Source organism: Capra hircus, chromosome 1, assembly GCF_001704415.2.
Source record: "Capra hircus breed San Clemente chromosome 1, ASM170441v1, whole genome shotgun sequence".
Taxonomy (NCBI): Eukaryota; Metazoa; Chordata; class Mammalia; order Artiodactyla; family Bovidae; genus Capra; species Capra hircus.
In genome coordinates, this window is record NC_030808.1 from 84,926,854 (window position 1) to 85,071,032 (window position 144,179).

The 144,179-nt window shown below is 40.4% G+C and overlaps 1 protein-coding gene, 1 long non-coding RNA gene and 1 pseudogene across 3 annotated transcripts; 1 reads left to right on the forward strand and 2 right to left on the reverse strand.

The window, feature by feature from the left end:
- On the reverse strand, positions 52,700–97,232 carry LOC106502138. 2 transcript variants are annotated; one of them, XR_001295737.2, is made up of 5 exons: positions 96,881–97,232; positions 81,142–81,249; positions 61,942–62,075; positions 61,501–61,587; positions 52,700–58,152 (listed from the first exon to the last, which is right to left on the reverse strand). It is a non-coding gene; the product is annotated as an uncharacterized LOC106502138 (long non-coding RNA). The 2 variants fall into 2 exon arrangements; XR_001295736.2 differs by lacking the exon at positions 61,942–62,075.
- Positions 83,103–84,065, reverse strand: SOX2 (SRY-box 2). The gene is given in 1 exon segment (NM_001285672.1): positions 83,103–84,065. A coding segment is annotated over 1 exon segment (963 nt).
- Positions 138,112–138,873, forward strand: LOC102185506 (annotated as a pseudogene).

Consider the following 144,179-nt stretch of genomic DNA (forward strand, 5'->3'; position numbering starts at 1 on the left):
CTTTGTGAATATATTACAAATCGTTGAAACCCTTGATGTCTACAATTTTGTACACTTTATTTAACTATTTTATTTTATTTATATTGTTTTTGCCCACACACTGCTGGGCTTGTAGGATCTCATTTCCCTGACCAGGGATTAAACCCAGGCCATGGCAGGGAAAGCACCAAGTCCTAACCACTAAACCACCAGGGAACTCCCTGAGACATACACTTTAAAATGGATGAAATGTATGGTATATGAATTTACCTCAGTAAATCTGTTTTCAAAAAGGAGAAAAAAGAAACAGAGATTTAGTCCAGATAACAATAAGTGAAGTCACTCAGTCGTGTCCAACTCTTTGCGACCCTGTGGACTGTAGCCCGCCAGGCTCCTCTGTCCATGGGATTCTCCAGGCCAGAATACTGGAGTGGGTTGCCATTTCCTTCTCCAGGGGATCTTCCCGACCCAGGGATTGAACCCCGGTATCCCGCATTGCAGACAGATGCTTTACCCTCTGAGCCACCAGGGAAGCCCAATAAGCTATTTTTAAATAGATGTAATTCCTATTCATTGATTCCAAGGTCCTCTTATTCAAGATATCAAGATAGATTGGAAATTGGCCATCAGAAGTTTATGTGGTACAGAGAGAATCAAAACAAAAGGAATTTAATGATTTTGAGTGAGGTCTCTCAAATCAGCTAAAAACAACATAATCAACTAGTGACAGATGTATTTTTACATCTAGCATCCTGAGAATGCTGTAGATACTATGACAAAACTCTGAGGATTCAAATCATTCATTCATTCATCTGTTTACTGAGAACCTGTGTGTGGTACTTAACCATTCATGCTTTAAACAGTAGTCACCTTTTTAAAAATATTAAATCAATGACCCTGAGGGATGGGATGGGGAGGGAGGTGGAAGGGGGGTTCAGGATGGGGAACATATGTACACTCTGTGGCTGATTCATGTCAATATATGGCAAAAACCACTATAATATTGTAAAGTAAATAGCCTCCAATTAAAATTAATTAATTAATTAAAAAATAAATCTACTGAAACTTAAAAAAAACAGTAGTCACCTTTTTAAAAATATTAAATCAAGACTCACAGTCTGACAACAGCACTGAATATTGAATAGAAATGGAGACTATTCTTTAAATATGACTATAAGCTCTCCTAGTGCACAATTCAATTCTGGATAGCGGGAAGCTGGAAGCAGAAAACCGACATTTATGGATGCTCACAATTTTGTCAAGTACTGTGAATTGATTCAAAAGTATGTTCTGATTTAATCCTCATAATAAAACTTTGAGGTGTGTATTATCATCAGATGAGTAAACTATTCAGAGAGGTTATGTAACTTACGGAAAGTCACACCACCTGTAAGCTAGAGAGAAGATACTTGAAACGAGGTCTTCAGATTCTAAAAGCAGTGTTTTGCTTTGTTTTTGGTTTGTTTTGTCTTTGCTGGTTCCCAAGAAAATGTTTATGAATTAATTAATTTATTCACCAGAGGTTTATATACCATTGCCATATGCCAGGTACTGTGTGGGACCCTCCAAATGTGGAAAACAATCACTAACCTTGTAGTGCTCACAGTCTAATTAGGAAGACAAATCTTTTAACAAAGACAGCCTGAATCTTCAACGTACTGTAAGATTCAGCTCCCTTTATTGAATTTCACTGTTTCCGGAGCTGTGCTATGTGCTTCAGCGTCCAGTAAGATGCCAGCCCCAGCTCTCCTTCCCAGTAGCATCTCCTGCCACTTCATCCATGACCCTCTGTGCCAGACACCCTTACCCCTCCCAGCGACGCCCTAAACCACTGCTCTTCTTTTCACATTCACTCTCCCTCTGCTTTCGTATCTGCTTCCCCTTCTGCTGTTTCCTACCTCTTCGAAAAAATGTCAGTAGACTTCAAAATTTCAAGACAGGGAAGGACCTCGGGTTCATTCTGAGTTAGCCTCTTCTTTGTAGTGCGGTGGAAGGTTGCTTGGTCTATCCCAGCTTCAGGGCCCCATCTACAAACCGAGAAAAATAATAACCACCTCACATGATATCTGTGAAAATAAGAGTGATAAACAAGCAGAGTGTTGGTGCAAAGTCTTTTCAAAAATGATTCTGGAATATAGGAATGAGGATGAGAAATGCTATGCATTAATAAAGGAAGAAATACTTGAGAGTCAGGGATGCTTCGTGAAGAAGGTAAGACTTAAATTACTCCTTGAAACATGAGTAGATTCTGAATAGTCACAATTGTAGGAGAGAGGCTGGATAGATACTTGCTCTTTTTCTGTGTTTTAAATATTCTTTTACAAGACACACTGTAGAGCAGCACCAGGAACTGGCTGTAATAAGAAGGTTAAGCCTCCTTTCTTGAGTAGTTAGTGCAATGTATTTGTAAGAATGTGGAGATTCTTCCACACTTTTTACTCTCCTGACCCCAAAATGGTTTAAGAATGTCTCTAATTATGCCATCCACCAACTCAGCTTCTGAGCCTTGACTGCAGATGCCTCCTCCACACATCTTCTTGCCACAAGCTCACAATCATTCACTGATTCTTTTTAACAATTATTTATTAAGACATATTAAAATCTTAATTTTTGTTTGAACTTTGACTCAGCAGTTACATTATTAGGAATTTATTCCAGGGAAATAGTTATAGTTGAATACGAATACCCAACTATAATATAAGAATGTTTACCATAAAGACGAAAAGGCAGAAATGACCTAGATGTTTAGCAAAGGGGGATTCATTATGTAAATCCTTGTAAATTCATGAAAGATAATACCATGCAGCCATCAAGGATGATGGATAAAAGAACACAGTATACATGTGAAAATACCAATGTGATTTCATATCAGTATGTTAAGAATAACAACGATTGCATCTGGAGTGGCCTTATAAGCATTTTATTTTTCTCTTCTATAGTGAACACCTATTTCCTGTATTAAGAAAAATATGAGTATTGTTTTGTTTTGCCCACTTCTCACAGCTTGTGGGATCTCAGTTCCCCAGGCAGGGATTGAACCCAGGCCATGGCAGTGAAAGCCCAGGATTCTAACCATTAAGCCAGTAGGGAACTCCATAGGTTTTGTTTGTTTGTTTTTTTAAAGTCTATTGGGTCTAGTCTGTAGAATGTCATATTAAAAGAAAAAGGCAGAAAATTATGGGAAGAGGCCAAAAAGATACATATGAAGTGCCATAATTGTTCTTTTTTTCTGTAAGGATTTTTAAAATAAGAAAGTGATGAAAGATTAGTTCTCTTTAAAAAGAAAATTACTTCTCTCATCTTTCTCATTTCTATCTTATAAATGTTCAATAAATATTAGTAGTATTTTAGCAGAAAAAGTAAAACATTACTCAAATATGATATAGTGGCAGAATTCTCACAATTTTCATCTGAATTGGAAAGTTACTAATATTGAAATAATTTCAAAGTCCTTTTTACGCCTTTGAAAAGCATGTTTCTTCAAACTAGCAAAGGTAGACTTGAATGAAAAGCAGGATTTTTTTCCCTCTCTCTTTTTTTCTTTCTTTTTGTTGAAAGCTCTTGGAACACTTGTTATTTTAACAATTAATAAAAATTTTTAAATAAAATCATGTGAAAACTTAGAATCAAAGTCATAAACTATAAGTTAAAAGATTTTTCTGCTTTTCCTTGCTAGGTCATCCATAGTCACTTTATATTTCTTAAAAAAAAATTTTTCAAACACAAATGGGATTACATTAACTATACTGCTCCATAATTTATTACCTTACCATATTTTGATATTATACATAGAATTTATTCATTTTTTGTCTCATATATACATAATTTTAATGGACTTTTTCATATTCAAGAAATCAATGCTCCATCCAATTAAGTGAGTGAAAACAGTATCAGCCATAACTTTAAAACTGAGAAAAGAGCACTTTCAACATTTTGGAAAATCATTTTGTTATATCATTTCTGATTTCCTTCTATGCCAATACCTACTAGTATTAGAAAAACAACTACCACTTATTAAATACTACGTATGTACTAAGTGCTTTATATATGCTATTCAACATAAGATAAAAATATTAGCTTTTCATTTTAGCAATGAGGAAACCAAACTTCAAAGAAGTGAGAGACTTGTCCAAAGTCACATAATGATATGTGACACAGCTTGAATTCAAACCCACATCAGTCCCCAAAGACCATGTTCTCAAACACGTGTATGTATTAATACATGTATGAAAAGGGAACTGTACCATACATATTATTTGGTAACCTTTTTTTCACTTGATAATACAGACTTATTTTTATCACAATAAATTACATTTTCATCATCATTTCTTTTTTTGGTCATATTACACAGCTTGAGGGATCTTAGCTCCCAAGCTAAGGATCGAATTGGGGTCATGGCAGTGTAAGTGCCGACTCCTATCCCCTGGACATCCAAGGAATTCCCTTGTTATCATTTCTAATGATTGCCTTGGCCATCATTATATATAGAGGATCATAAAATATTGATGCCAGTTTGTCAGTGTTAGATACAGGATTGATTCCAATATTTTTACTATTATAGTAATAACGGACATAAATATTTTTATTTGCTGCACATTTTAAAGCATTCTCTCATATAGAAAATATCTTTAGTATTGCCTACTTCATGCAATAATTTCTTGTAGAACCTCAAAGAAGCCTGCATTAAAATGAATGTAAACTTCTCAAGAATGAATACATGTAATATACCAAAAGTAGTTCCTTTTTGTTCTAAAGTTTTACTTGGTTGACAACACTTTGTTTTAAGGGGAAACGAAACAATCTAAGAGACTAGCAAATGGTTTTAATATAAAGTAGAAATCTGCGCTGTCAAATATGGCAACCACCAGCCACACGTGACTATTTGAATTTAAACTAAATAAAGTTTAAATTTCAGAACCTCAGCTTCACTAGCCATATTTTAAGGGCTCAGATGCCATGTGGAAATAATGATGACTGTATTGGATAGGGCAGATACAGAATATCTCCATCAACACAGAAAACTGTTATTAAATGGTGCTGATATAGAACACTCATACTATGAAATACTATATAGTATTTCAAAAGAATTCAGAAGACCTATATATACTGACATGAGAAGGTACAATTTTTTAAAATTTGTTTTTAACTTTTTATGTAAGTGATATTGACTCATAGGGCCTTGAGATTTTTATAATTTTATTAGAATGTAGTCATATCTGATGTGAATTTTTGTAAAGAACCAATTAAAATATTTTTCCAATGAAAATTAAATGTATAAAGTAGTGAAGGAACACAGTGAAGAGATGGAGTCATTTCGATTTAATTTATTGGAGAAAGTTCTCATAGAAGAGGCAGCCCTGAGCTGTCTCAAATGTTAGCAAGTAAAGGGATATAAGACAGAGATAAAAAGGAAACTTATATATGGTGATGGACAGAAGAGTAAAGCCACAGATGAGGGTTTAAAATCCAAAGCACTTTGACCAGTTTTAAATTTCAGGAGTGTCATGAGAATTAAGTAACATAATATATAGTGAAAACCCTTTGTAATCTATAAAGTACTATCTAAATTAAAAAGATTGTTGTAGGAATCAAAAAGCATAATCTATATACTTTGAAAATTTGTGTACTTTGTAAACAAACTACATATAAGATAACATTCTTTATATGAAAATAAATGAAATTATTGATAAACACAATTACAAAAATAATGAATGCCTAGATAGCATTACATATGCATTAAGATTGAATTAATAGAATATTTACTTGTTTCATACACCTAAAGAGTCACTATTACAAATTATATTCTCATAATTATGTTAAAAAAGAAACAGAAAAGCAAAAACATCTACCCAGAAATATCATTCTACCTCACGATGACTTCGTTTTTCTTTTGCATAAGCCTGTGTCTTTCAAATAATCCACAAGCAAATAGCTCCATTCTGTAGATGAGAAATTATAAAAGACCATGTAATCAGCTGACAAAGGAACTGAAAACAAGCCCAGAGGAAATGCATGGCTGTTCTTACAAAGTCACAATGTACTGTTCTGTTTGCCTCCCACTCTCAAAGTGTATATTCCTGACATTTCTTGTCTTATAATTGGACTTTATGAATGAGAGCTGTAGGATGCTGTCTGGTGAATGATCTGAAAAGGATATACTGAAACACAGTGGAGGTGCTGCAAACACTGAATGCTAGGTTTTGTGTGGGAACTTAAATAAGAGGCATGAATTAGAAATTCAGAACCCCAAATTTTATTCTGTATAAAATAAGGGCTATTTTCTCAGTCTTTAATGGAGACTTTGAGTAGGTTTAGGTGACATATAATGTGGAAACCAAATGCAAAGGCTTGGATTTCAGGATAGTCTGGAGTCCCATGGCTTCCCAGAGTTTACCCTTTACAAATGCTCTGGTGAAAAAGAGCTCAATAATGTTTCCTCTTCTTTAATTTCATTTCTTCATCCCAACTGCTGAGCAACTATTAAAACACATACCTATTAACATTTCTATAGCATGTTCTTTCTAACGGGCATTCAATTTCATCTCACATGGTCCTGCTGAAGAATTAGTTCACTGGGACTCTGGAAATAATCAGCTATATTGGTAAATGTGCCCTGTGTGCCTACTATGTGCCACATGAGAACCAACAGCTGGGCAGTTTTATTCACATTCAGACAGGACACAACAAGGATTCTCTTTTGTTGGCAAAACTACTAGGGAAAGCATTTCCGAAGCAGGGGCAGGCAGGAATCAAAAAAAGTAGGCTTGAAGAAATTCTCCAAGGAAACAGGCCATTATGTTAATGGTCTGTTTGTCTCTGGGTGGTAACATTGTGGGTTTTTTTCCCTTCGTTATGCTTTTTTTATACTTTCCAATTTTTTTCCACAATAGGCATATATAACATATAAACAGAAAATAATAAAGTAAAATCTTAAAAGAAAAGGAGTTCCAAAAAACTATACAAAACGAGGAAGAGATTCAAATGTAAATAAGTCCATTGATTGGTATAGTTGACTGCCAATCATATTGATGGACAGCATGACTCCAGCTACTTAATGAATTGTTTTTTCTAAATCAAGCATTGGGCCTCAGCCTTTGGTAAGAAGGAAGTATACCATTCACCTTTTGAAGGTATTAACTCTTCCTGGACTCTAGGACTGTGCTTTACTGAAAGAAGAATTCATGCACCACCTCTTCCCCAGAAGCCCTAAAATAACTTGAAGTTTTCATCTATTTTTATCAAGGATAACCATGAGATCCCTGAGGAGAATAATATTGAATTATGGGTTAATATAATACAGGTTAAAAACAACCACCAAATCAAAAGTAGGATATTCAGTCACTGCTTTTTGTTTTTACATTTGGGTGAACCTTTCTGCCACTAGAAATGTCTAGGCCCAGCTAAGTTCTGGCTAGTAAGAAAATCAGAGAGAGCCCCCACCTCAAGTATGAAAGAGTCATTCATCGAGAGCTGGGCATGAACGTCCTCCGTCCACAGTGTGTTTCATCCTGAACACATACCCTCCAAGTACAGATGGCTCCTCAGGGCAGAAATTAAAGATGAAGAGAGAAATGGCTCTCCAACAGAACACAGTACGTTAATTCACTTAGAAGGCACAAGGGTGTGTCTGCTTTACTGACTTTTCTGAAGGCACAGAATTTGGCCCTATTTCTAGTTATAGTTAATATGTTTACTCCTTAAAATGTGCCTCTAAATTTCCCCCAAATGAAAGCCATGGCTTATCACCAAATTCTAAGAGACCTGCTCACTGGATTGAAAACACTTGAGGCCACTTGGGTCTCAGAGTCACTAGAGGCCCAGACGTCACCTTTGTCTTCATCCTCCTCTCAAAGCTCCCAAGAGCCGGCGAGGCCTTTCACTCATGAGTTCTGGCAGTTGGCTGAGGTCTCCCTGCGGAAAAAAGAAAGGGGGAAAACTGTGCTGGGTGAGGTTGGCCTCTCCTAACGCTTATTAATAGAGAACATGTGGGCTGAGGCAAAGGCGGGGGCTGGGGTTGCTGAGTAAACAGGATGGGATGAGAAAGAGAATGATGCTTTTATATTCTTGTCTATTATAGATCCAGCGAGGCTCTTTAATGGAGATAAAAGGGAGAGACAGATTTAAAGGAAGTCGCTTCCAAAGCTATACGTGCCGATCACTGATGTCTACTGTCTCATTTCCCAGGAAAGAGAGCTGTGTGGTCAATCAGCACTGCTAACCAATCTGCTAATCAGATTCCACCAAGGTTTTCTTGATCTCTGGCTCTGTTGTACCTCTATCATTTGAGAATTCTATTTTAAACCGTCATTTTTTATTCATTCTGCTAATGTTAATTGAGCACTACTATTACCAGGCACTGTTTGGAACACTGTGAACACAGCAGTGAACAAAAGAGCTTTCATGGACAGTCTAGAAAGAAAGGCCAGGAAAGAAGAATTAACAGGAGTGCAGACTGCAACACCAACCAGACATAGGTGCCAGGAAACCAGGGGAGGAAGTACTGACCCCATCTTTGTCTGGGGAAGGGTGGTCAGGGAGGGCACCCTGAGAAGGAGTCCATGACACCTGAACTGAGCCTGGAGTTAGCAGCTGGAGAAGGGAAGGGAGGACTTAAGGCTTGATAGGACAAGAACATTGCAAGTGGGGGAAGTGCCACCACTGCTTAGAAAAGTCCCGTTCCTCTTAGGGGTGCAGGAGAAGGCAGAGGTATCCCAAGAACTTTAAGGAAATATACTATAGAAGCTACACAAAAAGGATGCTGGTGTTTCAGAGAACATCCAGGTGAGATGCCACACTTAGAGGAAGAATGAGAAACAGTGCTGTTTGCATTTGAAACTTTCTTTCCACATGCTGACCTAGTTTTGATTCAAGCCCATAAATGCCTTTTTATAGAAAGGGAATTAAAGACTATGAGGCAGGCAGATATGGAAGGGAGTTTTTTCTTTCCTTATTGAAAAATGCTGGTATTTCTACAAACATACAGTTTTTAAAGTGTCTTAAGTGTGTTTGTCCCTGTAGTCTTAGACACAGTGTTGCTAAGTTACATAAACCATCACATTTTAAATTTTGTGTTGACATCTGAATATTAGGAAGGTTTCTTATTGTTAAAATTTAATTTTTAATACTATATACATTTATCAAATATACTTTGTATCCAGGGAATTGCTGTATAAATTTGAATCTTCCCCCAAATTTAGAAAAAATACACAGGAAAGTATCTATGATAAAGTTTTAGCCATGAAAAAACATAGCTAGTATTAGAGAACTTAGCTGTTACAGTTTTTTTTCATTTATCAATTTTATTTCAGACAATATAAAAGAAAGAGAACTTTGTCAGTATTTAAAAAAAAAACTTTATTCATGCCATTATTTCTTTTCAATCTGCTAGCTAAAAACATGTCCATATCAAGCTTTTGTTTCCTGATCCTTATTATAGTCTCCATAAAAATCATTAGAAATATACTGTCTCAAAAAGAGAAGCTGATTCCTCTCCTGTCCAAATTGTTAGTTTTCTGATTGACTTTGAAAACCAAAACTTTACTCTTTTGAGGGAAAATAATCTATTTTTCTAGAGAATTTCAGTCTGTCAGTCACTCTGATAGACGCATAGCTCCTACTGTATTATTTTTTGCTTCAGCTAACCTATGTTAAAGCAAAATCATTTTTAAAGCTGAAGACAATTCAACATTTCTGATTAGCCCCAAAAGTTCTGCAGTCAACTGGTGACTGCCAAGTTTTCCCAATGTAAGCCATTATCCTGACTCATTTTCTTCAAGGATCAGACAAGCGTGTGTGATCTGTCCTACAAATAAAGGTTGCATCTAAACATTCTGTCTTAGCAAAGAAATTAGAACTGCTAAATTTTTAATGCATGTATTTTTCATTTTAAACTCACAGAAAGATACTTCAGCTCCAACACATGAGATGTTTTGTCATTGTTGGTCATTTGCTCAGTCGTGTCTGACTCTGTGACCCTGTGGACGACCTAAGCACACCAGGCTTCCCTGTCCTTCACCATCTTCTGAAGCTTGCTCAAACTCATATATATTGAGTCGGTGATGCCATCCAACCATCTAGTCCTTTGTCATCCCTTTCTCCTGCCTTCAATCTTTCCCAGCTTCAGGGTCTTTTCAAAAAAGTCAGCTGTTCACATGAGGTGGCCAAGTATTGGAGCTTCAGCTTCACCATCAGAAAAAAAGTTCAGAAAGTCTTCACCCTTCATCATTTTTAGTCAATGATCCACTTGTATGTTGGCCAAAAAGTACTGTTACAATAAATTACTATATGCAGGCAGAGGCCACAGTCTTCACTGATATTTCCTCTTAGGGACCAGAGAATTCAGTGCTTTGGTCAAAAGTACAGATTGAGTTTAGACAGTTGTGGATATTTTTCAACAATTCTTTTTCAGGGAAGTACTGCTATGAAAAATTGTTTTCATTTATGCTTAAACAAGTTATTGAGCACACTAGCTGTTATATAAGTCAGTCATCTCAAAGAACCAGAACATCCGGAAACATGGTCAAGGTCACTAAGTTGCTATCCTGAAGGAAGAAACCTGATTTAAAGGTTAAGTCAGTGGAATAAAATGAGGAAACTAGCTTACTTGCTAGTTTTTACTTCCTCCCTCCCTCCTTTCCCCCTCCTCGCTCTCTTTTCCTTTTTTTTAAATCCAGATATCTTTAGCCTGAAGCCTGTTTGTTACATGTTTTTACAACTCAGACTCATCGGCATTAAACCACACTTCTGTCAGCCAGAATAGTTATAGCATACCAATTATTAAAATTGTCAGAACCCTCAGGTTAAAATTCTTCAGGTGCCAAAGAGCAGAAAGTCTCTTCAGCCTGTGGAGAAGTTGTTTCTCCCCAGGGTTGAGAGCTGGGCTTTCCTCTGAATCCGAGGGACAAACACACTTAGACATTGAGCTGGAGCTTCTTCCCTGCTGCCTGGAAATGGATGTTCTGAAAGACAACAATGTCACTGACCCACCTCTCCCAGGAGGTGAGCCAGGGGTTCAGAGAGACTAAATGAGAGGAAAAGGCAGACACTCTGATTCTCAAAAGTAGCTACTCAGCAGAGCTACCTGGAAAGTATTAAAAACTATTCCAATGCCTGGATTCTACATAATTGGCCTAGGTATTTTTAAAAGCAGCAAAGCATGAGGATAATTGTTTTGAAGTATGCAAATTTCACATTTAGGCCTTAGATAAGCTAAGCTTAAATAACAAAAAAACTGCCCCTCATCTAAGCTGGAAAATGTATCCAGGAAAAAAAGAGAGAAAACAGTTCTTACTACCGTGTTCCTCACGATTATTCTGTTGTCATGGACATCTATAAATCCATGAAGATTGTTAATCAGTTTACTTAGCCCCTCTTCAGAAGCTGTGTCAGAAACTTTACATCTAAGCAACTGCAAACAGCTGTCAGTACAAACATCCTGCTTCTTTGCTTCTCAGGCCTTCTGCAAGAGAGGAATAGAGAACTAGGTTTCTAGGTACAATACTAGTGAGCTGTCCTTTTCATAGGGTTGCCTTTAGCCAGGTCCAGCAATTGTTGTCTGGCCAGAATGTGGGCCCAAGGTCTCCAGATAATCCCATTTTTCAAAAGAACCCAGAAATCTTTGCAATTATGTGGAATCTTCCAATTTCTAAGTGTTGGAAAATAATTAAATTGTGAATAATCAAAACACATCTGCTAACCAAAATCAAACTGCTAGTTTGCAACCTCCAATCTGGAAGGCTCTTCTTCATCTCACCGTCTCAATTTCATGAGGCTAGTTCATATCAGCTTTCAATACTCTCTTCTGGCGACAGTTCTTTCAAAATGCCCCCATCCCCACCTCTCCTTTACCACCAGTCTAGTGCTACAACTCTGGGCATTCAAACACACCTCCAAAGTTATTGCTTATCTCCCTCCCCTAGTAACTATCCACCCTGAGGGCAGAGATAGTGCCTTAGTCTTTATTTTAGGAGTTAACTTTAATATGTTAATCCCAAATTGGATTCTGATTCAGCAAACTAACTTATTAGATGTTTACAATGTGTATATATAAAAATTTAACAAATTCAAATTATGGTCCCCTCATAAGCAAAGAAAATACACAGTAGGAAAAAAATGCATGTTTCTCCAAATTCATACCTTTAACTTTTTGATTTGCATTTCCTCCCAGATCTAATTCCTTTGTGAGCATACTGGAAACATCTCCATATGGCACTTTTATCCTTAGTGTTGCTTAGTAGTTGGCCTTGGAAGCCAGTATGGGTTCAACTTTGGGCTCTACCACCTGGGTGACTTGGGTAAGTTACTTGACCTTCTTATTCTAAGTTTTCTTCAGTTCAGTTCAGTCGCTCAGTCATGTCCGACTCTTTGAGACCCCATGAATCACAGCACGCCAGGCCTCCCTGTCCATCACCAACTCCCAGAGTTTACTCAGACTCACATCCATGGAGTCAGTGATGCCATCCAGCCAACTCATCCTCTGTCGTCCCCTTCTCCTCCTGCCTCCAATCCCTCCCAGCATCAGAGTCTTTTTCCAATGAGTCAACTCTTCGCATGAGGTGGCCAAAGTACTGGAGCTTCAGCTTTAGCATCATTCCCTCCAAAGAAATCCCAGGGCTGATCTCCTTCAGAATGGACTGGTTGGATCTCCTTGCAGTCCAAGGGACTCTCAAGAGTCTTCTCCAACACCGCAGCTCAAACGCATCAATTCTTCGGCACTCAGCCTTCTTTACAGTCCAACTCTCACATCCATACATGACCACAGGAAAACCATAGCCTTGACTAGACGGACCTTAGTCGGCAAAGCAATGTCTCTGCTTTTGAATATACTATATAGGTTGATCATAACTTTTCTTCCAATGAGAAAGTGTCTTTTAATTTCATGGCTGCTATCACAATCTGCAGTGATTTTGGAGCCCCCAAAAAATAAAGCCTGACACTGTTTCTACTGTTTCCCCATCTATTTCCCATGAAGTGATGGGACCAGATGCCATGATCTTCGTTTTCTGAATGTTGAGTTTTAAGCCAACTTTTTCACTCTCCACTTTCACTTTCATCAAGAGGCTTTTTAGTTCTTCACTTTCTGCCATAAGGGTGGTGTCATCTGCATATCTGAGGTTATTGATATTTCTCCCAGCAATCTTGATTCCAGCTTGTGTTTCTTCCAGTCCAGCGTTTCTCATGATGTACTCTGCATAGAAGTTAAATAAGCAGGGTGACAATATACAGGCCTTGACGTACTCCTTTTCCTATTTGGAACCAGTCTGTTGTTCCATGTCCAGTTCTAACTGTTGCTTCCTGACCTGCATACAGATTTCTCAAGAGGCAGGTTAGGTGGTCTGGTATTCCCATCTCTTTCAGAATTTTCCAGTTTATTGTGACCCACACAGTCAAAGGCTTTGGCATACCCAATAAAGCAGAAATAGATGTTTTTCTGGAACTCTCTTGCTTTGTTGATGAGCCAACAGATGTTGGCAATTTGATCTCTGGTTCCTCTGCCTTTTCTAAAACCAGCTTGAACATCAGGGAGTTCACGGTTCACGTATTGCTGAAGTCTGGCTTGGAGAATTTTGAACATTACTTTACTAGCATGTGAGATGGGTGTAATTGTGCGGTAGTTTGAGCATTCTTTTGCATTGCCTTTCTTTGGGGTTGGAATGAAAACTGACCTTTTCCAGTCCTGTGGCCACTGCTGAGTTTTCCAAATTTGCTGGCATATAGAGTATAGCACTTTCACAGCATCATCTTTCAGGATTTGAAACAGCTCAACTGGAATTCCATCACCTCCACTAGCTTTGTTCATAGTGATGCTTTCGAAGGCCCACTTGACTTCACATTCCAAGATGTCTGGCTCTAGATTAGCGATCACATCATCATGATTATCTGGGTCGTGAAGATCTTTTTTATACAGTTCTTCTGTGTATTCTTGCCACCTCTTTTAATATCATCTGCTTCTGTTAGGCCATACAATTTCTTTCTTTCATCGAGCCCATCTTTGCATGAAATGTTCCCTTGGTATCTCTAATTTTCTTGAAGAGATCTCTAGTCTTTCCCATTCTGTTGTTTTCCTCTATTTCTTTGCATTGATCACTGAAGAAGGCTTTTTTAATCTCTTCTTGCTATTCTTTGGAACTCTGCATTCAGATGCTTATATCTTTCCTTTTCTCCTTTGCTTTTCGCCTCTCTTCTTTTCACAGTTATTTCTAAGGCCTCCCCAGACAGCCATTTTGCTTTTTTGCATTTCTTTTCCATGGGAATGGTCTTGATCCCTGTCTCTGTACAATGTCACGAACCTCATTCCATAGTTCATCAGGCAGTCTATCTATCAGATCTAGGCCTTTAAGTCTATTTCTCACTTCCACTGTATAATCGTAAGGGATTTGATTTAGGTCATACCTGAATTGTCTAGCAGTTTTCCCTACTTTCTTTAATTTGAGTTTGAATTTGACAGTAAGGAGTTCATAATCTGAGCCACAGTCAGCTCCCGGTCTTGTTTTTGCTGACTGTATAGAGCTTCTCCATTTTTGGCTGCAAAGAATATAATCAATCTGATTTCGGTGTTGACCATCTGGTGATGTCCAAGTTTTCTTACAGTATTTAAACTGGGGGTAATAATAGAACCTGCCTTAAAGGCTTGTCATGAGGATTAATTATGCCAAGAACTACCTACTGTGCTGGGCCATTACTGTTAGTAATAATTGAAGAGGGTGGCCTCCAAGAACCCTTAAGTGTAAGCAGTATTATCCCCATCTGATTGATAGGTGAGGGACCAATGAAATTCTGATGTCAACTGCCCAAGGTCTCTCTGCTAGTACATCACAGAAGTGGGACATGAACACGAATCTGCCACCAAGCACATTACTTTTCCAATTATCCTAGGGAAAATTCAACCCAGTCTTCCCAAATATTTGTCAGATTACCAATACTTAAAATCTGCTTCACATATTAAGTGAGCCCTATTCATCTTAACAAGTCTCCAACTACAAGTAAATTTCTTTTATCATTATCCAATATTAATAAAAATAAAAGCTAGCACTATTGAGCTCTATGTTGTGCTAAACACATGTCTTTCATTGTCTTCTTTAACCTCTGTGGGCTTCCCTGATGCCTCAGTTGATAAAGAATCCTGCCTGCAATGCAGGATTCCCAGGTTCAGTCCTTCGATGGGGAAGATCCCCTGGAGAAGGAAACAGCAACCCACTCCAGTAATTCTTCCCTGGTTCTCATGGACAGAGGAGCCTGGTGGGCTACTACCCTCACGGGAGTCCATGGGGTTGCAAAGAGTCAGACATGACCTAGCAACTAAACCACCAATCTCTGTGAAGCAGTGATTATTATTTTCAGATGAGAAAACTGAAACCCAGAAAGTTAAGTCACTTGTCCAAGGACACAAAATAGTGTTTAAGCCTAGACACCAAAGCCATTAAGGGTCCTTAACCTCTCTGCCAGGCATTGGAATTTTCCGGACAGATACAATTTCATAAAACAATAATAATAAAATTACAAACCAACTTACCAACTCTTTATTTCAATTCCATCAACTCATAAAAGAAAGAACACTCTAATACACCATGGACAGTTCATAATCTCAGAATAAAATCATTAAATACATTTAACTTTATGAAAAGTTCCTGACATTGTTTTAACTTTTCTGTGTGCACTGGTGGAAGCTGTGTACCATTGCCTTCCTGCCACTGTTATCCCTCATCCTTGCCCTTTCGGTCACCTGCAGCCCTTTTACTTCATATCCTCCTACTTATTCCTTCCTTCAGAGCCAAGATAATTGCCCACAATTAGGCTTGGAATCTCCCACAGGAGGAGGAAACTCAAATGCCAGGGTAAGAAGGTGGTTGGCCCAACCGGGACAATGGGAAAACAGCCTATCAGCCAGGATGTAAACGGTCCTCCGTGCATGGAGCGAGTGGTCACTGAGGGAGGCCATGGTGTGCCGCCATATGCAATGCACAGTCCAGGAAAAGGGAGCAGGACAGGGGGCAGCTCCACCTTCCTAACCTCAAGACGGAGAGAGGGCTGAGCCTGTGGCAAGAAAAAGGCCCAGTGACAAAGAATGTTTGAATGCCCTGCCAACCGACCCACCAAAACTCCTAAGTGAGTTCCTCCCACAGAATCACCCAAATAGGTAGTTGTGCTTCATGTGACTAACACCCAAGAGGATATTTAACCTGCAGTGTCTGTTTTAATTCTTCTTACTGACATAGGTGGCTCAGAGGTTAAAGCGTCTGCCTGGAATGCGGGAGACCTGGGTTTGATCTCTGGCTCGGGAAGATCCCCTGGAGAAGGAAATGGCAACCCACTTCAGTACTCTTGCCTGGAGAATCCCATGGAGGGAGGAGCCTGGTACGCTTCAGTCCATGGGGTCGAAAAGAGTTGGACACGACTGAGTGACTTCACTTTCACTTTTCTTTCACTGACATATTACCAGGAGAAGGTTTCATTCTTTTGAACATGTGCACGGTTGGGGGAAAGCGGTAAGGGAAAGAAGAGGGATTCACCAAATCAGAAAAGAAGTCAAGGGCTTCCCTGGTGGTCCAGTGGTTAGGAGTCATCCTGCCAATGCAGGAGACATGGGCTCCATCCCAAGTCCAGGAAGATTCCACATGCCGCAGAGAAACTAAGCCCACGCTTTAAAGCCCCTGCCTAGAAACTAGAGAGTAACTTCCAATTTGGGCAACTATAAAAAACCACAGCAACACAAGACCCAGTGGCAGCCATAAATAATTTTTTTTTTTTTTAAAGAAGACAAAGCTTGTCAGCCCCATCCCTTGTATCAGGAAATGTGCACCTCTTTTATACCCAATCTGTTCTGAACCTGTTTGACTTTAGGTCAGTGCAAGTATTGATAGCATGTGACCTGCCGAAGTTAATTCTACAGAACAATGGAATTGAGTTAGCCAGGCTTCATCCTATTACCTTTTGATAACAAATTTCGCCCCCCACCTCTCACAGTGAGTTCCTGACACTTTCAACTATTGGTGTTGCCAGTGAAAAGGCCTGAGTTAAAAGATGTAACCAAGTGCATTTCCTAAAACTCTTTGGTGGGTTTAAGGACATCTTACTTCTTTTCATTGAACATTTCCTTTCCTCACTAACTAACTTAAAAGGATAAAATGTGTACATGGGGATGTGGGCAGGATTTGACCTCTAAATTCAGGGGCTGGCTTACGAATTCAGTCATGTTTGCTATTAGATTCCAAGAGGTATTTGCTAACAGAAAGCTGATAACGTTCTTTAAAAGCCATTCCTGAAACATCGCCTGTGATACATTCATAAGTAGAAAACAATTAGAAATATTCATTTTATCACCAGAATTTTGTTTAAAAAAATAAAACAAGCAAACACACATAAATGCATATACAAGTAAAAAGATTAGGAGGAAATATACAAAAAGTTAGCAGTGGTTAGCTTTGGATGTTGAGTTTTATTTTCTTCTTTGTTTATTTTCTTCTTTTCTTCTGAGTCTCCTTTGCAATTTTTCTGCTTGTGATAAATATTTGTCATTTACTAGGAAAAAGAGTGTTTAAAAAATTTTAAGCTATTTTGTTTATCCTAGAGACCTCCAGATTCATTCCTGCATAGCTGGGTGACAAACTCCTCCCCATCCTTGCTAAAGATTTGTTCTCTGCGAGTAAAACAGAGGGTCAGCTGAAGACAGAAGTGCTGCAGTGAGTCAAAGGGTGAAGATCTGGAGACACCCCGCAGGCACACCACACCAACACACGTCCTGCCAGTACCCTTTCCATCCTCAGCTCCTGTCACACCTTCACCCACTAACCAAAAGATGGAAGCATTTCCTCTGACCACCCCAAAGGAAAAAATCTAAAGACACTCATCCCAGAGCTTCCCCAGCTGGAAGGTTTAGTGACATGGCTTCCCAGTGAACCTCAATCTACAAGCCCCCGACAGCTTAGATATGAGCAGGTGGGCAAGACTGACAGACTGCTCAGAAAAGCCTCTAATGTTAAAATAATGTAAAGCAAATGGGTGGAAAAGAGAAATATGAATCAAACAATGATAATACAATGAGAAGAAAACTAAAAAAAGAAAAATTAATACTATCAGATAAAACATTGCAGTTACGAAACAGAATAAGATTTTTTTCATGAACATCCAGAAAACAAACAAACAAAAAAAGTATTACTGGAAATCAAAAATGTGGAAGACACAAAGGTAGGATTGGAAGCTAAGGCTAGTCCAGAAAATAAAGCAAAACGACCTAAAGATAAAATAAATAGGAAATAGAAAAGATAGGGATACAATATCCAAAGAATAGGAGTTCCAGAAAGAACAGATAAAATATTAATCGAAGGTAGGAATGTACAGTAAAATAATTTTCAAATTTTTTTCTAGTAGAGAGAACATGAGTTTTCAGATTCAAAAGACCTGCTGACTATCCAGCAAAAAGGATGAAAACAATCCCCCACTAAAGCTATTTTTCCCTGTATTGGCATGCAGGATCCTAGTTCTCCAACTAGGGATGGAACCCAGGCCGTCTGCAGTGGAAGCACCATGTCTTAAAGGACCGCCAGGGAAGTTCCCAACACTAAAGCACGTTAGAGAAAAGTGGACTATCACTGAGGTAAAAAAAAAAAAAAAAAAAAACTTATAAGATTCTAAAGAGAAAAAAAAACCATGTCACAATAAAAGAGCTTCGTATTTCTTGATAGCAACTAGAAAGCAATGGAGAAAAGTCTTCAAAATTTTAAAGGAAAATTATTTTTACTGTGGAATTTTATATCTAACCAAACCTTCACCATGTATGATAGTAGAAAAACTTTCAGAATTACAAGTTTTCAAAACAGTTACCTCTCCTCCATACTTTCTCAGGAAGCTAGAGTTTGGTCAGTAAACCAAAGAGAGGAAGCCATGGATACAGGAAGCAGTATTTCACCCATGGGAGTGGTGACAGGAATCAGCAGGGTGCTCATGATGGGAATCTATGAGGATAGCCAGTCCAAGTTGGTGCAAATCATAACGCCCCTGGGGAGAATGTGCAGGGAGATAATTGGTAGAACATGTGATGTCTACACATCTTGAAGGAAGACAAATACCAAAGATTGAATTGATTAAAAGAAAACAACAGTTAAGAAGCAAGAGACATGGACATGAAACAATAGGCTGGTTCTAAATCAGGAAAGGAGTACACCAAGCCTGTATATTGTCACCCTGCTTATTTAACTTATACGCAGAGTATATCATGCGAAATGCCAGGCTGGATGAAGCACAAGCTGGAATCAAGATTGCCAGGAGAAATATCAATAACTTCAGACACGCAGATAACACAACACTTATGGGCAGAAGCAAAGAACTAAAGAGCCTCTTAATGAAAGTGAAAGAGCAGAGTGAAAAAGTTGGCTTAAGACTCAACATTCAGAAAACGAAGATCATGGCATCTGGTCTCATCACTTCATGGCAAATAGATGGGAAAACAGTGACAGACTTTATTTTGGGGGTGCTCCAAAATCACTGCAGATGGTGACTGTAGACATGAAATTAAAAGACGATTGCTCCTTGGAAGAAAAGCTATGACCAACCTAGACAGCATATTAAAAAAGCAATTTCCAGTTGTCATGTATGGATGTGAGAGTTGGACTATAAAGAAAACTGAGGGCCAATGCTTTTGAACTGTGATGTTAGAGAAGACTCTTGAGAGTCCCTTGGACAGCAAGAAGATCAAACCAGTCTATCCTAAAGGAAATTAGCCCTGAATATTAATTGGAAGGACTGATGTTGAAGTGAAACTCCAACACTTGGCCACCTAATGTGAAGAACTGGCTCATTGGAAAAGACCCTGATGCTGGGAAAGATTGAAGGCGGGAGGAGAAGGGAATGACAGAGGATGAGATGGTTGGATGGCATCACCGACTCAATAGACATGAGTTTGAGTAAGCTCTGGGAGTTTGTGATGGCCAGGGAGGCCTGGCGTGCTGCAGTCCATGGGGTTGCAAAGAGTCAGACACAAGTGACTGAACTGAACTGAATTGAAAAGAAAACAAAGCAAAACACGTAGGAAGATAAAGCAAATGGGAAGATAAGATAATTTTCAGGGAAAACAAAAGTTACACAAGAAAAAAAAATCATGGTTTGTGAGATGACTCAGCTGTGAAAAGTCATTGTAGTGTAAACCCTAATGCTAAGCAAACAAAAATTAGAATATAATTAAATTGGGAGAAGAGGGAGATGAGAAGGGTGGTATGTGAGTGAGTGGAGTAGGGGCAAAGAGAGATAAAGCTTAACCTCACCTTCTACTAAGAGTGAAAAGTTGTTAGTTGGCACCTACAACTGAAAAAGCAAGGAGCTAGCAATTAAGCATGTTACATGGAAATGTGGAGGTAAATACAAACAGCAACAGCTGACACATGAAAGTGGTTCTCTCCAGGGAGAGGGAACTAAGGGTCTAGGAGGTAAGAAACTATTGCTTTTCCTTGCAAACCATATGAAACCATTCTATTCTTTAAGCTAAGGGCATGTATAACCTTGATCAGTTCAGTTCAGTCGCTTAGTAGTGTCCGACTCTTTGCGACCCCATGAATCGCAGCACGCCAGGCCTCCCTGTCCATCACCAACTCCCGGAATTCACCCAGACTCACGTCCATCGAGTCAGTGATGCCTTCCAGCCATCTCATCCCCTGTCGTCCCCTTCTCCTCCTGCGCCCAATCCCTCCCAGCATCAGAGTCTTTTCCAATGAGTCAACTCTTCACATGAGGCGGCCAAAGTACTTGAGTTTCAGCTTTAGCATCATTCCTTCCAAAGAAATCCCAGGGCTGATCTCCTTCAGAATGGACTGGTTGGATCTCCTTGCAGTCCAAGGGACTCTCAAGAGTCTTCTCCAACACCACAGTTCAAACGCATCAATTCTTCGGCACTCAGCCTTCTTCACAGTCCAACACTCACTTCCATACATGACCACAGGAAAAACCATAGCCTTGACTAGACGGACCTTAGTCAGCAAGGTAATGTCTCTGCTTTTGAATATACTATCTAGGTTGATCATAACTTTTCTTCCAATGAGAAAGTGTCTTTTAATTTCATGGCTGCTATCACAATCTGCAGTGATTTTGGAGCCCCAAAAAGTAAAGTCTGACACTGTTTCCACTGTTTCTCCATTTCCCATGAAGTGATGGGACTGGATGCCATGATCTTCGTTTTCTGAATGTGAGCTTTAAGCCAACTTTTTCACTCTCCTCTTTCACTTTCATCAAGAGGCTTTTTAGTTCCTCTTCACTTTCTGCCATAAGGGTGGTGTCATCTGCATATCTGAGGTTATTGATATTTCTCCCAGCAATCTTGATTCCAGCTTGTGTTTCTTCCAGTCCAGCGTTTCTCATGATGTACTCTGCATAGAAGTTAAATAAGCAGGGTGACAATATACAGCCTTGACGTACTCCTTTTCCTATTTGGAACCAGTCTGTTGTTCCATGTCCAGTTCTAACTGTTGCTTCCTGACCTGCATACAGATTTCTCAAGAGGCAGGTTAGGTGGTCTGGTATTCCCATCTCTTTCAGAATTTTCCACAGTTTATTGTGATCCACACAGTCAAAGGCTTTGGCATACCCAATAAAGCAGAAATAGATGTTTTTCTGGAACTCTCTTGCTTTGTTGATGAGCCAACAGATGTTGGCAATTTGATCTCTGGTTCCTCTGCCTTTTCTAAAACCAGCTTGAACATCAGGGAGTTCACGGTTCACGTATTGCTGAAGTCTGGCTTGGAGAATTTTGAACATTACTTTACTAGCATGTGAGATGAGTGCAAGTGTGCGGTAGTTTGAGCATTCTTTGGCATTGCCTTTCTTTGGGATTGGAATGAAAACTGACCTTTTCCAGTCCTGTGGCCACTGCTGAGTTTTCCAAATTTGCTGGCATATAGAGTATAGCACTTTCACAGCATCATCTTTCAGGATTTGAAACAGCTCAACTGGAATTCCATCACTTCTACTAGCTTTGTTCGTAGTGATGCTTTCCAAGGCCCACTTGACTTCACATTCCAAGATGTCTGGCTCTAGATTAGCGATCACATCATCATGATTATCTGGGTCGTGAAGATCTTTTTTGTACAGTTCTTCTGTGTATTCTTGCAGAATTCTGTGTATTCTTAAGATCGTCTGCTTCTTTTACGTCCAGACAATCTCTGTCCTTTATCGAGCCCATCTTTGCATGAAATGTTCCCTTGGTATCTCTAATTTTCTTGAAGAGATCTCTAGTCTTTCCCATTCTGTTCTTTTCCTCTATTTCTTTGCATTGATTGCTGAAGACGGCTTTCTTATCCCTTCCCACTATTCTCTGGAACTCTATATTCAGATGCTTATATCTTTCTTTTTCTCCTTTGCTTTCCACCTCTCTTCTTTTCATAGCTATTTGTAAGGCCTCCCCAGACAGCCATTTTGCTTTTTTGCATTTCTTTTCCATGGGGATGGTCTTGATCCCTGCCTCCTATACAATGTCATAAACCTCCGTCCATAGTTCATCAGGCACTCTATCTACCAGATCTAGGCCCTTAAATCTAGGTAAGGAGCAGCAGCTGTGCTTTGCTGGAGCAGCTATGAAGAGATACCCCACACCCAAGGTAAGAGAAAGATGGCAGGTGTTGTGAGAGGGCATCAAAGGACAGACACACTGAAACCATACTCATAGAAAACTAGTCAATCTAATCACACTAGGACCACAGCCCTGTCTAACTCAATGAAACCAAGCCATGCCTGCGGGGCAACCCAAGACGGGCGAGTCATGGTGGAGAGCTCTGACAGAATGTGGTCCGCTGGAGAAGGGAATGGCAAACCACTTCAGTATTCTTGCCTTGAGAACCCCATGAACAGTATGAAAAGGCAAAATGATAGGATACTGAAAGAGGAACTCCCCAGATCAGTAGGTGCCCAATATGCTATTGGAGATCAGTGGAGAACTAACTCCAGAAAGAATGAAGGGATGAAGCCAAAGCAAAAACAATACCCAGCTGTGGATGTGACTGGTGATAAAAGCAAGATCCAATGCTGTAAAGAGCAATATTGCATAGGAACCTGGAATGTCAGGTCCATGAATCAAGGCAAATTGGAAGTGGTCAAACAAGAGATGGCAAGAGTGAACGTCAACATTCTAGGAATCAGCAAACTAAAATGGACTGGAATGGGTGAATTTAACTCAGATGACCGTTATATCTACTACTGCGGGCAGGAATCCCTCAGAAGAAATGGAGTAGCCATCATGGTCAACAAAAGAGTCCGAAATGCAGTACTTGGATGCAATCTCAAAAAAAATACAGAATGATCTCTGTTCGTCTCCAAGGCAAACCATTCAATATCACTGTTATCCAACTCTATGCCCCAACCAGTAACACTGAAGAAGCTGAAGTTGAATGGTTTTATGAAGACCTACAAGACCTTTTAGAACTAACACCCAAAAAAGATGTCCTTTTCATTATAGGGGACTGGAATGCAAAAGTAGGAAGTCAAGAAACACCTGAAGTAACAGGCAAATTTGGCCTTGGAATGTGGAATGAAGCAGGGCAAAGACTAATAGAGTTTTGCCAAGAAAATGCACGGGTCATAGCAAACACCCTCTTCCAACAACACAAGAGAAGACTCTACACATGGACATCACCATATGGTCAACACTGAAATCAGACTGATTATATTCTTTGCAGCCAAAGATGAAGAAGCTCTATACAGTCAACAAAAACAAGACCAGGAGCTGACTGTGGCTCAGATCATGAACTCCTTATTACCAAATTCAGACTCAAATTGAAGAAAGTAGGGAAAACTGCTAGACCATTCAGGTATGACCTAAATCAAATCCCTTATGATTATACAGTGGAAGTGAGAAATAGATTTAAGGGTCTAGATCTGATAGATAGAGTGCCTGATGAACTATGGAATGAGGTTCGTGACGTAACCCTGATACAAGAATAAAAACAAAAAACTGAAAATTTAAATGGGAACGGTAGAACTGGGTTTTATAGCTCTACGTTAAATCTTGGGTTGTAGCACTTCTCTACATCTGACCATGCTTAAATTCCTTAACCTCTCTGAGCCAATTTGTTTCATCTGTAAAATCAGGACACTGGTGATTGTGAAGATTGAGTGAGGTTTTATGGCCCTTTGCCTACATTGAACAGTTAATGTCAGCTCCTAGTCAAACGGCCAAGGCTCCCACCCTTCATGTGGTCATTGTAGGAGCCTAGCAGCCGGAGTCTTTCTGCCCTTTAAAGCAGAGTTCTAATCACGCCAGTGCCCAGTTGTTTCAAGAAAAACTTTAGATCAGTGTTCGTTTCAATGGTGATTTAGTGGTTAGGACTCCACACTCTCACTGCTGAAGTCCTCAGCTGAGGAACTAAGATTCTACATCCCTCACAGCCCAAACCATCAAACAGAAAAGTAGATCTAGCATTGACTTAGATTATTTTTATTTATTTTTTAGACTATTTTTATTATAATGTTATTTAAATATTGTTTGGGTGTTTAACTCTGTCTATACATAGAACTTAAGCAACAATAAAGTAAAAATAAATTTAAATGAAAGGCAAATCACAAAACCAATAGAATCCAAATGAATATTAACATAATGTGACACAGGTGACGTGCTGAAACCGAATCACAGCTCTTTGAGAAAACATGCTATCGAAGGGTCTTATGGGTCTTCATGACCAGGCTACTGGATGCTAGGTGGTGACCCAATTTCTCCCTGCTTTTCTGTGAATCCTTCCCTAGCTGGCTGGGGAACTCTCCAGTCTTAGCTTGGTACTAGTGTATTTCTTATGTGATCTTTTCTTATTAGTCAGGTACAATGAAACTTAACACAATTTGGCACCAATTTAATCATAAACAGAAACCCAGGTTCAAAAAAATGAGGAAAACCCTAAGTTTAAAGTCATCATGGAAGGAATTCCCTGGCAGTCCAGTGGTTAGGACTCCACACTGTCACTGCTGAGGGCCGGAGTTCAATCCCTGATCCAGGAAGTAAGATTCCACTAGCCATGTGGCAAAGCAATGTGTGAAATTCTAAGACTGATATATGATATGCTATGGGAGCACAGGAAGGAGCCCCTCAACTTACTGGGAATGACTTTGAGTTGGTCTTCAGGCTGCATTAGAGTTCTTCAGCTTAACAAGAGTGGGTGAAGGAAGGAGTCTAGGCAGAGAATATTGCATGAGACATAATAAAGCTCAGAGCATGCAGGGAAGAGTAAGTAGGTCTGAGGTTACATAATGTATAGTAGATAAAAATAACCAGAAAAGACATCCTGGAGTAGATTACATTTGGATTTTTCCTATTGGTTTTCATTTGATGGGTGTGCATTTCTATGTGTCATTCATATAGATAGACAAGATACATATATGACAATATTTCTGTAAATAAAGCATTGTTCTAGATTTGGGGGATAGAGAGAAATTTTTGCAGTGCTTCTTGAAAGAAGGATACACAGAGCAAACAATAACTCATAGGAAGTAATTCTATAGGAACCACAATAGAACTGGCCAAGCAATGCTTATGGTTTTTCAATGAATAAAATCTAGAATAGCTAGAATGGATAGACTGCACGCCCTTCAAACGGTTTCTTCATAGATAACATTTCTATCAAGTGGGATAGAAATGGGCAAAAAGTGGTTGATTTCAAAATCTTTGTAAAATCTGAAGTCTGGAGTTGGTTTTCATGGCAACTGGTAGCCATTGAAGAGTTGTAATCAGTAAGCTGATACAGTTAATATATATAAATTTTAGTGGGTGGGGTGTGGAAGGAAAAGCCAGGAGGTGGATGAGGGGTCTATGTCATTGCCTAAGACGAAAAAAAAAAAAAAAAAGACAAAAATGAATTAGGTAGTAAGAATTAGGTAGTAATGGCAGACATGCAGGAATGTACAGATATTAAAGTGGTAAAATTGATAAGCTTTATGACCAATTAGTGCTAGGGAGTGAGAAGAAGTGAGAGGAGTCAGATTTCTTGCTTGAGTATCTGGAGCTTCAGTTCCCTTTACTGGAATAGTATGAAACATATTGAGAGAGATGGGTTATGATGATGAGTTCTGGTAAAATTTGATATTAAGACATGAAGACAGATTGGATGTAATTCATTTTTTTGATACAAGAAAACATACTGAGATAGTGAGGGGACTATACATTGCTACAGCCACATTATGAGGCAATTTGGCAGTATCTCATATAATATTAAAATGCACACACTGCGTGACCCAACAATTGCATTTCTCAGTATCAGCCTCACTAGGAAAAATGTACAACCTCAGTATCAGCCTCACTAGGAAGACTGTGCCTTGCTGTATTGTAATATAAAAAATTCAAGTTACTTAAATAGCCTTTGATAGGGAAACAGAAAAATAAACCATAATAATGTTTCCAGACTTGCCGAGTAATAAAATCACCTGGGATATTGATTGAAAATCGTTTCTCCAACCCCCTTTCCAGTCCTCCTATGGCAATAGACTCTCTTGGGGAGGGTCCTGAATATTTCTGGGGTATATTTTTTTTACCACAAGGAAAGTTTACAAAAGAGTTATGAAAAGTGTTTTCAAAACTGTATCTAGAAACAAACAAATGCTAGGCAGGATTAAAAAAGAATGAGGGCAGCTCTCTGTGAAATACCTCACAACAAGCTCCAGGATATATTCAGTGACAAACGCAAGGTATAGAATGAACACACAGTATGATACCATTATGCAACCACAGACCCACACACAGAACAACATGTTTCTAGAAGTAAATATGGGTTTGAGTGTGGTGATTTCAAAGGGAACGTCTGTAATGCTTGGACTTTTTTATGATAAAAAAAGTATGTGCGGGGACTTCCCTGGTAGTCCAGTGGCTAAGACTCTACATTCCCAATGCAGGGGCCTCAGGCTTGATCCCTGGTCAGAAAACTAGATCCCACATGTTGCAACTAAAGACCTGGCTCAACCAAATTAAAAAAAAGTATTTGTGTATTAATTCTGTAATTAGAAGCACGTATTTATCTACTGCTGGTGTGACTAAGGTGATGAAGGTAGGCTGTGCAAAATATGGTTTGTCTTAGAGCATACACCCTGGAGCATATTCTGAGTATATTATATCCTCAAATATTCGAAGCTGTTCTCTACATACACTGAAGCTGGTTCAGGGCTCAGAGGGGCCAGGGCAAGGGAGGCGGCAAAGATGGGGAAGAAGTACCCAGAAATTCCCTGCTACTTCCACATCTGCCTATCTTGAGATTCAACTCATATACTGTCTCTAGGTCCCACCAACCTGAATTCACCTCTTCTCTTCTAAACCCCACCCCAGTTCTTTCCTCTACTTACATATACATGTACTCCAAATTTCCCCAAGCCCAGCAGTGGCCTGCATGCCTAGCTCTCAGTACTTACTGATTATTGAAGGAGATGCTCCCAGCTCCGCCTAGGAGGTCTGAGCATGGCCTTCTACTCGCCACTGTAACTACTGCTCCCTGGAAGTCACTCAGTCCTCTCTCCTCACACATTCTCACCCCAGCTCTTCCCTCCTCCTCACTGCTGTCTACAATCCTTGCAATAGGAAACATATGCTTTCATTATATAATTAAAGCTGAGTTTCAAAATTCAGCTCCCCTGGGGAGAGCTGTAGAAGTTAAATGGTTGCATCCCATCCTTCCCAGAGCACGGGATGGGCAGGGGTGGGTGGGGAGAGAGTAGACGGTTCCTACAGACCTGGGAAAAGGTGAGGGGCAGGGGTGGGGAATAGAAACTCTCTTCTTTACAAAGGAAAAACAGATCAAAAGAGGGAGAGGGGAGCTCTCTTCATAAGTCTGCTACATCAGTTACCCACCACCACTCCCACCTTATTTTTTCCTTTTTCCAGGTGCTGGATCTTCCATCAAGGCAATAAATACTCCAATAAAGATCCAATCTTAGTCTTCTTCCTTTCATTTCTTCCCCATGTCTCCTTGGCTGAAGCCTACTGGAAGCTGGAGGGCAAGGAAGCCAGCTGATGGGTCCACAGTCTGTCAGCCCCTGCATCATGAGCAGATGGAAGTGAGTGGAGGGTGACTCTAGAGGGGCTGATGAAGGGTGTCCAGCACAACTTCCATATCAAATCTGCCTCTAGTTCAAGACACTCTAGTTAAGACCCATGGCTTTTGTGTGGTTTCCCACCTGGAGCAGTTCAGCCCTCTCTCTTCCTCCTCTCCCGTGATTCTTAGCCACGTGGCAGTACTAGGTTCAAGACACGGAATGACATCCCTGCCCAAGTCTCAAACTTTGTACCCTTACGGTTGCCTTGTGCTTCTCTGCCTGGACTGCTCTGCTTCACTTTCCTTTTGGAGAATGTCTACACATCTTTTGCGGTGAGGCTCCCACGTTTCTCTTTGAAGCCCCCCTACCCCACCCCAATTGTAGCCTCTTCACATCGGCTTCATTGCTCACATATACCTTCCTAACACTGAGGCACTGTGTGTGTTAGTCACTTAGTCAGGTCCGACTCCTTGTGACCCCATGGACTATAACCCACCAGGCTCCTCGGTCCATGGGATTCTCCAGGCAAGAATACTGGAATGGGTTGCCATTCCCTTCTCCAGGGGATCTTCCCAACACAGGAGTCGAACCCATGTCTCTTACGTCTCCTGCATTGGCAGGCAGGTTCTTTACCACTAGTGCCAGCTGGGAAGCCCACTTTTATTCAGGATTTTATTCACATATATTTTCCCTGCTGCTATGTTGAGCATGCCTCAAAGATGAAGCCTGCATCTCATCATTACCATCAACAACCACTATCATTGTTTTCTGAGGACCTATTAAGTGCCTGGCCCAGGCACTTTAATTCATGTTCTCAGCTCATTCTTTTATCTAAAAAGCACTGGTATCTGAGATACCAGTGTAAACACTGATTTTCAGCAGATTGGTCAGCTTGCAGAACATCACTCAGCCAGTAAGCTGTTGTCACTTGGACTGCTAAACTGAGATTCAAACCCATCTACCTCCAACTCCCAACCTGGAAATTAAAACTGAAAACAATCACAGTGAACATTGCCCCTCAGCTTTGCATCCCGAGAGATGGCCCAGGTCTGGATGATACAGGGTTAGTGTCTAAGATATGTTTTTGAATAAACAACCAGAAGCGCGATGTGCTGATAGAAATCTTTTGACTGCGTGTGTATTGTTTTCTCCTGATTCGCGCTGGCCCACACTCTTGAATTTCTTTTGTCTTTCTCTAGGCTGATGGTTTACAGTCAAGTCCCCTGTTGCTGGTAAACATTGTCTTGACTATGTTTAAGTGGCTTTTCAGAACAGAATCACCAGCAAACTGAATCCCTTAGAAGACTAAGGTATTGGTTTTTCTTCTGGACTGAGTTAGAAAATTTTCCCAAGAACTGGAACAGCTGTGTATCAGGAACTTCTAAGCAACATCTCCTTGTATTTTTACATATGAACTGTGAGAGTGGGGGGCCTCCCAGGTGGTGCTAGTGGTAAAGAACCTGCCTGCCAATGCAAGAAATGGAAGAGACATGGGTTCAGTCTCTGGGTTCGGAAGATCCTCTAGAGGAGGACAAAGCAACTCACTCCAGTATTCTTGTCTGGAGAATTTCCTGGGCAGAGGAGTCTGGTAGTCTACAGTCCATGCCTTGGCAAAGAGTTGGACATGAGTGAAGCAACTCAGCACATATGCATGTGAGAGTGGGAGCTGACGGAGAATGTTTTTTGAAAATCTATCCTGTTATAACAATAACAGCCACCATGGATTGGATACTTATTGTGCGGCCAATTCAATGCTTGTTGCCTTACATACACTATTCCTAATGTTTTAGCAGCCCTGCAAGGTAGGTCTTACTATTCCTATTTTACAGAATAGGAAACTGAGGCTCAGTGAGCCTAAGTAACTTGTCCAAGATGTTCCAAACACACATGGTATCATACTTTCTCATCTCTCCACTGTCACTTTTTTTCCTTATTATTTTCACTGACTACACAACGTTATTTATTTATTTGCTGTTCCATACTGCTTGTGGGATTTTATTTCCCCAACCAGGGATCAAACCCAGGCCCTCCTCTGCAGTGAGAACATGGAGTCCTAACAACTGGTCCACCAGGGAATTCCCAGTTGCACAGATATTATGACAAGAATACGGAAAACAGAAGAAAGTTGTTCATAATTTCAGTACCCCAACATATCAGTTATTTTTAGGTTTCTGTTACTGACTCAGTTGTGTCAGACTCTGTGCGACCCCATAGACTAGCCCACCAGGCTCCTCTCTCCATGGAATTTCCAGGCAAGAATGCAGCATGGGTTGCCATTTTCTCCTCTAGGGGATCTTCAGGACCCAGGGATCGAACCCACATCTCCTGCATTGGCGGGTGGATTCTTGACCACTGAGCCACCTGTCCTTATCCAAATATTACCAAAAAAGTGCTCACACACACACACACACACACACAAATAATTAAGCCCCTCTAGAAGACCTGGTGATGATTGAAAGCTGGTGGTTGCAAGCTCTTGATTCACAGAATCCAGACAGAGCCTTGCACGTAGTTTCCTCTGAGATGGCATGGATCTTGATATCACAAGCCAGAGAGCTAGAACATTTTGCTCTTGGACTTACTCAGTTAGTGACCATTCATCTAAAGATTTTTAAAAGAGCCATCACTACCACATCCAAATTCTGATTATGACAATCATTTCTCAGTAGGAAGGACCTTCCTGGTCCTTTGAATGTTATCTTAATCAGAGTGATATTGACCAAAATGTTAACAGCAGTTATTTCTGGGCAGTGAGATTACAGTGATGTTTATTTTCTTTCTGATTCTCTTTTACATTTTCTGAAGTTTTTGCAATGAACATGTATTACGTTTTTAGTAAGATTAAAATGAATACCAATGCTGAATAAAATATGAAGTTGATCTAAGGAAAAGAGTCTAGAAAAATTAGAATCAAGAATATAGATCATATAGTCCCTACAATTGGAGTGCCTATAACCAGTGCCTCCCTCAGATCAGAGAGCCTAGAACCCACTAGAACCCAGGAATTATGTAGGATTTCTAGTCCAATTCTCTTTCCAACATCTGCTAACAAGCCTGTTCTTTTTGTTGTTGTTGTTTTTTGGTTTGCATTTGTTATTGTTTTTGTTTGTTTTTGTTCCTAAACCATTTATCAACAGAGAAGATTTGATTCTGAGAATATGTTATGGATTTTCTGTAGCAATGGTCCAATATCATTTAGTAGACAGTAACACCCCTAGAAATGTGTGGGAGCCTTGCTGTCAAGTCCCATAGTGTTTTAATAAAGGAACATGTCAATTTTCTTCAGCTAAATTTCAGCTAGGAATAATACTAGATGAGTTTTCCTTGCCATTCATTCCATAGCCTTTCTGCAATTTGGACACCTTAATGATTTCATGCAAAATTCACTGTCTAAAGAGTCTTGGTGGCTTCTGTCTGATCCTGGTTTTCCCTTTTGATGCGGATTACTTACGTGCATCCATCATGGTAAAAACAGCAGAGTTTGGGCAAACACTGCTCTCTCAGACCCCTGCTCCCTTTTAGGCCTGGAGATCCTTCATCTAACCCAGTTCCATTCTTGTGCCTCTTCCCGCTGGCTTCCCCAGTGCCATTTTTATTAAAGCTCCAGCTCATCCTACATTCAGCCGCATGACTTCTTACAGGCTTCAGAATAAATCACCACATTGCTCCGATCTTGGCTTCTCTGCCCTCGGCTTTCAATTAAATTTAGAATTGACTTTAAAGGTACAACCTCAATGTACATGGTTGAAAATGACCTTGTTTCCCCTTTCCCACCACCTGCGACTTCCTGCACGGAGCTCTTATACTCCAGCTCCTGGTTCAAAAAGTAGAAACAGGAATTTGCTACATGCTCCTGTGGCAAACTATAAGTCTCAAGCTGTTTAAAGTCTTTAAAGTCCCATCCAAAAGGTAAAGTACACTCTGCAGAGAGAAATCTGGGGCCTGAATCTCTGGCTGCCTGTGTTCAGGAAGAGACACAGAAGGAGAAGAAGAAGAGAGAGTGAGAGAGAGGGGGGAAAAAAAAACCTTTGAGCTAAACACTTAATTTGTTTAATTTCTACAGTTTGCATTCAGGATGATTAGTCTATTTATAATACACATCACTATTAAAGTAATTATGTTAAGTTAATATAAATGATCTATGACAAGATTACAAGGACACCGAAGCTGACTTGAACATCAAAACTGACTTTCATCTTCTGTCTTGTCATTTGTCTTTCTACTCTTAGCAAGGAATAGAGAATAGTAAGCAGTAGATTTGGGCTATTTAGTGTTGGGCATGCTCCTGACAATTTCTTCCTCCTCTCTTTGGAAGTGTTCGCCAATCAGAATGACTGAACTAGAAAACCCTTCTTCCTATGTAAAATACTAATACTCCATTAGTATTTTAAGGCACTTCAGTTGTATCTAAAAGCTATAAGGTCCCTCCCACTTCAGAAGAGAAGGGAAGAATGATTTGATTGCCTGAAAAAAGAATAAAACAAGATCCAGTATGTGAACAGGATGCATAAGTTGAAAGAACTCTACAAGTGCAATGGGTCAATTTATTCATTCGACCATCACTTAGTTATTGAGTATTTACTATGCATCAGGTTCCATGGAAACTGTACAGTGTTTAAGAGCTTGAGCCTTAGTTTTCTCACTCTAAAATGAAAACAGTGTGATAATCAAGTGAAAGAATTAATATAAATCACCTGAAAACAGTTCTTAGCACATGACAAATGTTGAATGAATGGCCATATATAAAAATATGAGAGAGGTACTTCCAAATGCTAAGGGATTTACAGCCAAATGAATTATTATTCAAAACTTCAATTATTATTCAAAAGCTTGTTGCCTTTGACCCTGAAATTTGGGAAACTTTGAAGATTTAGCCATGCAAATCTCAGAACAAAATACTTTCCTACTGACTGTGCTTTAGAAAGATTTATTAAAAATTGTGGGTGCTTCACCAAATACGGAAGAAAGGAAAATGAATTAACACCCACTAAATGTGAGATCTCAATGATTTTTTATCTTTTTTAATTGAAATCTTATTAGATCTTAATTAATAGATAGGGATGAATAGTCTCATGTCCTAATGGGGATACCAAAGAGAATCAGTAACCTCCCCATGGTCACAGAGCTAGGAGGGAGAAGACTGAATTCAAACTAGGTGGTGGAATTTCATAGCAAACACCCTCTTCCAACAACACAAGAGACAGCTCTACACATGGACATCACTAGATGTCAAGACCAAAATCAGATTGATTATATTCTTTGCAGCCAAAGATGGAGAAGCTCTGTACAGTCAGCAGAAACAAGACCAGGAGCTGACTGTAGCTCAGATCATGAACTCCTTTTTGCAAAATTCAGACTTAAATTGAAGAAAGTAGGGAAAACCACTAGATCATTCAGATATGACCTAAATCAAATCCCTTGCAATTATACAGGGGAAGTGACAAGTATATTCAAGGGATTATTAGATCTGATAGACAGAGTGCCTGAAGAACTATGGACGGAGGTTCATGACATTGTACAGGAGGCGATGACCAAACCCCCAAGAAAAAGAAATGCAGAAAGGCAAAATGGTTGTCAGAGGAGGCCTTACAAATAGCTGAGAAAAGAAGAGAAGCTAAATGCAAAGGAGAAAGGGAAAGATATATCCATCTGAATGCAGAGTTCCAAAGAATAGCAAAGAGATAAGAAAGCTTTCCTAAGTGATCAAAGCAAAGAAATAGAGGAAGACAATAGAATGTGAAAGATTAGAGATCTCTTCAGGAAAAGTAAAGATACCAAGGGAACATTTCATGCAAAGATGGGCACAATAAAGGACAGAAATTATATTGACCTAACAGAAGTAGAAGATAATAAGAAGAGTGGACAAGAACACACAGAAGAACTATACAAAAAAGATCTTCATGACCCAGATAACCACAATAGTGTGATCACCCACCTAGAGCCAGACATCCTGGAGTGTGAAGTCAAGTGGGCCTTAGGAAGTATCACTATGAACAAATCCAGTAGAGATGATGGGATTCCAGTTAAACTATTTCAAATCCTAAAAGATGACACTGTTCAAGTGTTGTGCACAACATGCCAGCAAATTTGGAAAACTCAGCAGTGGCCACAGGACTGGAAAAGATTGGTTTTCATTCCAATCTCAAAGAAAGACAATGTCAAAGAATGTTCATACTATGGCACAAATGCACTCAATGGAAACAGTGACAGACTTTCTTTTCTTGGGCTCCAAAATCACTGCAGATGGTGACTGCAGCCATGAAATTAAAAGATGCTCGCTCCTTGGAAGAAAAGCTATGACAAAACTAAACAGCATATTAAAAAGCAGAGAAGTTACTTTGCTGACAAAGGTCCATATAGTCAAAGCTGTGGTTTTTCCAGTAGTCATGTATGGATGTGAGAGTTAGACCATAAAGAAAGCTGAGCGCCAAAGAATTGATGTTTTTGAACAGTGGTGTTGGAGAAGATCCTTGAGAGTCCCTTGGAAATAGTCAATCCTGAGGGAAATCAGTCCTGAATATTCATTAAAAGGGTTGGTGCTGAAGCTGAAGCTCCAATACTTTGGCCACCTAGTGTGAAGTGACTCATTAGAAGACCCTGATACTGGGAAAGATTGAAGGCAGGAGGAGAATGGGGATGACAGAGGATCAAATGGTTGGATGGCATCACCAAATCAATGGACATTAGTTTGAGCAAGCTTCAGGAGTTGGTAATTGACAGGGAAGCCTGGTGTGTAGTCCATAGCGTTGCAAAGAGTCAGATATGACTGAGCGACTGAACTGAACTGATGGAATTTCAGAGCCCATGCTCTTGGTCAAATTACCAGCTGCCCCCATCCACCCTAGGTCCGGGGGGAAAGACTTTGAGGCCTTATCTGAAAACACTAGAGATATTTGGGATCTGCTTAAAGTAGAAGGGGAAATATCAAAGGAGAAAAATATTGCAATAATTAATTTCCTGCTCAAGCTTCTGAACAGTAGTATTATAGTGAGTGTCCTTCCCTTCCATTTAAACTCTTCAGGGTAGAAACTTCCTTTTTCAGTTCTAAAAGATTACTGTTGACAGGGACATGTTTGAAGACTTTGATTCTCCTTTCCTTTCTTTCAGTAACACTTAACGCTTTTCTGGGGAAGGAAACCATACAAAAGTTTAAAAATATGAATGGAAAAGTTAGGGAAGAAGGTTATACCATACTGACCCTGTTTTGAAAGACTACAGCCACCCCCTAGGTTAACTGATCTTTCCACATCAGCTCTGTATCCACTCTTCCTAAATGAACTTTTCAAGCTGTCAGCCAGCCTTCCTCCACGGACTGCAGAAACAACAGTGATTGCCTATACGAAGTTCAACCCAGGAGGACAAGTGCCTACAGAGGCTAAAGACTCCTCTGCTAGGTGGGCCTCAATGGACAGCTCCTAGGGATTTTAAGGGTGTTAAGGAGTTGGGTTCTTATATTTCATGCCTACCCCCAACTATAGCACGGCTAGACCACACTTGGTCACAACCAGCTAATTAAACTAAGTCACCCCACAGAAGGTCAAATGGCCATGCATAAATAGAAATTTGTCTTTCTTACCTGCCCTGCAGTCTTCCTTCCTTTCCTTCTCTGTCTCTTTTTTTAGTTTCCAGAAATAATTGTTCTTTTTCTAGTGCCCAAAAAGAAGGCACCCCACAGTTCATCTTACTTGGCAGTAGCCTAAACAGCTTCTTATTCTCTCAATATAGTCTTTAAAGTACAAGGATGAAAAAGGCTGAAGGGTGAAAATACCATTTAACTAAGAGAGTTTACAATTATTTATCACTCCAACAGTTGTGCGTGTTTGTGTGTGTGTTTTAATATTCCAAACCTCAAAAATTGAACCCATAATTTTGTTAATAACCAAATAGATACATACTTACAATAAATTTCTGGGAATTTAATCATTTCTTTTATGTGTACATCATTTTCCTTTTCAAAGCACTTTCACATGTACCTAAGCTGGAGTTAAATTATAACACCCATTCTTCAGATCAGGAAACTTGACTCAGATGGACTAAGGGACATGCCGGGGTCACAGAGCTAATTAGTTGCAGCATCAGTATTAGAATTCTGGCTTTCTTTACTGTGTTGTTATATATATATATATATATATATATATATATACACACACACAAAGTTTATAGCATAGCCTTTGAGATTTCCTCCTGGGAAAAAGAAAGTACTGTTCCACAGTTTGTGCCTTGGAGCTTCTGCCAGGAGCTAATTTTTATGTACATTCTACTGACTTTTATGTAGAATGTACTATTGGCATACCCTATTAATATGACTTATGGCTACAAGACATTGAAAGACAGTTTGTAGAGAAAAGACCTGAAATCACCATTTAATACAATATAACTATGGAAAAGTTCTTTTACCTCTTTGAGTCAGTTTCTTTACCTGCAAAATGGCAGCATTGCCAATCTCATAGAACTGGTATAAGGCTTAAATAAATGACATTCGTACAGCACTCTGGCAGTAGATTGTGGTGGTAGAATTCTTTCTCTTGAAAAAGTGCTGTTAGAATAACAGAGCGAGGAGACTACAGAATATGGTTAAGAAAAGCTGATGTTGGACTTCCCTAGTGGTCCAATGGTTAAGATTCTTTACTTTCACTGCAGGGGCACAGGTCTTATCTCATGGTTAGGGAACTAAGATCCTATAACTGTACGACCAAACAAATTAAAAGAAGGAAAAAAAAATGAAAAGCTGATGTGCTAGGATTCCCTCACCCTCCTCAAGGACACTCCGCTTGCAGACCACCTCTCCCACCCAAACTGTAAAGCTTAGACAGGAGGAAGGATAGATAGGTAAAGGCCAGTCATGTGATGCCCTGAAGGCCTCAGTATAGAATTAGGAATGAAGGTGAAAATGTTAGTCACTCAGTCCTGTCCACTTCTTTGTGACCCCATGGACTATATAGTTCACCAGACTCCACTGTCCATGGAATTCTCCAAGCAAGAATACAGGAGTGGGTAGCCATTCCCTTCTCCAGGGCATCTTTCTGACCCAAGGATCGAACCCAGGTCTCCTGCATTGCAGGCAGATTCTTTACTGTCTGAGCCACCAGGGAAGAATTCATGGAGTTGGGATGCAAAAACAGGTTGAGGCGCTTCTTTCTGTTCCTCCAAGTCACCAAGCTTGTGCCTGCCTCACAGCCTTTGCACTTTCTGTTTCCTCATTTGAACTTAAGATGCTCATTCCCTCGCTGCATTCAATGCCATCCTTCAAGGAGGGTATCTCCATCAGAGTTTATTACAATACTGTCTTCCTACCCTGGTGGCTCAGATGGTAAAGAATTTGCCTGCAATGCAGGAGACCTGGGTTCAATCCCTGGTTTGAGAGGACTCCTTGGAGGAGGGCATGGCAACCCACTCCAGTATTCTTGCCTGAAAATCCCCATGGACTGAGGAGCGTGGTGGGCTACAGTCCATGCGGTCACAAAGAGTCAAACATGACTGAGTGACTAAGCACAGTCTTCCCACCTGCCCTCAACCCTTTATCTTGACTGAATTTTTCCTCAACACTTACCAATACCTGAAATTATATTCCATGTTTATTTAATTGTCGTCTATTTCTTCTGCTGGAAAAGTGTGAAAGTGTTAGTCACTCAGTCATGTCCAACTCTTTGTGAACCCTGCCAGGTTCCTCTGTCCATGGAATTCTCCAGGCAAAAATACTGGCATGGATAGCAATTCCCTTCTCCAGAGGACCTTTCCAACTCAGGGACTAAACTCGGTTCTTCTGTATTGAGGGCAGATTGAACTCAGGTCTTCTGCTTTGTGGGCAGATTCTTTACATCTGAGCTACCAGCGAAACCCTTCTTGCTAGAAAGTAAGCTCCATAAAGACAGGGACCTCATTCACTCTGCTTCCCCAGTACCTAGAGGAGAAAATGGTTAGTCTCAGATGTTTAATAAATAATAAGCAAATGAATGAATGAAATATATATATATGAAATAATGATACTAGGGCCACAGTTAGTAACACTGTGGATTCCTTAGACTGCCATCCTTATATTGATTTTAATCACTAAGAACATTTTCAGCATTACGTTAGGATTCTTATAAAGATTAAAGCTAAATGACATATTCAAAGAAACTGTAGAAACATGAACCATTCTTTAAAATTTCACTTAGAATAACTTTCCAAGATTGCTGAGAAAACTTTAAAATGTAAACCTGATCTTGTCACCAGTCAGCCCTATTCTTCAATGGCTGCCACTGCCCCAGGTGATACGTAAAAGAGTTCCACTCTGAAGGACCCTCAGAATCTCTTCAGAGCTCTTGCTTAAACGCCATCTCCTGTTCCCCATCATAGCTCCTTTCACTCTCAAAAGTGTCCTGGTTTGAGTAATGATATATACGCTCACCTACGTACATACTCCTTTCCTGCAGGGGCTCCTCTCCAACCGGGCTTCCCTGGTTCAGATGGTAAAGAATCTGCCTGCAGTGCGCAAGACCTGGGTTCAGGCCCCAAGTCAGGAAGATCATCTGGAGAAGAAAATGGCTACCCACTCCAGTATTCTTGCCTGGAGAATTCCATGGGCGGAGGAGCCTGGCAGGCTACAGTCCATGGGGTCACAAAGGATTGAACACAATTGAGCAACTAACACTTTCATTCCAACCAGACCCATCTACCAGCAGGTATCCAAATGGCAGAGACTCCTTCATATCTTCCTTTGAGCAATTTTCCCTCAGCCTAGGATATCCTTCATTCTTCCAGATACCAGCTTTAATATCAGCTCCTCCAGAAAGGCTTTCCCAGAATTTTCCTCCAGCCTAATAAAGATTAGGCAACCCACACAGCCAGAGCTACTTTGGAACTGCCTGAGGAGCTTTTGGAAATACAGATTTCTAGACCACCTAATGCCAGGAGGGGTAGAGCCCAGGAAATCAGTTTGCCCCGCCTAACTGTTCCCAACACATCTCTGCATATTTCCACAGGTATCCCTGTTATCACCAGTTTACCTATCTGTTTCCTTCACTATAAATTCCTTGAAGGCAGGACCTATGACCCTCATCTCTAGTGTGTCTCCATTGACTGGAATGGGCACTCGATCAAGGATACATTAACACATGAATAATAGTGGAAACCATTTACAGAGCCCGTACTATGGACCAGGCGCTATTCTATGTGTTTTTTGTGTGTTAACTCATTATTTCAGAAAAAAAATTTAACCCTTAGCATTATAATAGCCTGAATGACAAAGGGTATTAGGGACATTAAGGTACTAAAAATTAACTCTGGAGAGTGTGGAGTGTGACATCCAAATTAATCTTTTCAGTAAACATTTAAAGACAGAATACCTCTGAAAGTCTTCTATAGTCCTGTGCACACTGAAGAGTGTTGATCATTTCCTAGGTGAACATCCAATGTAGCTTGAGGGGGACTTCGTGAGGATGGCAGGGAAATATCTACAACCTCATCCCCACTTCCTGACTGCTTTGTGCTTGAGCAGCAGATGCACCTTCAAGTGTTTTATCTTCTATTTCTGACCTCTTCGACAGAAACAGCTTCCACGGTGCTGGGGAAGAGAACGGGGATGGAACTTCATTCTGTCAGTCTACATCTTTCAGCTTCAAAATTTAGCATTCTCTGTGCATATCCTATAAAAATTAAGGAGAGCTTAAGAAGGGCCTGAAAAGAGCTTAATGTGTTTTAAATGTACAGCTCTGGTAACAGTATCAGATTATGGATTTCCAAATGGCAGCCACAACCATGATTTAGAACAGATGGTCAAACCACAGGCAACAGAATCAACAGAATTTTCTGTCATTCCCAAGAGGCTAACAGAATCCAAGAGAAGTATCTGACATCACTTAAATTGGTAAACAGCTCAAAACAATCTTAATTAACAGTTTGCTGGAGCACTTAATGACAGAGAGCATGCCTCAGTAGAAATTGGTATTCTTAGGCATCGATCATGTGTTATTAACCACATAGGAAGATAGTCTAAAGCCCTGGGAAAAACAATCAAAATTAGGAATTAAGAAATCTTAGTTTGGGCTTTGACACTGGGTGACCTTGGGTACTAATTTGAACTTTCTGAACCTATTTCCTTGTCTGTAAAATGACATCTGAGTTGCCTTCTCTTAGCTTTAAATGTGAACCCAAACTAATCAGGGAATAGGAAGGATTTACCATAAAAAAGCAAAACAGGAATCACAAAAACACTTTAGATTACAATGAAGTAAAATTCATCTCTCAATATACAAAGAGACTACAGTAGGTGAAAGTTTACAATTATTGTTTATTTTGCTTATCATAGTTATTATGGCAGAGAATATTATTTTACTAGAAATATTAATGCTTGCAGCAGAGCAAATCAGACTGTCTATGGGTAAGGAGCCTTTCTTAAATCAACAAAATCATGTAACATTGTCAGTTAAGAAATGTTGAGCTATTTTTTATATAGTCATCTTCAGTTCTCCATGTCTTCTGGAATTGGCTTTGAAAAGAATGGTTAATCTTTTCAGCATTGCTTGTTATCCAGTGCAAGAAACTGATAAGGAAAGACTTCACAATGAGCCTCAGCAAGTAAGCAAAAAAAGTTTCAGCCTGAAATAATCCAGAACTAGTTAGGTCTAGATGCCAATAGGCAAATTTACTCTGATTTTTTTTGCACCCTACCTATGTTTCTTTGACCAAAAAAAAAAAAAAGTTTAAGGACTGTGTTCAGCTTCTTATGGAAAGTTATATTAGTCATTTGTAAAATGATGGAAGAAGAGAGGAGAGAGGTTGAAGAGAAGGGACAGAGTGGTAGGGGAAGGGGACAGAATTAAGCTGCTGGGAAGGGAGCCCGCTGCTTCTCAAGTTACCATTTGTAAACCCTTTACCCAGTTCTGTTTGGGCTATTGTCCTGAGTAAATCATCCATTGAAAATCAAGCTCCTCAGCTTATTATATATTCTTCATTTGAGGTGACCAGAACTATTTCCTGAAACCTGGTTTGGGTGCTAATTACCTGCCCAAACATCTCTGTGTATTTGTCATAGGAAAATTTCACTTTTTAAAATTTTTCTTAAATAGAGCACACTTATTCCAAGTTCCCCTTTCAACTTCCTAGTCATGACACTACCACCGCCTAAACAGAAGAGACTTCTGCTACTTTGGTTACTGTGAAGGGACCCTCCCACCTCCTCAGTTACCCTAAGGCATAGCTTGCAGCTCTGACTCAACTGTGGAGAAATGTTTACCAAAGTCAGCCACATATTTTTACACAGAGAAGGAAACTCCTTTTCCCTCCTCAGGCTTCTCTCCCTCTCTCTGCAAGGAGGCAAGAGCCCCCTCCTGCAAATAACCAAAGAACCCTGTACAAAATAGACTTGCCCTCACAGACAGTTTTTCCTCTTTAGATTTTAAAATAACTGTTTCTGTCAGCCTACCTCCTCTCCTAACCCTCAGAGGTGGGGAGGGGGGGGACATGTCAAACTCACAGCATTTGTCTTACCGTTGTGATAGGATAACATTTCTATCAATTTTGAAACTGAATAAAAAAAATTTATTTTACTGGGGAAAATGTTCATTTATATATCTCTAATTGATTCAGTACAAAACTGTGTTGCCTTTTCTTTCCCTTCCACATCTAAATAAATTTATGTCCAAAAGCATGAATGTAGGTGTCATCTTCAAGAAAAATAAGTAAAGCCAGAAAAACACGGAACATAACCAAACCAATAAAACCAGTATAAGCCAATATTCTAAATACACATACTTCAATCCCTGGAAAAGAACTGGAAGATAGGGAACACTGCATCCTGACTACACAAGATTTTTTTTTTTCTTCCCGTTTTCCTTAAGAAAGCTGAAGGTGAGGGCTGTCTCTATGTGGCACTGTGGTATAAGTGACCGCTGTTGTGGAGGAGAAAAGCCCATGAAGCTTAAAAATTTTGCAAGGAGAAAACAATCCTCCTGCAGACCACAGTAAATAAAATAACAGCAGTGGGGTGATTTGCAACCATGTAACGGGGCTTTTGTCTGGGTCTATTTCTCTAGGCCTTGAGGGTTTCTGTGTTCCTTCTCCACAGGATCTCAGTGTTGCGCCCCTCCATCACAAAGGCCCAGGGCTTGAGCCCCTCCTCCAGCTGTTCACCCCCAATCTTGCCCATGCTGAGGCTTACTTACAGCAGACTGAAGAGTTTCAGTGGGGTGCAGGGCACTGCAATTTAGGATTTCTGCAGTACAGGGTGAATTTTCAAGAGTGTATCAGAGAGGGGAGCCAGACTTAAAAATAGCCTTTACTCATCCTATTAACCATTTCATTGCTGAACTAATTTCTAAGGCCAGACGAGCAGGGTTGTTGTTTTTTTTTTTCCTCTCTCTCTCTCTCTAGCAAACACCAAAATTGCTACAGCTGCCTCTAGTCATTTGTATAAAGGCAACACTTCACCATGTCTTGGATAACAGCTGAATAGATGTTTTGAGTCATTACAGAAAAAACCATTAAAGAACAGTTGTATTGTATATGACATGTTTGAAGGTGGGAAAGAAGGGAAGGGATTAGAGAAGTAGAGGGAAGATGGAGAGTGAAAGAAAGGAGAAGGAAAAGAGAAATCTTGGTGAATAGAGGAGTGAAGCCTCTTGTTCTGGTTTGTATTGATCTTATTTAAGTATGGGGAGAACTGATGAGTCTGTGATTATTTAAATGACCATGAAACCTGTGCATTCAGAGAGATAAATGAAGCTATGTAATGACCTTCTAAGTAATATCAAAGGACCATAAAAGGACAAGGAGGAGGGGCGTCATTGTAGAATAATATTTACATCATACAGTGTACCATAGGCAAAGGCAAACTGGGGGTTGAAGAATTTCCAGGGAAACAAGAGCCTAAATTCAATACTTTACAGCCCTGATCCATCTAAGTTATTGAAGCAATAACTGTTTCCATTTTGTATTTTAGCAAGGAAAAGGTTGATTTTTTTTTTTTTTTTTTGGTTGGGGGGAGCAGTTGTGAGTAGTTTGAACAGCAAGTAAAACTTCAGAAATGCAATAACACAGAATATACCATCAATGGGCAAACTGAGTCATAGGATGAGAACTGCTGCTGCTGCTAAGTCGCTTCAGTCGTGTCCGACTCTGTGCGACCCCATAGACGGTAGCCCACCAGGATCCCCTGTCCCTGGGATTCTCCAGGCAAGAACACTGGAGTGGGTTGCTATTGCCTTCTCCAATGCATGAAAGTGAAAAGTGAAAGTAAAGTCTCTCAGTCGTGTCCAACTCTTCGAGACCCCATGAACTGCAGCCCACCAGGCTTCCCCGTCCATGGGATTTTCCAGGCAGGAGTACTGGAGTGGGGTGCCATTGCCTTCTTCAGGGGATCTTCCCCACCCAGGAATCGAACCCACAACTCCTGAATTATGCACGAATTTACCACTGAGCCACCAGGGAAACCCCTGATGTTGTTTAATGAGTTCTAATTAGCTGATTCCATCATTTGTAACTTTAGTGAACATTCACGTTTAATAAGCTATTGCAGCTAAGAGGAGAAGTCTCAACTATGGACTCTGACAAACCTGGTTTTCAATCCTAGTTCTCCCACTTATTAGTTGTCTAGTTCAAGAAAAATTGTCTCTGGGCCTTGGTTTTCTAATCTGTAAAGTGGGCACAATATCATCTGACTCCTGAGATTGCTGTGAAGATTAAATAAGATAATAAATGGAAGGCACCTGGTTGTATTTGGGCAGGTGCCCAATCAAAGTAGCTATTATCATTCATCCCATTACTCTAAAAAGGTAACAGAAAGTCTTAACGAAATTAGGAACCCCAGAAAAAATAAACCTAATTAAAAAAAAAGAAAAACCTAAACCCTTCAATGGAGAAGGCAATGGCACCCCACTCCAGTACTCTTGCCTGGAAAATCCCTTGGATGGAGGAGGCTGCAGTCCATGGGGTCACAAAGAGCCGGACACGACTGAGTGACTTCACTTTGACTTTTCACTTTCATGCATTGGAGAAGGAAATGGCAACCTACTCCAGTATTCTTGCTTAGAGAATCCCAGGGATGGGGGAGCCTGGTGGGCTGCCATCTATGGGGTCGCACAGTCAGACATGACTGAAGTGACTCAGCAGCAGCAAACCCTTCAAACCATAAAGTTTCTGATCATGAATTATCATTAATCAAGCTCTGCTACAAATACCATTGACAGATTTTTAAAAAAGACACTACTTAAATTTTAATATCAGATGAACAACAAATATTTTTAGTATTATAAGATGTCCCATGCAATATTGTACTTAAAAAATAATTTGTTGCTCATCTAAAATTCAAATTTAACTGATTGTCCTCTTTTTTATTTACCACATCAGACAACCTAACTGCAAACAGCAGAGACCTGAGTTTATTTAATTCCTACTTCCTTTAGCCCAGGTCCCTACTCTGCTAACAGGAAAGAAATCTTTATTTCAAAAAGTTTAAAATAAATCAATAGATTAATAAATTAACATTATTAAAACTTTTCAAATATCCAGAACTTTAGCTTTTCAATATAAGAGGAAAAAACAGCTGCTTTTTTTTTTTCTTTTTCATTTTATAGTGTAGCCATTGGCTTTTGGTTTTTAATAATCTCTCACACAAACCATGGCAATGTGCAGTTTCCAGGCTCCCTTGGCCAGTTCTGAATTTTGTTTTGTTTTGCCTTTCCTCTTTCTCCAGTGCAGGGCTCCATGGAAACTTGATTACGCAGACAGACCTGTGGAAGTGAGAGTAAACTGACAAATAAGACACCCAAATTGAGATGCTTTGTCAAAAAGAATGGTCCTTTCCAGTAAAGTGGTATTGTGTAGTAAGGCAAGATGTGTGTCCAGGAAATGTTCAGGTCAACCAAGTAAGTGTAAAGGGGTGCAGTGAACATGTTTATGACATCTTGCATTTGCTTGATTAACTCTTGGTATTCCTTTGTTGGTTTATATTTTCCAAATAGGGTGACAGGGTGATAGCCTCCCACAGTTTAATGAAATCAGAAACTTACATTAACAATGAAGTTAATACTTGAAGCTTGAGCTTTGAGCTCTTAATTTTGTGAGATACTACCTATGTATGGAGAATATTAATATCTGATTTAACTTTGTCAACAAAAGACACCATGCTAAAATTTGCTTTCACACATATATACTTGGCTTTGTAGTAACATGGTTGATAAGATGCATGCTTACATATAAATTCAGGTATATTGTTCACTAACATGTAAAAAGAAAAATGGTTTCAAAAGTAATTTTATTTTACTGTTTAAAAATGCTAAAAAGTTCAAAAGTGGCAGTTTTTACCTCTGTTAAGTTCCCTTATCCACCACTGACACAGATATGGTCTCTTAATTTTTATAATAATTTTATGATATCCCAACATTTATTTAAAATGTGCAAATCTCTTTAACTACTTCCAAATAAATGGTAGGAACTGGTTGGTTTTAAAAACTCTTTGTAGATATTATTATCCCATCAAAATCCATATTTCATCTTAATTTAGAATTTAAAACAATGAAACAAAAAAAGAAAAAGAATTGCGAAAGCAAACAAAAAGCCAAAAGAGCATTAGAACTCCGCATTTTCCTTTGAAGGGCAGAGAAAAATCACGGGTAATTCGGGCGAGCTGATTTCTAGAGGACTCCAGCCATCAGAATGACTTTGTTGGGAGCAGCCGCCCAACGGTCCTGGCCATTACATGTCAATCTGTCAAACCAACAAACAAAAACACCACAGGCTTTAGCACAAATGGCATATGACAAATGCAGATGTGCCTCTGAAAAGAATCCTTTGCTTTTAAAACACCTGCAAGAATTCCAAAACAACTGGCAAGCCTTCCACTCTGCTATAGCCACTTTCCTGACCCTGAGTTCGGAGTGGTAAAGACAAAAATGCCTAGAATGTACAGTCTTCCATTCCTGTTTGGAAGAGCAGTGGGGGGCTGATGAGGAGCTAGTACAGTGTTGATATCACAATGCTGTGCACCTGCTTTGGATGTAAAAAGAAAGGGTTTATTACAGAAACTGCAGCATTTTTCATCTTCTCATTAAGTAGTCGTGAGCAAATTCAAGTGTGTCTCCTTTTTATTAGGTTAACCCATCCTGAATTAAAAGGGCTTCTTGAGAATTTTTTCCCTTTTCTTCCCCAACAAGTATATTGTCTTCCTTTCACAATTAAATTGCCTCCTACATTTTGGTTTAGGCCGATGAATCATTTGTAGTACTGCTGCAAAAGATAATTTCTTAGACACTTAACAACCAAAACATAAAATTTAATTTTACATTTTTATAGATTTTTCTTTAACGTTAAAGACAAGCATCCTCCAAACATTTCTCTATTCAATGAACACTTTTATGTCTAAAAACTATGTTACCAAAAAAACTCATCCCCAGAGAGTATTCCTTCTGTGTGTTTCAGTTGGTGTCTTGTGAAATGGCATCCTTATGAAACTAGTACTGTGAAACCGTGGCTAATAGAAATATATTTAAGGTCATCAGCTGGTAGAGGAAAATGTCCCTTGACCCAGTAATTTTGTTTGCCAGAGGCAATTTGATAGTATTTTTCATTTCTTCCTTAATAACAGTCTGTTATAATATGTATACCTAGTTACCAAATAGATCTCTTGGGTTAGTAGTCCAGCTATAAATAGAGAGAGGGCACTACTCTGTTATCAGAAAGAATGTCAGCGAGAGCAGGCTGCCCAGTAGCAAATTACAAAGTTTTGGCTCCCAAGAATGAGATGCGTTGTTTGCTCTTGCACACTGCAGCTGCCTCCCCACCCCACCCCCCTTTTTGGTGGTTTATTACACACAAGCTACTAATGAATGGGAGCCGCTGTTTTACAGTACACCACACTTACAGGACTTATCTCTAGGCCTACCACAGATTTGACTGATCAACAGCAGGGCACCGCCATCATAATTCTTCCTAGAAACAGGAGTATAAAAAGGGGTTTGTTGGAGGTTGGCTGGATCTGCAGAGAATCCTGCCCGCAGGGCCTGCCGATGCCATCACTAGCTGTTATGGTCTTTGGCCTAATAAGGTACAGAAACAAAGATTGTTCACTTATTCAAGAAGACTAAAGCACTAGAATGATGGAAAGTAGAGGCAGTAGGGCACACATCCAAGTGGGATTAAGGCCACAAGTGCAACTTTATAGGGCTGTCTGGGTGGCAGAATAAGGATCTGCAGCTGAAAATCCAGTTCAAACATAATTTATTATATGTCATTCATAGTTAGCGGTGGCTGTCATTAGTGGTTAAATTGTTCCCTTGTATCCTACTGAGTTTGATAAGTATTTTTGCAAGCTGCTTATACCTTATCATAATTCAGAAACAGAGGCAGAACGTAAACAACAGATGGATAAATAAACATACTTCATGCTAAGAAATATATCTGGAAAAGGCCACGGTGCTTCATTTTTTATCCGCTCTCTACTATAAGTGACACTATGTCCTTCACATTTCTAAATGCTGGCATTGCAGTAAAAGGACACATTTAGCATCTCCGAGGCTTTCTCAAACTTTCAGATAAACACCAATAAGATGAATTCACCTATTGCCCAACAAAATTAACACAAAAACCATGTTTTATATAGGAGGAAAACTTCAACTTGGAGAAGTCATTGTCCCAGGCTTAAAGACAGTGAATGACCTAGTTGAGAATAAAATTCTGAAGTTAAATGCTGCTGGAATTAGAAAGTCGACTTATGAGAAGGGTATTTCCACAATGAGCTCTATACACTTTGAAGTCATTGTACAATAGTTTCTTGTCTGAGAGAGGAATATACTTGGCTAATGCTTCATTGTATTATTAATGGACTATATGTTCTAAGAGTACCATAATTTAAAGTCAGTTTCATATTTGTAATTAATGCAGGTTTGATTATCTTATTTAACAGAGTGTGATAGGTTATAGATTTGGGGTATGGAAGGTATAAAGTATTAATATCAGTCATACTAATGCCAGATCAGAGTTAATCAAATGTGTCCCATCTCAGAAGACGAGAGGTCAATATGGCTGTTTTTTCAAATAATATTTTTCCAAATAGTCCAATAGTAAGTCATCCTTTATACTCCCTCTCCTACCACTGTTTTATTTATCCTGATTTCAAACCATTTACGCTTTTAAGGGTAGGGTCATAAATTCAGTATTATCTGTAGTACTTAGGACCTCACCAGGTTTATATTTCATTCAGTCTTTTAGTACGTTCTCTTATATATCTCTGTTCATACCCACTTTGCAGCACATTAACTTACGCTTTGTGCTTATTCCAGAAAGCAGAAATGTCTTATTATGACATAAGGGCCACAATGCCTGTGAAACTATTTTAAGTCAAATGGGAAAATTTGAGATACAACAGTGTGAAACTGTGTTAAACTAGTTCTCTGAACTCTGTTACTTATTAGCTGTTTGACCTTATGCAGTTGACTAAATTTCTCTGAGCCTCATTTTGATCATGTATAAAATGGGAATGCCTATATGCCTGCCCTTTCTGCATCTCTTGTTTTATACTCAAGGACAAGATATGAGTAGTGGCTTTGAAGCAGAAATACCTGGAAACAACCTAAATGGCCATCAATAGGACAATGGTGAAAGAAATTCTGATTCAACACCCCTGTGGGATATTAGGCAGCAGTTACAAAGAGTGAACTAGATTGACCTGTGTTATAGGTGTTTTCCCTGCCATATTATGAAGTGAGAAAAACATCACAAAGTCTCATTTGTTTTTAAAAAATTAGTATATATGTAGTCATAAGAAGAAGAGTAGTTAACTACACATAAAATGGTTACTGTGTGCCAAGCACCGCTCTAAGCAGTTCATATATAAACTCGCTTAGTCCTTGCAATAACCCAATGCAATTGTACTGTTGTCATCTTCAATTTAATAGACGAGAAAACTCAGGTGAGATCATACATGGGGTGAGTAGTAGAGTTTGAACCAAAACCTTTACTCTCTAGTTCTAGAATCTATGTTCTTCATTTTCTGTTTGCCTATCAATCTATCAACTCCCTATCATCTATCTGCCTATCTTTCCGCCCATCCTTTCACCCATCCAGCTATCATCCATCTATCTTTCTATCTGAGATCTGGAAGGTTATATACTTTTGGAGAAGTGACAAGGGACACTTTCACTTTTTATCCTACACAACACTTTCACTTCTATAAACCTGTGTATTGTTTGCCATTCCATAGTCAAGTTTAGAAGTACAGTACTGGGGAGATCTGATATAGAGCTGCAGTGATTATAAAGGAAAAGCTTTAAAGCAAGTGGTCCTTAAGTGGGCACTAAAACCAATGTCAATAATTTACTTTGGGTGGGGCCTTAAATATGAATATTGTTTGTATCTTTGAGATGGGGGGTGGGTATGACACTTTTCCTTTTAATTGCAACATCTTTTTATTTCAATAGCACCTACATAATGCCTTGTCCCCTCTGAGCACTCAAAAGTTTTGTTTCCTGACCAAAAGGAGACCATATGTGAAGGATTTCTGTTAGAGCAGGACTATAATTTGGGGGTATGTAGAAGGGCAAAGTTAAATTGAAATTAAATAGATGATTCTGGACAATTAACCAGTGCTTTATCCAACTTGATTAAACAGCCACAGATAAGAATAAAAGTTTCTTTTGCCCACTCTTTTGCCCTCACCAGGTACTTCCCTGGTGGCTCAGATGGTAAAGCATCTGTCTAAAATGCAGGAGACCCGGGTTCAGTGCCTGGGTTGCGAAGATCTCCTGGAGAAGGAAATGGCAACCCACTCCAGTATTCTTGCCTGGAAAATCCCATGGACGGAGGAGCCTGGTAGGCTACAGTCCATGGGGTCGCAAAGAGTCGGACACGACTGAGCGACTTCACTTCACTTTGCCCTCACTGGCTTCCCTGCTGGCTCACCTGGTAAAGAATCTGCCTGCAATGCGGAAGACCTGGGTTCCATCCCTAGGTTGGGAAAATCCCCTGGAGAAGGGAATGGCTAACCATTCCAGTATTCTGGCCTGGAGAATTCCATGGACTATACAGTCTATGGGATCACAAATAATCAGACACGACTGAATGACTTTCACTTTGCCCTCACAAAACCTCACACCCGTCCTCATTATTTACCTTATATTTTACTCGAGTTTGGTGTTTACATTTTCTTCTTAAAATATTTCTAAGCTTTGGAGCTGAGATTTAATTTCCACTTGACTTGAGGTTTCATGTTAGGAAGATTGACACAACAAACATTCCATTCTTGGACTGTTGTGCACTACATCACCAAAAACATTTGTATTAGTGTATTATTTTGATTATTGCAGGATGAGTATGAGGTTGCTAGAATGTATTCACTGAGCTTTTATTCCTTGCTTCTGTGTCTTTTAGTATCTTTTTATCAGAGATTTTGAGTTTGTTTATACAACTGGCTGAGACTTCCTGATTTCAAAATATCTCCAGTGTTCTTGCCTGGAGAATCCCAGGGACGGGAGAGCATGGTGGGCTGCCATCTATGGGGTTGTACAGAGTTGGACACGACTGAAGAGACTTAGCGGCGGCGACGACAGTAGCCTTTTAAACATATTTAAATGTATTTCTAAACTTTCATTCACTTACACAAGCATGAATGTAGAACTTCCGAATGGAGAATTCAAAAATGATTTTTTTCCTCTCAAGCTGAAGATTCACTGACTTAAAAATAATACATTTGGGCACTTCCCTGGTGGCCCAGTGGCTAAGACTCCAAGCTCCCAATGCAGGAGCCTGGGTTTGATGCCTGGTCAGGGAACTAGATCACACATGCTGCAACTAAACATCCCAAAAGCCACAACTAAGACCTGGTGCGGCTAAATAAATAAATAAATATTAAAAATAATAATAATACATTTTAAGATGCAGTATTTATTTGTAATCCTATATTGGAACTCTGAGTGCAAGTGGCACATAGGAAGTGACCCACAAAATATCTTTGAAAGAGTATAATTGATTTTTCATAAAGATCTTCTATTTAATAATTGATGTTATTTCACAAATATGAGAAAGAGATATCCAGATGGAGATACTGAGGATCACAGAGGCACCCAGATCCAGGAATAAGCCAATATGAAAAGCACTAGATTTCTCACACTTGATTCTATTTATCACTGAATTTTAACTCCCTTTAAGATAAATGTTTTTATTATTAATAAAATGTTAAATGACAGTATTTACTAAATGAATAAAGTATAGGATGGCCCGTTAAAACAGAATATTCAGCCTCATTTTGTGTTATTCTAGGAATGTTTTAAATCTATTAAACCATCTTCTATAGTACACTGTACAATCTCAATTCTCTACCTTCCCCTTCCATATAGAATATTGTCCCATGTCTGTCTATCAGAGCTCTACCTACACTTTAAGGCCCATGTTCTCTATTAAACTTATCCAGGCTACTCCATATTTTCAGTCATTTGTTCAAACCTTTACCAAATACTTATTCTGAAGAGACTTCTATACATGCCCATTTCTCTTCCCCAGATAGCTGGACCCAAATCCCGAGCTTTTTAAATATTTTTAAATTCTAATCCTTACTTCCACAAAATTCCATGATGGCAGGGATTTATACTTTTCATCTTTGAATAACTTACAGGAATACCTTATACTTACTTAGAGGTAGCCAGTTATGCTTATTCAACGGATAGTAGGCACCCAACAATACTCAACATAAATAGGTTACTCTAGCAAATTAAGTTCCATAATCAGAAACTGCATCTATCAGCAGTCAATTATATAAGATATATTTACAATATTGAGATAGAAAAAAATCTGATATTATAGAAACTAATACACAAATAATTGACTGAATTTTCACTATATACTGTGATCTTCTACTACATAGATAAATAATATTCTTTTCAGAAGAATATAAAACATTTTTATGCCTGGTTGAATTGCTTAAAAACCTCATTGGGGAAAATGTTTGTATCACTGAAAAGAAAATCCTATTTTGCAAAATTATATTAAGTTTTTCAGATTGATAACAGCTTCAGGAGACAAAGAGGAGGGTAGCGAAAGAAGGAAAGAACGAAAACATATCTTTGATACCTCAGTATATTGGGCAGGAGTAACTTAAAAGAAAAACGAGAAACCTTTAATCTTTATTTATGCTTCCCAATGTTACTGTGGTGCTTCTATGTACTTATATGCAAGTTTTATGTAGCAATTGACAATATTTCTTTTTGGATTCCTAAAATAATTCTTCTCCTCCTCCTTCTTCATTATCTTCTTTTGCAACATGAGAAGTTTACATGGAAACTAACCAATAACTTAGTTGACTTAGAAGTACTATGAAGACAGCAAGAGGGAGGGACATTGCGAGACTCTATAACATTAAAAGTTGACCCCTAGAAGTAGGGTTTGGCTGTCAGAAAACTCTTGGTATTGTACTTAGCTTCTCTTACTTGTAGGTTCAGCGGCAGTGAGTGTTGTGTTGTGCTGAATATTTGTCTGGCATAAGGCACTGCCTTAGATAAGCCTCTTAACCCGAGCTGGGTTTAAAACAAAACTACTTAAAAACTGATGAGCAACATAAGAAGGAGGAAGGGAGGCAAAGAGGGAAGGGAAGGAGGGAAGAGAAGACAAGGAAGAAAGAAGGAAAAGAAGCAGGAAGGGAAGAAGTGGGGAAGGAAGGGAGGAAGACTGGGGGTGGGGGGGAGCCTGTTTAGGAGAATGGTAGCTGTAAAAGGCAGGTATGAATAAAGTTAATGAGACTGGTAATGTACAAAACAAAAAGGGCATCTAAGCAAACATATCAATGTGAATATGAGAGTCTTTATTTTCACATTTCTTAATTTGCAAATTCTAGAGAAGACATTAGAAGTTTGAACTTGGGGGCTTTAACATCTACTAGAAATGACAATAAACAATTCTCAGTCTAATGTCATATTATAAGCGAAAAACCTTGGCCCAAGAAAGCTTATAATATATGTATTTCATTATTAATACACATTCAACCAGAACACTTGTTTTCCCTTTCCTAGACACCTTTTCATTTTTTCCTAATCCTAAAAACTTTGATTGGATTTGTCTAGCTGCTAGCAAAATTCAGGAGCACAAACCTTGATTTAAGTATATATAAAGTGACTAAGCATATAAATTAAGAAATAAAAAAAAGGATTTTTTCATATTATCAATAACATTCCACATACCTATATTACATAATTAAAACAATATAATCAAAAGCCTAATTAGAATCACATGTTGTAATCCTTTTGTATTTTTTATTTCTGTGTTTAGATAGGTTACATCAACATCAGGTGAACTACACCTTTTATTTATCATTCATAAAGTAGTTTGCAAACTTTTTTTTATACACATAGAATAAAAAATCCAAGAGAAACAGGAAGTAGCCCTTCACAACTTTGTTTATCCAAACTTGATAAGATGTTAAAAGTACCAGTTTATAAACACTAGAAGGCAGAGCTGGAGAGTGAGGGAATTAGAGGTTAATAAAAGAGTACAAACTTTCAGCTATAAGATGAATAAAGTCTGAAAATTTAATGTGCAACATGGTGACTATAGTTTATAAGACTGTATTGAATAACTGAAATTTGTTAATAGAGTAAAACTTAATGGAATTTCCTTGGAGGTCCAGTGGTTGGGACTCCAAGCTTCCACTGTGGGGGGCATGGGTTCGATTCCTGGTTCAGGGAACTGGGGTCCTGCATGCCACTTGGCATGGCCAAAAGAAAAGAGAGACAGTAGAACGTAAATATTTTCCTTGAAAAATACATAAATAAATGCATAGGTGATAGATGTATTAATTGACTGGGGGAATCCCCTCACAATGTATGCCCATATCAAATCATCATGATGTGCATTTTAAATATCTAACAATTCTATTTGTCATTTATATCTCAACAGAGCTAAAAAAACAAAAACAAAACACACTAGACAAGAAACCTCACCTATAGTATTATCGATGGTTTTCGTGTTCATTTAAAAAATTCCAGGTAGTTATTTAATTTATGTAGGGCTGCCCATGTTTGACTTCTAGAGATTAATTCTGAAAGACCATTGATACATAGATAGATACACACAAAAGAAAATAATAATCAGTAAAATTCATTTCTAAATGAAAAAAGTTTTTAAATTGTGTCATAACTTTTTTGTGAAATATAAAAACTTTGCTCCTTAATACAAAATCTTGGTTTTCAGGGATATAGAACATAAAAGCCTATTGCTATAGGTTAATCACTTGAAGCAGAAGCTATAAAATCTGAGTTGGTATCCGAGGTGTTCCATTTATCAGCTGGATCACAGTGTGCCAACGACTCAGCTGCCTCCTTGGTAAAATGGGATTAATGATATTATTTCATGACATTATTCTAAGGATCAAACAAAATTATGAATTGTGAAGTGCTTTGTAAGTTATAGGGCATTAAAACAAAGTTAAGATTTTTTAAGTAATAATTTTATCTAGTTGAGAAATTATGATTTATGCAACATATCTTTCCTAACAGTGAGTTTGATATCTAGGCATGGGTACCACTTTGAAATCATACATTTACCAATAGGAAGTAGAATGTCTTTTTGGCCACCTCTCAGACAGATTAACAAACTGTAAGAAAAGGATCCACAGTTAGAGCCATGCTGTATTAGGTGGACAGTGTAATCACTAGGACAACTCTTAATACAAAGAAAGTGGAAACATGAGTCTGAAGAGGGGAACTATCAAAGGTACTCTTTATCAAGAGTGAAACTTTGAAATCCATCTATTTAAGATTAATCACTATTCTTTTAGTTAAGCTGTTGTCATCTCTAACTTTCCCTAAGTAGAAAATAATCTACACTTCCAACTAAGTTATTCATGGTCCAATTTGTTCTCAGAATACTATAATAGGCTTTGTGAAGATAAGTTTTATAATAGGGATTTAACATAGTGAGAAGCCAAGACACAGAGGCCTTCAAACACAAAGAGTATATATGTGTATAAACTGCTCAGTCTCCTCCCCCTCTGCTTCCACTCTTCCTGGTTTTTTCTCCGGAAAGGACATTCACCCCTACTTAAAATCTAATTTTTACAAAGGATTCAGATGAAATGGCATCTCAGTTTAGCTACCCGTAGAGTTGCTCTGGATCCATTTCAACATCACTGGAAAATGGGGGAAACTTTGAGCAAAGTACCACTGGAAGAAGGAATGTTCGTCGGATAAAATCTTCTCTCTTGGCAGTTTTGTCTTGCTTGATGACCACATTTACATAATGAGTTCACAGGCTAGAACTCTCAAAGAGTAGTCCACTTTCTTGGAGAAAATAAAATATTCAGGGTGGCATCTGGGAGGAAAAAAAAAATGAAGAAGAAGAAGGAAAAAGAATCACTGATGATTTACACATGTTATATTTATTTCCCAAGCTGCTGATATCTTCAACTATTGAAAATACATAAAATTAATTCTAAGACACTATACATTTATAAATTTGTTCTTTTTTCCTCTTTGACTCTAAAGATCTAACTTTCCCTATTTATAATTTTTACCTCATTTGTATCCAAATGAGTATATCAGCTAGTTATTTTACAAAGTACCAAGGCACTTCAAGTGAAATACAAGTTTATCTTCTTTCAGATGGTGGTTGTTTCTTTTTAAGGTTCCATATTTTCACATTTTAAACATTTCAAGACACAAGCACATGAAATGTAATATTTAAAATACTTGAGAAAATAAGATAAAATACCTGAAACTCTTCATCTATTTATGTATTTTAATAACTAGCTTTTCTTTTCCCTAGTTTTACATCCCTGCTGTACTTATTTTGTTGTAAGCGAGACTATCTTATTTGTATATTTGTAACAAAGTATATAAAAGGATGAAGGTGTGTGGTTCATTGAGTATTTATATTCAAAACTTTTTTGATTAAAAAATCTTAAAAATCATGTAAGAATTACACAACCAATAAACATTTTAAACTTTTTTAAGCTAAGAAAAAAATTTTAATTGTTTTTTAATGTGCTTTTAATGATTTCTAGCACTCACACCTCCTTACTTGCTTTCCAAACTGTTTATACTGTCCCCAATAACACTCAGTGGAAAGCTGTCATTCCTGGCTAAATCCTTACTTAGGGTGGATGCTATGCCTCCGTGAGACAGGGTCAGGGGGTCAAAATCGATTTTGGAGGCCACCTGGAGAGTCCAGGCCATGAACTGACTCAAAAAATTTATATCAGAGCCGGAATAGTCCACCTCCCAGGGTCAGATCTGGCCTGACACTCCAACCGCAGGCTGGGGCATGCTAGACCGAGCTCAGAGAGAGGCTAGAGTTGTTGACCCTGCTAGCTGACCTCTTCAAACTTCAGGAGAATTTTTTTGGCAGTTACCACGGTGACTGGGTACTCTAAAAGCTTATCCTTCTTACTGAAAGAAGGGAAAAAAAATTAGGAAAAAAATATGTTAAAACCTACCTTGCAGAGATGCCTATCACAAGTTTTTTCTTTTTTTTTTTTTTTAAGGGAAAAAACTGAAGGAGTTCTAAATTGTCTATGACTTTAATTTCCACTGTTGTCCTAAAGAAATTGGAACTTGTAAGGTCTCTCAAAACCAAATTTCACGTTTGTAACAGATATTGCTTTTTTTTTCTAAACCAATAACTGAAAACAATTTGAATAATGTATTAAAATACTTTTAAAACGACATAATTTACTTGGAAATTCTATTATCTCTCTGCTTTTCTTTGAGACTAATCAGCTTTTAAATAAAATCCACCATAAATGCTAATTTAATTGGGGGAAAATACTGTAACTAGATATTCATTTTTGTGTCAAAAACACATTCAATTTTTTTTTTCTGAGAGAAAAATGTCCATTTTTGCTTGACTTGAAATAGTAAAATTAAGAGAAAAGCAAGTGACCATTATTCTATATTAAAAAAATTTTTTTAACTAATGACTTAATAAAATAATGTTTACATTAAAAACAATGTCATGAAAATACTCTAATATAACACAAGAACACTAGGAGGAAAAATTCAAGGTGTACTTTCTTTTAGATCAATTTGAAGCTAAAAAAACCAGCTATAGAATATTCTTCTATGTTAATACCAAACGCTATCTTGTCCTAAATTTCTGCAGTGATAGAAAGACTTATAAATTAAAATTTAATTCCCATTGGGAAAACCTACACACATTATAAAACTCTGCTAGTTGATTTTTGGTGACAGATTATAATACAAAATACTTTTAAACGCCTCCTATATACATCTTGATATTAGATGAGAATCATAATACTTTAGAAGTATATTATTTAATTATAATAATACTTGCTTTTTAAAAATGCCTGTGTCATATATAAGGACTTTTTGTAAAGTTAAATCATTGACTCTTAGTGTTGCTACTGTTCTGGCCTCCTTCTGGTCCTCCTTTAATTTTCTCATCTGCCTCTTACACGACCCAGGTCCTGGAAGTCTTGAAAGGTTTTTCTCCAGCATATGTGTGTGTGTGTGTATGTGAGCATACGCACACACAAACGATTAAGCATTGGTGAGGGGAGGGTGGTTTTGCATTTTAAAAAGCACTGGCTGTGTAACAAAACAATGTCTTTGGTCTCGATATCATTTCTCATCTTGACTGTAAGCCAAGAAAGAAAAAAATGATGAATTACAGAAATGTAGTAACTGACACTCCAAAAATGAATACTGAAATTTCAGAGGAATGCTTTAACCTAATCTTGAATGTTCATTTTGCTGTGACCTATTTTCACTGCTTTGTAATCACCACTAAATTCCTAGAACGGAATGGACATAAAACCAAGTATCTGTTAATTAATCTCAATTAAAAACAAAAAAAACAAATATAATTCAGAATATAATTTCCTTTGGGTTCAAAACATCCAGTGAAAGCAAAGACTGGAGACATATTTTGAGAAGATTTTGCCATGTGATCCAATTGCACTTTGTTAAAACACAGGTCTTTCAATTAGATAGTGTGGTTCTTGCCACTGCAAAGTGGGCAATGAGGTTGTTGAGTCACTACAACTGTGGTGCCAGCTCATTCTCTATGATGAACTCAGACTGTCCTTCCCAGCCGGGAACTCTTGGCAAGCTTCGTTAAAGACCCGGAGGCTGGCACAGCATGAAGAACTATCAAACAGGAAATGAGGTCCTCCTCAGGTTTTGAAAAGAGATGATAGAAGTCTTAAAGTGAGGCAGGCCAGACCAGAATCTCCTAAACCACAAGCCTTATCTTGAGTGAAACATTATTTCTAAGCTGGATCTGAAAAGGAAAAGAAGTTAAAGTATGAGACAATGGTTCATTTGTACATAAGAAAACAGTGCCAAGTCTTAGTTTGGTTTCCTCAAGTCAAAGTTAGGGCCTCTCCCAGGAAAAAAACAAAAATCACTTATCAGTTTTCAACATAAATTTCTACTAAAAAAACAATGAAATAAATAGATATTTAGAAGATTCATAAACCTGGGTCTTTTCTTACGTTGAAAATTTATCGGTTGGTTCTAGAACTACAGAATTCAGGGACTGGGAGGGATTTAAGAGATCATCTGGTCCTATCTCTACTTATATCCTGCTCAGCACTTCTAGCTTGGTGGATTTTCCACTATAATGTCACTATAAAGTGACCACTACAATGGCCACTTTACTGGGTAGAAAGGATGTTAAAACCCCATACCAGTAGACCTATTCAGAGCCTTGGTGACAGAGTTATTCTCGAACCATGGTATAAAATGATTGTAAAACTCATTCAAGTTACACTTCCAGGAAACAACTTTAACAACATAAGCAAAAATTCCATAAAATCAGGTAGGAAACAATACAATAATGTGTGCTGTAGGAAGCTTCAAAATTTTCAGGAACTTTGGTAACAAGGGTAGGCTGTTAATATTATTTCTTCAGCTAATTGTTTTTATTGATTTGTTATGGCTAACAGGCACTGATTGATTTTCTTTTAATCAGTATGGAGTCTTCACTCTGCAGGTTTATAATTAAATACTGAGAAGAAGGGCTCTTGGTGTTAGTCTAAGTTTCCAGTGGTATGAAGGTCTGTCCAAATAACCATCAGCTATGTAAGATTTGACGGCTGCCAGTCCAGAAAGGGCTTAATGTGGTTTTTCTTTAATATTTCTCTAACTAGCTTTAGTTTTAACTTGTTTCTATTAGGATCAGTGGATCCTAAAAATGAAGTAAAAGGAAGCCCCTAGAAAAATATGGAATTCATTGCTCATACCCCAAACTGCCATTTGTCAACTGCATTCAACTATAACATTTATTTTCTGTATCATGTATTTTCAGTGCAATCATTAAAGTTCTCTTTTAACTTGTCATGGTGTTTGGGAGAAGACCATGATTGAATCCTGAGAATCTGGTTCAGGGCTCCAGAGGGGAAAAAAGAGTAAAGGATAAGAATTTAAGGGGAGGAAGAAAAGTACTAGGTATGCTGAGGGATTTTAATATGGAAAGAGGCTGGTGTTTAGGAAGATAGTTATGTGTGATTAAGAGGCGAAGGCAGCAAGAGTTGGGTAGTCCCTTAACTGCCATCTAGAATTTCAAAGAAATGCTATATCTTTTCCATAGATTCTAATGCGTGTTGGTTAAGGGAGGAATTTTGGGTACTAATTACTTGTTAAAGTTTTGGAGGTGGTGGTGGTTGGGGGACGGGAATGAAAAATAACTCTGAGGTTGAGGGTCAGAAGAATGACCCTTGCTTGGCTACTCAAGGCTCCTGATGACAATCAGCGACCTATCCTACAGTTATGTGTGTGAGACTATTTATCGTTCTGTTTCTCAAAAACACTTCAGTCGTCTCCCCTTTTCCCAGAAGTAGACTTCAACCAAAGGAGAAAGAGCTGTTAAGGGAAACTCCTTTGAGGAAGGAAACTTTTCTATATACACACACATTTTCTTTTTGGAATCAAGGATGAGAAGCCAGCCAAGAAAGTCAGTGGGGACTGTGAGATTAAAGAGTGAGAACTTCCCACTTGGTTCTGAGCTCTAGCCCCAGGATCAGCCAGGCTGTGCTCCAGAAACAATGTGGACGATGCAAGAGCTAACCGCCTTCGCCAGCTTCTTGACCTGTCTTGAGACTTTGCCAGGGCTGTTCCCTCAGTCCAGGTGGGCACAGCACTCCTGTCTAAAACACCATGGAAAGGATATAGCACTTCTTTGAAATTCTAGATGGCATTTAAGGACTACATGACTCATTGCCTTCACCTCTTAATCACACATAACTGTCTTCCCAAACACCAGCTTCCTTTCCTATAACAATCCACTGCAATACTCCTAGAAGGGCACAGTCTAGGGCAGGGGTCCCCAACCTCTGGGATCTAATTAAATGCCTGATGATTTGAGGTGGAGCTGATATAATAATAATAGAAATAATGTGCACAATAAATGTGTTTGAATCATCCTGAAACATCCCCACCCCCACCAACCCCAACCGACCCAGTCCGTGGAAAAATTGTCTTTCACGGAACCTGGTCCCTGGTGGCAAAAAGGTTGGGGAGTGCTAGCTAAGGCAACTTGGCCAGTGCCTTCCTTCTGCTGAGACAGGACCACTAGAAAAGGGGCTCACTCTTTTGGCATCCTTCAAAGGCTCCTTAGGAAATTGTTGAAGACAGAAATTTTGAAATTGAATTGTAAAGACTGAGAAAAGAGGGGTGAGGCCCCGGCAGCTGCTCCCAAGCAGCTGCCCCAGCTGCTCCAGCCTCGAGAAAGGCCAGCCTCTTGGGCACCACACCCACTAGTCCCAGAAGGAGGCAAGAAGAGGGGCACGAATTGAAGGGGTCAAGTTTAGAGAGAGGGCCCTGGCCCTGAGTGTTGGAGAGACATCCATAGCCACAAACACCAAGGAAAAGGTGAGCAAAACAAATGAACTATCTGGGCTATCACTCAGTCCCAGGTTGCTGAAATGACTTGTAGGCCCAAGAATACACATTATGTGTGTATGTGTGTGTGTGTGTGTGAGAGAGAGAGAGAGAGAGATGAGGCCCTTTTGTGAGAAACCTGGGGGAAAGGGGAAAGTTCTTAGGAGAAGGAACCAGTTTTCTCTCCTGGATCCCCATGACTTGTATGCTGGAGTGACTGTGGTCGGATTAACGCTCCTTTCCCTTCTTCTGCCTGCCCGGGGCCACGTCAAAATGAGAAGCAGCACACACGACAATGCCCTCCCACCACCAGCTTCCTCATCCCCAAACTCAAATGCCTGCCAGTGAAACGTCACCAAAAGTTATTGCCAGCGACAAATTGGGGCTGACAAATTGTCGATAATCGTGCCTTCAACGTGCAAGATGACTTGCAGGCAATAAAAAAGTAGACGCACCAAGAGGTGGGCAGGGGGCGCGCAGGTCGCAGCCGGGTCCGCGGTTCCCAGGTGGTGCCCTGCCCCAGCCCTGCGCCGCCCCAGCCCCGCGCCACCCCAGCCCCCTAGCAGGGGGACCGCGCCCGGTGCAGGACCGCCGGGCTCCCACTAGCCCGCTGGAGCTCTGGTTCTCTTTCTGCAGTCTGACTCAACACAGACCGCGGGAGGAGCCTCTCTCCTCCCCCTCCGCCGATTAACCCTTCTAGGTGCGCATGTCTATGGTCTCAAGCGCCCTTGATTTACAGTCACGTTACCCGAGTTTTCTTTTGTTTGAAATCCTGGGCCCGCAAGACTTTGGCATGTGTTGGACGTCTAGTTACTTCTGCATGCCTGTCTGTTTCCTGCGACAGAGAAAATGATTAGGAATTGAGGCTCAAGAGAAATAATAATATTTTTACCTGTGGATGCAGTGGAAGATGGTGTGCACGTTAAATCGTTTCAGAATTTAAGATAAATCTGAAAAAGCTCTTTCAAAGTGTTTGCAAGTTAGTGCCTCCACCCCACCACACACACATCATCACACATTCTCCCACTCCCACACACACACACACACACACACACACACCAAATTCACTAGAGTGCCCTTTGATTTGTTTTTTACATTTTGGATTCACTTGTGTTTCAAATTTAAGAGTAACTTCAAACACACACATCGATCTAAACATGAATTCTCTATGTAAGATATGATTTCTTACGTGATTTATCTGTAAACTTAAGGCTTCGGTTTCCATTATCAATCATAGCCCACCTAGGTGGCTGATTTAGCTATTAAAGTTTGAGTTCACAGTTGAAGCCACTCTTCCACTTTCTCCAAGTTGAATTCTGATTTCTGCAAGTAAATACCACACAGCATTTGAATCTAGGGTCTTCTTGTTAAACTGAAGGCATTTCCCATTTCCTTGAGCTCTGTAAATGAACTGCATTGTCACATAATCGATAGGAAAAACTCAGCTGTCACAGATCCTAAGCAACTCCTTGCCACAGAAATAACACGATCTGGCATTTGTGAGTTTGAAAAATATGCTGTTTGGATGACATGAGACCAGAACTACCTAGATGGTTTAAATGTCATGGTCTCTATGATTGGCCATGGACGGACCTGCTGGGATATTTCAAATAGGCTTCTCTCCTGGTTAGAGACCAGGTGCTCCTTTTTTTCTTCTGTTATCCAGTAGTATAAAAACATTGGGATCTAGGATTCAAAGCTATTTCTAACCTCATCTAAGTTTGTCTCCTCTCATAGAGTTTATGAGAGAATTTTAAATCAGGCATTTTCCTCCCTGAGCCAATGAGCAATTCAGATGTGGATTTTGGAGTTGAAATCTGAAACTAAATGTTCAACAACTTCAACACCCATCCTTTGAAGTCCTACATCATTCCATCAATGTGATCAGGATTTCTGCAGTATATAAATCTTTCGGCTCAAAAGTAACTGAATGGCATCTGATCATAAGTAGCAGGAACCCATAATCTCTCTTTCTCTGCCTCAAAGTTGCTGTCTCTAGTTGCATTTTTGGCTTTCTCTCTACAATCTGCCATGTACAAATGCTGCCATATCATATGAGAACATGAAGAAGATGTAATCCTTATCTATATTTTCTCCCCTTTTATCTTAGATAAAGTACTTTCAACTCAATGACTTCTTTCACCGCTGGCAGTGTTTTTAAAGTGGTACTGGGTGGACCTACTGTGGAATCTACGCCAGTCAGTAGATTAAATTATGTGATTAAAAGGTTAATTTATCTCACAAGAACCTTGCTAAGAAGCCTCATGACCTTGACATACTATTTGCATACCATTCTGTACTTGGAATCCTTTACACACCAAAGGTGAAAGGTAATTTCATTCATAGATTTGCTCTGTCAATGAAATGATGTATTAAATAGTACAGCTACCCTTAGCCTACCTAGACCCACTTGTACAAAGCAAAGTACTAGATCAGACAGTAGCAAGCTAGGTTAGACAAATTCAGTTTATAAATTCAAAGCATGAAGGCGTAAAATTTGTCTTTTCTAAAACTAAAGCTACTGGAATCTGCATTTCCCACATCTACCACGGTTAAGATCTTTGTGGTAAACTAAGAAACACCACCTCTAATTAGTTCATTTGTCAGAGAACCACTGCATCAAGCCAGGTATTTTGCTCCTATTCAACTCTAGAAGAAAATGGGACAACGTGGGCTATTATAAAAAGCTCAGCATTCAGTGCCAACATTTCAAATTGGCTTCATTTTACAAGTTCTCAGAAACCCCCTACTCATTCAGACTATGCCTTGGCAAACTTGCTCCAGCCCCAAACAGGACTGTTAACACAGCAGAGTTTATCCATTATCATAGTTCACAGGCTTCTCCATAGCTGCAAGTTGACATTTGGAACCTGTGACATGTAGACGGGATGAAAATCCATCCAGCAACCAAGTCCCTTATTTCCGAAGTAACTGCCATGGGTAAGTGGGGGCAAGGCCAGAGCAAGGCGGGGAGCGGGGAAGAAATAGGCACAAAATAACCAGGCTGGGAGTAACTGAGTTCTGATCAACGACATTCAGGTAACTGATGAAACAAGATCTCTTCTTGGATACTTGCTCATTGTGTGAATTTATCTTACTCAACAATTATGAGAAATGACTGATCCCATCCCAGGCTATTTAGAAATGCGGTGCATTAAATCATTAAATCATCTTGTCCTTGATTCTTGAGACATAAATCACATGAGGTCAATATCACAAATTTGAGAATTTGCCTGAATTCTTTAATCAGACAGTGCAGAGATATGACAAACTGGATACAGACGTACTGGACAACCTCAGTGTGTATATGGCTCTGAAATTTTTAAGTTGTTCATTTTTCTCTATATAATTTCATACACACCCCCTCCACCCCCACCACCACACAGAAAATATTTCTTTCCTTTACTGTCTACAATCTAAATTTAAGAGCACACAAATCATGAGCTGGAAGTAACAGATCTTCCCTGATGGCTCAGAGGTTAAAGCGTCTGCCTCCAATGTGGGAGAGCTGGGTTCGATCCCTGGGTCTGGAAGATTACTCTGGAGAAGAAAATGGTAACCCACTCCAGCGTTCTTGCCTGGAGAATCCCATGGAAGCCTGGTAGGCTACAGTCTACAAGGTCCCTAAGAGTCGGACCCGACTGAGCGACTTCACTTTCACTTTTCTCTTTTCCTACCCAGGCATCCACCCCAAGGGACTGAGTGATGCATGGTGCTCCTCAACTAGGTCTGAGAGAAAAGGTGGGGGTTGAAGAGCATCTTCACCATTGCAGTACTCTGGCTGCACCTGTTTTCTCAGGCAGTTCCCTGAACTCACTCTAAGCTCAATTTTACAAACGCACTATCTGGGTCTCCACTTATCTGTTAAAATGGTTCAGGGTGTTTGCCAGGAGTATTGTGCCACCATAGCTGGCACTTTCGTCTCTTCTGTCTAATGTCTGTCATTACACAAAGCATTCTAAAAAGCTCATTTTCAACTCTGAAAAATATACTCTTACTACAGAAGTCATTATATTAGCATAACAAGCACAAAGTTCCAAGTGGTAATTTAGTTATAGATCTCAAATCCTTCTGCTTCCATCAGATTGGCGTTGAGGTATGAGGTTGCCCTGCGGCCACTAGGATCTGAAGCAGTGGATCCCCTGCTGGAGGGAGGTTCTTCTGACCTGAACCGTTTGTCCTCCGGAACTCAAAGTGAGGTAAAAGTTTCAAGTGTCAGCTGCCCTGGTTGGGACATTTATTACAGATGCCTCCATATCTTTTTACCTTCCTCTTTCCATGCACTTCTTTCCTTGACCACCAAAAAAATGTCTTAAATGATATTCTTCCACAGGTGTCTCACTGGACATGGACAGATACCGGTCCTGCTCTCACCAGCAACATGAGCACTATTTCGTCCTTTTGTTGGGGGCGGGGTTTGGGAAACCCGACCTCAGTCTGCCCTGCCAATTGTGGCCTTATAGATTAGCTGAGACTCTGCTGAGGCCCGGATGGCAGCGGTGGTGGCAAGGGTCAGCAAGGTTGAGATGTATTCAGATGTTAATTTACACCTGAAAAGGCTGAATGCAGTTACCCACATGGGGGGTGACTGGAGTTTCTCATGAATGCTGGCCTTGAGTGCTTCCTTGGGAAATGTGAAAAGTTGAAATGGAGGGGAAAGTCGTCTAAAAGTTACGGGAGTAGGAAGAAGGGTGGGGAGTAGAGACAGTCTTGATGAATTAAAGGGAATTTATTTAGCCACCAGCCAATGGCACCCCACTCCAGTACTCTTGCCTGGAAAATCCCATGGGTGGAGGAGCCTGGTAGGGTGCAGTCCATGGGGTCGCGAAGAGTCGGACACGACTGAGCAACTTCACTTTCACTTTTCACTTTCATGCATTGGAGAAGGAAATGGCAACCCACTCCAGTGTTCTTGCCTGGAGACTCCCAGGGATGGGGGAGCCTGGTGGGCTGCTGTATATGGGGTCTCACAGAGTCGGACACAACGGAAGCGACTTAGCAGCAGTATAACTCTATGTTCAACTTTTCCTTTTTAACATAGTTTTAAGGTATAAGGGGGCAGGTGGTAATTTCCTGTTTACTAAATATTTGGAGATTGTCTATCAAATCCAGAAACACTGATATGGAAGGATGAGAGAGTAGTCTCATCTCTCTTCTGTCGTCAGGATGGGTGTCCTTGTTTTGCTGTCTTTCTGTTTAACAACTGCTACCTACCTTTCTTAGTGGAATTCCAAAGTACTTCATGAGTACTTTGAAAAAAGAAAAACCGACTACATTCCAATACTGCCTTTAACCTCAAACATAGTAAAGGGTTCATTCAGACCCCAGGACCAAACTGAGGCATTAATTAGGCTGATGAAATCCATCGAAATGTATGAATTCAGCATAATCAAGTTTCTACTGCAGACTATCGTTAAGGAATACGTGAGCAGCTGGGAGAATAGAAAGTACTGTTAGAGTTAAGTCATGCATGTAATTGAGTATATTTAACATAACCATTTTAATGATCAGTGATTAAAAGTGCATCTTACTTAAATGGTATATCCTCTGCAATTTGTTCATATCAACTTGATAATATTCTCAAAAGGAAAAAATAGGGATACACATTTCTAAACAAGATCTTTTTTGAGTTTGGGGCGGGGGGGGGGGGAAGCAGGAAAGTGAACTGGAAAAAAAAAGTGGGTTTTGCATGCAAACAGCGACACGGGTGTGATATAAATTAATCACTGTTTTGGGTATCTTCTGTGCTCAGTTCAAAGTATTAGGAATATATTCAGGTGAGTTTTTTCATCCCTCCAGAAGAATGCAATTTCTTCTTTCTCTGTCTGACAAGATTTTTTTTTTAAGACCCAGAGAGAGGGGTCTGCTCAAATCCTGATGATTTTAAAACCTTTTCTTAGGAACCTGAGAAGTTCATCTTTCCAATTCCACTTCCCACCTGTGGGGTTGGCTGATCTTAGTGGGACTCACCTCCGTGAAGATGGCGTTGAAAAGGAGAGAGATGCCCCTGGATATGGCCATCTAGGGCCACAGACAGGAGACGCTCTCAGAGGGAAATGAGCTGTTCAAATCAGTTAGTGGCCTGAGTCTAAACTCCATGCGCTTGGAGGCAGACTCTGCTCTGCTCTGGTCACTCAGACCTGGTCAGATAAATGAAGTTATTGTGGAGTCACTCGAAAGCCAGCCCAACTCTTTTTGTTGTAGTTTCTCAGCTTTTGCGCTCAAAACACGCAAATCACTCTACACATCTACGCAGGCACTATAAAAGGGAGGGTTTAAGAGAGTGGATGCAGTTGTCCCAGCTCCCAAAAGTTGCCTCACAGGACTGTTTTCCTCCCTTCACCCCTGCCCGCACTCCCATAAAGAGGTCAGTCTGTTCTCCCACTCAAAATAGGGTTTGAAGAGTGTGGCACATCTTGAATGTCTAGGAGTTGTACCTCGACTTTTTACAAACCTGAACCAGGAGAAAGGGAGACACAGGCACATAAAACTGTGCTGGGGCAAACGATCTGCTTGCTATAAACAACCAAAAATATATTAAGGGGAAGTTTATTTGAAATCCTCCTTTCACCCAGTAGCATGTCTTCCTTGGCTTGGAGGGACAGCTTTTGAGAAATCAGGGCTCTCAGGGAGCTCTCCCGCACCCAATGTATAGTCTATAAATATCGTGGAAGAGTCATGCCAGGGGTAGTCCGTGCAAGAGAATCTGGAGTCTTGAAAGCATCTTTTTCTTCTGGCTATGGTGGCACTTAAATGATAATGCGGGCAATGGAGCTAGGAGATTTATATCTTTTGGAAAGTAGGGCGAGCCAGATGGTAATAGCGTCATTAACACACAAACTTGGGATGTGCAAGTGAAGCTTGAAATTGGGAAAGAGATCGGGAGAACAAAGGGGGCTGCTGTTGAAAGGCTACCCCTCTTCTGCCGGCCAAAGCTAAGAGCCTCGTGGTACTGGGGTCTGCTCCTGCCCAGAGCAGATAATAAACGACAGCTTTCCTCCTCCCCTGTTGTGACTTAGAAAGCACCGAGAAAACTTTTGCAATAGGCAAATATGGCACTTATTTATGTGTAACCCTTTGTAGTCTGAAATGTCAGGAATGGGCCTTTAATTCAACTGCAACTCCCACCCTCCACCCCCTACCCTAGTTTGATAAGCTCTTGCAACTATTGACATTTATTTTATGGAATCAAAGTGCCGCTTGTTGCACGTTTCAGACAAAAGTTCATTTTCCTCCCCTTATATAAACACTCAAAGTAAATATTAAAGGCTGAACAGGCACTACCTTTTTCATTTTGGTGATGGGGGATGGTGTGAAGGTGTTGGTGGCAGGTTAAACTACAGTTTTACTTTTGGAACGCTTTAATGTTTAAGCTAAACTCCCACTTGCTCAAAGAGATATAACAGAGAGAATACAGAGAACATACTAAGACAAGATTAACAATGCCATTAATGATAATAATGTATGTCTATAATAAACACCCACACGAACAGGCAGGGCAGTTTGTAACAAAATTAATGACTTCGTTCACATATATATTATATATATATAGTATATATATAAAAGCAGCAAAGGTAACGGCCATTAAGTATTGAATAGCTTGAGTGATGCCTGTTAGCGACTCAAAGTTGACAACGTCTATCTAAACCAAAATCGAACGTTTTTTTTTCTTCTTCTCAAAAAAAAAAAAAAAAAAAAAACTGGAGCTCTTTAAAAGCCCGAAGGACTTACCCTCTAGGCATTATTCCGAGAAAAACTGAGACTGGCCGTTCGTCACAGGCAATTGTGAAGGGTTTCAAAGGGCCGATCAAACGATCGCCAGAGTAATCTACATTCAAGTCCGGATGGTGGTGTTACGGCACACACCTGCGGGGTGTTTGCTGTCCGTGCCCCTCGCCGAGCTACAAATCATCATTAAAGCGAGCTGCTTAAGCTTCTTCCCAGCTTCTAGACAAGAGTTACTTGGGACAGTTCACTTTGATATTGCTACAGCTCGCAATTGACAAGCACGCTATTTTGGAGCTCAAACCCGAGCCCACACCCTAGTTAGCCGCGGCAAAGGAGGGTGATGTAGTGCGGGTAAGGGGGGTTGTGAGCACATTGTAAAAGTCTGTTTATCCAATTTCCTGAGCAGGCTTGCCACAAAAATGTATAGGAAACCAGGTGAGAAGCACCTGAAACCTGCCTCGAGTTTTCGACTGAGGGTCTTCCAAAACTTTACTATCTTTGCCACAACTTTTAACCGACTCAGAGAAGAGACAAATCTCACAACCTCAGTTTCTCTCCTTTCCTCTCTGACATTCACAGGACTCGGGGCCAGCACACTCTCTTGAGTGCAAGATAACATTATTTTTCTCGATTAGGACCGGGGATCTACTTTGAAACTTTCACTTTTGATTCATTCGTTTGGGATTATATCCTCCCTTTCTTTGCGACCCTGCCCTCTCTTGTCCTCACCTGGAGATAGAGAGAGAGAGAAAAAAGAAATCTGGAGTTGGGTAAAAAGAAAGGGACGTGGGGATCGGCCAGTTGGAGCACGGGAAAAAGCAGGAAGGTCGGTTTCTGTCTGCTGCCTGCCTGGGTGTCTGCGACCTCTGCAATCCGTGTGCGCACCATTTGGGGCGTGGGGAATAACCGGTTGCCGGTGATGCCAAAAAATCAACCAAGACTCGGAGCGAACGTATCAATAGACCAATTTTCTGCTCCCACCGCGAGCTTTTTCATTTCAACCCTGAGAGGAGGCGTCTGCGCAGCGCAAGACGCAACAGCACCGTAGCGTCGCGAAAAAGAGGGCGCTAGACACGGGAGGCGCAAATATGGAAATTAACTCATTAGGAAGGGGTGTGGTTACTGCGAAGCCCCCTCCTCCATCCCTTCCTTTTCTCCCTTGCTGCCACTGTCCCGGCTTGCTAAATATGAGATTACAAACAAACAAATAAAGCAGAAGCTGACTACGCAGTCCCAGATCAAACACGCTCCAGATAATACGCTTCACTCAGCGCTGCGGCCAGAACTACGGCACAGCGCGGGCCCCTAACGCCCTCGCGGGGCTTCTGCGCCCGCTCCGCGCCAGCCAGGCGTCCGCGGCTCTGAAAGCCAGGGCCCGCGGCGGCGTTTCGAAGGCACAGCACGTGGCCTTGGCGCCCCGTTTGGTATAACTTTTAAAACATCAGACAAACGCTTGCACCAATATGGTAACCCTTCAAGGGCTTCTGCTGATCTCAGTGGTCCTGCCCTGATGCTGCATGGAGGGGAGTGTGGTGGTGTTCTCTTTGGGAGAAAACAGACCCCAAACTAGAAAGTAGTATCCCAGAGTACCTGGCCATGGAGGCTTCCCTTGTGGCCCGGCATCCCGAGCCGGGAGGCTTGAGGTGGGGAGTGGGGGTGGAAGGGGGAGTCGGCGTTGAGAAAGGCTGGGGCCAGGCTTGGGCGTCGGGTCGATTCGAGCGTTAAAGACCCAGGTTGAGAGATTAACCAGAGACCAGGTACCCAAGAGTGAAGGCGAGGGGGTTGGAAACCCTAGGCTGCACAATTCTGTGTCGAAATAAAATGTTTGGGGGAGGGGGTGGGGGCAGGATAAGAAAGAAACAAAATGCAAAACCTCTTACATCCCCCTCCCCAGCCGCCCTTCCCCCACGTCCTCAAAGCCGACTTCTGTGGAGGGCTGGGGAGTTGGGGGGGGCGGGGGGGGGGGAGAAAACTTGTGCTTTTATGGTTTTTCTTTCTGCCTGGCCCGCCTCCCCGGCCATGTTCTCTGCCCGGCGCTCCCCCAGCTGCGGGCCCCTTGGAGGAAGGCCGCCCAGTCCCCTCGTCTCCCGCTGCCTGCTGGCCACCGAGCCTCAAAGCGGGCATTGTCCGGCGGGGGCGGGGAGGCCAGCGGGCCCCTGGAGAAGAATAACACTGCGCCCAAGTCCTGTTAGGGAAAGTTTCCTAATGCACTCCTTGTGGTAAAATACACTTTTTAACAGGGCGGGGTGGGGTGGGGGAATAACTTTTAAAAAATCCATGGCCTTCTCTCATTTTATCAACTCTTTCCTTTGTCACTTTTTCGGTTCTCAGAAAGGGGGAGAGTGGACCGGAAAAAAATTGGAAGAGGAGCCGAAAATGTGAACGTGACTCTAGAACCGTCGATGTGACTGTTTTAAAATACGGGTGGGAAGAGAAGGGTGGGATGTCTCCACTCAGGTCTGGGCGGAGGACAGCTGCACAGTCGGTACGCCGGGGGAAAGGGGAGAGGGGCCCCGAGGGCGCGTGTGCGGGCGAAGCATTTCGCACCTCTTGTTTATCTTAGAAGCGAGGCGGGTGGGCAGGAGGGGGGCGAATTGTTCCTCCTCCCGACAGGCAGTAGAAGTTGAATAAAATGGAGAGGCGGGCGCACGGAAAAAAACAAAACCTGCTGTAGACTCGGAGTCTCTCTCCTTGACCCGAATTGCAAATACCGAGGGTTCCCCATTTGCAAAAAACTCCAAAGTCTTAAGACCCCCAGAGACAGCGGTCCTCCTGAGTCTGCAAGAGCCGCGACAGAGAACCGTTAGAATTGGGGCTTTGGGGGCAAATGTGACTCATCTCTCATTCGGGCCTCGAGGGCCCATCCTTCCAAGCGTTGCCATCTGCATTTGAGGGGTCTCTGGCTTTCATCTGCTCTTGCAGGCATTAGCAAAATAATGACTTGTGCCTCCTGCAAAACCCTACCTGAAAAAGTATATTCCAAGACACTGCGTTGGTGAAGCCGTTTTAAAAATCAAATCAAAACAAAATAAGACTTTTTAAAAGCCCCGAGTCAGTGCTCTCCGTGTCCAACAACCAAAGTAACCGAAGGGGCGCATTGGTGGTTGTGGCTCTTGGGGAGTTGCGCTAATTTGGTATGTGGACTCAATGCCTTAATGCTAAATCGGCAATATAAAGGGCTGAAGAGCAAGCCCGATAAAAGCTCTAATTGCTACTGGAAGATTTGGGTGGTTGCTAGGATCTGAGGACCACCACCACCACCACCACAAAAAACCTCCAATAGAGTGTTTGGGCTGAGTACATTGGGGGTGGGGGGTGGGGGTAGAGTGTCTAGGCGAGTAGTGCCCACATCTGCTGGAACTTCCATATCTAAGCTGTTCATTTACGGGAGCCAACTTATGAAATCTCCACAATTAGATCTTCATTGTTCTTCCTCCACAACACTGTCTAGAAAGAAAAGGTCTTCTCGGTCGGGGCCAATCCAACGAAGCGTTTGACGTTATTAAATAATAAAGCGATTGTGATTTACATTGTTGTTCAGAAAAAAAGGCCAATTATCCACTGTTATGTTGCCATAAAGATCATATTAACTCGAATTAGTAATCAAACAATATGCGAGGGTTTAAAAAAGTACAGCCGAACTGGGTGACAGCTACCGCGACGTCTTCACTTTCACCAGCGAACCCACCCGCGCCAGCAGCGGGAGCGATAGAGGCAGTCGCCACAGACCCGAAAGGAGGGAGAGAGCAGCAAAGTGGTGATTAACGGTCTCCAGTGTTAATTATTCTCAATTAATCCCAAACAGTGCAGACCTTCCCTGGTTCTCTGGGAGTTCCCTGGTTTGGGATGCTCTGAAAATTCCTCCTTTCTGGGAGGGGTTTATAAGAAATCCGGAAGAGGCAATCTCAGGGCAAGTGTACCTGTGAGCGATGAAGGTGTGTGTACGGAGGTTGCGCGCGATGTGTGCGCGGGAGGTTCGCTGCCTTTCCCAGAGCCTAGAGTGCAACCGGAGGCGGGGGCCTGGGGCGGGCAAGGCCCGCAGCATCCTTACACTCCTAGTGGATCTTTGCGTCTTCTCTACTCAAATCACTCTCTCTTGCCCTCTGTTATTAGGTTTATAACTCTTTGCCCACTTAAATTTGTGCAGCCAACCAAGGAAATCTAAATAGGTTTGAGTCGCCCCTTGGGTACAGAATGGAGGCTTTAATAAGAAAGATTAATTGTGGGTGTGTACCTGCCAGAAGACGCGGCAGTTATCAAATGGTGGCGGGCAGCGGGTCGAGGGGAGGGAGACACCTCTCCTCCAAGGCCCGGACTTTAGTAGGCGCCGTAGGCATACTTATCGCAGGTCATCGGCAACTCGTTGCAGTCCCAAGCAAAGGGCGCCACGGAGATGGTAAGATACATCTCTTCTGTGTTATTTGAGGTTTTAGAGAACTTAGTCCTTATTTACCCTGCTCACCAAATCCTCGGACTCCCGACTCCTTGCCTCCACGCCGTAGGCGAGTGTTGGGTAAGGCTGTGACTTCGGCCCTGGGAGGTCTGCCTATTCCCGCCCCCACCCCACTGAACAATGTTCAAGCGAATGATAAAGGTTTTGCTCCAAGGACTAGAAAGTTGATATTTTTGTTGCCGCGATTAAAAATGTATACGGTTACATGGTTTTTAAATAAGCAAACAGGGGAGCAATTTTCCTCGGCGCGATGCTTCAGCAAGTCCGGGCACAGAGGGAAATCAGCCAGGAGCAGGGCCATGGAATCTGGCCCCGCGCGGCGGCGGCGCTGGGGGAACCTTCCTGGTCCGCACAGTCCTTTTCTTGCCCCTCCCTCTTTCCACCAAACGCTCGGATCCCAGATTAAGCAGTGCGGCGGGGTGGGGGGGTTGAGGTTGGGGGCGGAGAAGAGTAGGAACCGCGTGGGGGTGGTGGCAAGAAGGGATGGACGACAAGAATTTCTCTAGTAGCGAACCCTCCTTGAATAATTCCATTTAAAACTTGAGGCACCGAGGACTGAGTTTAAACAAATGTAAAAATGAAATCTGCAGAATGTCCGGCCCTTCAGCTGCGGGGCAGCCAAAGGGTGGTCGCATCTTTGTCGAGAGTTTTGGAACAGTTGCTGCCTTTCCTAACCCCCTTCTCTATCTCCCAGTAAAACCAATTCAAAAGGGGACAGACTCCACTCCAGCAGATTAATGTCCGTTCATTTGCAGGATTAACCCTCTTACGAAGCATAATAAAATACTAGAGGTTCTTTTAAATTTAAATAAACACCCCAAATTCGTGCCTTCTCTCCCTTCCTGTTTGGTCTCTCTCTCCAGACATCAGAAAACAGCGTCTTGGAACCTAGTGAATCTTAGAAGAACTTTTAACTCAGAGTTTTCAGATCATCTGGGGGTGGAGGGGAGAGGGTGGCTGTTGTGGGCATGGGTATTGGGAGAGAGTGGAGAGACCAGCTTAACTTTAAAAATCTATGGCTATACGTTTTGATTTGGAACTCTCGATTAAAAATCTATTTGTTCCTCCCAGGGCTCAGCAGATTTCAGTGTTGGTCATGGAGCCACAAAAATGTTCATTAAAGGAACCTAACCAAGGCTACTGTATGGCCACTTTGTGAACTCAGAACTATGGATGGGGGGAAAAGTATGAAAGTGTGAGTTGATGTCACGCTGGCTGTCAGTGTGTGGTCTATTGTGGAGAATGGTGCTTTTTGACTGAACAGAGGGAGCCCCCCCTCTCCCCCTTCCCCAGCTCTACTGCACCTGCACTGGATGAGGGAGTCTCTGCCATTCAGCCCATCGCAGATTGTTCAAACAGAAGACATCTCTGACAGCACTCAATTCATTACATTTCTTCCTGCTTTTCAAACCAACACACACACACAAAATGAGTATTGCCAGCCAGTGACAGCCAAAAAAATCTTAAAATACTTTATATGCAGCTAATTTGGAAGCTCACACAACTAACCATGAAATATTTTGTATCCTTAACGTGTAAGGCTTCTTGAGAAAAGATTACCTGATTTTTCCTATTGAAAACATACCTCCATATTATACACCGGCATAGTAAATTTGCAAAAAGACACTGCAGCATGGCTCACGGAGAAGTTTTAATGGGAATGAAAGTAGAAATTTGCAAAAGAGAAAAGCCTCTGATTTATCTTACAGAACGGTGGCTGGAAATGCATTCATAATTTATGCTGGTGAACCAACTTGCTAATAGAGGTGAGGTACCCAAGAGCCAGGGGTGGGCAGTGAGCAAAGTGAGAGAGGGTAGTAAGGGAGGCATCCAGGCTGAAGTGTGAGTTAAACATTTAAATCAATTTTCTAACAATGAAGTCTTCCTCCCATATGCTCAGGTTTATTTTGCCATCTTAGACTCCAAGATGTTTTTGCACCATTTTACAAAGCTGATGAGAGAGTGTTTAGAAAGCTGATGAGAGAGTGTTAGTCTAGTTTAACAGAAGTTGGAGTAAACAAACTCTCACAAGGCAAACTTGAGTTTATGAGATTTTCCTTGGAGGTAGGAGTAAGGGGGAAACAAAGAAAGGGAAGAGGACTTTGAGCAGAAGGAAACACAACTTTTCCAGTTAGTATTTCAGACTGATTAAACTGTAATATTATGCAATAACCCATAATTGAGTTACATGTGATAGTCAAATCAATCTGGGTGTAAGTTGATACTAAACTGGCTGTATGTGAAATATTGGCTAATTCTCAGCAAATCATTAGTCTAGCCAGTATAAGGCCCTGAAATCCTTCCTGTTGCAAGGGCATTCAATGAATTACATTGGGTCGTAAATAAAACTTGAGAAATGCAGAGGTGCTTTCACCTAACACATAATTTTATCCATTACATATGGAGTGCACAGACGAAATGTCATTCTTATCTACAGTTTAAATCACTGTTCCAAGAAGTTCTCTCAGCAATACTTTTTTGATTCTAAAAAAAGATTATTACAAGCTACACAAAATATTAGGAATGGAGAAGGAAAGAGAAAATCGAAATAGCATAGCAATGGCAAGCCAGAAGCAACTGTCCTAATCACCTCTCCATATTGGAACCGGGAGTCCAGTTCTCCAGCCACCAGTGAAACTTATGCAGCGCCAAATAAAATAAGGGTGTGGTGTACGTTGTAAAGGTGTTTAGTGTAATTTTTTGATCCATCTCAAAACACACGTAAATCAAAATCAACTCATTCAGACTTCACAACAAACTCTAATTATCAAATCAAAAAACTATAAATTGTTCTTTACATATATGTAGATGGATAAATATATAAATATATAGAGAGTGCCAGGGTGATGGAGATGGTTGTCCTGTGCCTGACTGTATGTGTAGTGAAGACTCTTGCTATTGCTGTGTTTGGTTGTGTAGAGGGGGAGAGCCTCTGAGACTTCAAAAGCTGGAGCTGGGTGCTGGGGAAGGGGGCCCAGCTTCCCTGGCCTCGCCCTGCAAGTGTTCGGATGGTCCTTTCTGGGACGCTCAAACGAATCATCTCATCCCGGAGGCCCTGCAGACCCTGACGTCACGAGGTGGGGGTGGGGGCGCAGTCCTGTTACTGGTCTGGCCGCCAGCGATAAGAACCCTCGGGAAGAATTTGCTGCTCCTTTTAATACAGTAATTATTTTTTCTGCCTTTTATGGGTGGGGGCGGCTCCTGCCAGGAATGTCTGTATCCCTCCCTTCAGAAAGATGCCCAGGGGTGACAAGTTTGCAGGATAACTTCCTAGGCGAACCCTAAAGCCAGGAAGGGCCCTGGAAAAGGGAGCAGGGTGGTCCGAACAAGGCTAATTTCATGGCCAAAGACCAGCAAGCAGAGGAAGAACCCAAATGTCTGTAATGAACTCTGGGGTCTAAATGAGACTCTTTTGCCTTCCCTATCACCATTGGGCAGTAAGAAAAGTAATAGCTATTAATCCTGTTTAGCGTCAGTGACTTTGTACTCATCTTCTGCGGGGTAACTATATATTATCCCTATTTTATAAACGGGAAAGAGAGATCTGCATCCTCCCATCTCCACCTAGTCTGATCCTAGAGGGGGAGCAATATTCCCGGGAGCCCACATAGCTGCTGCAGCATCCCACAGCCATGTCTATCCGCAACCTCTGGCACTGGGAAGGACTAAGATCAAGATAACTCATGCTGAGCCTCGGCGCCAAACAGGGACAAACAACCCCTTAAAAATAAGGGTCTGGGTTAAGAAGCAAAAGGAAGGCAGAACTTGAGTCAGTGGGCCTCTGATTTGGGAAGTCTAGAGTCTAGAGCCGTCTTTGGAGTCACGATGTCAACGTGGAGAGGGCTGGGGTACAGGAGCTAGAGCACTCTGGAGGGGCGAGAGCTCTCAACACCTCGGGAGACTGCAAACTTGCCCGACGCGGGCACGGCCCAGGGCCTAGAGAGGAAATCGGGCAGTTTGGGCAGGGTCCGCGCGGAGAGAACTCGAGCCCCACGCAGCACCATCTCAGGGAGCCCGATGAGGGCCGTGGCCACGGCCGCGGTGACGTCAGGGCCCCGGCCCGGCGCTTGGCCGCCTCAGCTTCCATCTGCCGGCGCATCCGCTCCCAGCGCTGGGCGCGGCGCGCTCCCTGGGGCAGAAGGTGGGAGGCCCGCGCGCTCATAGCCCTGAGTCGCGCCCCGCACGGAAGCACGAGGAGGGAGGCAGAAGATAGTTCAAAGCGCTGAAATCTTTACTAATACTGCACATTTCATCTGTACATAAAGGCAGACGAGGGTAATGAAACGAATGACTCCTGGGAGCTTTTACATCACCTGGCACTTCTTTGCAAAGTAGAGGAAGCCTCTCAAGTCCAAAATCCCAAAAGTAACAAATATCTTTGCATCCTGAAAAGAGAGGACTTCCTATTTGCTTTTAACAGAAACTGAATGCACCGCTCGTGGAATAAGAAATACTACCGTTACACCAAAATATAAAATAAAATTTCTTGGACCCGCATACAGAAAGAGAGCTCTCCGCCATGGGAAATCTTGGCCTTGTCTTAGGAGTCCACTCTCCCACAGAGAAGTCTCTTAGTTAAAATAAGAAAGTCAAATCTATAATTTCCAAAAGGCCACATAAGCAAAACATAAAAAATTGAAAACAAAAATTGTAAAACTGGACAGCATCGTCAGAAGGGAGTGATGTTACAACGTCTCTCTGGGTGATATCAGAGGTCATATTTCCAGGAAAGTTTTTAAATAGAAAATAACTATGAAAGACACTAAACCAGTTCTCTGGTTTGGGCAATTTCCTTATCTCTGGAAAGCTCTTTCCACATTTGCTTACTCTAGAACTCTGGAAGCCGTGTCCCTTTGGACTTTAATCCATATTTTCATAGTAAAGGTCAAAAGTTTCTCCCTCTTCTCCTGTCTTAAAGGGATTTACCTCATCGAGGAGGTCCCTAAGGAAATGCATCCAGCCATCTTCCAAATTCGGTCAAAAAAAAAAAAAAAAAGCAACGAAAATCAATCAATCAACCCTACCCCCAATCTCACTTGTAGTTGTCCTGAAAACAGCCTTTGCTCTGAGAGCAAGGAAAGGCAGTATAAAAAACAGTGAGATGCAAATTATTTTAAGGCAATATTGGGGGGGGGGGTGGAAAGGAAGTTCAAGAAACTGTTAACTCAGGCCTCTGCTAAAGCTCATGCAAAGGGAATTCATTCCACAAAGCAAAATATAAGAAAGAACCTGTTTTGCAAAATCCTCCAAAATCAAGCAATAAAAGCAGGGGGGAAGGATATTTTAGAATCTTTTAATTACAACAAATAAATTAATGAACAATGCCAGATATCAGGCAATCAAACCACAATCAAACTTCAATCTCAGGGCAGTTAGCTATAAACTGTCAGCAGTTGGAAAGTAAACCTTGTGCACACAAAGGCACTGTTTAATTTTCTTCTTGTAAGGGTTCTAAATGAAGACCCCATCACTATGCAGTTAAACGGTATTTCTTGTCCTCCTGAGGTGCTGATCAGTTCTTTATAATGTGAGAAAAGTGGCAGCTCAAAACCCGTCAATGGAGCGCCCACAACAAAAGTTCTGAAAAGCTGAATGAATTGGGTTTGTAATTACTGCATCCCGTTCCCGTTCCCCCACCCCTTGCAGCTTATCTCTTATTCATTCACCTTATATTATTGTCAAAGAATCTTACTCTCAAAATCATTCTCTTCCCTTTTTACCTGGGGTGTCAGAGGAACTTATGACAGGGCAGAAATGGAACATTCACCCCCTACTACACCTGAAAATGTTCATACCCAATAGGTAGAGAGGGGAGGAAGGATTATCTTGTACCCCAGTTTACTGTGAGACTACTAGAACTCAGTACTCAATCTACAGAGTCTTCCATTTTAAAACCTGAATTTTCCTGGCAAATGGGAATCTGTATCCTTTCTAAATTCAGAGCCTGCTTGAGTTTCTGAAATTCTGTGACATCTCCACTTAGAAAAGGCAAAGGTTATAAATAAATCTCCTCCCCTCTGTCTCCAAATTGCAAGGCCCTGAAAGACTATGCCAGACATGATACAGAAATTAAGACAACTTATTATGTTCTTATTTTCTTCCTTTGAAACCCAAAACCAGTAAATAAAATAGAAAAAGAGACTATAACCCCTCTCCCCCTTAATACACATACACATACCCCCAGTCCAGGAAAAGGTTTTATGAAAAAGTCAGCTTTAGAATGCCAGGGCTCTGTGTGTATTTCAATTCAAGGCACTGCTGATGGAGAAGATTCTCCTGAGATTTCCTACTGTAAGAATGTGTCGGTTCTAGAAATAAGTACAGCTATTACAACCAAATCTACTAGCAGACTAAATAATTAATTGAAGCGTTGCTCTTTGACCCTTGAAAAGTCCAGTAGGGACACGTTTATAGTAATAATACCTCCGAATGAGCCCTTGTCAAATATTCATTTAGTGGTTAATGTGAGCCATTTTCCCCTGGGACCATCTGTAATACCGGCTTCCCAGCATTGGCAAGAAACCTTGCTAATCTACTACAGCTCAGCAAAATATTTTAACACTCTTTATTTAAAGTATGGGAGGGGATGCAGGGAGAGAAAAAAATTGCAGAGGGAACAAACTATAATCTCATCCTTCTGCCCATTTCTATTCTGTGTATAAGGTTAGCAAAACATTAAATTCACCCCTTTCACTGCAAATTAAATAGTTTTAGTGAGCAGGATAAATATTCCAAGGAAGGAACTGAACACTCAACAACTTTAGTACTGGGAGATAATCATCTCTAGGCAAGCTTATGGGTTTACCCCTTTCTTGGAAATCATGTTATAATTAAAATATCGTATGTTCAATATTGATCTAGCCATGAAACTACACATCTTGGGGAACCATTTAACCCAATCCAATGAGTGATGAAATATGGATCATTTTCCTCAAATGCAATTTATCAAAAGCATTTGTATTTGCAAACAAAATGTTTTTCCATTCATTGGTTAGGACATATGGAGGGTTAGGAGGGAGAACGCGAGTACTCTCCTTTCATGCAGACAGTAACAGTCATTCAAAACTAGTTCAACTTCCCACAATATCACTCTCTTCCCTCTTGCAAAATAGTTGAATCTGAGCATTTTGCCAGTAAGTTTTTTTCTTTTTTAGTCTGATCCTGTGGGGCTTTTTAAACAGGAGGTTAGTGCAGTGCAATTACTCCAAACCCCAATACATATTTCTAATATATCTGTTTTTTTTTTTCCAAATATATACACTCTATATAGTTGATTGGCTCAAATTCCGGGAATATTCTACCCACCCCCCAGCAAGATCATTTGGATCTTTATTCAAAGTTTCTTTTATTCGTATGTGTGAGCAAGAACTGGCGAATGTGCTCATTACCACGTGAATAATCTGTATATGCATTACAATGGCTGGCCAGGCCAGGGGAAATTCTTTCAGAGTCTCTGCATTAATTAGGGGGGGAAATGCCTCACTTAGAATTGGGAACTGGCATAATAATTGTCTTTCCCAGTACAATATTACCCTAAAAATGAGGATGAAAAAAGGGAATAAAATAAAAAACCAACACACAAAGCAATCCATATGAAATAAAAAGAGAATATGAGGATATCCCCAGCTGAGCCCAGAACTAATATAACAACACCACGAGAGAGAAATACTTTTTGGGAAAACGAGAAGATGCAAACCAACGGGATGAACTAATTTAGTGGCTGCAGCCGATACTTTACTCAAGGGGTGAAAGGCGCAGCTGGATTCCAACTTCTCCAAAGTTGTGGCAAGTTCACACAACAAGCCCTTGAAATTGTAGGAAGGAAACCCACGCTCCAAAAGTAGGACTCTAGGTTCCTGGTCCCCTTCGGTAGGGGAAGATGAACGACGTAAGTAGTGAATAAAAGAAAAGTCCCCGAGTCGGTCTTACAGATTCTCTGCCTGCGCCGAAGCGCGCGGGTTCGCTGCGAAGCAGAAACATCGCTAATTCAAAGACCGTGGCGATTCCCTAACTTTTCCGCTCTCACAGAGGATAACTACAGTCTTTCTTTACCTTTCCTAGGGCAAAAGAAAACAACAAATCCAATCTTGTTTCTCCACCCCCTTTCCCCTCCCCCTACTTCTCTACTACTCTAGTAAAACATGGTTAACAGATCAAAAGCACAATCATCTCTAAATGTGATTAGACCGGACAAAGTAAAATATCTACCTCAGAGTTGATTGTTTTCTTCTTTAATATGGCTGTTGCCTGGCTTCTCTTTTGCTTGTTATCAGCTGCAGAGATTATCCGATTTGGGGCTACAGGCTTGGACCCGCGCTGTCAATTTAATAAATGGAATTTGTGGAGGGAGAGAGAGGAAAAAAGAAAATAAATAATAATAATAATAATAATAATAAATAGCTGTGATAAGTAGGGGAGTTTTTGCAAGCCGCGCTCTGCTTTCCCTCGCCCCTAAACAGGAAAATGTAGAGAAAAAAGTTTATGAAGTGATGGAACAAAGAAGCAAACCACTTGTTTCTTCTCAGACAATAGCAGCGCCAGAGTAATCTAAACACCCACCCAGCAGATGAGCACTTTGCTTGTCTAGTTTGCAATTATTCCTATACAAGAAGCATCATTTCCCCCTATAACCACGTTTCCAAAGGGCCATTGTGCTGTGAAGAAAACGAAAACAAAACCAGCCAACCTGGTTCTGATTTGGCTCAATACCCCATCTGCTAAGCTACATGAAATTTTTCAGAATTGACTCCTTTCTGGCAACAAGTGGCATAAATCAGTTTAAGTCCCCATCATGCTTATTCATGCTGCTTAGAAAAGGAGGGGGTAGGTTTACAATATATGTCCCTAGTTTCTGTTTTGGAAATGACATAAGCATTTCCATTTTTTCGAGAGCACTTATTCAATTAATCATCCAGCCATTTATTTGTTGCTGTTAACATTAGCACATGCTACTGGACTAGAATACCAAGGTTTTAGGTACTCTGCCGTTCTTGGCTGAGCACAGTATATTCCCCGAGGAGCTGGGTTATAATCACAATGTTATCCAAATAAATGAAAGACTCAAGCATAATTTCAGTGTCCATATTTCAAAAATTTATTTATCTCAAACTGTGCATAATGGAGTAAAAACTTAAGTTGAAAATGTACCTGTTATAAGGATGGTATTAGTTCAAATATATACATGGATTCTCGGCAGACTGATTCAATAATACAGAGCCGAATCTTTAAAATACAACTACGGAAACTAAAAGTGGGAAAACCTTAAAATATCACAATAAATTTACAGAAATATTACAAACCATAAGAAAATATTTCAAACACAGTAATTTCATGTTGGTTTTTTATCTGAACAAAATGGAAAGTTGGGAAACAAAAAAAGCTATTATAAATTACCAACGATGTCAACCTGCATGGCCATTTTTGCTTTTAACAGTTAAGTTAAAAAAATTTAGTACAATCTAAAACTTTTGCCCCTTTAGAGACCACGGAGATGGTTTTGCCAGTACTTATTCTAATTTTTTCCTTTTGTACAATTTTTAAACAATTAAAATGCCCAATCTGATTAATTTTCTTCTTTGCACGTTTGCAACTGTCCTAAATTTCAGCTGCAGAATCAAAATTCAGCAAGAAGCCTCTCCTTGAAAAATATTGGCAAATTCTCAGCTTATAAACAATGGACATTTTGATTGCCATGTTTATCTCGATAAATACTGTACAAAAGTTGCTTGCAAATATTAAAACATTTTTTTTCGTCGCTTGGAGACTAGCTCTAAATATTATTGGTAAAGACTTTTGCAAACTTTCTGCAAAGCTCCTACCGTATCACTAGAACTTTTAAAAAGTTTTGCGTAGTTTTCTTTCCTCCAGATCTATACAAGGTCCATTCCCTCGCCCTCCCCACCTGCCCACCCCAGGTTTTCTCTGTACAAAAATAGTCCCCCCAAAAGAAGTCCAGGATCTCTCATAAAAGTTTTCTTGCCGGCATCGCGGTTTTTGCGTGAGTGGAGATGGGATTGGCGTTTTCTTTTGCAGCTGTCATTTGCTGTGGATGATTTTTTTTTTTTTTTGAGCGTACCGGGTTTTTCTCCATGCTGTTGCTTGCTGTCCTCCATTTCCCTCTTTTTCTTTGAAAATGTCTCCCCCGCCCCTTCCAGTTCACCGTCCGGCCCTCACATGTGCGAGAGGGGCAGTGTGCCGTTAATGGCCGTGCCGGGCACCGGGCCGCTCTGGTAGTGCTGGGACATGTGAAGTCTGCTGGGGGCGGCTGGCTCCGGCACCTCGGCGCCGGGGAGGTACATGCTGATCATGTCCCGGAGGTCCCCGGCTTGGCAGGGCGCCCTGGAGTGGGAAGAAGAGGTAACCACAGGGGGGCTGGAGCTGGCCTCGGACTTCACCACCGAGCCCATGGAGCCAAGCGCCATGCCAGGGGTGCCCTGCTGAGAATAGGACATGCTGTAGGTGGGCGAGCCGTTCATGTAGGTCTGCGAGCTGGTCATAGAGTTGTACTGCAGGGCGCTCACGTCGTAGCGGTGCATGGGCTGCATCTGAGCGGCGCCGTGCGCGTTGAGGCCCGGGTGCTGCGGGTAGCCCAGCTGGTCCTGCATCATGCTGTAGCTGCCGTTGCTCCAGCCGTTCATGTGCGCGTAGCTGTCCATGCGCTGGTTCACGCCCGCGCCGAGGCCGGCGCCCACCCCGACCCCGCTCGCCATGCTGTTGCCGCCCGGGGCGAGCAGCCCTCCCGGCAGTGTGTACTTATCCTTCTTCATGAGCGTCTTGGTTTTCCGCCGGGGCCGGTATTTATAATCCGGGTGCTCCTTCATGTGCAGCGCTCGCAGCCGCTTGGCCTCGTCGATGAACGGCCGCTTCTCTGTCTCGGACAAAAGTTTCCACTCGGCGCCCAAGCGCTTGCTGATTTCCGAGTTGTGCATCTTAGGATTCTCTTGGGCCATCTTGCGCCGCTGCCCGCGGGACCACACCATGAAGGCGTTCATGGGCCGCTTGACTCGGTCCGGGCTGTTCTTCTGGTTGCCGCCCGCCGCCGCCGCGGTGGAGTTGCCGCCGCCGCCGCCGCCGCCCCCCGAAGTTTGCTGCGGGCCCGGCGGCTTCAGCTCCGTCTCCATCATGTTGTACATGCGGGCGCTGTGCGCGGGCCCGGCCCGCCGGCGGCCGCCGACCCTCGGCCCGGCCGGGACTTTGGGGGGCCCGCGGGCGGGGGGGAGAGGAGGAGGGGAGGCGGGCGGGGGTGCCGGGAGCGCAGGGCTCCGCGAGGAAAATCAGGCGAAGAATAATTTGGGGGAAGAAAAGAAAGAGAGAGGCAAACTGGAATCAGGATCAAAAAGCGCTTCCCTCCTCTTCTGGCCGATCCAGCCGCCGCCGATGATTGTTATTATTATTTTTTGGAAAGGCTTAAGCCTGGGGCTCAAACTTCTCTCCCTTTCTTTCTCTCTCTTCTTCTTTCTCTCAGTCCTAGTCTTAAAGAGGCAGCAAACTACTTTCCCCCTTTTGCAAACACTCTCTTCTCTGCCTTGACAACTCCTGATACTTTTTTGAACAAGTTAATAGACAACCATCCATGTGACGGGGGCTGTCAGGGAATAAATGGGTTTCCAGCGACCAATCAGCGCGCGGCGGCTCCTCCACTCGAGCCCAGCCTTGCCGGCGGGTTTTGCATGAAAGGGGGCGGGGCCTACCGCGCCGCCGGCCGCGCGGGGGAGGCGGGGGGAAGGCGCGGGGGGGAGGGAGGGGGAGGCGGCTCCCACAGCCTGCCTGCCAGCCACTGAGAAACCTTTGTATCCCCTCTCGCAGCAACAGGTCACACCACACGCCTTTTCGGAGGAAGTGGGTAAACAGCCCTAAGACTACGATATTTTCTTCTTCAAACTTAATCTTGAATTTACTCTTTTGGTGCGGGCTGCTGAAATGAGGAGGAGGGCGCGAGAAGCTGAGGTGGGGGTGTGGGGCAAGGCAGAGAAGGTGGCTCAGTGAGACTGTCCCACTAACGTTTCGGGAAATCAGCCGTGCTGGAGGTGGTGTGTCATTGTTCTCCCGCTCCTCCGCACACTTCCCCAACTCCAGCCGCTCCAGCGCTTCTCCCTAAGCTGGCTTCTCCGCTCGCCCTGCTCGCTCCACGGGCACCGACACTCGCTCGCCCCCTTCTCACACTGTCCCGACAAGAAGTTCTGTCCTCAAAATCTTGCTTCCACGTAATGTGCTCTCTCTCTCTCTCTCTTTTTTTTTTTTAAATAAAGCCTGCTCCGACTGTGCGGCTGCCTCCAGAGCTGAGGTCAGACCAGGCCTGTGTGAGCAGCCGAATCCACCCTCTTCCCGGCCCAGCTCAGCCCGCGGGGCAGGAAACCACAGGCTGGTCCTCACCCTAGCCACAGCTCCCACCCATCTTCCTCCACTCAGTCCGTGCAAAAGGGGACGCTCGTCCTCTCTCCCCATTCTCCTGAGCTCCCCGCCCCCACCCCTCCCCTGCCCCAAAGAGGGATCTCAGTGGAGCCGGGTTCCAAAGGGGGGCTGGGGGGAAGAAAAAGATCAACAGAAGGGCTCTGAGAAGTGCAGCCTATGGGGGAGGGTAGTCTCAACTTCCTGGCATCCCCCGGCACTGCTTGGAGGTGGCTTTTGAACCGCACTCACAAACTCCCTCCCACGCAGAGTTCCCAGGACTCCCGCAGAACAAGCCCTGGCATTTCCCCCACTGACTTCTACCGCGGTGGCCGCATCGCCCCGGCAGCCTGGGTCTGGGCTGCCCTCGAAGGGGGTTCTGGGCCTGGGAGGCGGGGGTGGTGCTGTCCAGGCACAGGTGCAGGCCAGGCAAGGCAAGAGGAAGGCGACCTGGTCTGGAGAAGGGAGCGAACCCGGCCAGGCCCGGGCTGGAGGAGGATGGGATTGGGGGCGGGAGTAGGGGCTCAGGAATCCTGCCCTCCCAGGACCCAAGAGGGTAATTTTAGCCGCTCTCCCATTGTCCCGACGTAAAGATTTCAATAGGTAGGCGCTCAATGCGCAGAGCAATGGCAGCACGTCCGTTACAAATAGGTAGTTTTGTTTCTCTTGTTGTCGCTACACGGAGTCAAACAAAGCCCCGTCTAAGTTTCCTTCCACTCTCTTGTTGGGATCTTTGTGGCTAAAATGCACTTGACTACAAAGCGGGGGGGCGGGGGGGCGGCGGGAGGAGATGAAAAAAAAAAACAACAAAAAAAAACCTGATGCCATTTCTTTCTTATAAAGGGCTTAAACCATCAGGGTTACTTATTTTCTTTCTTCTATAACACTCTCTCCGCCTCCCTCCTCCCCTGATCTACCCTTACTCACCCAAAGAAAATGTACTGAATAGTATCTGTCGGCCACGTTCCATTTATTATCTTTACAAAACTGTGCATTGTTTTGTTCCTTACTAACCTTCTTCCCATAACCTACCCCCCACCCCCACCCCCCGCTCCAGCTTCCCGATCCCTGCCTTCCCAGGCTTTTCTGTTCTAGTCAAACTCAAGTCTGCTCACTGGAAACCCAGAAAAGTTGTGGAAAAGTTGCAGACTTTTCTTAGTAAATTATTATTCCAATCAGCCTCTCCTACCCTTGCAGTTTATCTTATTAGCACTTAAGTTATGATTAGTTTTAGTTATCAGGAATCCGGGAAGGATGATGCTAGTTCGAAAACATACACACTAACTCTTCAAAACAAAGAAGAACCTTCTGTTTTAAAGTCTTTAAAGTTTTTCTGTTTATTCGAGGTGTAATATTAAGCTAAACAGAGACCTGGAATTAGGAAAGAGAAAAGGTTGAGAGGATCTGGGTAACAGAAGGCGGCCACCGGCTTTTCAGCGCGTCTGGTTTCAGGGATGTGGCTGGTGCGCCCCCTACTGGTGGACTCGCTTTTCCAAGACTATTGCTTTTACCTTTAAAATAAGATGTTTGGAAATAAAGAAAAAAAAATGAGGGGGATGGGAGTGAGAGCAAACTAATTGCACGTAATCTAAACAAAAGAAAAGTTAACATGTCGTATAAGCTATGGAACCAAATCACAAGAATCGGATTTAATTTGCTTAGCTTAGAAATGTACATATAACCTCGAGATAAGTGGGAGGTTAAACCAGGGGAAAAAATAGGTACAAATTATGAGATTCAACATATGAATGAATTGTGATTGTCCAGACGCCATGCAGGGCAGACCAAGCATTCACTTTATGATTGTGTATGCATTGGTCTGCGCTTAATAGCATTATTGGAAAACTAAAAAAAAAAAAAAAAGGTTATGGATAATTAAGTTTGAAGAAAAAAAATACAAGGGGTTGATGTGGATAATGGTGTATATGTATTAAAATAAATACTAATAATGGATGGTTATAGAAGCAAATGTTATTAATCTCTCTCAAGGGTAGTAGTAAGAGGCACAAATTTTTCCTTGGTATGATATATAAAAGCTTTTATACATTCTCAGATGCATGTGTTTGTGCCTGAACTCTATAATAATGCATTTAAGAGGTTAAAGGGGCTAGCTAGGTCTTTTGTTAATTGCTTTTATCATATAAATAAGCTATGGAAATACTTTACAATTGTGTTATCATTGGTTGCATTTATTTACAGCTTTATTTTAATTAAGCCTGCTGTACTTATCAAGGCAATAAACTAACTGTGGCTGGCGTTTATGCATAATAATGTGCTATGAAAATAAGATTAAAGAAGATGGTGATAGCAGAAACAATGTTCTCATTAGATTTTTTAGAACATACACATTAAAAAAATCAGATCACCGGCCACTCTATTTCAATCCAGCACCATCACTGGGCCCTAAATATAATAATAACTATAACAATCATAATAGATGACAGAAGCAGCCCGGCTTTAGGCTTCTAACAGACGGCTACAGTACTAATAACAATACACCATTGACTACTGAGGAATCAAAATAAGACTTGGAAGAGGGTGCTTCATCCTCTGAGAATTTAAAATGTTGCCACTGGCACAGTTTATGAAAATGTAAAAGTGCTTAATCTAAAGATAGTGTAACATTTCCCTTCCTTGGGTACCAAAAAGCTGCACACTTTCAGAGTAAGCTTAAAAATTAAGAATCCTTAATGCCCAGGATATTTTGATTCAATTTTGTTTTATTATAGGCCCCAACTCCAAATCCTTAACTGATTAAGTGTAACTCAGTTTTCTTTTCAAATCTTTTGCATTCATATTTCCCTCCAGAACTCCCGCATCCCTCCTTCAAGTGTTATATCTGAAGCCAACTAACAATTTTGTGGAGATGGGGGACTGTAGACTTATTTTTTCTCCTTAGTGGCAAATAGAGGTTTAACTTGCAGTAATTAGGTGAGAACTAGCCAGGCATCTTACTATTATGATGCTTGTTAAAAAACGCTTCTTTTCTGCATCTGCATTTGAGTGTGTTCCCCTCCTCTCTTAATCTTCTTATGGAAATGAAGGCAAACGGCAGGGAACCTGCAGAGTCTTGGAGAATGTCCTTGTTAACTGGAATTTCTCAGCATTGCTAATTAGCAGAGTTTGACGACCACCAGTATTGGGGGGAAAGCTCTGTTTAACCACTCACAAACCATTCCGAGGAAGAGCAGACTAATTTTATTTTGTAATTAAAATCTGAAAAGGGCCCTATTTGACAGTTAGGGCTATGAGAGTTTTATCTCCCCGTGAAATAATTACTGCCTTGATAACTCAATTTTCTGAAAAATGTCAACTGTGGGTTCCAAAAGTTTTAATTTCATTACGTAAGGGGAAAAAAGAGAGAAAAATAGAAGAAAATGTACAGAAAGGATTTCTAATTCTGGAACTGGTTAAATATATTAGGAGCTAGATTTGGCCAAATGAAGGGTTTTTTTTTTCTTCTTCTTCTTCTTTTAAATCATGTTTCCTTCGAATCCTAACCTTCTAACCAGCTCCAGGGAAAGTGACCACAGCAGTGATCATACTGGAGTGAAAGAGATCATACCAGCAGTGTGGGAAGTAAGATGCAAATACAACTGAAAAGAGAAGTACGGCAACCCAAAGAAAGTTCCTGACTTTAAAAACCAAAAATAAAGGAAGATTTTCAGTGTTTGGGACAACGTTGGTGCAGTCTGGTAAGATGAGATTTTATTGACATTTAGCTCCCAACGCAAGAAAAAAGAAAACTGAGAATTATAAAGTAAGGAAGCTGGTATAAGTCAATTTTTAAAATGCTTCCTTCCCCCTTCCAAACTGCAAAAAACCTCAGCCACTCCAAACTGGATCATGCCACAAGACTTTCAAAATGATCAACACTTGATTCTCCAAGATTTATCAAACAAAATGAAGGTAAAGGAAGAAACGTTATTAGAGGATTTTTTTTTTTCCTTAAAAAAAGCACCATATATTTCCCCAGAACATTGATAAAGAATAGTCTGGAAAAAGTTAGAATGCTGAAAGGAAGAGCAAAAATTAGAATAGAATTGTCCTGTTACCAAACTTCATTTGCTTTAGGTTGTGAAAGGGTCCCTCACAGGAAGGAAATCCGAGGGGGATACTTCAATTTTAATAAAGCAATTTTCAAAATGATAAAAACTTTCACCTGTATTTCCCCCATTTTCTTCCTATTGGCAAACTTGTCAGGTTTTGGAAGTGTGGAGGATTACTGACAGCAACAGAAACAATAAATGGTTATAGCTGATACAAAGGACTAGCATATACCTCTACCTCTTTTTATTTACTAAGGCATAGATATGCATGTAGATGCATGATAGAGTGACAATTTTAAATTGCTTAATCATATTTTTTCTTCTTGTCTGTCCCTTCAGCACCTTGCATTTAATTTTCAGAAGTGGTATTACACATAACAAATGAATAAGGGGATAACAAATGCTATTTCAGTCCAGACCCAATTTCACCAAATAATTTCACTCAAGAGCTGTAAGGACCCTTGAAACCTAAGGAATGCAGGGCTACTCTGCATTCAGTTCCTTTTTATACTCATTTCTTTCATCTAATTCCCACTGATGAAATAAATACATTTTAAAAAGAACCCAATTGTTATAAAACTAAATATATTTCCCCTTTCAAATTACAGCAACAGAGTTATATATAAGCACTTATGTATGTCTTTAGGGTTGTATATAATAATATATTGCTTATAGTATATATATATATATATATATATATACACACACACACATCCCTGTACATTCCAGCTTAAATATTAAAATATTTAACACAATTTCACAGTTTCATTTCTATTCCTGAATTATCAAGCAATTTTAACGTAGGATTCAGTCTCTGTACTGCAGCTATTGTTCAGGGAAAAATTCAGTGTGGCCATTAAATAATCTAATTATTAAAATAGAAATTCTCTTTTTAAAAAGACAAACTGAAAATTTTAAGGCTGCCATTCTAGGGGAGAATGGATACAGGTATGTGTGTGGCTGAATCCCTTTGCTGTGCACCTGACACTATTGCGACATTGTAAATCAGCTATATTCCAATACAACATAAAAAGTTTAATTAAAAATAGGTAAACAGCTGCCTCCAGTGGTTTTCATTTGCACTGAAAAAAAAAACGAACCTCTGATTTTGATATTAAATTTAGGAGAAGCAAATGAAAAATAAAAATCAGCATATAGATCACCAAGAACCGCAAATGGCCCAGAAAACACATGGGCCTTTTCCCACCTCTAAATCATTGCTTCTGAGTCTAAATATGTATCTCCCTGATTGACCATACTATCTCATGCAATTAATCATACCAAAGGAACAGGGTTTCCTTAGAATCCTAATTTTCCAGTGACTAGGATTGTTGCCCCCATTTTGGGAAAAAGACGATTGTCTCAAATTCTCCAAATGTGATTATTTCAGTTGACTATGACCACAACTTTTATGTGAAAAACAAATCTAAGTCCTCCTTAAAGTTTCTCTAGACCATATTAAATGACTCATAAATGACACCAAAGTGTGGGCTGGGCTCCTCACAGCCTTCACCGGCAGCCCACCAAGCGGAGAGAACATCTTTCCCTTAGCCTGGTCCCTTCCAAGCTATAGCAGTGGGGTTTAATTTCCTTCCGTTTGGAGATCTCATGGTGCACACTGCTCCTGTGTTACCTGCAAAATCCCCTTTCCAGAAGTACAGTCAGGCACAATACAAATTCCCCAAGAGTGACAACTCAACAACCTCACAAGGCAGAGGTGTCTGACACCCCAAAAAGCAAGTTGGGGGAAGAAAGATCTGCTTAATTAAGGTGTGTGTGAGGGACAGGAGTACTAGCAAAGGAAAAGGAATTAAGACTTTCACCTGTTTCCATGAAAATACAATGAAAGCAAACCATTGGAAAAAACAAACAAACACCGTACAATCACCATCAGCTCTAAACAAAACTGTTATCCACTTTTGCTCCAAGATTTGCAGCAACATCTAGCCCTGGGAAGCACTGTAAATGAAAGTGCACACCCATACTGGATGGACTGGCATCTTTAAGGCCTCCCCTCTACATCTGGAGTACCCTCCCCAAAGCTCTTCTCCTCTCAAAAGAAATGTCTGAAGAGTCTGCCTTCCCAGGGGCCCACTTCTCCTCAAGCCCTAGCGCCCCTGCTTCCAGACCTGGCTTAGGCTCAGATGAAGTTGGGCTTCCAAATCCATCCCAACGGAATTCTCAGATCGCTAGCCTGATAATCTTTAAAGGCTCCTTCGGAGCTGGGGCTCTGACTTTTATCTCCCTTTCCACACTTCTTTCCTTTTTGCAGGCTCTCCTTACTCCTTTTGCCTCCCGCCCCACCCCCCTCCTTAATTTGAAGATCATTGACACGATAGGCTGTAATGAGTCCTTCAGAAACTGTTATGATCTACGGTGACAATCTCTGCACCTAATTCACAGATTATTGACAAGCACTGTGGGCTCAGTGGTGTCAAGTTGTACTTGTAGTTTCAACACCCTTCAGCAACCCACATAGCAGCTGGGCCCTGGATTAGGACCCACAGTCTGGCAGCACTTATCTGCTCACTGAGTGGTGGAGAGGTGAGTATCTGTCTATACCTCAGCTCCTGTCCAAGCTGGGCTGTTCTTTCTCCCTTGTTCCCTGTCTGTCTCAGGGTTGGATCAAGTAAACTTAAAGATCTTCAAAGTTTAAAGACAAAATAAAAGAGCAAACAATAATAAATGAAGGTCCATCCTTATAATCTTGGTTTTAATAATCATTTTCTACACTCCCAAATAGCTACCAAACTCCGAGCCTCATATAATGGCTTTCAGAAAGAGGGTTTGTATTCACCAGGAAAGGTGTGAGGGATGGAGGGGAGAGGGGTCTGAGGATTTGGCACCCAGTGGGCCCAAAGCTAGGCCAGCCCATCCTCCTGGATCGCCCTCAGAAACGGACAAGATTGACTACTTACAAAGCAGGGGGCTCAGCCAACAGATGCAGGCTCTGGCCTGGACACTGGGACAAGAGACCAAAAATGCCCGCCCCGCCCCTAAAGGGCACTTTGCTCCTGCGGAGAAAACGCAGCGGGTTGCCAGCGTTGCGGCTTTGCCTGCTACTAAGGAGTCAGTCGCTGCCTTCTCCCCAGGCCCCAAAGATGCGAGGCTGCTTTCCTGCTTGCCAGCGTGGGGCGTGAGATTCCTGCAGGGGCTGAGGCTGCCTGAAACCACAGCAATGACACTGTGCTGGGAGAGCTGGGTGGTATTTCCAGGCCTAGGCCACCCACTTGTTCAGTTCTTTTTCCTAAACTTGGGGCTGTGCTTTCTCCCTGGGTCCTGGGAATTTGGAGGCTCACTGCTTGCTCTCTTGCAGCCAGGTGCAGCTCCTTCCCTAGACTTCTCCCAGTAGGCTGGGACCCCCGCGGGGCAGAAGTGGTGGTGGTGGGGGCCCCGAGCGCACATTTGTGTGTGTGTGTGTGTGTGTGTGAGAGAGAGAGAGAGAGAGAGAGAGAGAGAGAGAGGGAAATCTTGGCCTCTGCTTTTGCAAATTCTACATCACTTCCGAACAGCAAGCATATATCTAGCCCCTTTAGCTGGTCACCTCCAAGATTCTGGTCACCTCCAAGATTCTGCTGGTTTTGGCCTCCCTACTCCTTAGGCAGCCTTGGACCGAGGCTGTCAGAGCACAGTTTGTCACCTTAACGAGGTTGGCATGAAAGTTTGCCCAGACTTAATATTTCTGTAATGGGGACTAGACTTTCAGTGAAGCAAAGTGTGGGGCGGGGGAAAGTGGGGAGGGAAAAGGCTGCTTGCCTGTCATTTCCATAGAATTCCAGGTAAAAACTGAATAAAAGCCTTGAATCTCTTTCTGCCACCGTTTCTGAACTCACGTATTGAGAAACATAAACCAAGATTTGATTCTGGAATCAGGGAGAGAAAATATCTCTCATCTCGCCCAACAGCAATTTCCCTGAAAACACAATCTCAGATCTGCTGACTGTGGGAGGTGAGAACAAAGGTAAGATCAACGTTAAAAACAACTTGTGTAGCCACAGTATTAAATATTTTAAAAAGTAATTCTATTACGAAAATTAAGCTAGTTTCCTTCAATAGGCAAACTTAAAGCAAGCAAGCAAGCGTTAAACTTCTTAAGGTTTTTATCTAAAAGTTAGAATTTTAAGTACAATCCTCAAGAACCATATCACCAAACACCTTGCTGAGATCATGTGTGTTCATTTAGCACACACATCGTTTCAGTTTGATCTAACACCTAAACAAACCCATGTTTCCCCACTGTTTTAAATTCAGAGGATGTGTCATTTTTATAGTTATCTTTCTGAAAGATTTCAAAGTGTACCTTTGCCCTCACTCCCAAACCAAAGAAAAAGTCAAAGCTCTTTCTTATGTAGACAGGTAGTTTTTGAAAGTGTAAAAAAATACTCCTCTTCCCCTAGGATGATTTGGATTCCTAGTCAATGAAAATGCTGAATTCCAAAAGAAAATACTCTTTACCGCCGGCACAGCTTTCCTGGAATCCTACAGGTCGGGGTGGGGGTGGGGGGTGGTGAAGAGAGAGGGAGAGGTATCAGGCACCTGTTTCTTAGAGAATACCTGGAATTTAAGTGCGAGCCGGAAAAGGAAAAGTTTGATCAAGATTGGTCTGGGGGAATGGAAACATTCAAAGAAGAGATTGGCCTTTTAATTACACTCTGAAAATAAATTTTTAAAGGGGCAAGTTATTTCGTTTAGTCAGAGACTCTGTTACTACATGTGACGAACCTCTTAGGGCAACAAGATGCTGTTGACAACGTCAATACAGCACGCAACAGCATCTTCTTTTTTTAAAAAAAAAATGTGTACAGAACGGGAGAGGTAACTTTTGGTTGGTTCTCCACTGCTACAGAGGAAAATCCTCTTTGTCTCTCTTTAAAATCATGCTTTTGTACCTGTTTTACTCTCGCTGAATCTTTAAAGAGAGTTCCAAACCCAGACGGGGGATAGGATGTGGCTGCCGGGATGTGAGGAGGGAGAATAGATTCGTCTTTATTTTTTATTGAATTAAAATTGTGTTATCTCCTTTTAGCTTTTTTTTTGAATTAACCTTATATTATCTTTCAAAGATACAAGACTTGTTTCCTGGTCCCATCTCCTTTTTGGACGGTAATAAAGCATGTTATCTTTAACCCCAGAGCAAGGTTCTAGCGATTTCCAGGACTGGCACTGCGCAGCTCCGACTGTGTCCAACAGGGGGCGCTGGGCTCGAACCTGCGCGGCGGCTCAGCGGCCGCTTCATATCAGAGCCGGGTTCTAGCCCCTGAAGGCGAGAGCCGCTCACGGGGTCGAGTACAGAGCTTTAGTCTTCGGGGATAAAAAGAGATTAAAGGCTAAATTCTTTTTTGGGGTGTGTGTGTGCGCGCTCGCGTGTGTGTGTGTATGTGTGTGTGTGTGTGTGTGTGTGTGTGTGTGTGTGGCGGGGGTTTATCAATTTTAACCAACTACGAAAATGTAGAGCTTTTTATCCTTTGATGTTCTATATAAAGAGACTCCTATCGGTGGGGGAATTACATGGTTTCTGAGCCAACACTGCAGCTACAGTGTGAGGGAAATTATTTAATTAAAAATATATTTTTCCATCTGTTCACATGATCTTTTTAGAAGTACTTAAAAAGCTGACACTGATCCCTTTGGCCTGTTCACCCTGCCCCAAGTTTCAAATACTTTAGCTATTTCGAAGGCCCTTCTATTAATTTGAAGGGGAAAAAAGAGACCCAAATATTTAAATCCCCCAAAACAGTTACTCCTCTGCATCCTTTTTTACCCATTTTCTTTCTTTAAATAGGGACTTTTATGTGATTGACACATTTCACGTTGCCTATTCTGCAAAGCCAGATATAAATGACAAGAAGCGATTCTAAAAATTTTTTTTTGATGTTGGACTACATAACGCCCAAGTGTAAAATGAAATCTAAATAAAATTGTAATCCACCCACCCCCACCCTAACTTAAAAAAAAAAAAACCTTCACCTGTATTTAAATAGCGTGTCTTTAATTACAGCAGTTGGGGATGCATGAGGCTGAAATGAAATTAGCAGTCATTACCAGTCCTTTAACTCTGTGGTGCTTTTGATCAGCACTAAATTAGCTTTCCAGTCCTAACAAAGACTCTACAGCAAGCAGTGGGCTGTAAATAAGACAGCGCGACCTGCCCTCAACACCTTTTCTCTTGTCAATCATAGTTCTATCATTCAGCCCAAGATTAACCTTTATCTACCAAATTTAGAAAAAAAAAAAAAGGAAAAAAAGGAACGAAAGAAAGAAGAAAAAGAAAAAGGAGGCGGGAAGGAAAGCCCCCTTACCACCGCATGTCGAAATAACAGAGGTTCCTAAGAGAGACCCCTTAAAATTGTATTATAATGAACCTGTGTCAGAATCTGCAATTTCCAAATCTTCCCTCCTCACCCCAGCCCGCTGCATTTCTCGACTGTGGTAAGAGAGTCAGAATGTTGTTCAGGTGGGAAAGAAATCTTTTCCCCCCGACTTACTAATTGGCATGGGCCACCCTCCATAAGTCAGTTTGCCATTAGCCTCTCCTTTTCTATTACCCTTAACAAAATTTTGGAAGAGGACAAATGTTTGAGGAGAATATATTGATAATTTTAAGGCACGTACATAAGTTTCCGGGATGAAAACAATTAATTTACACAAATAGTTACAGTTTCTAAGTCTGCGGGGGAGGGGGGGAGCCCACCAACAGTAACGACAAAAACCCAGCTGCTTTTCTGTGTAGAATTGAGAAAGTAAACGTTGGTTTAAATTGCCATTAGAGGGCACCAGAGAGCAAGCCCTATCACCCCTTCGCACAACTTCCCACAGAAGCCCTCCTAGCTTTCAGCTTCGCCATGCTCTGTAATTCCTTCTCTCAGGTAATATTTCCGGCTTATCCTGCCCTCTTGCTTTTCTAGCCTCCTCAGTGTCAATCTCTCATAAAGAACAAGGTGTCGCCATGTCCCTTTTCTTCTCTTTTCACACCCTTCCCCTCAGCCACCACCAAAATAGTAAGATGCCAGATAAAACAGTAGCAGCCCCTTAATGATACATACCTTTTGACTCAAATCACTCTTTCTACTCTGTGTAATCTAGGTATGGATAAGGTTCTTTGTAGAGATGAAATGTTAGAATTTAATATTTTTGAAATGGAAGCCTGAATTTTTCATTTCTGCATTTCTCTCTGGGGGCTCACAGATTTCTTCATTTTCATAGAAAAGGAAACACACACACCAGGCAAGGCAACTGATTATGTTCAATGCTAAAACTGCTCAGAAGAGAATAAAATAATGTAATTTCATTTCTGCATTTGTTAAAGAAATCAAAATTAGTGTTTAATTCCAAAAGTTAACGCTTTCGGACTTAAATCTGTGTGAAATGACTGCCACACAGAGTGTATTTCCAGATCTCTTAAAGGTCAAAAGAAAAAAAAAATAGAATGAGAGGAAGAGTGAGTTGGGGGGGGGTGGGCGGAGAGGAGTGAGCTAGCAGTGAATGTCAAAGTTGGGTTGCAAGCTACTTACATGTCCATGCCAGATCAGGGTGTTGTCTTGTAGCAGTTTGATTGGCAGGTAAAAAAGCAAAAGAACGTGAGGGTTCCCTGAGCCTCTTGTCAGCCCAAGCTTGATCACTTCTCACCGGACAGAACGAGTTGAAGGAGCTTGCAATTCTCCTCTCGTCCTCCATCCAAGGCACCATGAATCCATTTCGGCTTTTCTTCCCCCCAGTCTTTCCATCAGCCTCCTGCCTTCACCCGCTTTGCCTTACACCAGCCTCCAAGACCTAGCCTAGCTTTGCCACTGCAATCCCCTGCAACAAGAAAAATCGTTTATGGCTTAAAACCCCAAATGGCTGATTTTTTAAAAGAGAGAGAGAGAGAGGGAGAGGGAGAGAGAGTGGAGAGAGAGGGTGAGGGGGAGAGAGAGGGGGAGCGAGAAGAATGCACCCAGAGAACAACAAAAAAGTCAGTTATCCTAACACTGCTCTATCCCCCCACCGTACAGAAGAAGAATAAAAAAAAAAGCTTTATGTTTTTTCAGTGGGTATTCAAAGATAATTTGATGCCATTGTTTCTGCTACAGATGGTTCTTTTAAATACAATAACACGGCTCTTTGTGCAGGCTACCCACAATAAAAATCGAAAGCGTTCCCCTGAATAACCATTTTGTTCTCTCTTGTATGGGGCCAACAAAAGATGCCGTGAGGTAATGGGTTCTGTTTATTGAAGCCATAGAATAGGGGTTTGATAAAGATTTTTTTAAAGCAGAAGACCTTGCAAGGTCGGGCTGATCTCTTCATATTTTTTATTAAAATATTTGTCCAATAGATTATTCCTTGGTGCAGCTGCAGGTTTCCTCCTCGATTCTTAATCAGCCCAAACATCTGTCTCTTTGAGGAAGCTTTAAAAAAAATCTGCAATTGTATCAATGGTGCAGTAACCTTATCAAATTTTGAGTTTTTAGGCTCAGTGCAGGCAAAGGCAATGGAGTTTCAATTCTCTTTCGTTCTGATGGGGTGAGGTGGAGGGTTGGGGGAAGAGGAAACACACCAGCCCCAGACAGAGTAACTGCGGGGGGTGGGGGGGGAACAGGCTTTCCTCCCTGCGAACCCCCACCCTCTGTTGGCCATGCATAACTGCACAAGCCAGTCACACAGATCACTGAGGACTTGAGATGTGTCTGCTGATCTCTGCAAGCTCCACCCGTGCATGCATGTTGGACAGGGGTTAGGCATGTTTTCCTACTATGCTTCCCTTCTTCTCTAGGTAGATCTCCAATCACAGAAAACCTAGGATGGGATCGCAGGGGGAGGACTAGAACAAATTAGAGGGTAGTCTTTAGCACCCAAAGGGTCCTACTCTAGGCTCTCTTTCATTTACTATTAGTTAGCTTTGACTCATGGATTGATATCCTGCAAGGGGACTGTTGGCTACAGCCCTCCTGCTACAGTGCCCCATGCCCTCAGGGTTCTTATAACCACCCTGCTTCCACAGAGAACATCTGCTTCCCCTCACAGGGGGAGCCCTGACACCTAGACTCTGCTGAGGTCTGTATCAACTTTGAGCCCTGAACCCTAAGGCAATGAGGGTGCTGCAGAAGTGTAGAAGATGGCTAGATTCCTCTACCTTTCTATAGGAATTAATACCAGGGCTCTCTGGGCCTCCAGTAGTCCAAAGTGACAGTAGCCACTTTCATGACTTCTGTTCTGTGTATTGTCACTTGTGGCAAGACAATAGTCTGGGGAAATGGCTTTAGTTTTAAAAACAAGTTTTCATTGGGTTCTCTTGCCCCCTGCTTCATTCAGTCCTCCCTTTCTTCCTACAAACCATTCAAAATAAAAGATGAATACTCAAATGAATCTCTCTTGATAGAACTGATCTTAGCTTCTACTTTCCCTTTTGGAAACTGTAATGTTATTTGTTTACAAATGGTCTGAAATAATCTAATAAGGAATTCTTGGGGACTATTACTTAGACACTAATTAAAGCCTTTCCTGCAAAACTTGAAAAACACAAACAATAAAACAGAAAATTTAACAGTATTCCACATGGCTGTTTCTCAAAAATTCATTTTATGTCTCAGGATGAACACCTTACTATCAGTTTGAAAGGAATGAAAGTCAAGGCAATACTAAAAAAGTTATGGTATATCTCTGCATGCTCTGGATCAAGAAAAATATGCCTGTATAAGTGCATTTTGGTGAAGCAAGCAAGTGGAGAGTGTAAATCAAGAGCAACCTTTAAGAGAATAGGCTGAGGAGTGTTACTTTCCTCACCAAGGGAAAGGTGTGTGTAGGGGGCATTATGCAAAACTGAAAGTCAGTAGTAGAAACACCTCCTCTAACTAAGGTGGAGTGGGAGAGGGCAAATGTAAAATGTTTATTCCAGGGTTTCATAACTTTGCACTACAAAAGTAATCCACTGAAATAAGGAAATGGTCTCTTCCTGCCTCCCTTGTCATATTTTTTTGAATGTCAAAATTTATAAAGGAGGTCCCAACCTGCTGAAAGCTATTTTCCTTTTCATAATGAACTGAAAGATGAATCTGAACTGCTTGTCCTTTTTCCACCAAGGGAGGGGTTTGGGACTGAATGTGTCTGTAAGCTAGGAAGGCATCAGTGAGTACCCTGAGGTGTCTAAAGGTGAGTAAACCTTACACATTTTATCAACTGAATCTATTCAATCCCAGTCAAAAGGAAGTTTAAAGTCTCTCAGGTGGCCTCACTCTCTCCCTGGTTAAGGACAGGAGGACAGTTTTGTAGGTAAGCCTCCAAAATTTGTCTAAAAAGCTGTAATGCAATCCATTCTATCTGACATGCGGGAAGACTTCAGACTGACTAAAATGTGGAGCGGGTGACGATGAAGGGAAAGTGACTGACTGCCTTAGTAGGTGAGGGAATCAAGAACCAGTTGCCTTCAATTGGAAAACTGCTCAAAAAAAACAAAAAGCAAAATAACCTTTCTGTATCCACAAACGAATTTGACTGGTCAGCTCCCCTCGTTGGAGCAAGCACACACCACAAAAACGACTCTAAGTTACAGGACCGGCTTTCTGACGGGGGTGGGGGTGGGGTGGGGAATACGTGTGCACTATTTAGGGGCGTTTATAGGTGCCTCTGAATTGGAAACTTCACTATTCACAAGTGCTTTGGGGCCAAATGAACTCTCCAACTCTACAAGCAGAAAGCCCTACTGGAGAGATGTGGAGGGGGGATATTCCACCCCCACCACCAGACCAGGCTGCATTCAGTAAGAACGACTCAGATTGAGGGAGGGAGGGAGGGAAGGAAAGAAGAAAAAGAAGGAAGGGAAGGAAGAAAGGAGGAAAGAGAAGAGATTTGAAAAAAGAGAGGATTTAATTGGACTTAGTGGCAGAGGGGATTAGCAAGAGGGGCACTCGGGACCTGGTTTTAAATTGGCGAGTGCTTTTTAGAAGGAAACACTGTACGCATGATCAGGGTCTGGGTGTTCCAGCGAACCGATGACCATACAAATCACGAGTTTCACAGGGATGGCACAGTGTCATGCTTTAGCCATCAGCTATCGTGAAAATTAGCCTCCCTCTCGTAGGCAATCCATCATTCACTAACTGGCCGCTCCACCACTCCACACGGAAAGAAGTCGGACTCGGACGGCCTCCGGCGCGGGCTGGGTCTGGGAACCCTCTGCGGGCGCGGGCGCGCGGGCGGGCGAACGAGTGCCGGCCAAGCCGGGCTCGGATGGGAGCGGCCCGCGCCAGATCGGAGGGCGATTGCCTCCCCAGCCTGCGGAGGGTACGGCCGCGAGTGCCTCCAAATCACTAGGGCACTCTGAACGTGTTGCTCCCGTCAACTCGCCAACATGATTCAGTTATTCACTTAGATAAACCACCACCACCACACCAACCTGCCACTTGATGCGCACTTAAAAGGAGAGGGGAACGCGGCCAGGCAGACCCTCCGCCGGACACGACTCGGGGAGAAACGTGTTTTAAAATCCAAGATCTTGAGCTTCTAACCCGGGAGCGCGCGCGAGTGTGTGAAGAGGCTGGGAACCTCGGTTTTCAGAGAGTCTAGAATAAACTCGCCCCCCTCTCCTCCCGAGGACAGCCGGGACTGTGGGTGAACGAGTCTCATCGGGCCGCGTCGGCCTTCTAAGTTGGCGGGGCCCTGCGGGACCGGTCTGCCTGACCCGACCGCGCTCGCTTTGGAGAGCCGAGGCTCGATCGGCCTGCCGGGCTGCATAACCCCCGCCCCGCAGCAGCAGCGGCGTCCCTCGCGCGCCGCCGCGTTTCCCGCGCTCTGCCGGTACTTCCCGGCGCGGCCTACAAGGCCCCGCGCGGCCCCGCCTCCGGGTCCCGCTCGGTCTTCGGCTGCGAGAGGGAAGGCGGAGGTTATCCGCCGAGGGACAAGCGGCGCGGACCCAGTAAGTGGAAGCTTGAGTCCTGGGTCGCCTGCAGGCCTGCTTTCCAGGCCACCCTGTCCCACACTTGGCGCCCCGAGGCGCGGGCGGGCGTGGCTGCCTCCCGGACTCTAGACTCAAGCGTGTTGGGACTCGCTTTATACTCGAGCGCACTGTATGGCGGGTTTGGTTCAGTTCCCACTACACCGCGTGTGGAGGCTGAGCCCGGCACAGCCCAGGAAGAGTGGAGAGCGGGGTGACCTCCCCGGGGCTAGACTGTGGGCATCTCGACGGCTCGAGGGATTCAGGGACGCTTAGTCGGGAGCGGAGGGCAGACCCTCCCAGAGGAGGCAGCTCGCCGGTCCGCCGCCGCCACGACCTGGGAGGCCCAGGTGAGAAGCAGAGGCTGCAGGCTCCTAGGCGGCCTCCTTCTTCACTGGTCACATGCCAGGAGTGGTCTTCCTCCCCACGCGTGTTCAAACTTCTGGAACTCTCTGAGGATCCCTCTTTGTTTTACGTTAAGAAGGGACTAAGAAAGATGTGTTTTTGTAATTAAGAGGCACATTGGAGGTAGTTGAGTAAGGCCTGTGAGTAGCATTCATCAATGGCCTCCTTAAACTTTCTTGAGATACATGAAATTATTCATGCAATCGTATGTTTTGTGCTTATGTGTTAGCATTTAAAAGTGTTGAACATTTAAGATATGTCACACATCTGTGACTTTTGAAAAAAATGTGTTTATCAGTTTTAGAGTTTGAGTAAATGGAAATGTCTCTGGTCTTTCAACCTCTGAGGGTAGTGGAATATTTGTTTGTGTCCCTTTGGTATAGTCATACTACTACTGTGCTCCCAAGGTAAAGTAACTTGCGTTTTAGTTCAAATATTATCACCATCTACTGGACTTCAAGAATGACATAAACTGAGGATATTCTCCACACATATACCTTATTCAGTAATGTAACTACCAGTACGCAGTTGGATTTGATAGGCTTGTAACTGAACTGAAATGGTAGAGTGCGGCTCCATACACCCTTGAAGACCCAGTGCAAAAGCTGTATGTACATAAATGTTTGAAAAGGTACCTCAGAATGTGGTGATTATTCTTAGCTTCTCTATTTCAGAGGCCCAAGGATGGGCAGTTGGTATGGGTAGATTACTGATACATTCTTGTTTATATATATATATTTTTTAATGGGTTCATTTACAGTGGTGTGTTTCTGATATACAGTAAATTAATTCCATTATATATATTAATATACTTTTCATATTCCTTTCCGTTATAGTTTATTATACGATAATTGAACATAGTTCTGTGTGCTGTACAGTAGGTCCTTGTTTATTTTATATATAGTAGTGCATATCTGCTAAACCCAAACTCCTAATTTATCCTGCATCCCTTTCCCTTTGGTAACCACAAGTTTGTTTTCCATCTGTGAGTTTGTTTCTGTTTTATAAATAAGTTCATTTGCTGATACATTCTTAAAGAGAGTAAAAATTGTGAATTTTAGGAGAAAAGGACCATCCCATTTGAAGTTTTGCCTGTGGAAAATAGTTAATGATTCAAGGAAACTGATTCTAGGGAGAATTCCTACTTATATCTTCCCTTCCAATCCATTTTTCTAACATTCTTTCTTCACTGTTGAAAAAAGAGCAACATTCTACTTGCTTGAGGGTAATAAGAGGAAAGGACCTAACCTTTAATGGACATCTATTATGTACCAGAAACTTTCTCACATTTAATTTTCATAATCTTATAAAATTGGATTATCCTCTTTAAAAAAGTAAGGGAAGGATCCAGCTGGTTTAAATATCTGTGGTCACACAGGTGGCAATAGTTAATCTAGGTTTGAAATCTAGCTCTATAATTCTAAAATCCAGCTTGGTGTTTAGAATCTGGTTAACTGAGTCTAAATAGACTCAAGCAAGCACCATTGGTTACTGATTATTATTGCAGGTTCAGGTGGAAACTGTTTGTGAACAGTGTGTCATTTATCTTTTTTTTTTTGTTTTTCTCTCCTTTTTCTAGAAGGCAAAGTCTTAGTTCTGGCTCTCCGTAGGATCTTTTGGCTATGAAGAGACTGATTTGAAGCAGGGATATAAAATTCTGTGTCTTTTTCCTGTGCCATACCAAAGTTGAACCTAGAGTTTAAACTCAAGTCTTCTGCATTTAGGTCTCAATTGGCATCAGGTGTAAGGCTACCCATAGGCTGGCTTGGTCAAGGTATGATTTCATGAGGATAGACTCAGGTCAAACTAAGTATCACTCTTAAAACTCCAGCCTCAGAAACGAAAAGGGTGGGAGGGAAATATAGTAATAACAGAACACATGACTGCTAATTAACCTTATTAACAACTGCAAGCCAGTGAACATTTATATTTTTATTTTCTCAAAGGCAATTAATTTTTTTTTGCCTTCTATTAACTACCTTTCCCCCCCGATAATCACCTATATCAAAACCACCCTTTAAAAGGTCAGTAGAAATTATTTTAAGACATTCAAATATAAAAAAGTATTGTTATTTTAATAGGCACTGTGGATAGTTTAATTTGTATCTTGTATTAAATTAAACATATGGTGAACAGGGTATAATAGATTTTCTATAATTTAGCTGCCAATGTGGCAACAGCAGCCAGTTACTCTCACCAGCAGACTTGTCAGTGGTTTGTTTACTAGCTTATTTGAATTAAAATAAAGCTTCGCTTCTGCTGACTGCACATCATTATCTATGAGACCATAATCCTGCTAGCAAATCCTATATCTTCCAGAACTGGCTCTTTTGTTTGGGATTACTGAGAGCTTAGCCTATAACAAAGAGGAATAAGGCATCCCTCTCATCCTCATAATTAAGTGTGGGGACTAATTTAGAAACAAACCCAGAAAGATGTACTATTTGGAGTTATATTTCGATACAGAATGGGAGAGAAACAGGATAGGCCAAACACCTGATTGTTAACAGAATGTTTAAACTATTAAGCAAGTGTACTACAGGAATCCAGCTTGTTAAAATTAAGAGCAACAGCAAATAAGGCATTGATGGCCTTTGCACGGGGCAGTAATTCTGTATGAAGGATCTGAAGGTATGTTTGGGAAGAGGAAGTATTAGGGTGTCAGGCAGGGGAAGATGTGCTGTATGCTTTGTGAATGCCATTTATTTTATTCTTTCATTATCCTAACAGGCTGTGCAATTAATAGTTATTGTTATGAGCAGAGTTATTAAAATACTGAAATAAAAAATAACAAAACACTTTCATTCACTAGAAAAAATAAAACTGTCTTTGGAAATAGTTAACATTTTACTTTCATGGTGCATAAAATTTAGCAAAAAGAAAAGAATAGGTGATTTCCTGGCTCTTTCCATCCACTCAAAACAGAGCTTCATGAATTCTGGTAGCCCAATAAAATCTATGTTTAAGGAAAGAACTTAACAACTAGGATGTATATAAAAACAGCTTTTACAATCCACAGTCCATCTATAAACGGATGCCTGTTTGTTAAAGAAGAGGGAAGACACAAAGGTTGATTTGTCAATGTCTTTAAAACTAATTGTCACAGATGGGAATTCTGAGGACCTGTGTGAAACCAAACCAGACCCTGGTGAATTATAAAGTAGGTCCTTAGACTTTAAAAACATTTAGGCAAAGTGACAGTTCAGAACATCTGTTAGCCTTCTGTCTGAGTATAAACTAGATGTCATGGAGTGCACAGCTGTAGGCATTTTAGGCTTTTTTGCCAACATCTGTCACAGCAGTACAATAATATAGGTAATTATCAACACCTTATATAAACTGTTTGCCATTTTAATTTTTAGAAAGAGTAAAATTAGTGTTACAGTCCTTGGCAAAAATAATTGAGATGAATATAGTCATTTTTATCAGATGAATAAGTGATCTGATCATTCTTTGAAAAACACACATTTTAAATATTTTCTGTAGCCAATATTGGTATTATGCCATTTTGAAAAGAAAAATTCTAAGAGCTTTTCTTTTTTTAAAAAAAGATTAAGTTATAAAAAGAAAAGTAAAAGTTAAATACGAGAAAGGGCAGAAGGAGGCCAGTAATTGCTATTCAGAGCAACCAAAGGTGTTATATGTGTTGTGATAAAAAGATAGATTTTAATACCACATAATTGTGATATTGATTCCATAGTCACAAAGATTAATAATTTGTTTTATAATGTCAGTATAGCGAAATCTGTATTGATAAATTATAAAAATTGCCTTCCTCCACTCTTCTTGCTCTAGAACTTCTTCTCTGTCCTAGAATTTTGCAGAGAAATGGCATATAAAACAAATTCACATCTTGCCATCTTGGTAACTAAAGTTAATTTGGAAGGGTTGGCACATCATATAAATTCAAGGACTATTCATTCTTTTAATGCCACCTGGGTATGGATCATCTACAGTGCTCATCCTAAGATACTGGGAATTATTGTCTCATATCTGATTCCCTTGACCTGCGCAGTGGTTGTGTTCAGTCTAAAGAACTCGAAGCCAGCAAGACTGTATTCTGAATCACCTGTTCTGGGGAAGATGCCAGTCAATAATGTCTTATTGAAAGACCGGGCCCAGCTAGAGAAAATGAAGGAATTGAGCTGCAGTTGGATTTCATCATCTAAACATGCAATGTAATCTTAACCAATTCATTACACACTCCTTTTGTTTCCACTACAAAAGGGATGTTGCCTCTGTCAGAGGCTGTAATTCCAGTATGTTCGAGCAAAGACAAGGGAGAAATTGAAAAAGTGCTATCAATTCTACCCACAGCCAGGAAGAACTGTAGGGTCAGAAGGTCATTATCACTGTCCTATGTACAGTTCACACTAGACCATGGATAGCTAAAGTTTCCACATGGCAATAAAAAGGTTTAATAAAGGAGACACAGAGAAAATATTGAAAAGGAACAGGAGTAGGAAATCATATTCTTAAATACGTTTGATTTAGCACATGAATCAAATGAAGTGAATCTCTATTTGGATAGTAGTTGTAGATGCTTAAAATTATGCTTACTTAGAACAGTCTTGTGGAGGAGGGAAATTTTATTCATGAAAGGCCGCCTTGGCAAAAATGAGTCACAAATGTCAGCGTTTATAATCTAAAGGTCTGAACAGGGTCAAATGAGAAAAGGGAAAATAAATATAGATATAAAAGGCAGACAAGTTGGCCCAAAAGGAAGGATTAAAAATAAAAGACCATGAAAGGAAAAATGTGATGCTGATGAAGAATAAGGCTTATGGAGTTTCTGGGAAGAGTGAAAGAGGATATTGATTACCAAATAGAGTATTAGGGACCAAATGAAAATTTATGGCCTTGTGAGTGTCAGCACTTCCTAAAGAGAGTTATCAGCTGTAAGAACTTAGTCTTGGAGAGAGAAACATTTAGAAACAATTGGTTAGTAGTATTGTTTTGAGGTCTCTTAAGGTGAGTTCACTTGACCCTTCTTAATGCCGTATTTCTTTATCATTGAGGAAAAGTCAGTATAGTTTGATGCCTGGAATGAGAGAAGGAGAGAAAGTAACCCATTTCCCAAACAACTTGGAAAATACTTTGTTTTTAATGATGAATTCTACTCTTTAAGGATATCACTTTTTTTCCCATCATGTTTTGAACATTTGGGACAGAATAGTAGAACAAGGATATTTGCAACATCCGATATCAGAATGAGCTTCAAAATGATTGGATTAAAAGAGTCTTCACTACAGTGGTGGTTTAAATGAAATACACATGATTTCAGAGTTTATATTGTGAATATAAACGTATATTTGTGTTTAAACATCCCTCCTTAATTACTTGGTGCTCTTTGAATGATAGGAATAATACATTTTCAGGGTCCATTTTATATGTTGAAAATTATTTGCTCAAAGTCACAGCTAACTCTGATCAACCCTCTGAAATAGAGACTAGGCTGTCAGCATGCTCTCATCTTCCCTCTTTTGTTGCTATTGCTTCCTCTGTTTGGGCCCACTGCCCTCATCTTCCTTCATTAAGTATCTTAATCCTGGCTGATCTTTCCTAGGTAATATCCCAGCTTTACCCTACCATTCCGCTTTTCAAAATCTGAAACAAATGGCCAATAGATTCAACCTAATATACTAATGACTGGTAATAATATTGTGTTCTTTCTTCAAAGTTGCTGGTTACTGAAGGAGAAGGTGGGCAGAGATCTTAGAGTCATTTTTGTATCTCTGTTATCACTCATTGATGTCTTCCCCATAATAAATATACATTAAATCCTAAATGAATATTTGTTGCTTTATGTTTTTCTCCCCACATCTAGTTGTATATAATTGAGACTAATCTTATGTTTTTTATTTTTAAATTTTATGTATTTATTTTTTAGGCTCCAACAGTTAGGTGCAGCAATCAAGCAGAACTGGTCTTCAAAAGTGATATTAATTTTTCCTTACTGATATTTATTAAAAACACATTAAAAGGAAAGTTTAAAAGGAAACTGTCCTCTATAATACAACCAACCTAACAATGTAAATAACTTAAAATTTCTGTATTCCTTTCTGATCTTTGGCTCATAGATAATTAAAAATTACATTTGTAGTACACATAGTTTTTTATTTTTATGTTTGCTTTATTTTTTGTTTTTTGAAATTGAATCTGTCATTTAGGGAAGGGACAATGACTTCCCTAAATATTAAAATTTCTAATGATAAAATTTTATACCTTCCCAAAAAAGGAATGTATTTTTGGATTGGGGAGACTTTCAGAGCTCAGTAAGGGCAGTGTATCTGAAAGCAGCTAATCTTTTATGGTGTAAATCATAGGATCTTATGTTTTAGAAGAATTAGAAACATACGATTTTAGGGACATAAAGTAAGTTTTAGAGAAAGAGAAGATCCAAAATGAGATTTAATAGTAGGTATCAACTTCTGAATGTTGATAACTGAAGGTATTTACCTGTCCTTCCCAGAGTCTATCTAGAAAAAAACCTGAGCTTGCTGAGTTTTTCTATCCTTATTCCAAAAGCAGAGTTTGGTCAAAAGGGTTTGGATTGGTAGGCCATATTCACCAGTGTAAAGAGAAATTAGTTCTTTAATTATCAATCTGATCAGTCACAATCACTTTTGTAGAAAGTGTTTTCTGGCCAGAAAGAAACAGTGCAATGTTTTGTTAAGCAAGGCATCATATTGAACACTTTAATGTGTTATGTCATTAGCGTATATATGTATATGTGTGTGTGTGTATTTTACCACTATTAGTCAAAAAGATTTAGAACTGCTGCAGTGTGGAGTTTAGCCTTGAATGTCCATTACCAGCAAATGGAATGATTAGGAGAATATTAGAAAGTAGTACATTAGAAAGATACACTTTAATGCAGTCCATTTCTTTCCTTTCCATCTACTTTGTTATGACCTTACTATTTGTTGTGATGTTTACATATTCATTGCAAGTAGTGATCCCCTTTCTTACACGTGCGTGTGTGTGTGTGTGTGCGCGCTGCTCCTTGACTCCCAGTTGCAGAGAATGATTCATCGTGCTATGCAGTTTAATCCACTATTTCTTATTTAAGTAGGATGGCAGCTAGAGTATTTTCCTTCCTAATATAAAACTAAAATCTTACAACGTGTAATATTATCAGTCTAAACATAGGAGATTGCTTCCTTTCTAAAGTAAGTTAGAGTTCATAAGATCATAGAACAAAGCCCTCTGGAATTCTCCCCTTTATAACTCAGCTTGTCCTGAAGGGGCCAGAAAATCAGGCCACAGCCCAGACAGAGGAAATTGTGCTACATGGAAAATGCAGAGCTGATTCTCATCTCACACCTGCAGAATCTGCTGTCAGCTGTTCAATTCTAAGTTCTGTGGCTTTTCTCCATTCCTGCCTGTTTGGCTGGCTAATTTGTTAACTCCTTGTTATCTGCTGCAAAGACTGCATAGGGAAATATTTATGGGATCAAGAAAACCACAAGAATGAAAGGGTGATTGAACCAGCTGACTGAATTTTGTGTTTACTTCACTAAGCCATTGCTGACAGTGGTCTTGACAGCTGCACACAGTCCATAGTGGCATCTCAAAATTTGGCCTTGACTCCCTAGCCTAGCTTCCATTCATTCCACCTTCAGCAGCCATCTAGCTATTCCGTACACCATCCTCATTTTATGTTGCAGGCAAAAAGCCAACAAAAATATAGTCACATTTAAAAGCCTTTTAAGCAGTGAGCACCTCCCTCCTTTCCCAATTGTTCCCTGCTTTTTCACATTCCTAGTTAATAGGTTTTTAAAGCAGTTTCCCCAACTCTTTTCCTGCCACATACTGTCTTGCCTGGCATCTATGCAGCAAAAGGCTGTTCTTCAAGAGGCTTTTAAATCCATTCTACCTCTTTGTGCCTTTCAACTGCTAACTCTTCAGGTATGGGCTGTGTTTCTTGCTTAGCATATTTTGCATTTTCTAAGCCATTCATAGCAGCTACAGCAAAAGTGAGGATAAAAATATAAATAATAAATACAATTATTTTAAGTGACGTTTAGGGCCATGTATGCCATTTTCTATTTGCTCAAAGTGTCTCAGTTACCTAGCAAGAGGAACATCTTCAGGAAGCATACAATTTTGAGTTGAAATATAAATAGATTTCTTTTCTCCCTCCCTCCAATCCTTACTTTCTCCTTTTTAATTTTTTTTTCTTTTTTTGAGAATTAAAGTCCCTGGGTCAGGATAGTTCCCTGGAGGAGGAAATGGCAACCTACTCCAGTATTCTTGCCTGGAAAATCCCATGGACAGGGGAGCCTGGAGGGCTGTAGTCCATGGGGTTGTAAAGAGTTGCACACAGCTTGAGGGCACACACAGTAATTCTTGGGGCTTTAGTTTGTTGGATCACCAGTAAACCACAAATTAGACTGTTTAGAAATATCCCCCTTGTTTTTATCAGTAGAAGGAGAATAAGAAAAAGTATGCAAATGATGAGCATTAAAAACTTGAATATTGCGAGCTGGAAAGGGTCTAAAGGTCTGTATTTACATTTCTCATTTAATAAGTATTTATTGCCTGTTATGTGCCAGGAATTGTGCTTGGGCCCTAGATATAAAGATGAATAGGAAATAGTCTTTGTCCTAGAAGAAGCTCACGGTTTAGAGAGGAAAAAGCCCAGTAAATAAGCAGTTAATTAAATACATATTTTGAGAAATAATGCTTTGTGACTTTGCTTGAAATTAAAATGATTTGTTTAGTTCAGAGATAAGAAATCTCAGGCAGGTAAGCATTCTGTTAAAATATGAAGTAAACACTTTTTCCTCCTGACTACAGAAAATAATTATGACTAGCCCCCCCTCCCTGTTTTTTTAATAGTAGAAGTACAATTATTAAACAAATTTTTCTTGGCATCTAGTTGATTTACAGGGATTCCCAGATGGCTCAGTGGTAGAGAATCCACCTGCCAGTGCAGGAGACATGGGAGAGAGGGGTTTGATTCCTGGGTTTGGAAGATTCCCTGGAGGAGGATTGTTTGTATTCTTCCTGGGAAAATCCCATAAACAGAGGAGCCTGGCAGGCTACTGTCCATGGGGTCACAAAAGAGTTGGACATGACTGAGCATGCGTGCAAGGTTGATTTTTTTTTTTTTTAAGCGTTTTGTTAGTTTTAGGTGTACAGCAAAGTGAATCAGTTATACATATATCCCCTCTTTTTAAGGTTCTTTTCTCATATAGACCATTACAGAGTAGAATTACCTGTGGTGTAAGTAGGTCCTTATTAGTTTAGCCATCACTTTTAAATACTTGCAATTGTATGTTGTTTTTAGGCCCTACAATGCTATATGCTGCTGCTGCTAAGTCGCTTCAGTCGTGTCCAACTCTGTGCGACCCCAGAGATGGCAGCCCACTAGGCTCCCCTGTCCCTAGGATTCTCCAGGCAAGAACACTGGAGTGGGTTGCCATTTCCTTCTCCAGTGCATTGAAGTGAAAAGTGAAAGTGAAGTCGCTCAGTCATGTCTGACTCTTAACAACCCCATGGACTGCAGCCCAACAGGCTCCGCCGTCCATGGGATTTTCCAGGCAAGAGTACTGGAATTGGTTGCCATTGCCTTCTTCTACAATGCTGTATGCTTTTCTTCAGTTTTTTTTCTTGGTTTTGTCTGGTAAATGATCTTTTATAGTAATTTATAGAAAAACTAGACTAGCAAAGGCTCTAAAGGATAAAACTGTTAACAATTTTTTTTTCTTTTTCTGTATTGCTGCTATACCTGGCACAAACTTTACATTTAGATTATTTTCTCATCATTTGTTTCTAATTGTGTCTCTCTTTTAAAGAAGGGCTTATGTCTTTATCCTTCTTGATACCCTTAGTGCCTACCATAATGATCAGCATGTAGGATGAATTTAGGAAGGAAGGAAGGAATGAAGGCAGGAAAATGTTCAATCTTTTCTTCACCCTGAAGTAATAGACAGATTTTTCAGCCACCTGTGCCACTCCATCTTTGAAGCTGCAAGTTATTTTTTTATGTATATACTATATAACACTTCATAATGTAGCTTTTAAGATGAGCTGGTCACTCAACACATTCACTTTCTGACAGCCACAAGTACCATATTTATTTTTTGTTTGCACTGGTTATCTACAAAAATACAATTAGAATAATCCCATTCAAGTAGGTTTGGACGGTAGTGTCACTAAAGAGGAAGTAACCACATAGTCTTTCAGTAAAAGGCCCAAAGTTCTTATTCTACTCCTTCTTTAAAGAAAGATTGACTTGTGCCAAAGTCACACTTATTTTTTGGTTAGAGACCATGCAACAGTTTCGGGCTTCCCTGGTGGCTCAGATGGTAAAGAATCCACCTGCAATGCAGGAGACCTGGGTTCAATTTCTGGGTTGGGAAGATCACCGGGAGGAGGGCCTGCAAACCACTCCAGTATTCTAGCCTGGAGAATCCCCACGGACAGAGGAGCCTGGAGGGCTATAGTCTGTGGAGTCGCAAAGACTGAGCGACTAAGCGCAGACACACATGCAACAAGTGGATCATGTTGCGATCAGTCATACCTTATGTTGGATTTCTTCTCTCGTATGTGGTTTGTAGAATTTATAATCTTCTGAAGATTCAGAATAGACAACATACAGAGTATAGGTATGTATGCATCTGAAAAGAAAAACTACTGGACTTCCCTGGTGGCTCAGTGGTAAAGAAACTGCCTGCCAGTGCAAGAGACATGGGTTCAGTTCCTGATCTGAGACGATCTCACATGCTGTGGAGCAGCTAAGCTGGTGCTGCACGACTACTGAACCTGTGCTCCAGAGCCTGGGGAACTCAGTTACTGAGCTCTTGCGTTCTAGAGCCCGTGCTCCACAGTAAGATAAGCCACTGCAGTGAGAAGCCAGAGTACCGCAATTAGAGAGTAGCCCCTGGGCACCGCGACGAGACAGAAGCCCATGGAGCAATGAAGACCCAGCACACCCAAAAATAAATAAAATTTAAAGTGAAAAACTATTATAAACAGCAACCAAAAAACCAAAAAGCAAGTGGTTTCTAAATCTTCATTAAATGAAAGAAAACTCTGTTTCTGATGATTTGGTTTCATTGATTTAACATAAGAATTGCTATTAATTGACTGCCAATACTGTAAAGGGGCTATACAGGTGCTATGAGGCAAACAGAACTGATTAAGAAATAACCCCTGTTCTCAGGAAACTTTTAATCTGGTGAACAAGAAGACAGTACACATGCAGTGTAAAGCAAAATATGATTGATTAATGTTCCAAGGGAGGCGCATTAGGAAAGTAGTGTTTGAGCTGGACCTTGAAGGATTTAAAACAGCAGAGGATGTGAGGCAGAGAATAGAGCATATTAAAGCTCCATGATAGGAGTATAGGGGAAGTGTTGAAATGAAGGCTTGTATCAGTTTAAGGTCATATAGTAGAGACACTTGAATATAAACTGTGAAATACAGACTTAAATTTGGGGAATACTGGGCAGTTATTTTTTAATTTAGAAAATAGAAATGTTCTGTTTTTTTAAGGAGGATTAGGTTGTCAGTCTTTTGGAAGGCTAGGTATGAGGGAAGGAAAAACTATCAGTGGGTAGCTAAGTTAGAAGTCTGTGATGAGATTCCAGGATAAGAGGCTCGTACTGGAATTTGGCTGTCGTGACTGTAAACAATGAGATTAATATTGCATAAATAGTGTGGCTGTAGGAGCTGCTAAAATTTGTCAAAGTAGAAGTGATGGAAAGCAATAAAAAAGAACCAAGTATGTCACCAAGTTTTGGGCTGGGATGACAAGAATGATGGTATTAGGAGTAGAAAGAGCAAAGTCAGGTGGAGGAACTGAATTAGTGGAAAAGATGTGAATTTAGTTTTGATCCTGTTGTATCAGAATTGTTAGTTTCCTCAGGTTGAATGAAGATGGCTATTAGAGAGTGCAGAGAAGGCAATGGCAGCCCACTCCAGTATTCTTTCCTGGAGAGTCCCATGGATGGAGGAGCCTGGTAGGCTGCAGTCCATGGGGTCACTAAGAGTCGGACATGACTTCACTTTCACTTTTATGCATTGGAGAAGGACATGGCAACCCACTCCAGTGTCCTTGCCTGGAGAATCCCAGGGACGGGGGAGCCTGGTGGTGGGCTGCCTTCTATGGGGTCGCACAGAGTCGGACACAACTGAAGTGACTTAGCAATAGCATCAGAGAGTGATGAAAATGGAGGGATTTGAGAGAGAAATCAAATTCCTAGAGACAAAGATCTAGGAATCATTTGCCTTGTAATTATAGTTGAAGCTTTGTGGGGAATACAGTCTCAGAGAGTTAAGATGGTGAGAGAAGAGTTGTTCAGTTGTGTTCGATTCTGCAATCCAATGGCCTGCAGCATACCAGGCTTCCCTGACCTTCACCATCTCCCGGAGCTTGCACAAACTCATGTCCATTGATGCTGTTCAACCATCTCATCCTCTGTCGTCCCCTTCTCCTCCTGTCTTCAATCTTTCCCACCATCAGGGTCTTTTCTAATGAGTCAGCTCTTCACATCAGGTGGCTCAAGTATTGCAGCTTCAGCATCAGTCCTTCCAATTAATATTTAAGGTTGATTTCCTTTAGGATTAACTGGTTTTATCTCCTTGCAGTCCAAGGGACTCTCAAGAGTCTTCTCCAACACCACAGTTCAAAATCATCAATTCTTTTGTGCTCAGCCTTCTTTATGGTCCAACACTCACATCCATACATGACTACCAGAAAAACCATAGCTTTGACTACATGGACCTTTGTTGGCAAAGGTCTCTGCTTTTTAATACACTGTCCAGGTTTGTTGTAGCTTTTTTCCATGGAGCAAGTGTCTTTTAATTTCATGCCTGCAGTCACCATCTGCAGTGATTTTGGAGCCCAAGAAAACACAGTCTCTCACTGTTTCCATTGTCTCCTCATCTATTTGCCATGAAGCAATGGGACTGGATATCATGATCTTTGTTTCTTGAATGTTGTGTTTTAAGCCAGGTTTTTCACTTTCCTCTTTCACTTTCATCAAGAGGCTCTTTAGTTCCTCTTTGCTTTCTGCCATGAGGGTGGTGTCATCTGCATATCTGAGGTTATTGATATTTCTCCCGGCAATCTTGATTCCAGCTTGTGCTTCCTCCAGCCCAGCATTTCTCATGATGTACTCTGCATGTAAGTTAAATAAGCAGGGTGACAATATACAGCCTTGATGTACTCCTTTCCCGATTTGAAACTGGTCTGTTGCTTCTTGACCTGAATACGGGTTTCACAGGAGGCAGGTCAGGTGGTGTGGTATCCCCATCTCTTGAAGAATTTTCCACAGTTTGTTGTGATCCACACAGTCAAAGGCTTTGGCATAGTCAATGAAGCAGAGGTAGATGTTTTTCTGGAATTCTCTTGCTTTTTCTATGATCCAGTGCATGTTGGCAATTTGATCTCTGGTTCCTCTGCTTTTTCTAAATCCAGCTTGAACATCTGGAAGTTCTCGGTTCACGTACTGTTGAAACCTTGCTTGGAGAATTTTGAGCATTACTTTGCTAGCGTGTGAGATGAGTGCAATTGTGCAGTAGTTTGAACATTCTTTTGCATTGTCTTTCTTTGGGATTGGAATGAAAACTGACCTTTTCCAGTCCTGTGGCCTGGAGTTGAGTTTTCCAAATTTGCTGGCATATAGAGTGCAGCACCTTCACGGCATCATCTTTTAGGATTTGAAATAGCTCAACTGGAATTCCATCCCTCCACTAGCTTTTTTCGTAGTGATGCTTCGAAGGCCCACACTCCAAGATGTCTGGCTCTAGGTGAGTGGTCATACCATCGTGGTTATCTAGGTCATTAAGATCTTTTTTGTATGGTTCTTCTGTGTATTCTTGCCACCTCTTCTTAATATCTTTTGCTTCTGTTAGGTCCATACCATTTTTGTCCTTTATTTTTCCCATCTTTGCATGAAATATTCCCTTGGTATCTCTAATTTTCTTGAAGAAATCTGTTGTCTTGCCCATTCTGTTGTTTTCTTCTATTTCTTTGCATTGTTCACTTAGGAAGACTTTCTTATTTCTCCTTGGAATTCTTTGGAACTCCATTCAGACAAAATCCAAATACTTAAATGGAAGATTTTGTTGTTTAGTCACTCAGTCGTATCTGACTCTTTTTCAACCCCATGGACTGTAGCCCGCCAGGCTCCTCTGTCCATGGAATTTCCCAGGCAAGAATACAAATGAGTGGGTTGTCATTTTCTTTTCCAGGGGATCTTTTTGACCCTGGGATCACACCCAAGTCTCCTGCATTGTCAGTTGGGTTCTTTACTACTTATCCACCAGGGAAGATAAGCCCATAGGGGAAACAGGTAGAGATGTCAAACAGATTAAACAAATACTAGAATTGTGATGCATAATAGGGACCAGGAAAGGAAAGAGTTTAAAGAATTGAGATGAGATCAATAACAACCAGAAATGTTCACGTTTCCAAATAAGTTCTCATTGTCTTTGTTTTATCTGCATGCTTTTGGTGTAATAGATGTCACAAGTATGTTCTGTGTTTGGAAGGATATACACCAAACTGTTAATAATTGTTAATCTGTCGGAGTTGGAGTTGGATTTTCTCTTTTCATGTCTGTATCAGGGTATTGGGAGAAAACAGATGGTACTTTCAAATTAGGATAATCAAAACAGTTACTAAAGAGACTGTTTACAAACATGTGGATGAGGTGTTGGGAAACCACAAAAATTAGTGTAGTATCCCAGGGCTAGCAGCAGCAGGGGCTGTTAACACCTTGAGGCCCACAAGAATGAAGAGAAGGAGCAATTTCCGGAATTCAGAGACAAAGAGTGGAGGAGGGACAGCTACCTTGGGAAGGGCTGTGACTTTGGTCAAGAAGGCAACAAGCCCACCAGGGGTGTGAATGCTCTCCTCCCTCTCTTGGATTTCTCATTGCAGACTGCCTACTAGTCAGGGAGCTAGAGTCTAGGCAACTTGTCTATACGGGGCAGCCTCCTGAGGCAGAGCAGGGTGGGAAAGGGTCTGGATGGGCAAGTGGAAGATACTCGGCAGACTGCATTGCATGAATTTAAAAACATGATGGTGTCTTACTTCTCTGTTTGTTTAAAAGGTGTGTGTATAATTTTCTGTATAACTTACACATTCACATAATACAAGTTTTATAAAGTATGTGAGTGTATATATAATGATTAAAAGAAAAAGAAATTATAACCTCTCTACCAAAATAGGCTCCCTCACTTAGATGGTTTTCCAATGGAATTTTACAAAACTTTCAAGGGACAGACAGTATTTATTTTATATATGTTGCTCCAGAAAATGAAAAAAAAAAAAAGAGCAAGAGAAGAGCTGCCCAGTTGCCCAGCTCATTTTATACAAAGCTTTATAATCTTGGTTATCAAGTCAAGATAAGGGAAATGAAGATAGATAAGATACAAGATAAGAAAAGCATATATCTGTTTCATTATGGATGTTGGTGCACTAATTCTAAATACGGTATTAGCTAGCCAAATCCAATAGTATGTTTTAAAAAGTATTTTTTGTTTTTTTTTTTTTTTGGGCTGGTTCCCTGATCAGGGATTGAACCTGGGCCCTGCCAGTGAAACCACTGACTCCTGGCCACTGGACTGCCAGGGAATTCCCTAAAAAGTACATATTGATAAAGTAGTATTTATGCCAAGAATGAAAGGATAGTTCAGCGTCAGAAAAATTGTATCTATGTATTTCACTTTAGTATTAGATCAAAGAAGAAATATATGATGATTTCATGAGACACATAAAAAGCATCTTATCTGTGATAAAAGTTGCAGAATAAAGTATTAATACTTATTTATGAAATATTAACAGCATATTAGGAATATCAAAGGACTTCTCAGACAATTTACAGAAAACTAACTGGAATAAATTAGAAGCATTTCCATTGAAACAAAGCAAGAGAAAGATGTTTACAATTTTCACTATCACTTAAACATAATATTAAAGGTCCCACCTGTCTTTTAAGGCAGGATAAAGGTATGTTAGGAATGGAAGAGCAGATATGATTATCTGTGTAGAAAGTTCAATTGAATGAACATACTGTGAGTAGTAACAAAAGTTTAATGAGATGAATAGAATTTGTATACTTCTGTATTTGCTTATCAACTCAAAAAAGTACTCCTTTTAGACAAATTATTATTATAATAAAAATAAGGTATTATTTTAACAAACATAGTTTTTTTGTTTCCTTTAGTAGAAAAATAGAAAAGTACATAAGATTTTAATAAATGGGGAGAGATACTATGTGCACTGTTGGTATTATTTAACCTAATAAAGTTATTAATTCTTTCCAGGTATACATGCAATGTAAGTGAAATTCTAGTCAAAATTCTTGAGGATTTTTGAGGAACCCAACAAATTCTAAAATTTATATGGATGGCTGATAGCTCCAACATTTCTAAAACTGTGCATAGAAAAAGATAAGCCAAATTGATAGTCACCCTTAGTCATAGGATAAGATATGTTATAAATAGTGATGGTGATGCTGCTGCTGTTGTTCCAGCAATGTATAAATAAAACAGAAGTGAGAGCTCAAAAATAGATCTAGGTATATATAAAGACTTATGTGATAAATGTTTGTATCATGAAACAGTTGAAAAAAGACAAATCATTTAGTAGATGATGTGAGGATAACTATCTCATTATATAGAGAAAAATATAAACCTCTAACTTATATAAAGATTGGTCCCTAATAAAGTCAGAGATCAAGATATGCTAGTAGAAGATAATAGAAGAAAATGTGAAATAAAATCTTTGTGGCCAAAGGATAGGAAAAATATTTTAATTTTATTGAAGTGTAGTTGTGATTCAGTCATGTGTATGTATACTTTTTCAGGTTCTTTTTCCTTATAAGTTATTACATATACACATATGTGTGTGTGTATATATATATATTCTTTTTCAGGTTCTTTTTCCTTATAAGTTATTATAAAATATTAATATCCCTGTGCTATGCAATAGTTACTTCTTGGTTATCTATTTTATATATGGTAGCATGTATATATTAATCCCAACCTCCTAATTTATCCCTTCCTGACCCTAGAAAAGACTTTTTCTTAGACGCTCCAATTGTTAAGTCAAAAAAGAGTGGCTGGATTTGGTTACACCACAGTTGAGGATTTTGTTCAATGCAGTGTTCCGAAGTTAATGAATAGATGTTAGATTGGGAAAGGATATTTGCTGTATTTAAAACCAGCAAGGGATAATATCCCCAAAGTGGAGGAACCTCTTAAATCAACATGAAAAATATGGAGAACCCAAGGAAAAAACTCTATAACAGAATGAACAGGTAATTCAGAGAAGATGTCTGAGTAAATAGCAAATGTATGAAGAGCTGCTACGGTGCATTTCTAAGGAGGTGAAGTGCAAATTAAAGCAATGATAAAATATCACTTTATAAGTATTGGCATATGAATGGCAGCAGTTAGAGGGTGAAAGAAAAGTGAAAGTGAAGTCACTCAGTCATGTCTGACTCTTTGTGACCCTGTGGACTGATAGCCTACCATGCTTCTTCATCCATGGGATTTTCCAGGTGAGAGTACTGGAGTGGGCTGCCATTTCCTTCTCCAGGGGATCTTCCCAACCCAGGGATCAAACCCAGGTCTCCTGCACTGAAGACAGACACTTTACCATCTGAGCCACCAGGGAAGCCTTAGAAAGGTAGATAATACCAAGTATTGGAGAAGATATGGATAGGGGAGATTTTTGTACTGCTGATGAGGTTTGCCTTGGTGGCTCACATGGTAAAGAATCTGCCTGCAGTGCAGGAGACCTGGGTTTGATCCCTCGGTTGGAAGATCTCCTGGAGAAGGGATTGGCCACCCACTCCAGTATTCTTGCCTGGAGAATTCCATGGACTGAGAAGCCTGGAAGGCTACAGCCTATGGGGTTGTTCAGAGTCAGACACAACTGAACACAGCAGTGAGTGATGGGGATATAAATTGCACAATCATATGCATAGCAGTACGACTCATGGGTCTGTTTTTCCAGAGAACTAGCAAAAGTTTTAGTGAGGACAGGTTCATGGATATTATATTACTGCAAATGGAGGTAGAGAGTTAGATGCATCTGAGATTATATGCATGGATGTTATAATATCACTAGTGTTGGTAGAGAGATGCATCCAATAAATAATTTTAATAAGTAAAATAGAGTGGATGCATACTGTGAAGTGCTATGCAGCAGTAATAAGCAATGAACCCATTGATCATGGAAGGATTTTAAAAATATAATGAAAGAAAAAATAGAAAGCATAATGAGTTATAGCACAAATGCTATTTATTTAAACAGAACACACACAGTTCTTTACATAACAACTATATCTGTTTTATAATGCTATACATATTTAAAGATATATCTATTTTTATAATGCTACACATATTAAAGATATATCTATTTTATAATGCTACACATATTTATGAAGATATAGCTATTTTATATTTTATAGTAGTATTTTATAATACTACACATAATTAAAGATACATGCTAATCTCTTTAAAATGGGTTAATACTCAGAGGAGGGAATTGAGGTGCAAATTGAATAAAGAGTGAAAAGTAAAGATCAAAGTGAAGAAAGAGTAAAGCAAAGGAAAGGGATCTTGCGTGGACTAGTGATGACAACATGTTGAGAAATTAAGGCCACAATTAGATGCTGTCTGTGTGTCTGAAGCTCAAAATCTAACAACAGATCAAACACTTAGGTGGTTTTTAGTCTTTTGCAACAGTGGCTATCTTTATCATACATTACTTTGTAATTAAAAAATGAAATATTTTTCTTGTACTATGCATTCCTTAGATGTCTTCTCTAGCCCTGTTCTTTTCTGAAGTACTTTAGGCAAAAGTAAAATCATAGTTATGTGCCTGGCAAGCATTGAGGGTATTCACATGAACTGATTGACTGATCCTGAGAGAAAAACACTATTTAAGCAACTTTCAAAGATTTTGGTCTTGGCATCTCTTTATATTCCTATTACTGAGGATCCTAAGAGCCCTTGTTATTTACCACATTAGAAATAAAAATGTTAAATATTTAATAATTTTAAAAATAATCATAAAACATAAAATGTTAACATAATATTTTTAAATGAAAAATATTTTGCAGTGCAAACATTTAGTGAGAAGAGTGGCATCATTTTACATGTGTACAAATCTCTAATGTTTGACTTAATAGAAGACAGCTGGATTCTCATATTTGTTCTGTATTCATCTCTTGTAAAATGTTGTTTTGATTGAAATATATCTAGAAAATCCAGCATCACAGATATGTAGTTAGAAAAATGAGTGGTATCTTAACAGCCTTTTCAGTTAATTGTGGATATTTGTCTTTGATATTGCACCAAAGCTCGACAAGTGGTAGTTTCTTGAAGGTGATTTTCAATCACCTTCTGAGATCTGAAACTATTCTCAATGAACATTTTGTAGTTCATTATATTAAACTTACTGGTGTATCTTATACTTTGATGAATCTTTAACCATGCATGATTTTGTAATTTCATGCATTGGTCAGTTGGAAAATTCTGCTTTACTGAGTTATGCGTATCACTATTTTGTTGTTTAGTTGCTCAGTCGTGTCCAACTCTTGCGACTCAATGGACTGTAGCCCGCTAAACTCCTCTGTCTGTGGGATTTCCCAGGCAACAATACATAGAGTGGGTTGCCATTTCCTTCTCCAGGGGATCTTTCTGAGCCAGGGATTGAACCCAAGTCTCCGTATTGGCAGGTGGATTCCTTACCAATGAGACATGAGAGACCATATACAATTAAAAAAAATGACATTTGTTAATTATAACACTGATCTCATCAGAAAAGTGCTTAAGTATTAGAAACTTTGAAGTTTCCAGCAGTTCCATACAGGTTTTCCAAAATTTTAGTTTTCATTGCAAGTTATCATTGGTAACTGTCAGTTTTTCCCCTTTAGTCTGAATGAACTGTAGTTTGTTTGCAATCTTTTCTTTCAGATGAAAATGGTGTTCAATGAGAAAAGATACTAGTAGCTCAGCTTGCAACTCAGGTACAACCCACAGTATCATGAGATATACATAGGCCTTTCTTTGGAGTGCAGCAGAAGTGTTTTGTGTATACTTCCCATTTTATAACAGAATATTAAAAAGGCTTGTACGGAAGGGTTGAGATTTAATAAAACTAATAATTTCTGCTGACTCATTGAGGACATTCTTAAATGAATCTGTCTTTCCTCCTAGCATGGTGCTGAATGATAATGATAGAATGGTTTTGTGCCACTATCCTTTTTTTTTTTTTAATATATCATTGTGATGTGGATTACGTTATTTTATTTATTAAACTATACTTGATTTCCAATTTGTGTTAGTTTCAGGTGTACAGCTTCAGATTCTTTTCCATTTAGGTTATTACGAGATAATTGAATATAGCACAGAAGTGTGCTATACAGTAAATCCTCATTTATTTTATATATTGTGCTGTATATTTATTAATCTCCTGCTCTTAATTTATATGTCCCCCTCCTCTTTCCCCTTTGATAATAAGTTTATTTTCTATGTCTGTGGATCTGTTTTTGTTTTATTACTAAGTTGATTTGTGTTATTTTTTTAGATTCCATGTATGAGTGGTATAATTTGGTATTTGTCTTTCTCTTTCTGACTTCACTTAGTTTGATAATTTCTATTAAAATTGATGTTTCTGCCGATGGCAATATTTCATTCTTTTTTTATGACTGAGTAATAGTCCTCTGTATATATGTACCACCTCTTCTTTATCTGTTCGTCTGTTAATGGACATTCCAGGTGTCTCGGCTATTGTGAACAGTGCTGCTGTGAACACTGACATGCAGTTATCCTTTCAAATTATTTTTTGAGTTTTGTTCTTTTCTGATATTTGCCCAGGAATGGGATTGCTGGATCATATGGTAACTCTATTTTAAGTTTTTAAAGGAACCTCCAGATGGTTTTCTGTGGTGGGTACAACCAATTTAGATTTCTCACCAACAGTGTAGGAAGGTTACCTTTTCTCCACACCCTCTCCAGCATTTATCATTTGCAGAATATTTGATGATGGCCATTCTGATAGGTTTGAGGTGATAGATACCTCATTGTAGTTTTGATTTGCATTTCTTTAATAATTGGTGATGTGGAGCATCTTTTCACATGCCTGTTGATCAACTGTGTGTCGTCTTTGTGGAAATGTCTGTTTAGGTCTTCTGCCCATATTTTGATTGGGTTGTTTGTTTTCCTGTTATTGAGTTGCATGAGCTGTCTGTTTATTTTGGAAATTAATCCCTTCTTGGTCACATCATTTGCAAATATTTTCTCCTAGTCATACATTGTCTGTATATCTATCACCATGTATTTTGTTTTGAAAAAAACCAAACATGTTACCCATTATATTTAACAGGTTTTAAAAAATGGTTTATACCACCTAAGTGAAGTAAGTGAATAAGTGAAGTCACTCAGTCGTGTCTGACCCTTTGCGACTCCATGGACTGTAGTCTACCAGGCTCCTCCATCCATGGAATTTTCCAGGCAAGAGTACTGGAGTGGGTTGCCATTTCCTTCTCTAGGGGATCTTCCTGACCCAGGGATTGAACCCAGGTCTCCCGCATTGCAGGCAGACGCTTTACTGTCTAATCCACCAGGGAAGTTTCCCAGAAGTTCTTATACCATCTGGTAGGTACTAAATTTCTCTCTATGGTTGCAAAAATAGAAAATGGGAAGAAAAAGAATCCATATATTTTCTGATACATGAAATTGAAATTATGTACCTAGTATTTTCAGTAGTCACTTAATACATATTGAATTAATGAGTGAAAAAAATGGACAGTGACATTGCAGTGCTATTAGTTATGATAATGTTACACATGAGATAAAACTCACTTTTAGTTCCATGGTCTTTCTTCCTTGGGACAGTATCTTATTTCCTACACCTCCTTTCTCCCTCTCTCTTTTTGTTTTTATAAACATGACCTTCCAGTCATGCTCCACTTCCCAGACCTGAATAACAGATGTTTGAATGAAGACTACTCCATGTGAATGGGCAAATGTCTATATGAGAGCTGGTGGTTCTGAATTATACCCTTTTTTTTTTAAACAGTAAAGAAGGGTCCATATTATACCAAATAAACTGATTAAAATTGAAAAATTTATTTACCTTTTTGTGTATAGGTAGAAACCAGATTGTTGAGTTCTGGGACTAGTCACAGCGCTTGAAATTTTATAATTGATCAGTTGATTACTGAATTTTCATACTTTTTTTACGTCAGTCAATCACTTGGTCAGATAGAACATATCCCATAAGAACTGAAAATCCAGTAAATCAAAGGCATAAATTTACGTTTATAAATTTATACATTTATAAATTTATAAATGTAATATATATTTAATGTAAGTGAATAATAACATAATAACCTCTTACTGTTTCCTCAAACTCATGAATCACCATACATAATAAACAAATTATTATTGTAAGCTCCTTGTGCATATACTGTAATTGCCATAATTGCCATAAGTTTTTTTTTCTTTTACTCTGGGCAACAGAATACACTTACATGGTGTCAAATTTCTGACATATAATTGGAAAACAGAGGAAAGATGCAATTCAGTTTGTTTGAAGCATTTTACAGTTTTACATGTCTTTATGGACATACACATATGTTCATACAAGATAATCCATTTACCACTTTTTAAAAAGCTTTCATTAATGAAAAATGCATATTTATAACTGACATAATTGTAGCATTCATTTTTGATACAGCATCTTCATCATTAAATTATTAATTATTTTTCCAAGTAATAATTATTTTCTAGCAGACTCAACTTTAATAACTAATAAAATTTAGGTCAAAATTTTCTTAAATTTGTTCTACATAGGGAGATCAAACTACATCATTTTTATTTCAAATTAAGTTTTATTTTTGGAAAAATAGATAAATCTTTATATTTAGAAGAAAAATCAGAAATTACTCAAATGGGGGCTGAATCAATTTTTTAATCTTGTTCTGTGTTGCACAGAAATTTCTGGGGATGGCATCATTTCCAGCTTGGAGGCATCACTGTTCTATTTTCACATGTGGTTGGAATGAGAATTTCCTTGCAGAAACTGCCTCCCCTTCCCACATGGGAAGAGCAAGAATACAGCTATGGAATAGTCTGTCAAAGATTTTTCTCATTATTAGCAGACAAGTTATATTGTCTGCCTGCCTGAGAATGTTTATGGAAACTTGTGATTTCTGCATCTGGAGTTCATTTCTGAGAGTGCATGCAAATCAAACTATTGAATAGGTAACAGATATTTTGCTCCCCTACAGACACAACTTGTGGGCTTATGTACAACTATAACACATCTTCAAAGTTCTCCAGCATGTTTGAAAACTCCAAGATGATTTATCCTAAGAACTCTTGGAAACTCTTAGAAATTGCTTTTTTAAAATAGGGTAGATTCTCTCATTTCTAAAATGGCTTTATTAAAATCTCACCTAGAAGTAGAGATAGGATTTTTTTTTGGTCTTATTAGTTGTTTTGGTCAGTGAAGACTAATGATAATTTATCTAAAATTTAAAATTAGGGCAGCTAGATTTTTACAAATACTTTTCAAATACAATTCTTACAATAATTGATAGATCTAGACTTGGCATAATCTATATTATTGGTTCCTAAGTAGTGATTCATGATTAAATTTACACCTATCTGTGGTAAAATAGAAATATTAGAAGAACATAGTAAGTTTTTCATTAAATTTATCCAGTTTATATTAGGACTGTCCTTTACACTGAGATTATGTCATTTCCTACTTTTAAAACTTTTTGCTATTTTTGGCTATTCTGGACTCTCATTGCTGCCCAGGCTTTTCCCTAGGTGCGGTGCAGGTTCCTCGTTGTGGTGGCTTCTCTTGTTGATGAGCATGGGCTCTGGGGTGTGCAGGAGGCTTCAGTAGCTGCGGTTCGTGGGCTCAGTAGTTTCGACTCCAAGGGATCTAGAACACGGGCTCAGTAGTTGAGGGGCAGAGTCTTGGTTGCTCTGTGGCATGTGGGAACTCAAGCCTGTGTCTCCTGCATGGGCTGGCAGATTCTCTACCTTTGAACCACTAGGAAAGTGTGAAGGTGTTAACTTGCTCAGTCGTGTCTGACTCTTCGTGACTCCAGGGACTGTAGTACAAAAGGCTCCTCTGTCCATGGAATTCTCCAGGCAAGAATACTGGAGTGGGTTGCCATTCTTTTCTCCAGGGGATGGAGATTTGGCTTAAAGAAATGGGATTTTAAATGTAGTTAGGTAAATCTAGATTAAAAAGGAGAATTATCACGTTTGTAACTTTGGATTAAGAATGATAGAAGCAGTTGGTGATTAATGAAGGCTCAAAGGTAATTAAACCTGGAGTACGAAATCTTTGCCTGTCTTATTTGCTGCTCTGGTACTGGTTCCTAGTGGGCTTGCCAGGTGGCACAGTGGTAAAGAATCCACCTGCCAATGCAAGAGACACAGGTTCAATCCATGGGTCAGAAAGATCCCCCGGAGGAGGAAATGGCAGCTCACTCCAGTATTCTTGCCTGGAAAATTCCATGGACAGAGGAGCCTAGTGGGCTGAGTCCATGGGGTTGCAAAGAGTTTGACATGGCTGAGCGACTGAGCAGGCACACACTGGTACCTAATAGATGTTCCATAGATATATGGTGAATGAAGAACATGAAAGAAGAAAGAGAAGGTAGCTGCTGGGGAAGTAGTAGTAGAGAACTGTGAAGAACACCAGGAAGATGAATTTTAAGAGTAGCTAAGACATTTTAGCTTTTTGAAGGCCTCTTTTAACCCAGGCAACATAATCTTATTTATTGTTAATTGCTCTGCTCTACTAACTGAAAGTGTGGATGGTGAAAAGATTTTGTATTGATTATCAGCTACTGTTGTTGTTTAGTCGCTCAGTTGTGTCCGACTCTTTGTGACCCCATGGACTGCAGCATGCCAGGTTTCCCCGTCCTTCACTATCTCCAGGAGTTTGTTCAAACTCACGCTCATTGGGTTGGTGATGCCATCCAACTATCTCATCCTCTGTCATCCCCTTCTCCTCCTGCCCTCAATCTTTCCCAACATCAGTCTTTTCCAGTGAGTTGACTCTTTGCATCATGTGGCCAAAGTATTGGAGCTTTAGCATCAGTTCTTCCAATGAGTATTCAGGACTGATTTTCTTTAGGATTGACTGGTTTGATCTCTTTGCTCTCCGGGGGACTCTGAAGAATCTTCTCCGTCACCACAGTTCGAAAGGATCAGTTCTTCGGTGCTCAGCTTTCTTTATGGTCCAATTCTGATATCCTTACATGAGTACTGGAAAAACCATTGTTTTGACTGTATGGACCTTTGTTGACGAGGTGATGCCTTTGCTTTTCTCTTTTGTTTTACTTAAAAAAAAGTATTTATTTTTAACTGATTGATGATTGGCTTACATTATTGGTTTGATTTCTGTCATACATCAACATGAAATAACCATAGGGATATCTGTGGTTGAATCTCCCTCCCACCTCATGCCTATTCCCACCCCTCTAGGTTATTATAGACTCCTGTTTGAGTTCCCTGAGTCATGCAGCAAATTCCCATTGGCTGTCTATTTACATACGTTAGTGTATGTCTTTGCTTTTTAATACACTGTCTAGGTTTGCCATAGCTTTTCGTCCAAGGAGCAAGTGTCTTTTAATTTCATGGCTGCGGTTACCATCTGCAGTGATTTTGGAGCCCAAGAAAACACAGTCTCTCACTGTTTCCATTGTTTCCTCATCTATTTGCCATGAAGTGATGGGACTGGGTGTCATGATCTTTGTTTTTTGAGTGTTGCATTTTAAGCCAGCTTTTTCACTCTCCTCTTTCACTTTCATCAAGAGGCTCTTTAGTTCCTCTTCACTTTTGCCATTAGGGTGGTATCATCTGCATATCTAAGGTTATTGATATTTCTCCTGGCAATCTTGATTCCAGCTTGTGCTTCATCCAGCCTGGCATTTCGCGTGATGTACTCTGCATATAAGTTAAATAAGCAGCCTTTATGTGCCCTTTTCCTATTTTTGAACCAGTCTGTTGTTGCATGTCTGGTTCTAACTGTTGCTGTTTGACCTGCATACAGGTTTCACAGGAGGCAGGTAAGGTGGTCTGGTATTCCCATCTGTTTAAGGTCAGCTACTACTACTGGAATTCACATGATAGCTAGAAGATAACAGAATCTATGGTTTCAGTTCAGTTCAGTTGCTTAGTCTTGTCCGACTCTTTGCAACCCCATGAATCGCAGCATGCCAGGCCTCCCTGTCCATACCAACTCCCAGAGCTCACTCAAACTCACGTCCATTGAGTTGATGCCATCCAGCCATCTCATCCTCTGTCGTCCCCTTCTCCTCCTGCCCCCAATCCCTCCCAGCATCAGAGTCTTTTCCAATGAGTCAACTCTTCACATGAGGTGGCCAAAGTACTGGAGTTCAGCTTCAGCATCATTCCTTCCAAAGAAATCCCAGGGCTGATCTCCTTCAGAATGGACTGTTTGGATCTCCTTGCAGTCCAAGGGACTCTCAAGAGTCTTCTCCAACACCACAGTTCAAAAGCATCAATTCTTCAGCACTCAGCTTTCTTCACAGTACAACTCTCACATCTATACATGACCACTGGAAAAACCATAGCTAAGATGGTCCTAAATTCATTAATAATCCTAAAATTTTAGTGAACTTTAAGCAAAGAACTTTACTTCTAGTTACATATTTATGGGCCTAAAATCATTATCAACTCTTAAAATTACCAAGTAATAGCATTGGAAAATGATTCCGGAGATTATTTCTATCATCTTTCCTGAAAAACTAATTTTCAGAGATTTTATTGATATTCTGTACCATATTGAATCAGGCCTACTTTAAACTTATTTTTGAAAAAAATATAATTCAACATCTGTATACATGACAAAGTGATCACAAGTCTAGTTACCATCCATTACCATACAGTTAACTCTGTTCACCCACCCCCAATCCCTTTTCCCCTCTGTTATCCACTAATCTGGTCTTTTTCTCAGTGTTTTTGTTTTGTTCATTCATTTGTTTTTTGCTGCACTACATGGTATGTGGGATCTTGGTTTCCTGACCAGGAATTGAACCCATCCTCTCTGCAGTGGAAGGGCAGAGCTCTAACCATTGGGCCATGAAGGAATTCCCTATTCATTTGTTTTGTGTTTTAGATTCCATAGACTTCCCTGGTGGTTCAGATGGTAAAGTGTCTGCCTGCAATGCAGGAGACCTGGGTTCGATCCCTGGGTCGGGAAGGTCCCTTGGAGAAGGAAATCGCAACCCACTCCAGTACTCTTGCCTGGAAAATCCCATGGACAGAGGAGCCTGGTAGGCTACAGTCCATGGGGTCACAAAGAGTTGGACACGACTAAGCGACTAAATTTTAAACTTATGAATGAAATCATACAGTATTTGTCCTTATGTGACTTATTTCACTTATTGCTAGCATAATACCTTCAAAATCCTTCGTGTTGTCATAGGATGATAATAGGATTTCGTTCTTTTTTATGACTGAGTACTAGTTCGTTATGTATTTGTGTACTATATCTTTATCCATTCAGTGATCCATGGAGACCTAGGTAGTTTCTCTATCTTGGCTATTGTAAATAACGCTGCAGTAAACAGGGATGCCTGTATCTTTTGAATTAATGTTTTTGTGTTCTTTGGAGAAATACTCAGAAGTGAAATAGCTGAGTCATTCCCTTGTGTCTCAGCTGGTAAAGAATATGTGTGCAATGTGGGAGACCTGGGTTGGATCCCTGGGTTGGGAAGATCCCCTGCAGAAGGGAAAGGCTACCCACTCCAGTATTCTGGACTAGAGAATTCGTTGGCTGTATAGTCCATGGGGTCGCAAAGAATTGAGCACTACTGAGCGGGAAAAGAAAAGGTAGTTCTATTCTTAATTTTTTGAAGAATCTCAATACTGTTCTCCATAATGACTGCACCGACTTCCAGTCCCACCAACACTGTATGAAGGTTCCCTTCTCTTCACATTCTTTTCAGTATTTATTATTATTATTATTTGATAATAGCCATTCTAACAGGTGCAGGGTGATATCTCATTATGGTTTTGACTTTTGCCTCTCTAATAATTAGTGATGTTGAGCATCTTTTCTTGTGCCTATTGGCCATCTGTATGTCTTCTTTGTAAAAAATGTCTTTTGAGAGCCTCTGCCCATTAAAAATTTGTTGTTGTTGCTGAATAGTATGAGTTCTTTATATATTTTGGATATTAGCCTTTTATGTGATATATCATTGCAAGTTCTTCTTCCTTTATTAGTTTGACTTTTCATTTGGATGATGGTTTCCTTTGCTGTGCAGAAACTTTTTAGTTTGTTAATTTTTGCTTTTGTTGCTCTTATTTTTGGACTCAGGTCCACAGAAACATCACTAAGCCCATGTCATTAAAATTACTGCCACTGTTTTTGCTAGGAATTTTATGGTTTCAGGTCTTATATTCAAGTCTTTAATTCATTTTGAGTTAATTTTCTTATCTGGTATAAGATAGTAGTCTAGTTTCATTTTTTAGCACATGGCTGTCCAGTTTTCCAACAAACTGCTTATAGTTGTTTCTTATAAGTTATTTGGCCAACAGTCAAAATTTGGTAAGGAATAAGTATGAGTGAGACTCATGAAAATTCATCTTTTTGTCCAAATAACTTTTTGAAGTATGATTAAATATAAGATCTATGTTTCATTTATCTTCGTTTTATAGTACTTCATTTCTCCATAAACCAAAAGGGATACCACTATAGGCTAACGTTTTAAGAGAACTGCATCTTGGTAAATTCATTTTCAAATATATGAAAGTCCATATAGCTGTAACAAATAAAATTTTGGTGTCCTGTATATGTAATAAGTAGACAACAGAGGACTGTTTCTGTGAGATATTACAATTTTCAACAGTAGATTTGCTCTCGCTGGTTCATCTCATGTTAGCGTATTTATGTTCCTTTTCCTAATTCCTCCCCCAACCCTGTCTCAACACATGGGGCATAGCACTCACTGATTATTGTGTGTGTTAGACATTTGAAAGTGGGTGGTCTTGCAAAACTGTGAGGCATATTGAAGTTCTTTATAGCATAAAGTTAGTGATATGTAGTTGCTTTAACTCATATCCACTCTTCTGGTAGCCAAAAGAAATGCAATGATGTAGTAAAGGTTTCCTTATTTATGAATAATTAAAGGTTCTCCCAAAACATTTCTAATTATTATTAGAAAATAATTTCTCTCATTTAGCAAAACTTGGGTTTGCAAAATGCATATTGTTTTCCTGAAGGCTCTTGCTAGTGAAATGTGTCATTTACCTGCGTAAGAGCATATGTGTGTTAATTGTTAAAAACAATCATGGAAGCAAAGACAGAGATTCACTTCATCAGGTTAGCAGTGTTGAGGTCAGTTTATTGAACATCTTCCTAATCTTCTATTGTGACTGTAGTATTTGTCCATCTTTGCAGTCCAGGTATTCCCCAGGAAGTAGGCCTCAACAGTGTCTCCTCCCTGTGATTTACTCAGGCTCGAATGGAATATGCCTTAACAGCCATTCATGTTTTCTGTTTTCTCATCTGGGGACTGCTCTTTGCCCCAGACTCTGGTTGTCTCAGGAGGGAGAGCATCTTATTTCTGAAGTATGATTAATGTCTGTCACGTGTGAAGGAAGCACTCGAGGCTGAAGTTACTCTCACCTCATTGCCCTTATTCTCCTCTCACTGCTGCTGCTTTTTGAAAACCATCCCCTTCATCACCTTTCACCAAAGTATGCTTTGCTCGTTTGGGGAGGTCATCCGCTGGATCATGGAAAAAGCAAGAGAATTCCAGAAGAACATCTATTTCTGCTTTATTGACTATGCCAAAGCCTTTGTCTGTGTGGATCACAATAAACTGGAAAATTCTGAGAGAGATGGGAATACCAGACCACCTGACCTGCCTCTTGAGAAATCTGTATGCAGGTCAGGAAGCAACAGTTAGAACTGGACATGGAACAACAGACTGGTTCCAAATAGGAAAAGGAGTACGTCAGGGCTGTATATTGTCACCCTGCTTATTTAACTTATATGCAGAGTACATCATGAGAAACGCTGGACTGGAAGAAACACAAGCTGGAATCAAGATTGCCGGGAGAAATATCAATAACCTCAGATATGCAGATGACGCCACCCTTATGGCAGAAAGTGAAGAGGAACTAAAAAGCCTCTTGATGAAAGTGAAAGAGAAGAGTGAAAAAGTTGGCTTAATGCTCAACATTCAGAAAACGAATATCATGGCATCCGGTCCCATTACTTCATGGGAAATAGATGGGGAAACAGTGGAAACAGTGTCAGACTTTACTTTTTGGGGCTCCAAAATCACTGCAGATGGTGACTGCAGCCATGAAATTAAAAGACGCTTACTTCTTGGAAGAAAAGTTATGACCAACCTAGATAGCATATTCAAAAGCAGAGACATTACTTTGCTGACTAAGGTCCGTCTAGTCAAGGCTATGGTTTTTCCTGTGGTCATGTATAGATGTGAGAGTTGGACTGTGAAGAAGGCTGAGTGCCGAAGAATTGATGCTTTTGAACTGTGTGGTGCTGGAGAAGACTCTTGATAGTCCCTTGGACTGCAAGGAGATCCAACCAGTCCATTCTGAAGGAGATCAGCCCTGGGATTTCTTTGGAAGGAATGATGCTGAAGCTGAAACTCCAGTACTTTGGACACCTCATGCGAAGAGTTGACTCATTGGAAAAGACTCTGATGCTGGGAGGGATTGGGGGCAGGAGGAGAAGGGGACGACCGAGGATGAGATGGCTGGATGGCATCACTGACTCGATGGACGTGAGTCTGAGTGAACTCCGGGAGTTGGTGATGGACAGGGAGGCCTGGTGTGCTGCGATTCATGGGGTCGCAAAGAGTCGGACACGACTGAGCGACTGAACTGAACTGATGATTGTTTATCTCAGTTCAAATAGAGAGAGTATGGAAGTGAATTCTAATAGGGACCATCCAATAATTTTTCCACAGGTTTTAAGCAATGTGTTTTCCAGACTTTCTAAAAAGAGAGTAAATATAACGCAACAGTTTATACCTAGGGAACTATCATTTAGTCCAGCCATAACTTATGGAACCTTTATATTAAAAGCACTCCTGTATTTTCCTCTTTGTGGGCCAACGAAAGTATGCATGTACAGGAAGAAGATAGAGACATGAGGAAGAGGGGAGTCTTTTCCAACTCTCCTTGCACACTGAGCCGTCTGAACTCATGAGTGTGGAGAGAATAAGTAATACATGTTTGAGGATTTTTTAATGTAAGGTTAAATTGTATCCATCTGCTCCAGCTGTTTTTGTTTCACATTTGAATATTTACAGTTTTACTGAAAGTGGAAAGCAGCTATTGAGTGTTGCATGTGTCATTGTGTAAAAAGGATCCTTTTCTGTCCTTAATTGTTAGAGTATCAGAATTGTACAAGAGGTCAGAGACCAAGGCTATCTTATCCAACACTGAATTTCCAGAGGCCAACCTGGTACTTGATATCTTGTAGGTGCTCAATATATATTTAAGAGAATGAGGAATGATTATTGTTGTCCTAGTTGATAAAATACATAATGATGCCTACATTAAAAGTTTATAACTTTTTGTAAGTCAAAAGATTAAATTGCCTTTCATTATGTTTGCATAGGTACATGTATTGTAAACTGTATAATTAAAGGCTTTTAGTAGTTTTTAAAAAATGAACTTTATTTTTGGCTGTGCTGAGTCTTTGGTGCTTCATGTGGGCCTTCTCTAGTTATAGCTTGCTGGCTGTAGAGCACACGTTGTGGCACATGGGCTTAGTTGCTCCTCAGCATTGGAATCTTCCTGAACCCGGGATTGAACCCATTTCCCTGCACTGGCAAGTGGATTCTTAACCCCTGTACCACCAGGCAGGTCCCCATTTAACTGTTGATTTGCTCATTATTATTTGCTTTCCCTGGTGGCTCAGCGGTTGAGAACCTGCTAATTCTGGAGATGTCAATCAGGAAGATCCCCGGGAGGAGAAAATGGCAGCACACTTTGGTATTCTTGCCTGGTAAATCCCATGGACAGAGGAGCCAGGCAGCATACGGTCCATGAGGGTGCAGAGTAGGATATGACTTTGCAAATAAACACTAACAACAAGCATTAGTATTTGTTTTTTTAAACTAAATTTAAAAATTTTAGAATCTGAGAAAATTTATGAGAGGAATACTTATAGCAGTGTTTTCCTGTTGTGGGGCAGTTTGAAACATACATGAGTGTTATGTTTTATTTTTTGAGGCCTTGTCTGTATCAGTTGTTTTGACCTAACTAACCACACTATTTCCTCTATAGGAAATTGTTGACTCTTGAACCCTGTGGGGTTAGGGATATTAACCTCCTCATGCAGTCAAAAATCCAGGTGTAACGTATAGTGGGCCCTTCTGTACCTGGTTCCTTCATCTCTGTGGTTCCTTGGTATTCATGGTTCCAAATTTGAGCATTACTATTGAAAAAAATCATCCTGTTAAGTAGACCCATGCAGTCTCTAGACCCATGTAGCAGAACAACCAGTGTTGTTCAAGGGTCAACTCTAGTCCAAAATTCAAAACAGAAAGTTTTCTCCCCCATCTTTGACCCCAGCCACCTAATCCCCCTCCTCACAGTTGATGTTGTTAGTTTTTTGCATAATTTTCCAGAAATAATTATTTTTTAAAATTTGGCTAATTTAAGTCTATTATAGAACTTTCTGTATCATTTCATATAGATGTATTCATTCTTTTTTGTGGCTTCATTCTCTGCTGCATGAATCTTCTACAATTTATGTAAATAATTCCTTGTTAATGAACATTTAAGTTATTGCCAATATTTTACTGATACAATGATGACATGAATAACTTTGTAAAAGTCATTCTTTACAGAGGTTTTTCATTAGAATAAATTCCTAGATGTAAAATTGTATTAAAGTATATGTATTTATAATTTTGATAAATATTTTCCAAATTGCTTAGAGGATAGGTTTCAGTGATTTTTTTTCATAACAATTTGCTTGACTCAAACTATTCTACCAGCTGATTTTTTAATATTCTGTAACCACACCACATAAAATTGAATCCTATAGTCGTTAGGTGAAAAGCAGCTGTGTTGATGGTGTGACTTAAGGAGCATTGAGTGTCCTACAGCCCAAGTATCTGTAAGTCAGCAGTGTGTCATAATGTCATTTGAGGCAATCTGTAGATTCTGTATGATAATCATACCCAATAATTAATTTTTTTGGTTATAATTATTTATATTCATATCTTGATAAACTATAAAATGTATCTCCAAAACTTTTGGTTTTTCTGTGTACATTTACAGCTTATTTACTGAAAGTGAAAGACCATGGCCTTTTTACTAAAATAACCTCTGAAATATCCAAGTTACACAGAATATTGATATTACTGTGATGGATGGCGGGGAGCACAGGAGGAAAGAAAGGAAAGAGAAATTTAATTCTTCAGGCTTTTTTTCCCCTTTGGTTAAAATGCCTTGGAAAGTTCTAGATTTCGATGGAGATTGCATTGTACATCTGTACAGTCATTGTTTATGAACTCGTTTCTGCTGATGGAGTTAATTTTGTCTGGGCAGATGAATGTCATTCTGGAAAAAGAGTGCTGTAATCTGTGGACACTTACTGATCCCCCACCCCAAAACACTGAACATTAACAGGAGAGGGGAGCTCTGGCCCCGGTAAAGAGTTGAAGGTTGGTAGCTTCGGGAGCTTCCCTGTGGTCTAGGGGTTAGGACTTTGCCTTCTAGTGCAGGGGGTGTGGGTTTGGTCCCTGGTCAGGGAGCTAAGATCCCACATGCCTCATGGCTAAAAAACTAAAACATAAAAAAGAAACAATATTATAACAAATTCAATAAAGACTTAAAAAATGATCTACATCAAAAAAAAATCTTAAAAAAAACATTGAAGGTTAACTTAAAATCGATAATTTCTGTTTAGACTAAATAGTATGGTTATAAATTGTAGTCATCTAGGAAGGAATTTTTTCCCCATAAGATTTACAGTATTTGCTTGTTCTTTTTCTTTCTCTTTGGAGGTTAGTAATACCCCAGGAAAACCACTTCAGGAGGGTATCAGTGGGATGGAATGGGGGTACAAGAAAAGTAAGCCAAGAGCAGGTGAAGCAGAAGGGGATCTCCATATAACAATGTTAGGCACAGTTTTTAAGTCATTCTTGTGTTATAAATGAGAAATTAAGCATCATGGAAAACTGGAGAACATAAGCAAATAAAAAAAGGTTTTGGATCGAATGAGATTATTAACAGAAGACTGCTTTTCGCTGCTAATTTCTATCACTAAAATCTAGTAAATCAGTGAAAAACATTTTCTTCTTGATGGTCTGTGTATGTTTGTTGTCAAATGTGGAAAAAAAAATAACTGTGATAGAAAAGAGAGCTTTGGAGATCTGTGGTTTTGGTTTATATAAAGCTGCTCTACAAGCAGTTTCTTGTTGAGTCAACAAGCCTTGTGTGTTTTGGCATAGAACTGACAATGCTAATGCCTAATCCTTTTAGAATAACCCTTTCAGGGATGTTGAGATATCCAGGCAACAAATTGATGGCGATAGAGGAGGATGAAATGTTAGGAGAACTATATCATCCATTAGGAAAAGTTGCAAAAACTGAATTTGCTGGTTTGTAGACTTGCAGTTTTCTATCTAGATGATTATTGGAATTTCTGTTACAACTTTAAGAGAATAGCTTTCTCTTGGGATAACAACGAATACTTATATCAACAAGGCAGCATAGTATAAAGGGAAGAATGGAACTTGGGAACCAGGTAGATCTGAGATTGAGTCCCACCTCTGCCACTTTTTAGCTGTGTAAATTTAGACAAATTACTTTACATTGCCAAACCTGAGTTTCCTGACTGGTAATATGGAGGACAATAGTTGTAACTTGAAGTCTTTATAAGGACTAAACAGGATACTTTACGTTAACCAGCTTCCACAATGCCTGAACTATAATAGGACTCCTTAAGTAATGGGACTCTAAGTGATAGTCTTCCCTCAGCTATCTTCATCCTGACTTCAGAGATACAAACAGTTGAAATTTTAATAAATATATATGTATGGTATGTCTTTAGAAAGTTTTTTTTTTTGTCTATTTTTACTTTATTTTACTTTACAATACTGTATGGTTTTGCCATACATTGACATGAATCCCCATGGGTTTACATGCGTTCCTAAGGTGGTTATAATTTGGTGATTGGACCTAATGATTTCCTAATAAAATTTGAGAACGAAGAAGTTATTTTTCCTTTTTCTTGAGAGACATTTTAAGGTTAATAACCTTTACCTTTTTTTCCTTCCATTCTGTGCATTATATTTGACGATTTTAGGATAAGTAGTCTAGCAGCATATTGGCAAATTGCGCAACAGTGTACTAGATGTCAGTAATGGTAAATTTTATGTGTGTTGTATCACAGTTAAAAACAGAGGAAATAGAACAATAGAAATAGTTCTAACTTAAAAAATATTGCCAAAGCCAGTGGTTCCAGATAAATAGCATCTTTTCATCACTGCTTTATAGCTGAAGCATACAGCTGAAACAAGTTTTTAAAAAATGGCTGAAGATTTTAGATTGTGAAGAATATCTTTAGAAACTCATTCATTACAAAGATGTTTATCACATAATTGTTTATAATAATGAAAAGATTGAAAGCAATCTAAATAACTTATATTTGATTAAAATGAGTAGCAACAGTAATAATTAAAGCTTGTTAAACACTTACTGTGTACCAGACACTTCTAAGTACGTACCAGACACTACCAAGTATTAAGGCTTCCCTGGTGGCTCACTCAGTAAAGAGTTTGCCTGCAATGCAGGAGACCCAGGTTCCATCCCTGGTTTGGGAAGATCTCTTGGAGAAGGAAATGGCAACCTGCTCTGGTATTCTTGCCCGGAGACTTCCATGGACAGAGGAGCCTGGTGGGCTCCAGTCCATGGGGTCACAAGGAGTCGGACATGACTGAGTGACTAGCACTTTCCTTTTTCATGTACCAGACACTTTAAGTATTTTATATGTATTAACTCATTTAATCCTAATAATAAAACTATGAAGTAGGTAGTACTGTTATTCACATTTACAGAGGAGGCCCAGAGGTGTTAGTAAATGGCGCAAATTCACACTGCTGGTAAATGGCAGAGCAGGATTCCTACCTAGGCATGTGAATTTGTGCCCAAATTTAAGATATTCAGATAATGTAATATTTTGCAACATTAAAACACTGCCTAAAACATTTTTTTTGATGACACAAAAATGATTATGGTATAACAAAGCAAAAATAAAAGTAGGATAAAAATTGTATGAGTGGTGACTGCTGGCTCCAAACTGGGCACCAGGCCGGATACCCATCCTCCTTCTCTGCTCTTGGACGCAGAGCCATCTGCAAATCCCTAATTGTTGCTACAGGTTCTTTCAGGTCTATGTGTCTATTGTTCCCAGAGCTCTGTAGGGCTAGAGAAAGAGGAGGAACCTATCCAGAATCTCCACAGAACAGGAAAAGGAGGGGACACTCAACAAGGAAACTCTGCAGTGAAAATGAAGGCATGCCTGAGAACCAAGGCAAGATGGAAAACAGAGAAGAGCCACTGGATGTGGCAAAGCCAGGAGCAGCGTGGGCTGTGGAAGACGAGGAAAAGTTAGAAGACAGGGAGGGACCACAAGGGAAAGATGGAAGATGAGGGGATTCTAGAGGATAAGGAAAGGTCAGAGAGTGAGATGAGATGAAAAGAAGGAAACCCAGAGAGCCAGGGAGTGCCAGTGAGTGAGGAAAAGTGAAAGAAGGAAAAGCAGAAAACAAGGGAAAACCAAAAGGAGACAAGCCAGCCAGAGAACCAAGGGCCACCGGAAAGCACTCAGCGGGGGAGGATGTACCCAGGAAGGCCAAAAGAAAAAGCAACGAAAGGGCTGGCTCTAAGTGTCTTAAGGAATATGAGGAGCCTGTGCACGATATGCAATTGAGCAACGAAGAGAAGAGAAGTGGACGAGATGGCCAGGGTGGAGGAGGAGGTGAAGAAAACCAGACAGAAATTGAGGGGGTTTATGTGGATGCAAACAACTTTACAGGACCCCTTCTACCCGAGGGGCCCAGGGGAACTCAGGGGTGGCTGCAGGGCCCCACAAAGGGGCTTTGAAGACATTCCTTTTGTGTAGTGCCTCTGGCAGGCATTTACCAGGCCTTGTGCTTTATTTAACCTTACGCTAATCCTGTGCTTTAGGTGTCACTCCTGTTAGCCAACTGCAGCCCTCTGTGTTTCAGTGGCAGATTTTCACTCATTGCGTGGAAAAATGTTTATGATGCATTGTAAATTAAAAAACGAAAGCAGTTTTCAGAACCATAAAAATTGTATGAGCAATAAATTCTCAACTTTGGAAAAAATTCTGTGGAAGAAAGACTGAAAGAAAATGTTTATGATGGTCGTCTGTAGAAGGGTAGAATTAAGATTATTTTCTCTTGTGTTGGGGTTGGCCAAAAAGTTGTTACATAAGATGTTACAGAAAAACCCAAATGAATTTTTTGGCCAGCCCAACATATGTGTTTTGGTACTATATTAATCTTTTCAGTTGATATACATTCTCTTTATATTCAGAAAAAATAAACTATTTACAATAGCATTTTTATGAATCTCTAATAAAGAAAGCTGAGTGCTGAAGAATTGATGCTTTTGAACTATGGTGTTGGAGAAGACTCTTGAGAGTCCCTTAAACTGCAAGGAGATCAAACTAGTCAATCCTAAAGGAAATCAGTCCTGAATATTCATTGGAAGGACTGATGCTGAAGCTGAAACTTCAATACTTTGGCCACCTGATGTGAAGAACTGACTCATTTGAAAAGACCCTGATACTGGGAAGGATTGAAGGCAGAAGAAGGGGACGACAGAGGATGAGATGGTTGGATGGCATCACCGACTTGGTGGACATGAGTTTGAGCAAGCTCCAGGAGTTGGTGATGGACAGGGAAGCCTGGTGTGCTGCAGTCCATGGGGTCACAAAGAGTCGGACATGACTGAGTGAATTGAAGTGACAGTATTCCACATAAATGAAATATTGTTTTAGTTTTGTAAACTACCATCTTGAGGTGATTTAATTGTCTTCCAGCCAATGCTTAAATCCATTCAACAAAATCCATACCAAGAGACTTTTAAAGTTAAATTTGAATACTCATTTGTTGATGGAAAATTCACTACTTCTCAAGGCAGTACAATTCATTTATAAAGATCTTTTTACTCTGAGAACTTCCAAAGCCTATGTAGTCTTCCTACTTTGGAGATGATGCTAATGCTGATAATGTTTAGAGATTAAATAATTAACCCAAGATCACGAAGCTAGGGAATGGGAGAGTTGGGACTGTATCCTAGGTCATTCCATTGTTAGTGTTCTTTCAGTGTCACTATACTGCTTCTGTTCTTAAATGAAAACTCTTTTCTTGACTCAGGATCATGATGGTGAACATCAGTTATCGTACTGTGCTGTTGCAGCAATGGCAACTGTAGAGGCTATAGGTTTATAGGTCATAGAAACTTTGCTTTGGGAGTTTTCTATCCTCTAACAATGAGGCTATCAGGTCCCGTGCTGCTTATGAGTGTTCCAGGCCCATTATATTTTCTGATACACAACTTTTTATAGACCATGGCTGGCATTAGTTAAATGAATATCTTAATGGACTGCATTTCATGGAAGATACAGTAAGCTTTGAGGGAAGGTTTGAGGGGCTTCTCTTTTGTCTCTTCGTAGGCACATGAATGTTAATGGGTGTGCTTTGCCACTCAGACTCAGTTCTGGGCTAGTCCGTATGGCTGAGCTTGCTGACTAAGTCAGATGAGGTATGTTTTTAAGTACTTTACCAAAGTCCTATCAATCTGTAGCCCCATGGACAGATTTTATAAATACGCTTATCAACTGCAGAAAAATAATATTTGTCCATGTCTCCTTACCTACCGTTGCTAGGTTGCTCAGTCATGTCCGAGTCTTTGCAACCCCATGAACTGTAGCCTACCAGGCTTCTCTGCTCATGGGATTTTCCAGGCAAGAATACTGGAGTGTACTGCCATTCCCTTCTCCAGGGGATCTTCCCAGCCCAGGGATCAAACCCACGGCTCCTGCATTATAGGCAGATTCTTGACCGTTTGAGCCGTTGGGAAGCCCTACCTACCATTACCTCTGTCCAAATCTTGTCCTTTCCTTTCTTGCCTTTAGGTAGGGTGCCTATACATCTGTTTTCCAGGACTATCCTGGATTGATAATTTTTATAATTATATAAATATTAATAGCACCTCTTTATTAAAAGAGTTAGAAGTGATAAGGTGTATGATCATCCTATATTCATGGCAGTGCTGACTGTGTGGCACTCCTTCTGTGTGGGTCTGTTCTTTGGAAAGCCAGACACTGAGCTTTAACATCTTGATATTCAAGACTTTGGGAGTTTTCAAGTCTTGATTGTCAAGACTTTTTTCTTGCCCTTTTGTTTCTTAGAATCTGTTGGGCTACTCCAGCGGTGTCACATTCAAGCAGCTCCTGCCATGTTTCTGAGATCAAAGGAGGCAGAGGACATCTCACAAAGAAACCTCAGCAACAGGAGTAGCAGCAATAACATCACTGTTGAGGGCCTGCTGTGTGACAGGTGCTGTTCTAGGAACTGTGCACTCACTCTCACTAAGCCTCTTAACAATCCTGAAATAGGGTATTATGTTCTTTCAAGGATGAGGAAATTAGCCTCAGAGAGTTAGGTAATATTCCCAAGATCACTTGGCTGGGGTTGAACTCAGGCCTCTGTTTCCAAAGATGCTCTTTCTATTGTAGTTGACCATGCATTGCTAAGACAACAAACTTCTTATTTTCATACTTCAATCAAGTTTTCAAATTGAATGACTTATTTATCCTCTTCTACCCTAGGAGACAGTACTCTGCCCTCTCTGAATGCCAGTATTCTTCGACCACTCAGAAGACTCTTAATCATATCCTGCTTGGCACTGTAGCTATTGGCACACACTGTCTGTCTCCCTTGTTAGCTATACTATGTTCCTAAAAGAGTCATTTTCATCTTTGTATTTCCATACCACCCATCCTTACACATGGGTTTCCCAGGTGGCACTGGTGGTAAAGAATCCACCTGCCAATGCAGGAAATGTGAGACCTGGGTTCAGTCCCTGAGTGGGGAATATCTGCTGAAGAAGAGAATGGCTCCCCACTGCAGTATTCTTGCCTGGAGAATACCATGGACAGAGGAGCCCGCAAAGAGTCAGACATTACTGAAGCAACTTAGCAAGCACAATCAGTCCTTGCACACAGTAGCTACTCAGGAAACACTTGCTGAAAGAATGAGTGAATGAGTGTCACATAGTATTAATACTGAGATACACTTACTTCAAAACCTGTCTGAGCACGATTAAGAGTAGCAACTGGCTCCCTAGAAGTTTACTCCTCAGATGTTAACTGTATATGCATCACTTGGGAATTGAGTTAAAATACAAGTTCTGGTTCATTAGGTCTGGAGTGGGGCCTGAGATTCTACAGTTCTAACAAGCTGACAGGTGATGCCCATGCTGCTAACCTGCTGTTCACACTTTGGGTAGTAAGGCCCTAGAATGAGGAAAGTGAAGAAAACGCTGCGGTACTTAGGTTTTTTTTTTTTTTTCCCTGTTGACACCAAAGGGAACTCTCAGCAAATAAAAGGAGTGTTTACTTCAGAGGCAGATTGCAGTGGTATATGTTCAAAAATGGTGCATGCATGTGTGAGCAGTGGAACGTGATGAGTCTGTAAACAGTAACTAGATAATAAAATGCCAGACATTGTTCTAAGAAAAAAGTATGGGGAAAGGGTTAGAAATTTGGGAGAATTTAGGAGTCAGCTGTTTGAGTCAACAAGCATTTAGTAAGTTACTACTCTGTGTAAGTCACACGAGGCACCATCAAACGTGTTATTCCCAGGTTGTAGTGGATTGGGGACTGTTGCTAACTAGCTATGTGTTCCCCATGAGCACGGGTTCACAAATTCATGTGTGCACTAGAGTCACCTGGAGAGCTCATTAAAATGCTCTTTCCTGGGCTTGTTTCTCAGAGGTTTACATGGAGCAGGTGGGAGTGGGGCCCATGATTTTGCATTTCTAACCATCTCACAGGTGAAGCCAAAACTGCTGTTGTGAGGTCTACACTTTGAGAATCACTGCTCCGGGGCAGTGAACTTACTCCCTGAGGTTCCTTTTAGTGCAAAACCTGAAATTGATGTTTACCCTGAACATATTAATAAATACAAAGCTTTAGGTTAGCTGGCCAGAGACCTGGGTCAGTTAACACAGTCACCTGTGCTTTGTAGGCAGTGGGAGCACCTGAGGGTGTCTACTAATATAAACAGCAAGCTCAGCTTTAATGAGACAGTTGGTTAAAAGATACACAGTTGGAAGGAGCTACAATGAATGTCAGCTTTGGTCACTTATGGATGATTGTTCATATTTTTATGTACATTATACATTTTTAATAATGGATAGAAAAGTTTTCTAAGTAGAAAGCAAAGTTTTGTTTTTAAGCCGAGGTCCAGGGTCCCTGCTATGACCTTCATGTATACTTTTTCTATAAAAACATCCTTCAACTAAATGATACATGAATCACATTATTATCAACTATACTTTGATATAAAACAAAAAGTTTAAAAACCCACAAAAGCAGTAAAATTATTATATAAATGGAATAAATAGGTAAAGTAGTCAAAAAAGTAACACATGAACCAAAGTTACCTTTTTTCAAGCATATCTATTCACACCAAAGAAGGGCTGTCGTTTTGATTGTTTTTTAGCAATTATGTCTTTGGAAGGCAGCTCTAACTAAAATAGAAACACATTTTAATTAAGTATTCTACAGCAAATCTTTCATCTAGGGGCAGCTTATGTATACTTCTAAAGTACACTTCAGTCAGTATGTATTAAATATGCATGTGAATAGATACGTGTGCATGTGTGTGTTTGTGCATGTGTGTATGTTAAAGTCAGAAGGATGTACTGTGAAGTGATCAAGTTTACCGTCAGAGTTCTCACTGGCTCCTATCCATCTTCTCCTCAAGACCTCAGAGTTGTACCCTGGCTGTGCAAGTCCTTTGACTCCCAGTCCCTAGCCCAGTACACACACACACACCTCCTCTGAATCATTCTTTCAGCAAAGCTTCTATTCCAATCAGACTAGTATCTTTTCTTTTATTGAAGTATAGTTGATTTACAATGTTGTGTTTCTGCTGTACAGCAAAGTGACTCGGTTATAGACATATATTCTTTTTCATGTTTTTCCATTATGGTTTATTAGAGAATAGTGAATATGTTCCCTGTGCTGTATGGTAAGACCTTGTTTATTTCTGTCACCCCCAGTGAACACGAAACTGAAGGCCTTTGAGGACAGGTCGTTTCTACCTATTGTTCATCCACCGAAAGCACCCGCACAGGGCTTGGTTGATGTTTTTGAATGAATGTCACTAGGTTCTGTCATCCTCAGACAGATACTTGCTGTC